General features: G+C 38.0%; 1 protein-coding gene and 1 non-coding gene across 6 annotated transcripts; both read right to left on the bottom strand.

Moving 5' to 3' along the window:
- Positions 1-44,529: 44,529 nt before the first annotated feature.
- Positions 44,530-137,131, bottom strand: IFT81 (intraflagellar transport 81). 5 transcript variants are annotated; one of them, XM_068562743.1, is made up of 20 exons: positions 137,051-137,131; positions 134,617-134,818; positions 133,960-134,124; positions 133,332-133,435; positions 132,609-132,789; positions 129,350-129,439; positions 126,997-127,062; positions 126,573-126,683; positions 124,759-124,843; positions 119,115-119,278; positions 117,712-117,807; positions 108,899-109,045; positions 89,134-89,283; positions 78,442-78,570; positions 77,246-77,335; positions 62,986-63,072; positions 61,912-61,983; positions 61,742-61,827; positions 57,985-58,030; positions 44,530-45,038 (listed from the first exon to the last, which is right to left on the bottom strand). In XM_068562743.1, exons 3-20 carry the CDS (start codon positions 134,101-134,103, stop codon positions 44,856-44,858), a joined length of 2,031 nt encoding a protein of 676 aa, XP_068418844.1. In that variant the 5' UTR covers positions 134,104-134,124; positions 134,617-134,818; positions 137,051-137,131; the 3' UTR covers positions 44,530-44,855. The 5 variants fall into 5 exon arrangements, with proteins under 5 accessions (XP_068418844.1, XP_068418846.1, XP_068418847.1 ...); XM_068562745.1 differs by lacking the exon at positions 137,051-137,131 and adding an exon at positions 136,630-136,663; XM_068562746.1 differs by lacking the exon at positions 108,899-109,045.
- On the bottom strand, positions 132,226-132,333 carry LOC137777084 (U6 spliceosomal RNA). The gene has a single exon (XR_011076414.1). It is a non-coding gene; the product is annotated as a U6 spliceosomal RNA (small nuclear RNA).
- Positions 137,132-138,769: the final 1,638 nt, after the last annotated feature.

Below are 138,769 nucleotides of genomic sequence, written 5' to 3'. Positions count from 1 at the left end.
GGCTATTTTCTAGACTGCCCCTTTCCCCAATGGGGGAAAAAAGGACTTTAATCCAAAAATCTATTCTTAAACCACAGATAATCTGCTCTTGCGGTCTGTAGAAAACCTACCTCAACAAGGACCTACTGTATAGCACAGGGAACTCTTCTCAATATTCTGTAATAACCTAAATGGGAAAAGAATCTGAGAAAGAACATATATATATATATATATATAACTAAATCACGTAGCTGTACACCTGAAACTAACACAACATTGTAAATCAACTATACTCTAATATAAAATAAAAAGTAAATTAAAAAAAAGAAAACCTATGTAACAGCAAGATAAAGGGAATTTTGCCAATATAAAAAAATTAGACAACAGAGAAAGGGACCTTCTCATTGAATTCTTGAGCAAAAGGTGAACACATTTGCATCACAAAGGGCAGTTTTCTTAAGGGACTATGTTGCAGAATGAAGCATTTAGTCCACTTTTGTGTTTGGCTATGGTGTACCATCCACAGGAGCCAAGGCAGAACAAAAATCACCTCAGTTGTCCCAGATGGCTCAGCTTCAGGACTTAAAGTCCTTTAACAGCTGCAAATCACAGTGCATTACCTAGCTGAAAAAATCAGGCACGTCATTTTATTTGTCATTTCATTTAATTATTTCCAAGGAGTGGAGGCCGGTATACAGTTTTGATTGATACTTGGAAAAGGACCAACAAAATCCTACCCCAAATAAACAAACAAAAATTCTAGTGTATGGCAATGCACTAAGAGAAGCAGAGTGGAAACTGGTCAGGTCACAGGATTGGAGCCTCTTCCAGCAGGGACACGTGGCTGCACGGTGGGGGGGTGTGGTAATGGAGGGCTGGTGGTTCTTTTCCCCCTCAGACCAGGTCTGCACCACTTCTTACCAACTCTTCTGCCTCACCCCAGCGAGTGTAAAAGCACTCCAGGCAGGAGGATTGTTACCTTTCTCAGCCTGGAAATTATCTTGAGCATTTGACTTTGGATCTCCATTCTGTGGCTTGGTCTCTGCTTGGGGTTGTAAGTGCTTCTGCTTCTTGAGCTTCTTGAGAGGTTCCTGATCTGTGCTTTTGTACTGAATGCTCTTCCCCAGATCTCTGAGCTCCTAGTTCCATGTTATTGTTCAGATCTCAGCTTACATGTTACCTTCTCAGAGATGTCTTGACTGACTGCTTAAAGGGCTACCCTCCCCAGTCACCCTTGCTATCACATTACTGTTTTATTTTCTTCACAGCACTTATCTCTGATGTTGTATTTTTTGCTTAGCTGTTTACTGCCTGTCTCCCCCTACTAGGACGTAGGCTCCATGAGAACAGCATGTCTTGTCTAGCTTGTCCGTCTTCAGGATATAGGAGTCCCCTGGTATACACTCATCATTTATTGAATGCCTACTATTTGAGTGAATGAAAGAGCCCCACCATCCCTGATCTATCAGTGACTTGCAAAGGGCCTGGCTTTGAGAGGACCTCAGCAAATTTTTGCTGAACTCAAGTTTATTGATTTCCAGTGTGTGATATAAACCGGAAGGCCTCTGAACTACTCGCCTCATGTGAATGGCTGTGAAGGTTAGGTTTAAAACGAACAAACAGGGACTTCCCTGGTGGTCCAGTGGCTAAGACTCAGCACTCCCAATGCAGGGGGCCTGGGTTCAATCCCTGGTCAGGGAACTAGATCCCACATGCTGCAACTAAAGATCCCGCATGCAGCACCGAAGTTCCTGCGTGCTGCAACTAAGACCCAGCACAGACAAATAAATAAATATTAAAAGCGGACAAACAAAAAACAAAGTGAGGCAGCATTATAGGTTTCTCAGAGACGAGTAATGTCTAAGTTCACATTGGTCGTGTTACCAGACTGTTCTTTGCAAATTTCCTGGAGGTTGGAATACAGGTATTCCTCAACGTACCATGGGATTACGTCCTGATAAACCCATCATAAGTTGAAAATATCATAATTCGAAAATGTATGTAAGACACCTAACCTACTGAGCTTCATAGCTTAGTCTAGCCTACCTTCAACGTGCTCAGCACACATTAGCCTACAGTTGGGCAAAATCATCTAACACAAGACCTATTTTATAATAAAGTATTGAATATCTCATGTAATTTATTTAAAGTGAAAAACAGAATGGTTTTAAGTGTATCAGTATTTACCCTTGTGATCTGCGCAGCCTGTTGGGAGCTGCAGCTCGCTGCTGCTGCCCAGCATCTTAAGAGAGGATGGTACTGCGTATTGATAGCCTGGGAAAAGATCAAAATTCAGTTTCTACTGAATGTGTATCGCTTTTGCACCATCTTGAAGTTGAAAAATTGTAGGTCAAACCATCATAAGTCAGGGACGGTCTGTATTCCCTTAAACTGAAACAGTGTGCTCTTCAGCCTGGGGTTGGCCCCTTCTGTATCACATACTAATTATGCCCTTGGTTCCTCAACCCATTGGTGTCTCTGAAACCTGTTGTTTATTAATTTATTTTTATAATGGTCACAGTGGCTTTTCTCTTTTAATTGGGGTATAATTGCTTTACAATGTTCTGTTAGTTTCTGCTGTAGAGTGAAGTGAATCAGCTATATGTATACATATATCCCCTCTTTTTTGGATTTCCTTCCCATTTAGGTCACCACAGACCATTGAGTAGAGTTCCCTGTGCTATACAGCAGGTTCTCATTAGTTATCTACTTTATACATATTAGTGTATATATGTCAATCCCAATCTCCCAGTTCATCCCACCCTCCTTCCCCCCTTGGTGTCCACACGTTTGTTTTCTACATCTGTGTCTCTATTTTTGCTTTTCAATGGTTCATCTGTACCATTTTTCTAGATTCCACATATATGCATTAATATTTGTTTTTCTGACTTACTTCCCGCTGTATGACAGTCTCTAGGTCCACCCACATCTCTACAAATGACCCAATTTCATTCCTTTTTATGGCTGAGTAATATTCCATCGTATATATGTACTACATCTTCTTTACCCATTCATCTGTCGATAGACATTTAGGTTGCTTCCATGACCTGGCTGTTGTAAATAGTGTTGCAACGAACATTGGGGTGAAACCTGTTATTTAGAGGTTGCCCAAATTTAGCAAAACATAGCCTCCCAAAGGCAGAAAGATCTATCTACTCTTATGTAGAAATAGACTTATGCTCAATGTATGTTTTTTTTTTTTTAAAGAAACATTTAAAAAAAAATTATTTATTTATTTATTTATTTTTATTTATGGCTGTGTTGGGTCTTCGTTTCTGTGCGAGGGCTTTCTCTAGTTGTGGCAAGCGGGGGCCACTCTTCATCGTGGTTCACGGGCCTCTCACTATCGCGGCCTCTCTTGTTGCAGAGCACAGGCTCCAGACGCGCAGGCTCAGTAATTGTGGCTCACGGGCCTAGTTGCTCCGCGGCATGTGGGATCTTCCCAGACCAGGGCTCGAACCCGTGTCCCCTGCATTGGCAGGCAGATTCTCAACCACTGCGCCACCAGGGAAGCCCTCAATGTATTTTATACACATGCTTCTTGTTAATAAGGTTAAACAAAGTAAGAATGGGTTTTAGAAATACAGTTGACCCTTGAACAACACAGGTTTGAACTGTGTGGGTCCACTCACACGCATATTTTTTTCTATAATGAATACTGGAGTACTATATGATCTGCCTATGGTTGGTTGAATCCTCGGATTTGGAACTACAGATGTGGAGGAACTGTGTATGTGGGCCAACTCGGACTTTCAACCTCATGGAGGGTGGGCGCCTCTAACCCCCCTGTTGTTCAAGGGTCAACTGTACTCTATTTTTCACCAAGGATTGTAGCTATTTTCAGTCGGTTGGGGACAGGGAGAGGAAAAAAGAGAAACTGTGATTCAGAAAGATGGATGATTTGATCAAAGAACCTCAAAGGAATTAATAAAGGAGGATATTATCTGGTAGTAGGCAGGCTGGTTTAAAAAGCTAGGTAGACAGAAAAGGCCCAATAGAAAAGAATGACATGCTAACTTCCCAACGCTCTACAACCCTCCTGTAAGGCAATGGAGATGGTAAAAGGCAGTCTGTTCCATATTTGGACAGCTCTAATCATTAAAACCATCTCATTCTGGGCTGAATCCACCCCCCACTAACAACTTCTCCTATACATTGGTTCTTGTTTAGCCCTTTGGAATAACTGAATAAGTTTAATCCCTCCTCTGTGTGCGAGCTCTTCCAGTACTTCAAGATATTTATTGTGCTTTTTAAGAGTCTCTTTTCTCAGCTAAAAAGAACAGCTCTGTCTCTGAGCTGTGCCTTGTATAGCGGGAGTCTGCAACCCCTCAGCATCCTTGTTGTCCAGTCGCGGAGACACCCAACACTAAAGACAGAAGTCTGGGAAGGATCTTGCGGTGGAGTTATCACTGTTCACCTTTGTTTCAATGCTTTCCCCTGCACATTGTTGATTTGTGTTATCAATTCAAAAATGATTCCTGTATATCTAAACTGCAGTCATTTAATCTTCCCATCGTCTACTTGCACAATTGATTCTTTTTAACCCAGGCACTGAACTCTGACTGTAATGGAATGTTCTCCTGTTCACTTTGGCCCATCTTTGCAGTCCGCTGTGGTCTTCTGGAGTCTTCAAGTGATGTTTCAGCCATATGCCCGAACGAGGGTTACACACAAATTTGATAAGCATGACTTCTGTCAACTGCTATAAATCAACTTGACTACAGGTCCCAAAGTCAGGAAAGTAAAAATCTTATAATGCACTCTCTTGCCTCCTTACCTCCCATAACACATTATTATACAGGTCATTCTTTTGGTTGAGCACCTGATGTAGTCAGCGTGACTTAAGGATCATGATATATGAAAAATACATATTTACGTACTAGACTCAGAACTGGCACAGTAAGGTGTTTACACTGAAAGGTAAGTAGGAATTAAGGCCATCCAACTTAGTCACATCTGCTGTCTCTTACTGACTCCGGAACACATGCTTATTGAGTAGAATGCCGGGCAAAATTGCCTGCACTATTTACATTCTTTGTTCTGTAAATTGTTGGGCAGCCCCCTACAAGGCCTGCACTTGCCCAGCTTCAAGACCAAAGAAAGAGCCCAGAGTTAGCAACAGAGACATCAACGGTTTAATGGATAGGGGAGCTTACACGTCTGAAGCGAGGTCCTGGAGCGACAACCCCACTGAGGGCAGGACATGGTGGCAGTCTTCGCTCCCGAGGGGAATGGGAGATTGACGTCAGGTTGGCTCATTAGTTACTAGGGAAACCAGCAGAGGGGCATGCCCCTCACCACCCCTTTGATATCACTAGCTGGGGCAAGTACATAGGAAGGTCAGTCATGTGTGTAGGGTATAGGTGAAGCTGGCACTCGTCAGGCAGGAGATGTACAGAGAGCAAGAGAACAGCCATCTTGAGTGGCCTGACCATACATAAATTAAAGTGTCTTAAGGTAATCATGAGATGTTGGTCCACTGTATTATTATCTAGCCTACATTTCTCTACTGGTCCATAGGAACTTAACGAGAGGACTCTGTCGAATGTGTTGCTAAGATCTAAGTAAATTGTCTACAGCAGTCCATATTCTAGTGATCTTTTCACAGACATGTGTCCCGTTTGGCATGGCTTGTGTTACTGATCACATGTCAGTGCCTAGTGACCACCACTTTTTCTACATGCCCACAAACTATAACTTTAACATCTGAGAATTTGCCAAACTTAACAGAATGTCTTTTCCAGAATTTGGCCCTCTCCCATTAATAAGCATTCTTTTGATGGCTAAGCGTCAAAAAACCAACTGATTAGCTTATGCTTATAAAAAAAAGGACTTATTGGGGAATAGACTCCAAATTCAGCACAGCTTGATCCAGGTGCTCAAATAAAGTAACTGAGAATCTCAAAGCAAAACTCTGTTTTGCTTTGCTTTTTACGGTCTTGTGAGTTCTCTCCAGGTGGTAGCACATATGACCCCCAGCATCTCCAGTTTACAGTCCACCAAGTTTAGCAATCTCAATGGAAGGAAAGGGCTAATATTTTCTCTGGGCCATGTGTCCACCCCTGGAAGCAGGGATTGTGGTCAGCTCCACCTGAACTTCATGGACAGAGAGTAGGGGGAGAAGTGGGTCCCCAAAGCAGTGGTTTTCAAACTTTGGCATGCATCAACATCACGTGGGTGGCTTGTAAAAACAGACTGCGGGGTCCCTACCTCCAGAATTCTCATTCAGTAGGTCTGGGATGGAGACCAAGAATTTGCATTTCTAACAAGTTGCCACGTGATGTCGATGCTGCAACTTCAGGACCCACACCCTGAAAAACAATACCCCAGAGGAAGGTCCTGGTGCTGTTACCAGAAGGAGGGGAACGGATGTTGGGCTAGCAAAACCAAAGATATGTACTTCACCGAGAAAAGTCAAAGATCTAACAGACTTGGAGGAAGCGGAGGTAACTAGCATGGAGCACTGGAAACCTTGTTTGGAGATGCCCTAGATTCTTCCATTGCAGCTTTCAGTTTCATCTGCCCTGTATCGACCACAACCTCCCCTCCGATTCTAAGCTCCTGCCACAGTGGATCATTACCTGTTCCTCTGCACCTCTGCTCAGAGGTTCCTGCTTGGATATGCCTGGTGAACGCTTAATCAGCCTTCAAAATGAAGGCTCAAATCCCATCCCATTTGGGAAGCCTTCCCTGATAAGGACCAGCTCCATCACTTCCATCCTCACCACCCAGAAAATTACTTGCTCCTTCTTCTGTGTCCCACGCAGCACTTTGTATATCACTCAGCTCTGCTACAGTAACTCAGGTTTACTTCCTGCTTCTCTGGCTGATCCTTTCAGCCTTCTTTTCACGCACCTCCCCCTCTCCTACTCAACCTGAAATGTGCAGTGTCCTACCACTGAGGACTTAGCCTTCTTCTCTATCTGGATTTTGCCTTAGGCCCATTGGTTTAAACCACACCAAAATATTGATGACACACCCATTTGTATGTCCAGACTCCTACACCCAGCTCTCTACCTGACTTTGCCATTTGACTGGGGCTTGGACTCCTGTGAGAATGACAGGGGGGTGGGGGTGGGGGTGGGGGCTGGGGCGACCCTCCCTCGGAGAAGTGAGCTGTGAATAATATACATCCGTTTGCATATTCAGAGCTGAGACAACAGCATTCGGGTCAGAAGGAAAAGCAAAGGAGACAGACCCAAAGAGTACTCTTTTACTGCACTCATCACTAGCACTTACTCACCTGATTATAAACTCCAGGAGAGCAGGGATCATATGCCTTTAGGATATATGCACAGTGATGAATGAACGTGTGATAATTATTTGCTTTAAGGACTTTGAGTGTCCCTTATTTGTGTCCCCAGTGCCTAGCACAGTGTGGCCCATGTGGCAGGTGCTCAGTACATGTCTGTCTACTGCATCAATTAATAAGGCCCTTCACTTCCTTTGCTATTACTGCTCTGGGGGAAAAAAAAAGTTGCCATTAAAAAAAAAAAAAATTAAAGAAGAGAAACCCATACAGCACAGTGCCAAACAAAGTACTGTGGAATGGTTTTCAAAACCATAGCTCCCTGATGGGATAATGTAGTTTAAATATAGCAGCTATTTTTTCCCTCCAGTCGGTTTGTTCTTTGATTTTTGTGGAAAGATTTCAAAAGTTCTCCTCCACTGCCCTCCTTCCTCACCCTGCCCCGCCACCAAGGTACTCAGACCTTAAACAGCAAAATGCTTAAAATGCAGAGATGACAGGGCCTCCTGAACCTGGTAGAAAAATGAACAGTGATTAAATGCGATTTTTAATTTTAAATGATGAGTTCCCCCTTCCCTGCCAGGTGCCAGGGTGTTGCTCTAGCAGTAGTGGTAGCACAGTGAGCAGGTAGAGTTTCCGACGAGGGGCAGAAATCCAAGGACTGTGAATGCAGTGGATAGAGTTGCAGTGGGCAAATTCCTAGAATAGGATCTTTGTTCCCAAGCTGACCAGCTCACTCCCTTGATGTCCCACAATAGAAAAAAAAAAAGGGGGTGGGGTGGGGTGGAGGTGGCAGAGGCATGTTTAGGTCTCCTACTGTGATCCCGCTGTAGTTAACCTGATAGTTCACAAAAGATCCCAGGAGGTTGGCTGCCCTCGCAAGTCACCTTGTGATTCTCTCCTGATTTTGGAGAGGGGGAGGGTGGGGGACACTGTGTATCCTGAGGAAAGCATGTCTGACAAGGCTGATCCGTGCCATCTGGGAGGATGCATCATGAGCCCCATCTGGCTCCAGCAGGCTGCCGAGGCTGAGGCATTGGTCCTCTCCCAGCACACCCCGACCGCTCCTGTCCCTCTCCAGCCCGCTCAGCCTTCATCTTTCCCCTCTTCCTAGCCTTTGCCTTCTTTTCCACAATCCCTTTTGCTCCCTTCTCCCACCCGTGGCTTCTCTCCATCTCCCACCCCTCTGCGAGGTGGGGCTGGTTGGGAGTGCTCTCACGCAGGCCCCTTGGGGACAGCCCTGCTGCTTCACTTCGTCCTCCTGCACCACCCAGATCGTGTCCTGGAGACCGATAAACTCATTGTAAGGTCCTGTCTTGTGTCTCACTTGCTGGAGTCCAGAGGTACAGGACAACTGCCTCTCCTTCTCTTAGCTGCTTTCCATCTCAAAGGGTGGTAGAACATAGGGCCTCTGCTTTACTCTTCAAGCTTAACGTTGGAAACTTCTCAGGTGGGTCCAATCTGCATAGATGGGGGATGGGTGGAGTACAAGAAAGCAGAGGCTTGGCCGGAGTTGTTTGCAAACATTAGGCGTTTCTCTTCCATGACTCATCAGAGGACAGCAGAGTCCTCCCTCTTCCCGGAATGCCGCAAACCCATGGCCAACTCCTACCCCCATCTTACCCCCAAAATAAAACAACCCACACATAGAGCTTTGTCCTCAAAAATCAGATTTCCCCTGAAGATCTGACATGGCAGCTTGGAGAGGGGGGCATTTTGAGGCCTCAGAAGAACAGCCTCTAAGAGGATTCTCTGACTGGGGAGAGAGGTAGCTGCAGAAACAGCCTGGTGACTCGAAAGCAAACAAAGTGCATGTGTTGTTAGGATGGGTCTTTTCAAGACAAGTGCCTTCACCCTCTCCTCACTTCCCCCAACCTTTCTACTTAGTACCTTCCTAATATAAAACCTGGCACAGACAACCTTTGGGTCAGTTAGAAAAAAATAGGCTGGATTTCCCTGGTGCTCCCAATGCAGGGGGCGCTGGTTCTATCCCAGGTCAGGGAATTAAGATCCCACATGAAAAAAAAAAAAAAAAAAAAAAGGCCGATGCAGATAAAAAGGAAGGAAAGGAGACAAAAAGGAAGACATCATTTATTTGACACATATTTGCCAAGCATGTGTTGTCTCACTCCATCCTTAGGACAAGCCCATCTGATAGGGTACCATTATCATCTCTATTTTTCCAGACACATCTAATTCTCAGAGAGGTTTAAGTCATTTGCTGAAGTCATACAATTAGAAATCACTATTCAATAAACAGTGTTGGGAATAGAAGATTATTTGTATAGAGAAGAATTAGATTGGAGCTATTCCTCACACCATGAAATGCAATCAATTTCTTATGGGAAAGAGAGTTAAACAGTAGAAAAAAATTTGTAAAACAATTAAAAGAAGCAACAAAAGCATACATGTGTGGAAGGGAGATAAATTTCTAAGTACTTCAGATAAAGGAACATTTTAAATTTGCATAACAAAGGGCCACAAAACAAATGGAGGGAATATATGCACACAATTTTGGAAAGAAACTAGATGATTGCTGAAAAAACTTCATGTTAGGAGTCTGATTCAATGACTGCATAAATGCACTCAGAGAAAGACACATGCACATAGATCTTGACTGTAGCAAATATCTCTGTGGCTGGTCCCAGATCAGTCCCTACTCCCACTATGGTAGGATCCCACTAGTGGATCATTCTGAGGCTCGCAGAACTACACCCTCCTCAGGGTGGGGAAGGGACAGCTGATTAATTCACTGCACAGGGAGCCGAGAAAGAGAAAGCAGAAAGCTACATCCACTGAAAACTGCGCAAGGAGGCTGCCGCCAGCAGAATGCAGTGACCTGAGCTGGAATTCTGCCAAGACAGTGGGATTAGATTCCCAAGCGCTGGCCAAAATGGGCCCCGGGATTTTTATTTTTATTCGTTTTCCATTACAACTGCACGGCAACACAAACAAGCCCCAAAACAATGTGAGCCACCGAGAGTCATTTTCCCTTGCGGGTGCCATCCCGATACCACACATGCTGCTGACCTTATCTTACCGAAGTTTAGAATTGAGAGTTTGATTACTCACTTCCGTACCAACCGTAATGGTAGAAAGGCATTATGATTGCCCAACTAACGCCACGTGCACAGAAAAAGGGATATAAAGCAAGACGTGCACGTGGAGCCCATTGTAACCAAGAATAAAAACTTGTTGGGACTTCCCTGGAGGTCCAGTGGTTGAGACTCCGAGCTTCCACTGCAGGGGGCGTGGGTTCCATCCTTGGTGGGGGAACTAAGATTCCACATGTCTCGTGGTGCGGCCAAAAAATTAAAAACAAACAAACAAAAAAACTTGAGAAGTCAGTGGAAATCTAAGAAAAGTTAGGTCTGGCTCTCCCAGTCCCCCAAGATCAGGGGCCTGTAGGCACTGGGAGTGAAAGATACCTGACCACAGGCAAATGAATGTCAATTACAAAAGGGCACTGGGGTGGGGAAGGAAGGGAAAGGGCTTAGTGCATTAGAACCAGACTTTAGGCTAATGATACTCTCAGAGGGTACTTTGTAGACGTCAGACATTAGGGATTTTTTTCTTCTTTTTTTGGCCGAGCCGCGTGGCATGCGGGATCTTAGTTCCCTGACCAGGGATCGAACCCGTGCCCTCTGCAGTGGAAGCTCAGAGTCCCAACCACCGGACTGCCAGGGAATTCCCCAGGGATGTTTTAACTTGTGATTTGCCCTGTTCCAGCTACATGATTTCATGTTATCACAGGTCTTCAAAATACCACTTTTCACAAATTGTGGGGAAACAAATTCAGAGAACTGCAGCCACCTGGTAAGGAAAGCATGCTCTTAGACACACTACTAACCAATGTCCCTAGTTCCTCACTGGTCAAATGCGGATAACAGAATCTACCTCATGTAGATTTCCTGAATGTGAAGTGCAGAGCGCAACGCCTGGTACAGCTGGTAGAGAGACACACCTTTGTCTTAGGCTCACCTTAAGATCCAGCCCTTTTAAAACAAAACATTTGGTTTAATCTCATAACAACAAACACATCATTAACATAATTGAGGATACAGAGGCTCCATATCCCCCTCTCCCTTTTAAAGAAACATGCTCGACACATAAAAAAAAGTACAATAATAATATAATATATACCCACCATCCAGTGTAAGAAATACATGATTTGTACCATGGGAGTTCTTTGTGAGCTCCTTGAACTCACTCTCCACCTTGCTTTCCCAGTGATAAACTCCACCCTGAACTTGAAGTTTGTCATTCTCATGCATATTTTTATATTTTGACTACAGATATATAGATCCAAAAACAATTTTGCAAACTGTACTGTTTTGCATTTTTCAGATTTTACATAAACCTCACCAATTCTGTGCATGTCCTGTATCTTGCTTTTTTTACTTACCACTAATGAGTTTTTTTTTTTTTTTAGGTTTATCCACAAAGATATATGTAGCTCTGGTTACTTCATTTTTGTTGCTATGTAGTTACTTATATTTTTTAAATAAACAAGTAAAACCACACAGAAAAAGCTGAAATCCTCATTGTGCCCTTTCCCCTACCATCCATCTTATAAGTAGTTTACAATGTTAGGCTTCCCAGGTAAAATCAAAGATGAGGATTTCACTTTCTCTCTCTTCCCAAAACACTTAGCTCTGTTTGTTTTTTCCTCTGCTTCCAAAATTGATGAGACTTCATTTAAAGCTGCCAAATTTCACACTGCAGGTGCCTGTAAACAGACTGTCTGGTTCGCACTGTAGAGAATTCATCTTCGTGTAGGTCAGGTCCCACCCCCAATTTCAGACTGAGAAGGCTGCTCCTACCTGGAAGAAAGCTGAAGCCAGCATCGCCATGGGGTCTGGCACTGCAGGGGACTTGGCTGATAACATTTCTCGATTGTCAGGCTTTTGATAGAGCCTTAGTATTAAGAGAGAATCAAGTAAAACCTGCAGGTCAGCAGGAGTTTTTCACTCACCCCCACCCCCATCGGGCATATTTCAGTTATCTTAAAGGTAGAATGGTGTGAATGCCCAGACATCTGCTTATAAACTTTCCTTTTGGTCTTTCCTCTGAGCTACCCCAATAATTCTTATGCTTTACTTTGCTTGAGAAATACTGTATGGGAGAGTTGTTTACACTAAATCATACATATTGCACTTTGTTGGCAATTGAAGAGACTTTCGGAGGTGGTTTTGACTATAGTTAATTTTCACCTTGCTCATCATACACAATGTAATTCCTTTGTGTAAGTTTTCAATAAATGCTAGTTATTACTATTGTTATTGAAGTATATAACAAAATTTGCAAAAATATTAGAAGAAAAAACTCAATTTGTGGTAGCATGGAAAATGGCCAGTGCGTATGAAGATGATGTTTTGGGTCTTCCAGATACTGTGTTCTGGGGTGGACCAGGTGGCCTGGTGAGATGTGACAGGGGAACCTGCCATGCCACATGTGTGCGGTCTGCTACACAGCAGACAGGCTTTCACCCCAAGTTTCGTTACTGAGCTAATCTTTGGCATGTGTATAACTGCATTGTACAGTGCCCTCCCTCTTCTTTTTTTTTTTTTTATTGTGGTAAAAGCATGGTAAAATGGTTTACCATCGTAAATATTTTAAAGTGCACAGTCCAGTAGTATTAACTAGGTGCACATTGTCGTACAACAGATCTCTAAAACATTTTCATCCTGCAAGACTGAAATTCTATACCCATTGAACAACACTGCCCCTCTTTCCCTTCCCCCCTCAGCCCCTGGCCACTACCATTCTGCTTTCTGTTTCTAAGAGTTTGACTACTTTATATACCTCATATAAGTGGAATCATGCAGTACTTGTCTTTTTATGACTCGCATATCTCACTTAGCATAATGTCCTCAAGGTTCACATACATTGTAGCAGGTATCAGAATTTCCTTATGTTTTTTAAAATACATTTATTTATTTATTTATTTTTGGCTGCGTTGGGTCTTCGTTGTTGCGCGCGGGCTTCTCATTGCAGTGGCTTCTCTTGCTGTGGAGCACGGGCTCTAGGTGTGGGGGCTCAGTAGTTGTGGGGCACGGGCTTAGTTGCTCCGCGGCATGTGGGATCTTCCTGGACCGGGGCTCGAACCCATGTCCCCTGCATTGGCAGGAAGATTCTTAACCACTGGGCCACCAGGGAAGTCCCCAGAATTTCCTTATGTTTTTTAAAGGCTGAAAAACATTCCACTGTATGGATAGACCACATTTTCTTTATCTGTTCATCTGTTGATGGACATTTAGGTTTCCTCCACCTCGTGGCTATTGTGAATAATGCTGCAATGAACATGGGTGTGCCAATCTCTTCAAGATCCCATTTTCAATTCTTTTGGACATATCCCCAGAAGTAGGATTGCTGGATCATACGGTAGTTCTATTTTTAATTTTTTTAGGAGCCTCTATACTGTTTTCCACAGAGGCCGCCCCATTTTACATTCCTATCAACAGTAGTGGTCCACCTCCTTTTGATCCTTGCCACATTGCCCTGCTTTGCCCCACCAGTTTAGTGAGCCCACCTTCCACCTGTTCTCTCTATCCTGCTGATTCAACTCACTACACTAGGTGCTCGGGGTTCTGGATGCTCCACCCCATTCAGCCCCCTTGGTTAAGCTTCCGAGAGTGATTCCAGATGGAGCAGGGCTCAGGCAGAGGCCCTAAGTTCCTGGTCACCAAACGATCTCACATTCCCTATTGGTTATTTTTTACATTCTAGATCTGGGAAGCATTGCCACTTGTTTCTTATTTTCCTCCTCTTTCTTCTAGGAAGGGAGATGTAACTGTTAGAAGGAGTTTGTTGGCCTCAATCTGTCATTTTTCTGCTCTTGAGGCCACTGAAGTGGGTGAAACTGGCTCTCAGAAGCCCAGGTGCACAGAATCTAAACTTTTAGTAGAAACTTCCTTTCTGTTCTCTTGCTCCTCAGGGTCACCTGTAGCTCTAGGGGTTTGACAGCACTGAGCTCTTAAAGGGAAAAGCCCAGAGTCATGCACAATTCAATTCCCAAGTCACAGAAGGATGGAGTCCTTGCTCACATCTTTCCCTTAAGCTCCATATCGGACCAAAAAGTTAGAGTTTCTCTTTTTTGTACAACCACCCCATCAATGGGCAAGCTGGCTCACTGCTAATCCTGAGCTTGGGAATCCTGAATCATCTTCTAACCAGGGTAGGTCTAGCACAAGTAACTTCCCACCTATGCTTGATTCATTTGGCTTCATCTGTAGATTTGACCTGCTGGAGTTCAGAGGTCCACCTTAAACTTGTGAGGAAGGGTGGCAAGTATGGAAGGAGAAACAAAGACCTTCAAACATTATTCTTACCCTCTGGAACCATATCCTCCAGTTTCAGTGATGGATAGAGTTGGAAGGAGAGGAGAGGGAAAAGGTTCAAAACAGTCTTCTCCCTTAGCCCAGAATTCTTGGGCTGAGTATTTATTGATGCGGTCTGCTGGAAACATGGGTAGGCTGGAACCTGTACCAATTAACTAACCTATCTCGATTTAGCCTTAGAAAAATGAGGTTTCATCTCTAAAGGGGGTTCATGATAAACCTAATTTCCCTCTCTGAATCTTAAGTTTCCACTAAAGAGACACCAGTTAGAGAATCTGGGAATAGGTAAAGATAATGGGAATCTGATTCCATGGGGAGGTAGTAATAAATTTACTCATGTATGTCAGTCTCATGCCTTGAAAAATCATGTTGACCCAATTCTCTCTTTCCATTTTCATTATGATTGGTAGCTGTGATGGTCAGTTTTATGTGTCACCTTGGCTAGATTAGTCTCAAGTTATTCAATCAAACATCAATTGTTGCTGTGAAAGTATTTTGTAGATGTGATTAACATTCATAATCAGTTGACTTTACTGGAGACATCACATGTCCTAATTTCAAATTATATTACAAAGCTATAACAATCAAAACAGTATGGTATTGGCATAAAAACAGACACATAGATCAGTGGAACAGAATAGAGAGCCCAGACAAAAACCCATGCATAAATATGGTCAATTAACTTACAATAAAGTAGTAAAGAATATATGATAGGGAAAGGGTAATTTGTTCAATAAATGGTACTGGGAAAACTGAACAGCCACATGCAAAAGAATGAAACTGGACCCCTATCTTACACCATAAACAAAAATCAACTCAAAATGGATTAAATAATTAAATTTAAGACCTGAAACTGTAAAACTCCTAGAAGAAACCATAGGGGGTTATCTCCTTGACATTTTGGTCTTGGCAATGATTTTTTGGACTTGACACCAAAAGCAAAAGCAAAAACAATAAAAGCAAAAATAGACAAGTGGGACTACATCAAACTAAAAAGCTTCTGCACAGAAAAGCAAACCATCAACAAAATGAAAAGGCAAGCTACAGAATGGGAGAAAATATCTGTAAATCATATATCTGATAAGGGGTAATGTTCAAAATAAATAAAGAACTTACACAGCTCAATAGCAAAAAACCAAACAACCCAATTTAAAAATGAACAGAGGAAGTGAATAAACATTTTCCAAAGAAGGCATACAAATGGCCAACACGATATATGAAAAGGCACTCAAAGTCACTCACATCAGGGAAATGTAAATCAAAACCACAATGAGATTTAACCTCACAACTGTTAGAATGGCTGTCATCAAAATGACGAGAGATAACAAGTGTTGGTGAGGATATGGAGAAAAGGGGCCCCTGGGGCAGTGTTGGTGGGAGTGTAAATTGGTGCAGCCACTGTGGAAAACAGTATGGAGGCTCCTCAAAAACTTAAAAATAGAACTACTGTATGATCCAGCAACTCCATTTCTGGGTATATATCCAAGGGAAATGAAAACAGGATAGAGACTCTTGCACTCCCATGTTCATTGCGGCATTCTTCGCAACAGCCAAGATAAAGAAACAACCTAAGCGTCTGTCAATGGATGAATGAATAAAGAAGATGTGGTGTGTGCACGCATGCGCACACGCGCACACACACACACACACTGGAATGGTATCCAGCCACAAGAAAGAAGGAAATCCTGCAATTTTCAGCAATATGGATGGACCTTCAGGGCATTATGCTAAATGAAATAAACCAGATAGGGAAAGACAAATACAGTGTGATATCACTTATATGTGGAATCTAAAAAAAAAGAAAGTTAAACTCAAAGAAACAGGGAGTAGAAAAGTGGTTGCCAGGGTCTGGGGATGCGGGGGTGTGAGATACAGAGAGAGGTTGGTAAAAGAGTATAAACTTTCAGTTATAATATGAGTAAAGTGTGAGGATCTAATGTATAACATGGTAACTACAGATGATAACTATTATATAACTGAAATTTGGAAAGGGAGTAAAACAAATATTCTCTCACACACCATATATATACTATATATATATCTATATATAGATATATATATAGTGTGTGTGTGTGTGTGTGTGTGTGCGTGAGATGGATGTATTAATTAACTACGTGGGAAGGAATCCTTTCACAATGCATATAGTAATCAAATCATCATGATGTACACTTAAAATATCTAACAATTTGTCAATTATACCTCAATAAAGCTGAAAAAAAATCAGCTGACTTTAAGTAAATGAATTTATTCTAGATAATCTGGGTAGGCTTGATCTAATCAGTTGAAAGACCTTAAGAGCAAAGCTGAGGCTTCCTTGAAGAAGAAATTCTGCCCATGGAGAGTAGCTCCACTTCCTGCGTGACAGTTTCCTTCCAATCTGCCCTTCCTGATAGCCTGCCCTATGGATTTCAGATTTTCCTGGACAGCCCCCGCCATCACAGAAGCCACCTGCTCGCAATAAATCTCTTACTGTATATCACCTACTGGTTGTTTCTCTGGTGGAACCCTGATGGATACAGTACTCTGCACATGTGTTCTGGAGCAGCTAGAATGATCTTGCAATTCCCAAATGTGCCAACTGCGTTTCTACCTCTATGTTTTAGCTTGTTCCTTACCCCCTGCTGGAATGTCCTCTTCCACGAGGCCACTTTTCAAGTCTTACATCCTGCCTTTAAGGTCCAGCTTGAAGAACTGCCTCTTCGAAGCCTTCCTGGCTGTGTGGGATCTGGCGGTACTCTCTCCTCTGAATTCATACAGCATTGTGGGTGACCACTTGTTTGGCCTGCAGTCCAACTTTATATTGTTATGACCCCATAAGGGTCAGAAGCATGACCTCTACACCTTTGTTTCCCAAATCCTAACTGCTACTCTACTCAAAGATGATGCTTCTGAAACTCTACCAGCCCAAGCAGAGTGCCATTTTTGGCTTTCTGATGCCTTTCATAATTCCTGTCCCTTCATAAGTGCCAACATTTTCACGGTGCGGAACATCCCCACCCATGTGCTGGGGGTGCTCAGACAGGCTAAAATAACAGAAGGGAGCCTTCTGTAACATGACTCCAAGTAGGGAATAGAGTCAAAGACACGATTTTGATGTAAAACCACAAAGGAGTTACATCAAGAGGCTGAGGAAAGGTCTTGTTGGTCTTACTGTCCAGTCCTCAGGCCAGATTTCTGCTTTTTTCCACTTCCCCTGCCTGGAGTGATTCAAAGTCCCCTCTGGCTCCATGCAGGGAACACCTGACAGAACTGAATGTCCAACAACCTGAGTGGAAGATCTAAGTGGAGGTGAGGATGGGGGACGCAGGGGCTAAAAGCTGGAGCTTGGCAGAGGAGAGAGAGTCCATAGAAGAGAGATTCCTAAGTTCTCTGATGGCAGCAAGAGGACAACCCAATGTGGAGCCTGGCAGGAAGCGTTTGGTGGTCCAGGAACAGCAGGTAGGACGGGGGTAGTGCGGTGCGGGATTGAACCCAAAGTGAACACACCTGTCAGACAGCATTTCAGGCTGGAGCCTGAATCGAGGAACTCTTGTGCAAAGTCCTCCAGGACTCTGAGGGTGCACGTGACTAACCCGCTGGCACCTGCCTCTCTCAGTGCTGCTGCACCTTCTGTGCGTCTCATGCTCCAGGCAGAAGAGAGGGTTACACAACCCATGGGAAATGACAGTGCATTCCTCCCTAACTCAAAGGATCAAAGGGCTCCTCAAAGACGGGAGGGGGGAGGGGTCCCTGTCACAAAGCTCGGTAGGGGGAACTCAGGCAGCCTCAGCCAAGGGGCTGTGAACGCCAGTTTCTTATTCCTGGCCCCATCCCTGTCTCACCTCCCCTGAGAACAAAAGGAACTGAAGTTTCTTGGGAAGAGAAAGCAGCGCTCTAGCTCAGTTACTTCCTGAATAAAACTATACTGTCTCTAGAATGGTCTGAGAAATCTTGAAATCTGACCTTTGCTCTGAGGTGGGGTAATTCTGAGGGAGCTACACAGTGTGGCTGAGGGTGAGAAGAGGGGGCAGGGGGCAAAATGGGGACCCAAATCTTCATTAAGACCCCAAGTCCTCCTGGGCATGTTGAATATGAAAAAATTTCTCCTTGCTGATGCACTCCTAAATCATCTGGGTCCAGATTGAAACTCAAAATCAACAGAGACAGTGAGTGAAAGCAAGAGAGAAGTAAGTGCCAGCAGGAAGGACAAGCTGCTCTCTGTGATGCTTACTCATGGATCTACAACTGACTAATGAGTGCGTGGAGAAGAGTTCAACCTCACTAGTAATCAAGGAAACGTAAATCAAATCAAAGAGATACAATTTCCACCTACCAAACTGAACAGTTTTTAAAGAGGGCCTTCTCTTACGCATGCTGGTGGGAGTGCATACTGGCTTTCTGGAAAGTCACTTGGTAATAAGTAACAAGACTTGAAAATGATGACTCAGTAATTCTTCTAGGAAATGACTAAAGAAATAACAAGAGATGTGAACAAAGATGGTTTTATGCAAAGATGATCATTGCTTCATTGTAACAACAAAAAAATAGTTGAAATGGCCAACAAAAGAGAATAGTTAATCATGATAAATCCACACTGGAGAATATGATGCAGTTATTAAATATGGTCATTGGTATAGGCAATTTGGTCCAAAAATGTGTGTGAAATCCCATGGGCATTTTAAGTCTTTGCTAGTGGGGCAAGTTCTTTACCTCTCCAAGGCCTCACTCTATTTACCCGTAAAATGAGTTTATCAGTATCTACCCAGGAGAGCTGCTGTGAGAATTAAATGTGATCATGTGATCAGGGTTTCCGGCTGATTACGAGACTCAGTCAATGTGGGCAATGATTATTTCATATTGGACATGCATAACTTTGTAATAAGGAAAAATCCTAATTCATGCTATTTTAAAATAATATTTCAGAAGAGTTTTTGATGAAATGGAACACAAAAATAACATATTAAATATAAAAGCAGAATACAAATAATGCGTGTGCATATAATCCCATTTTGCAAATGCACTCACATATACACAAATATACGCATGCATTTCAAAAACACGTAAAGGAGCTACCTCACAATATTACCAGCAGTTAAGTTGTGGATTATGGGTGGTTTTTGTTTTCTCCTTTACAAGTTACTGTGTTTTCAAAAACCTCTACAATAAGCACGTTATCATTTTTAAAAAGTAAAAAATTTCCAAAGATTCCAAATCTGATGTGGGGAGAACACAGAAGGGAAAACTGTGACCTCCAGCTGTGAGTGGCCCCTCCGCGGGTGTCGTGCTCCACAGAAAGCCGAGTCACCCCTGTGAGGCCAGGGTGTCCTGTGAAATATATAGACCAGGGTCAGACCAGCTTGTGAGGCATGATGGCCTCAGCAGACCTTTCCGGGGAGTGGGCACTCTGCCACCTGGGCCTGTATCGTAATGAGATAACGTTTGTGAAAGCACTTTGCCAAAGAGAAAACTCTATCCAGATAGGCGATTCTGGGGCTTATTCTAGAGAAAGGAGGCTCTCAGAGCACATTCCATTAAGGAATTTCACACTCTGCCTCCTCCTCCAGACTCCTCTGTGCCTCCCTCCCCTGAACAGAAACATAATTAGTAACCCTATCTAAATCCTCTTCTTTCCCTTAATTTGATTAAGAAGCTAGGGGAACAAGGGATGAAGTGGAGGGTGAGGAGAGGGGGAGACTGAGTTGTGGGGAAAGATTAGAGGAGCTCAATGGATATCTCGGCCAAGTGATGCCTGAGTGTGGACAGGACAAGGGCCTCCAGGTACTTAGTACAGAAGCACAGAGCACAGAGGGAGGGACACAGTTGATCACCGAGCAGCCTCTCTGGCTGAACGAGAACCAAATAGGGGAGGGTCATGCTTTAAGGATTAACCAGGGGAATGGGGGACGTTTCCTAAAGGAGGCGCTAGCATCTTTCTGCGTCTCTTCTGGATCCCTGGAGCTTTAGGGTCTTCGGATCCTTAAGAAGTTCCAAGGGGCTAATGTGTTGAACTCCTGCTATGTGTGAGGTACTTTCACATATATCAACTAATTTACTCTAATTAAGTAAATTATCACCCATGAAACTGATGCTCAGAGAGAATAGTTTTTTGCCCATAAGCATACAGTATCAGTGGGGTGGGGAAACTGGGGTTCAAACCCAGCTCTCCCTGCTTTTACCACTCTTCCTGGCAAACATTATCCTCAGGAGGAAAATAGTAACAGCCAGCATTTATTTAGCCCTATGTGCCTTACAAATAAGTGGTTTCATGTAATCCTCATAATATCTCTAAAAGGTAGATATATACTATTAATAAACCCATTTTACAGATGAGTAACCTGATGCTTAGAGCAAGCAATTGAGCTAAAGTTATAGAGCTGGTAAATGGTGAAAGAACAGGGCCTTAGAGAGCCTGGGAAAGTTAAAGGAACATTGGGTATGAGGCATTTCGAGTGAGAGGGGAGCTCCTGTTTCATGTGTCTCTTCTAATAGCTGGTTGCTCCTCAAGGACAGGGACCTTACCTTGTTTATCCTTTTCCCAGCCCTGAACACAATGCCTGGAACACGGGGAACGTTTGCTGCAAGAACTAGTGGTACTTGTTACGTTTGGCCAAGTGAGAGTCTCCAGTGTGGTGAGGATTAAGTGAGACATATTTGTCTAGGGATTTCCAAGTCTAAAATGTCACAGTGCTGGGCTTGAGAAAAGGATCCGCTGGCAGTGGGAATCCCTGCAGGAGGCTTTAAAGGTGACCAGGACCTTGACAATGGGCAGGCCCAGGGAGAGGGTTCCAGCTCCCCTTGCAGGATTTGATTCAGACCAAAGTGACAATGAGGGGGGATCTGGCACATACTCCCCACTGGTTCCTTCCACAGGGATGTCTCAAGGACATCTCCAAACCTTGGGAGATAAAACGTAGTATGGGAGATGAAGGTGAAGGTGGGAAGAGTGCCATCTGGGAAGCTCAGAAAGACAGGAGAGAGAGGGAAGTGGGGAGCTTAGTGCTTTAATTAACAGGGACCTAAGACTCTTCTAGAAATAGGTTTGAAAGGATAAAGGGCAGAAAGTTGGTCTCTTCTGGAGAGGACTAATAGTCTCCATGAAGGGACCTCAGGCTTCAGCGAGAGTCTCTCACTGATAGATAAATACGTCGTTGCTTTATGGTCCACTACAGCTTTAGATAAAGCATTCCTGCTTCTCTTCCTTCTATAACCTGTGAGGAAGGCTACCAAAGGGCAGAGAACAGAAACAGCCATCGAGTTCCTGGGCCAAGTCCAGGGCTTCCTGGCCTGTATTCAGAGCCTCAGCTTTCCTCCCCCTCTTGCAATAGTTCTTGGTGTCTTTATGTGAGCTGCTTATTAACCAGAGGATATCAGGGCACTGGGAGGGGAGAGCTGGTGCTGGTTGCCAGTGAGTGTAATTCAGAAGCACAGAGTGGGGCAAAGCTGATGTGTGCGGTCTGGGTGACAGAGGATGGAACCAGACTCTGGTCACCACGCTGGAGCATCAGCTTGGAGGGTCCTGTGACCTGTGGGGGCAGCCGGGAGAGCCAGGGGCTCACTACCAACACTGCCTATCCATAGAAGTGTTCCATTTGCCAGGATGAAGGATAATGAATGGCTCTGAAGCAGCTGGATCTACACTACCCTCCCACAGCAACAAGTGGAGGGAGTTCTTTCAATGCTGTAGGAACTCCTCTACCATCCCCTTTTCCAAAGACACTACTTTTCAATTAAATATGAAAATCCTGGGCATCCTCTCCCCTCCCTTCTGGTAAGCTGCAGCTGACTGTCCTAGTCTACATAAGTACTTCTGATGGGCTTCATCAGCCAGCTGACCTCTTGGGGTCAAACCAAGGAAGCAGAGCCCACCCTGGGCCCTGAGATGGTTCTTGATACTAGAGCACAGAATGGCTTCCTGCTGTGTCTAAAGAAATACGCTTAGCCAGGCTTCGGTTGGGCTGCAGTGTTAAATGTCTTAGGTTTCAAGTTGGTACCAGCTGCACTGGAGGGAAATGGTTGGGGAAATTCTCCCATTTGGCTTCTTTCCACATGGAGGATGGCTAAAGGAAGAGAGAGCTTAGAGCTGCTGTGCTGGTGCTGATGCCTTAAAAATAATGATATAAACACAGCCACAGAGGTTGGCCTGTGGAGTCCCTGATGGGGACCAGAGAAGAAATGTTGTCCTGACTTACCCTTCAACCCATGCTCTGCAAACATAAGTGACCCAGCCCTCATCTATCACCTCTGAAGCTAAACAACTTCCCCAGATGGCCCCATGGAGCATAAATCAAGAGGGCCCTAGCTTCCAAGAAACCTGTACACAATTGCAGCCCTCAGAAATACTTGTTCTCATATTCTTTCTTCCTCTATGTTCAGAATACGGCGCTAGCAAGTCATAATCCCAGATGAATATAGCAGATCATCTTAAGTGTGTTACTCAGTTTCTCTGAGCCTGGATCCTCACCTTTAAATGGGGATCATGTCATGTCTGCCTCATGGGTTTGAGGTGGAAATTAAATGAGATAATTCAAGGAGAGTGCTTAGTTCAGTGCCTTGATGAATGTCAGCTTCTACATCACCATTATTTCATTAGCTGAAGCCCATTCCTAGGTACAAACAAAGAAAACGAACAAACAAATAACAGCAATTCTAATTGTAATCCCAAACAAGAAGGGCTGTGGGCTACAGCCTCAATGATTTCATAACACACAAAGCTTCTGTCTCCTGCTTACTCTCATGCCAAATCTGTGCCAGACCTGGTTATACGTGGTAACCTCGGTGGCCTCCAAGTTGTTTAAATTCTCACAGAGAATCCCAATGGATACTCAGACCTGCTGAAGCCGAGACAAATTCAAACATGCTGGGCTGGCAGTGAAATGTAGGATAAGAAATCATCACAAAGAAAGTTTGTTCACATTCTAAGAGTGCCTGAAGAACCACGGTTTGCACAGAGAGCCCTCCTCTCAGATGGGCAGCTCACAGATTCTTTCCTCTCGTACTTATTCCACAATAGCACATCACACCCCTAACAAACATGTTTTGCTCCCAACTGAACAGGTAAAGACATGACGGCATTTCTGTTTTAAAGCTACTGAATGCCAAAGCCTTTGCTTCTGCTCACGTGTCCTAACCTTCCCTGCCTGGGAATTGGATCTGGGGTAATGGGTGACCCAGCAGGCACAAAGATGACAGATTCCTGCATCATGTAGCAACGCCGGGACAACCTGCGGCATCTGGCCTGGCTGGCAGGCGGGCAGGCTGGGAGAGGCAGCTGTAAGTACACCGACCTTTGTCCCCGTTTGCTCTGGGAGAGGGCGGGCCCTGCCAATGCTGCTCTCTTCTTTCTCTCCGTGTCTGCCTGGGACTCCTGCTAATCAAAATGTTCTCCGGGACCTGAGAAAGCCTGACCCTGGTGGGTGGCAAGCAGAGACCTCTTCTGGCAGCCAAAGGGCGCTCTGAACCTCTGTCCAGACATGGCAGGCACGGGGCTCCTAGGCATGTGTACGTTCCTGCTCCCGAAAGAAATCTCTTCCCTTCTGGCTTTTTTCCAACTAGAAGGCTTATCATTAACTAGCCATCTACTCCTTTAGAAAACTGTCTACTCTGGGCACTCCTTCTACGAACCACTAAGGGATCCAAGGGAATATATTAAAGGACAGTGCCCCTGAATTTGAGCTCAGCAGGGTTGCTTTTCTCTTTGCAGGGCTCGTCCTTTGGGGAGGGAAACGCTCCTGTTTCTGCCTTGCTCACTGCCAGTTAAGTGGTTGTTCTGAGGAAACTGTGTGTCCTTTCTTCCAGCAAGGTTCTCCAGTCCTCTGGCTCCCCAGGCTGGACACAAGGAGGGTGATGGAGGCACATGTCTAGTGGGGAGGTAGGGGTACTCTCTGGCTCTTTCATGGTAAATCCTCCCGCTTTTTTCCCTTTCTTTCTTAGTTTCCCTGAATGATGCTGCTGGGGCTTAAGGCAGGTTGAGCCAGAAAACCAATTTTTCTTGAGAAAAGGCTGAGAGTTTTCTCTTTTAAGTAAGAAGTTAGGCCCTGGTTGCCTATTCCCTTCACCTTATGGAGGGCACTACGCCTGCCAGTTCCCTTCCATCTGGCAGGGGAGCCCACAGTCAGAGAGAAGCATCCTTCTCTTTCACAAATAAACAAATCCAATCCATGTGCTAGAGGACTTAGGGTATATTAATAGACAGATATTTTGTTTTCCTATTCTGGTGCTTATCCCCTTCCACTAGTATGAAAGATAAGAGAACACAAAATGTTCTCCACCAGCCACCCTTCTCCCCTCCCCCAGGGAGAAGCAAGCCAGGGGGCATAAGCTATTCTGTTTAAAGCCATCGCTTTAAATGTATGAACTCTGAGAAAACAGACTTAAAGGTTTATATTCCCAAAAAAAAAAAAAAAAAAAAGGTTTATATTCCGTCTCTCTTGGCTACTGTTGCTGTTCAGCAAAGAAACTCTATATTGTTTAAACCCTCCAGGCAAACGGGTTGCAAGGCAACCTTCAAACAATAGAAAATACCCCAAACTAAAAATACAGGCTTTAAAGGATAGAAAGCATGGTGGTGTCTTGGGGAAATAATTCCAAAATTGGAGTGAAGGAGAAAGGTGTCAGTTAGGTTGCTTTTATGTCACATCAGCCCATTTGCCTGCTTTCACCCTTAACTGAGTTTCTTATAATCCAGGCATATTGGATTTTTACTCCTGGACTCTTAGTTCTTTCCATGGTCATCAACACCTTTATGGGGGAAGGGGCTCAAAAAGGCTATAATATCAGGCCGCCTCCTGTCCTAAGAAAAGTTACAAAGATTCTTATCAATGTACCTCCCCACTAGCTCCCAGCCCTGACAATGACTGCAACTCCTATTCCTGAGAAGTCCTTAGAAGCCCAAGAAAGAAGAGGGCTGGGGCCCAGCTTAATCACAAGGGTCCTGTGCCAGGAAGGCAGAGGGTCAGAGTTAGAGAGGAATGTGACGATGGAAAGAAAGGTTAGAGTGATGCACCTGGAAGACAGTCGAAGGACCACAAGCCAAGGAACACAGGTGGTCTCCAGAAGCTGGAAAAGACAAGCAGCTGCATTCTCCCCAAGAGTCTCCAGGAGGAACGTACCCTTCCCAACACCTTGATTTTAGCCTCATGAGACTTCTGACCTCCAGAAAGGTAAGAAAATACATTTGCGTTGTTTTAAGTTTGTAGTAATTTGTTACAGCAACAATAGGAGACTAATACAGCAACTGAGAACCCAAGGATCTTTTACAAGGACAAGAAGCCTTCTGTTAGTTCTTGGGTCCTCTATACTCTAGTACTGCAGGCAGATGATTGGGAAACCATGGTGTTTCCTTCCTGATGTACTTTACCACAAATGACCAGACCATCGGAGGGCACTGAATCGGGTGGGCTGATTCACTATTATATCTCATGGCTTCCTTTAAACAAACAATCAAATAAACACAAATCAATAAAAAGGCTGCTCTTTTATTTTTACCCACCGACAGGGCAGACTGATCAATCTATTATCCAATAGGCAGACTTGAGTGTCTGGGACATGGTTTTCTCCCATAACTTGTGGCCCCACCCCAACCAGTGTCACTCAGAGGGATCAGACCAGAAAGGGAAAAAACTGGAAGAAAGAAAAATAAACCACTTCTATCTCCCTACTCCAGGTAGCCGGCCAGAAACTAGAAGAGAATCTCTTGGACCCCTGTTTGGAAGGAAACACTTAAGAGATTTCAAGGCTCTCTCTTCTTTTGTGAGCAGGTTTGCTTTTTTCCAGACTATTCTCTGATTAAATGTCTTCTAAGGGCTTGCATAGAGAGCCTAGGAAACCCTATCTCAATAAAAAAAGAGAAAAGCACAGGATTCCCCTAGTTCCTTGCCTCCTAGAAGCATAAGCACGGGAAGACCGTAATTTACTCGGTCTCATGACATTTCTAGGAGACAAGAACCATCGGTCCGGTCCCCATTTTATAATTTGGGACCCTGAGTATTACAGAGAGAGCAGCAACATGGACACAGTCACCCAGCAAGTTAAAACAATTTGCCCAAACCAGAACATAGCTCCCCCGACTCCTAGACTGGCACTGCCCTCGCGTTCTCATGCTTAGTCTCAGGCCCTGGTGAACCAGGTCAGTAGGGCATAGCCTCTGGGTAGGTGGTCTCAGTGGAATGCGGAGATATCAAACCATTAAGCCTGTCATCACAAGGCAAGCTACTGATGCCCCAGGGGAAAGATTTTTCCAGACCAGAATAGAGCTCTGAATTGCTCTGTATGTCTGGTGTGTGTGTGTGCGTGTGTGAGAATTTGGAAGGTAGTCAGGGGTGTGAAACAACTGCCAGGTCAAGGTATCTGCACTCTACCTTACCTTATTTTTTAAGACATATTGTTTTAAAGATTTATTTATTATTTATTTTTGGCGGCGTTAGGTCTTAGTTGCGGAATCTTTGTTGAGGCATGTGGGATCTTTCGTTGCGGCACGCAGGCTTCTCTCTAGTTGCGGCGTGCAGGTTTTCTCTTCTCTATTTGTGGCGTGTGGGCTCCAGGGCACGTGGGCTCTGTAGTTGTGGTGCGCGGGTTCTAGAGCGCGTGGGCTCTGTAGTTTGCGGCAGGCAGGCTCTCTAGTTGAGGCATGCGAACTCAGTAGTTGTGGCACGCGGGCTTAGTTGCCCCGCGTCATGTGGGATCCTAGTTCCCCAACCAGGGATGGAACCCACGTCCCGTGCATTGTAAGGCGGATTCTTTACCACTGGACAGCCAGGGAAGTCCCTACCTTACCTTAGTAAACCCATGAAGAGCTTTTGTTTTTCTTTTTCTACCATCAAAACAAATCTTCTTCTAGCTTCTCTCTCATTTATCCCTCCTCCTCTCTCTCCCTCTACCATTCTTCTGAGAGCCTGAAATCTGACTATAGGAGCAAAACTAATAGATTCCCCACACTCATTGCAAGGGGATCGTGCTGGCTTGTACTGAATAGCGGCTTTGGCTTCAGAGCCAGAACTACCAATGCCCACAGCTCGGCATGAAATGCTGACAAGTTCTGCACTTGCTCCACCACATCTACTGCCCTTTCACGCACAGGGGGCTTTGCAGAGCCACCTTCATTTCCTGCCACCTACATTTTGTGACTCTCAAAGACTATGAAAGGGTGCCCCTCTCTATTCTTTAAGGTATAAAGAAAGGAGAATAGAATGACCTGGTTTAACACTACACTATTTTAAAAGTGTAGCAGACTCCTAATGGGGTTGTCATGTAAAAGTGGACATAAAAATTAAGCTGATGTTGCCAGGTGCCTTCCCTAAGGGCCCAGAGTGGGCCCACAACATGGATCCTGTGTCATGTGAGGCAGAGGGCAGAAAACGGCAGCTGACAAAGGCAAAGTCAATGACCCTCGGTGTTTGAGTGGAGGAAGGTGACAAAACAACACCATGGGGGGCCAAAGATGTCAAGACAAGATGAAAGGAAGGACTGGTGGGACATGGCACTTGGCAAGACGGGTAGTGCTTTTTATTTACTTATTTTATTTCATTTCATTTTATTTTTTTGGCCACGCCACGTGGCTTGTGGGATCCTAGATCCCCAACCAGGGATCAAACCTGAGCCCTCGGCAGTGAAAGTGTGGAGTCCTACGACTGGACCACCAGGGAATTCCCTGGTTAGTGATTTTTAAAATCTGAGCTTAGGGCTTCCCTGGTGGCGCATTGGTTGAGAATCCGCCTGCCAATGCAGGCGACACGGGTTCGAGCCCTGGTCCGGGAAGATCCCACATGCCACGGAACAACTAAGCCCGTGTGCCACAACTACTAAGCCTGTGCTCTAGAGCCTGCGAGCCACAACTACTGAGCCAGCATGCTGCAACTACTGAAGCCCCACGTCTAGAGCCCGTGCTCCGCAACAGGAGAAGCCACCGCAATGAGAAGCCCATGCACCGCAACGAAGAGTAGCCCCCACTTGCCGCAACTAGAGAAAGCCCATGTGCAGCAATGAAGACCCAGCGCAGCCAAAAATAAATTAAAAAAAAAAGAATCCGCCTGCCAAGGCAGGGGACACGGGTTCAAGCCCTGGTCTGGGAAGATCCCACATGCCGCAGAGCAACTAAGCCCGGGAGCCACAGCTACTGAGCCCACGCTCTAGAGCCTGTGCTCTGCAACAAGAGAAGCCACCACAATGAGAAGCCTGCACACCGCAAAGAAGAGTAGCCCCCGCTCGCCACAACTAGAGAAAACCCGCGCACAACAACAAAGACCCAACACAGCCAAAAAAAAAAAGATAAATTAAAAAAAAAAAATCTGAGCTTAAATTAACAGACGCAGTTTTGAGTTTGACTGACTAACCCTCAACCTTGTATTAGTCCTAAACTAAAAATAATCGATGCCCCCGAATCTCCTTGCCTTATGCTAGAAATATGCACACACAGGGATGATAGGTGAGGAGAAGTGGGACGGGATGACTGGGACCCAGGGCTAAGGATCAGATGGGAACCAGAACCTCTTTATAAGGTTAACCCTGAGAAGTCCAAAAGTAAACTGTCACAATTATGATCAACTGATTTGCAATAAGGGTGCTAAGACAATTCAATCGGGAAAATAATAGTCTTTCAACAAATGGTGCTGGGACAAATGGATATCCACATGCAAAATAATGAAGTTGAATAGGAGAAAATATTTGTAAGTCATATGTCTGAAAAGGGACTTGTATTTAGAATAAAGAACTCCTGCAACTCAACAATAAAAAGACAAATAACCCAATTAAAAAATGGACGAAGGATCTGAATAGATATTTTGTCAAAGAAGATATGCAAATGGCCAATAAATATATGAAAATTAGCCATCAGGGTAATGCTTACAAAACCACAGTGAAATACTATTTCATACTTACTAAGTTGGCTATAATAAAGAAGATGGATGGTAACAATATCCTTTTTTCCAGCATCCTTGGTGAGGATGTGTAGAAATTAGAACCTTCACACTTTGCTGGTAGGAATGTAAAAAATGGTGCAGTGAAAAAGTTTCTGAAAAACTTTTGCAGTTCCACAAAAAGTTAAACATAGACTTACCGTATAACTCAGCAATTCCACTCCAAGGTAAATGCCCAAGAGAGCTGAAAACATGTCTATACAAAAACTTGTATATGAATGTTCATAATACTGTTATTTGTAATAACCAAAAAGTGGAAATAACCTAAGTGTTCGTCAACTTATGACTGGATAAACAAAATGTGGTATAGCCATATGATGGAGTATTATTCAGTCATAAAAAGTTAATGAAGTAGAAAGGAAATTCTGACAAATGCTACGACATGAATGACAAGGTTATTGAGGATATCATGCTAAGTGGAACAAACCAGTCAAGAAAGGATACTGTATGATTCAACTTATATGAGGTTCCTGAGGAGTCAAATTCATAGAGACAAAATACAATGGTGGTTGCAGAGGCTGGGAGAAGGAAAATGGGGAATTCCTGTTTTATGGGAATAGAGTTCAGTTTTATAAGATGAAGAGGATTCTGGAGAGTGGTTGTAGAACCAAAGTAGACGTATTTAAAATATTGAAATGTACATTTAAAGATGGTTAAGGGAATTCCCTGGTGGTCGAGTGGTTAGGACTTGGGGCTTTCGCTGCCATGGGCCCAAGTTCAATTCCTGGTCGGGGAACTAAGAGCCCGAAAGCTGTGTGGTGCGGCACCCCCCCACCCCCCCACCCCCAAAAAAAGGTTAAAATGGTAAACTTTATGTTATGTGTATTTTCCCACAATAAAAAAAAAAAAGTAATGAAGTCTAATGATACATACTATGACATGGATGGCCCTGAAAACGTTATGCTAAGGGAAAGAAGCCAGACACAAAAGACCATGTATTGTATGGTTCCACTTATATGAAATTTCAGAATAGGCAAATCTATAGAGCTAGAAAGTAGATTAATGGTTTTCTCAGGCTGGGGGGTCTGGGGGAAATGGGCAGTGACTGCTAAATAAGTACATGGTTTCTTTTCAGGGTGGTGAGATGTTCCCAAAGTGAATGTAGTAATGGTTGCACAACTCTGGTAATATACTGAAAATCAATGAATTTTTGAATGGGTGAATTGTATGGTATGTAAATTATATCTCAATAAAGCTGTTAAAAAATTAAGGTAAAAAGACTGAAAATGAATGAACTGCTTCTTTTTAAAAATTATTATTGTTAGGTTCTGTGATCTAACAATATCTACAGTTGACGACTGCTTTCCCTTAACGAACTGTAGGAACATAAGGCTGTGCTATGACAGAACAGGGGAGGAGTGCTATTCACGAACAGGAATACAGCTAACTCAATTGAAGAAGTGAGAAAAAATGTCTGCAGGCTTGAAAGAAAAAAAATAACCCAGCAGCAGATATTTTTAGAAGATACTTCAAAAAAAGTTGTAATAGGTCAAATACATTTCTAGAAAAACAAAGCAACTAAAAACCTTCAATACAAGGGGCTTGCAAAAGGTCTTTAAGGTTTTTCTCAAACTTAAGTCCTGCATTGTTTAATCACTTTATAACCACTTTTGATTTCTTGACAAGATAATTTGGAAGTTCAGATGTGCATTTCAACTTGCTTCTCATCATTCTGTACTTGATCATGCTCTGGGACATTAACATAGATAATACCTGCAAAGATGTTTAAGAGTAGAATAGACTGTACCATAAAAATGACATTAAAAAGGACAGCGGGGCTTCCCTGGTGGTGCGGTGGTTGAGAATCTGCCTGCCAATGCAGGGGACACGGGTTCGAGCCCTGGTCTGGGAAGATCCCACATGCCGCGGAGCAACTCGGCCCGTGAGCCACAATTACTGAGCCTGCGCGTCTGGAGCCTGTGCTCGGCAACGAGAGGCCGCGATAGTGAGAGGCCCGCGCACCGCGATGAAGAGTGGCCCCCGCTTGCCACAACTAGAGAAAGCAAGAAACGAAGACCCAACACAGCCATACATACATACATACATACATACATAAAAAGAATGTAAGCAGACAAGAATAGCATTAAAAAAAAAAAAAAAAAAGGACAGCGGTCTGCCTTAAACAGGAAGGAAATCCTGTCACATGGTACATACAGCATGGAAGAACCTTGAGGACATTATGCTAAGTGAAGCAAGCCAGTCATAAAAAGATAAATACTATATGATTCCACTTATATGAGGACCCTAGAGTAGTCAAATTCAGAGACAGAAAGTAGAATGGTGGTTGCCAAGGTCTGGGGAAGGGGGATGGGGAGTTAGTGTTTAATGGGTATAGAGTTTCAGTTTGTTCTGGAGATCTATTGTGCAACAATGTGAATATTCTGAACCATACACTTAAAGACGGTTACGATGGTAAATTTTAGGTTATGTATTTTTCACCATAATTTAAAAAGTTTAAAAAGGACAGTGTTGAGTTACAAGCCTTAATAAAAATTTCATTTTTATTGTATTAAGGTATGACTGACATGGAAAGAATTTTCAAATTTGATAAAGAAACTTGCTGGCTTGTGTTTATCTTTACTTTTTACTCCTGCTGGAGTATAATGAAAACAGATCACTTGGTTTAATTTTGTGATTATTTTTACTTCCTGGTTCCTGCCTGATTATGCAATGCTTTTGGTTACAAATAGAAAAAAAGAAAAGTTTATGTGCTAGTCTATTATTTTTGCATCTTTTATGGCATTACATTAAGAGGACTGGACTGAGAAATATTTCTACTTATATAAGTTTTTATACAGATTTATTTCTAACTAAATTGAAATTTTGGGGCCTTGGCCACTAAGTAAGGCATCTTCCAAGGTCTATGAGCTGATGCTACTTTATATTTCCAAGTGTATTCTTATTTTAACTGGTTTTACAATACACTAGCTTCCTCTTTCAACAAACTTAAAAGGTCACAGAATCTATCTTGAGCAATACACAAAATATTTCATAGATTTTTTGATTTCATCATATTAACTCTAAAATGTAACCACTGCCTGGAAGTGTCTGTGACAATTTGATACAAGATAAGCCAAAAAGGACAGATGTTCATTACAATCATGTACAATGGGTCACTCTGAGAACAGCTACTAACTATTCTATACTTATACTATGTGCATTCCTGAGTTACCGTCTCTGCTTTTAGACAATCATACATATGCATTTTTTTCATACATATGCATTTCTAAGTGTGTTAAAGGCATGACAACATTCTTTTTTTTTTTAAAATAAATTTATTTATTTTATTTATTTTGACTGCGTTGGGTCTTCGTTGCTGCGCTTGGGCTTTCTCTAGTTGTGGTGAGCGGCTTCTCAACGCTGCAGTGCGTGTGCTACTTATTGCGGTGGTTTCTCCCGTTGCAGAGCATGGGCTCTAGGCGTGCGGGCCTCAGCAGTTGTGGCGCACGGGCCTAGCCCCTCCGCGGCACGTGGGATCCTCCTGGACCAGGGATCGAACCCGGGTCCCCTGCATTGGCAGGCGGACTCCCAACCACTGTGCCACCAGGGAAGTCCCAACATTCATTTTCTATAAACTTTATCCTAAGCTTGATGAGTGTTCTAGTATTAGATTTATATAACATACTTTTGAATAGTGAGAATGAAGCAGTGGTTAAGATGTCAAAGTCTCCAGGACATACTGGAGATTATTTCTAATTACAGAGCTATATTATATTTACTTTATTCTCTATCTGGTTAATCAAGATCATATTCGGGCAGTTGCTACAGTAAGCCCTACCCGAATGGTGACTGTAAGTAGCTCGGTAAAAATAATGAGAAAGACAATCAGCTTGGAGAGGGGTCCCAGTCTTACCTACCACCTTCATACATAACCTTATTTGATCCTTTCAACCATTCTTTGAAGTTGTCAGAGAAAGAAACTGAGGTCCAAAGCAATTAAGTGATTTACTCAAGGTCACACTCTATTACTTTCATTCATTCATTATTCATTTAACTAATTAATTCATTCATTTATTAATCAGTATTAACTGATCAAAGTTGCTTAGGTGCAAGTAGGCACAGGAAATACAACTGTGAACAGAAACCAATTCCGCATTCCATGCTCTTACAGTCCAAAAGGAGAATCAGATAAGGATATGGATGATTACCATACAGGACTTGTATCTTTAAATGGCTGACCCTATATGTTCAGCATTTTACTGTTCCCCAGGTGTCTACTACACTTTCTGAAGGTTCTTACCCTGGCTCACCAATCTCATCTCCTGTTTTATGTGTGTGTGTGAGAGAACAATGATTATATATACACATATAAACATATATAATACAAGATTTATATATATAATATATTCCTTTATAGACATATATTTAAAGAAAATGTGCTTGTTCTTTAAGGTACAGGATTCCTCTATCTTCCATGCCATTAAGGGATTATAGAGCTCCTTCTCCTCCACTAAGAGACCTATTGGCTCCTAGGAAATCTCATCCAGTTTGAGCCCTGGTAGTGACAGGACAGTGTCAAGGAAAGAATGCTAATGATTTTTCCACTAGCTGATCCCAAAAGCTTGGCAGAGGGGAGCTCAGTCCACACAATGTTTATATAGCACCTTGATTAAAACAGCTCAAAGCAGTAGTCTAAGTAGCTGTATTATAACCTCATTTTGTAAACTGCATATTTTAAATACAAAAATAAATTCCTTTGCCAATAAGCTTCATTATTTGTTAAAAATAATCATGAGATAAGTTTCACAGAAAGAAGACCAGAAGTAAAATTGTAAATGGTGATAATCCCTGGGTGGTGGGATTACAGGTTATTTTAATTATCTTCTGTATTCAAAATTTCCACAATTAACATTATGGACTTCTCATTTAGAAAAAAATATTACTTAAAAAATTAAAAAAGAGGCCATAAAAACTCAACCTTACATAATTTAAAAAATACAAATTAAAATAATTCTTTAAGCCTATCATATTGACAGAGATGTTATGAAGCTAATATACCTAGTATAGGTAAGGGGACAGTAAACTAGGCACTGTCATTCATGACTGATGGGATTACAAATTGTCACCAGTTTTTTGCAGGGTGATTTGGCAATATCTATTGATCTAAAATATCTATCTAAAATTTTAAATGCACATACTTCTGAATCCAACAATTCTACTTCTAAGATTTTTTTTCCATGTAGATATACTTGCATAAGGGTGCAAAGATGTAAGCAGAAGGATGTTCAATAAGGAATTTGTTAAACTGTTTTACACCTATATAGTGGAATATTCTGAAACTATTAAGAGTAAGATAGCTCTATATGTACATATGATTATAATTTACTGTTTAGTGCAAAAAGCAAGTTTCAGAATAGTGAATATAACCCTTTCTGTATACAATTTTAAAAGGCTGTAAATACATATATGTGCCTGTGTATGCAATTAAAATGTCTGGAAGAATATTCTAAAACCTAACTGCGGAAATACCTCTGAGAAGTGAGAAGACTGAGACAGGTGAGGGTTTATTTTTTATTTTTTATTTTTTTAATTAATTAATTAATTTATTTATTTATGGCTGTGTTGGGTCTTCGTTTCTGTGCGATGGCTTCCTCTAGTTGCAGCGAGCGGGGGCCACTCTTCATCGCGGTGGGCGGGCCTCTCTTGTTGCGGAGCACAGGCTCCAGACGCGCAGGCTCAGTAATTGTGGCTCACGGGCCGAGTTGCTCCGCGGCATGTGGGATCTTCCCAGACCAGGGCTCGAACCCGTGTCCCCTGCATTGGCAGGCAGATTCTCAACCACTGCGCCACCAGGGAAGCCCGAGGGTGTATTTTTTTTAAACTACTATTCTTTGATATTATCTGACTTTTGTTACACTGATCTTGTATTTTTATTTTTAACAGCTTTATTGGGACATAATTCACATAGCATACAATTCACCGATTTAAAGTGATTTAAATGTATGCACACATTCACTATTTTTTAGTATATTCACAGAGTTGTACAATCATCACCACGGTGTGTATTTTTTTTAATGAAAAATATTTTGAAAAATGCTCTAAAAGTAAACTTACTAGTGGCAAGAGAATGTGTGTCTGAGATACGAAAAAAGAAAGTTTTGAAGAGTAAGGGAATGATACACATAAACAGGGAGGAAAAAAATGATGGAGAGGGTCAGAGACAAAAAAAAATAAAGATGTTAAATTGAGTTTTAACTAGGAATATATCAGATCTGCCTTCATTAAATCAACACATCTGGATTTTGTACCAACAAGATCAAGGTAAGATATTTAGGCATGATAAGAAAAAGAAAACAAAGAAAGCCTTGATTTGATGGTACTGCAAATATTTGGACCAGATTCTATATAAATCTGCAGATAGCTGGATATGAATTTAGTTTAGAAAAATATATTTACTTTGTAGTTGCTAGAACTCTCTCCTGTCTTAGGAAGTTGACAGAGAGATACTACTTCTTAAGCAACGAATACTTACTGAACATCAACAATGCTCTGATTTGCTTAAGAATACCTGAGAATAAGGAGAGCTGGGTAGAGAGAAAAGGGCTCCTGAAACATACCGACAAACTTAATAAGCACAAACCATGTAGGAATATTCTGACTCTTTGGCTCAAAGTTTTGCATATGTTTTTAGAAGAAGGATGAGAAAACATACATTTGAAAGATAATATTTTATGAAAACATTCAGCAAAACTCACATTTAATCTGTGTATTACTTAAAATTACCTTTTCTCTGAGACTTTTCCCTCATTAAAATCTTGCTTGAGCACTACAGATCTTAGGAACACTTTGTAAAATATCACCTTATTTCCTTTTTTTGTATCTTTAAAAAGCACAGTTCCAAAGTTGTGCAGTTGGAGGAATCTCTGGCACCAGGAAAAGCAAACTTCACCGATCATCCTATAAAATCAATTAGCTTGGGTACTAAGAGCTCATATATAGTTAATTAGGGCCCTGTGGTGACTGTAGCAATTGATCTGGTTCAACATCAATAAAATAATGGAAATGTACACAGGATAGCCACACCCATGCAAAACCTGTTTTTTTAAAGAAGTAAATATCAGATTAAAAATAAGTCACCAGTTTTGAATTAGGAAACTGCAAAGTAATGCTGGTGCAAAAAAATTTTTTTTTTTTTTTTTTAAGGCCATGCTGCGCAGTGGCTTGCAGGATCTTAGTTTCCCAACTTGTGCCCTCAGCAGTGAAAGCACGGAGTCCTAACCACTGGACCATCAGGGAATTCCCGCTGGTGCAATAATTTATAACAATTAAAAATCTAAGATCAATCTGTTATCTGATGGGATGGATCACCTTTAAAAGTAGCTTAAGTGGTAATAGTTGCAAAAATCACTCACCATGTGGCTAACAGTTGACATAATACTTGATTCAAAATCAAGCAACAAGGAATCCTCGAGAACAAGCTATCCTTTGAAGTATTATAATATGTTGTGTTTCCCTATTTCTGCATGTGCATGTAAGTGTGTGCACGTGTGTTAACACAACATTTTATTGGGAATTAATGAATTGCGCATGCTGGAGACTATTGCTAACAACATAATCATCTCTTTAAATGCTCTGATTGACTGTAACATCTTAGGAAACCATATGAAAATAGAAAACATTACTATCCCCGGTAATATGCCATGTAGGACAATGATCAGTTGTTATCATTTGCTTAAAAGTAAAATTGCTTTATCAGAAAGGTTACCTAAGTCTTGTCCTGTGACTGTGACAACAAATTAAAAATGGAACTGCTTAAACCTCCAAAATATGCAAAACGGTAACTGAAAGAATATCGCTTTAATGACAGTTAAAACCATCCATCTCCATGGGCTAAATGTAGATACATTTGGAAGCTAACCTTGGCTTTCAGCCTTGAGGCTAGACTTAGTAGGGCTTCTATTGTCATCTGGACAGGTGGCAATAACCTTAGACGGGGATGTCAGAGCCTCCAAAGTCTTCTTTTAGATCTTACATCAAGCTACAATGAACCCTGGCTTCCGAACAAATTCTGAATGCCAAAAAGCAAAGGTGAAGGGTTAACTGCTCGTTGTTTTTTATTTCTTAGATGCTAAAATATTTTAAAAAGCAAGGACAGCTCAATTTAGATTATAAAAAGGCACTCTGATGAAAAGCAAATGTGTTCCTGTATTTTGAAGTAGATGGTTAGAAAGCTAATACAGAGCTTGTGGTCTAAATATATCATTCTTTCAGAGGCAGAACATATTGCTGGGGGAAAAAATCCTCTATCATAGGACTTATGGCATATAGTAACTAAAATGTTTTTCCATTTGTTGAATTTTCAATGTTGGATAATATTATTCAGTAGACCCAGAGAGAAGTCCTAAATTGGAAAAGCAGCTGAGTCCAAGGTCATCTCTCTTGTTTCCAAATATATCTTGAAACAAATGCAAGAAGGGCACTTTGCTGAGTGTTATCTGGACATATATAGTTTCAATCAAATTCTTCAAGAAGTGTCAGAATAAAAGTTGAACATTTGTTTGACACTGCCAAGTCACTAGCAAGTGGGTCTCTTCAAGGGCTGAGGCTCTCCTCAGCGACTTGGCAATTATTACAACATAAAAGAGTTCTTTTTCCTACTCTAAAGAAAAAGAAATCAAGCACTGTTAAACACCAGCTCTGAATTTTTTTCTCACATTTTTGGATATATAGGAAATCATATAAAATTATAAAAATGTCTCCCAACAAAAATATAACTTTAAAATATTGTTTCTCACCTAAACTCCTTTGAATTAGCAAATCTTTTCCATATATCTGAAAATGTGACATGAAACAAAAACGTGATTGTATAGGTGAGATGATAGAGAGTTGTAAACTGAATCAAAGAATAAAATGTTGAATCTTTGAGTTAGTGTAAAAAATATTCCTCCAAAGACAATGAAACAAATAACTGGCTTATTGCCTATACTGCTCTCCTTTGTCATAAAAAAGAAATCAAACATAGTCCATGATAGCAGTCTCTCTTGGAGATGATCAATTTGTGATTCTCTACAATGTATGAATCTCTCATTTCATCAAGGGTCCAAAAGGAAGCAGGGATATTAAGAACAACGCCGACAACTGTACCAACTCAAAACCTTCAGCAATTTGGTTTCCAACTCCTTTTCCAGCTTCAACTCTCTTACTCTCTCCAGCCTTGTCTGGCTTGTACCTCAGGGCATCCCTTTCTTGGGGCTTCCTCTTCCCCATGGAGCTCTTGTTCCCTCCCTAAGCCAAATTCTACCCATGCTTCCAGAATGGTTGAAACTTGTACTATCTCCTTCTCTAGCGTGCCTAGACTGCTCCAGCCCACAGTGTTTTTTTTTTTTGAATTCCCGTAGGACTATTAACTCTTGATCCCATTCCAAAAAGTTAAATTGAAACTTTTAGAGACCCTAAACCCTAAAAAGAGTGTAAGAAAGTCTGAGTTCTGATTTTTCTAATGAAAACTTCTTTGATTTCTGAAATATCAAATATCTGGGGTACATCTGTTTGCCTACTGGATAATCCAGTGCTGTAAACTCCTTCGATTACTGGTTCCTATCCAAATTTTACTCATCTTTCCAGGCCCAGATCATTCCTCCTTCTTTGATGAAGCCTCCTGGACTCCCCTTTGACCTTTTAGTCTTCCTTAGATCTCCATTTTGATTGAACTTTGATAGCACACAAAATTTAGCACTTGGTTATTAGTATTCGATATATTTGCTGTTGTTTAATGTATTGTTGTTACTCCTGTTAATGACAGGGGCCATGTCTTATACTTTTACTGTACCTTTTCATAGAGTCCAGCTGAATGCCCAGCATATCAAATTACACAGCACAAGAGCTTAGCACATAATAGGAACTCCTTACCCTGGCCCCATGCAACTGGGTAACTTACTGAGCCATTCTAGACTTGTCATTTCCTGAAAATGCCATGTCCTTAAATGCCTTTATGTCTTCCACTTTTCTTATACCTATCAAAATCTTAACTCATTCTTACAAATCTAGCTCAAGTCCCACCTCTTCCATTAATCTTTCCTCAAACCCCCCTGTTAGAATTAATTGCTTCTTCCTCTGAGCTCCTTGTTCTATAGATAAAAAAAACTTTTCTTTTTGCTGCCTAATATTAGAGTTTTCTAGACTGTGAGCTCTTTGAGAACAAAAACTAGGTCGTGTTCATTTTCTATTTTAGCACTTAGCACAGTGTCAGGCACACAGAAGATACTCAATAAATATTTGCCTATAAGTAAATGAATGAACTTACAAATTCATTCTCCAATTAATCAAGTAATATCTTGCTAATTTCTTTGGTTTAGCCTTGGCATTTTCATAGATGAAGGCAAGAAATGTCCATAAAACTATTCAATGGATTCTGGATTTGACCAAATTAAATAAATTTTGTGGTTTTGCTTAATATTTTATTGCATTTCGATCTTTAAGTTTCATTGCAGCATTATTCATAAAGTAAAAAACTGGAATCAATCTAAATGTCCAGCAACAGGAGACACATGATTTTAAGACTTTCACAGAGAAAGTTTTAAATTATAACCTATAAAGCTTCTATTTGCTCTGTATCTAAAACTATTGCTTCTTTCATGTATTTACTTGACAATCATTTTTACTATAATCCCTTCATCTGGTTGGTAGAGCTTATTTTTAATCATTTAGTAAAGTAGTAAAGTTTGTTCTTCAGGTACAGTAAGCAAATACATTTTTAAAAAAGCATTATAAGAAGCAATAAAAATAGGGACTTCCCTGGTGATCCAGTGGTTAAGAATCCACCTTCTAATGCAGGGAACGCGGGTTTGATCCCTGGTCGGGGACTAAGATCCCACATGCAGCGCGGCAACTAAGCCCTTGCGCCACAACTACTGAGCCCGTGTGCTCTGGAGCCCTTGCACCACAACTAGAAAGAAGCCCGCGCGCCACAACAAAAGATCCTGCGTGCCACAGCTAAGACCTGATGCAGCCAAAAAATAAATAAATAAATAAATAAATATTTAAAAAAAGAAGCAATAAAAATAATTTCACACATATTATAGTTTATAAATGGACATTAACCTTTACGGATATATACAACCAGTATATTCATGGGTCACACTGCAGGACAACACAGTAGTTAAGAGCACAGGTCTTGGACTCTGGCTCTGCCACAGTTATTAGCTGTGTAATACTGTGAAAGCCTTTCTGTGCCTCAGTTTCGTCATCTATAAAATGAGAATAATAGTATCTCATAGGATTATTTTGAGATTTACATTGATTCATACACATAAAGCACTTAGGACAGTGTCTGGTACACACCAAGTGCTTAATAATGGGTTAGCTGCTAGCATCATCATCATCACGATTATGATTATTATGATTACAGAGCTTCACATTACAGGGAGTAAAATTTGTTCAATCTCGCTTTGCCTAACTGCTGTTGAAAAAAATTTCTCTTCCTCTTTAAGTCTGCTTTGCTTCTAGAACCAATAAACCAATCAGGCTGTGCTCTTTAACAATGGAACAGGCTCCCTCGTGAGGAGTGAGCTGCACTGCGGTTACTCTACCCAGGCTGAAAGTGATTTGCTACAAGCGTTAACGTCCTCATTTCTGCACTGTAGAGAGGCTGAAAGAGGGCCCTCAAAGGTCCCAATCTAATAAATGACTACATGACTCATTCTGAGGTTCCTTTCAAGCTCCAAAACTCTATGCCTATTTACCAGCTTCTCACATGCAGTGTTAAGCAGTGGTCTTGCCAGGAACCTGCCATTAACACTCTGAACTGAGGCGGAAACAAATACTTTCACTGAAAAGCAGAAATCTTTAATTTCCTTCTGTGTTCTGAACAGTGAATTTTGTGTTCTGAAACCAAATTTGGTGACTCAAGTCTCTTAGCAATTCTAGAAAGGAAATTGTGAAATTATCGGTGTTCGCTGAGAAAGTACTTACAGTTTGCCAAAAGAGGGAGCATGGGAGCAGAAAGCATGTTTGTCCAAGTCTTTAAAAAAATACTTGTTTGGATTCTGTGCTTTAGTTTTCGACTTCTTTTGCAGGGATGGGATGAGACTAAATGACAGTTACAGACAATATTCTCTTTTTAAGATTGTCTTCAGACAGAACGGTCAAAGATTGAAAATATACACATAACTTTAAACAATCCCTCTCCATCCTCCCCAGACAAAAGTCACCTCATGCCTGGCTGCCACACATCAAATAGCTCTAAGTAAACTGCTCTCATTAAAAGGAAAGGGAGGAGGAGCTCAGGCTAGCAGCTTCTCCTGAGTAGGGAAACAATTACATATTTAATAAAAGTACGACTTTATTTCTCTCCTGGCTGCCATGGATTGTTTAAACAGAAGGATTCATTGTATATATAAGCTAGATCTCACCTTTACTACAACAATGGAGAAGTTATTGATATAACCAAGTCTAAGGAAAGTTAATCATCAGGGTGGTGCTAACTTACTCACTTCCTAGGGCTAAACACTCCTTCTTGCCAAGCAAGAGGAATGATATAAGCGCCTAGAACCCTTTGTAGAAACAAGTCTTTGATTCACACTTATTATTAGTCACTAATGTTGGGTGAATGCCTGTGTAAGACAAGGAGGTTTCTATGAGACTAAGACACACATCTCCATAAGAAGTCATTTTTCAATACAAATTTGATTTTTGCCTTTGTAAAGGCAGCTTTGGCGAGTTACCCATTTGTGCATATTTTCAAATTCAATTCAGAAGAATTCTGCAAATTTATATATTTTTAGTTTGAGCAACATATTCAGTCTCTTCCTTTAGTCAAATTACCAAAAAGTTCTTTGTATTACGTTAGCCTAAAAACTTAAGAAACACACTTGGAAAATTCACAGAGCTTAAAATTTTCCCAAAAAATTATATATGTTATATAAACTAATTATTTGATAGTTTAATGAAATGGCTTCTTTTATTACTGCTGTCTGCTGCATTAAAGCAAAATGATAGAAAATATTAATCTAAAGAAGAAAGTTAAATGTTCTACAGTTTCCTGAGATCTGGTTTAATTTCCATATGCCTTCGAACAATGTTCTAAGACAATTCTGCTACACCTTCTGGACCGGGAAAATACATGATCTTGGATTCAGTTATTAATAGATTTATAACAGAAAAGACATTATCCTATTATAAGATTCTTCTTAAAGGACAACCTTTAAAGTTGGATTATTTCCTTAACTAATACAGGAAGCAAGATAAGCAGTGGCCTTTTGAAATTTACAGTTTAAATAGTCAGTCCCATGCAACAGCTGGCAATACTGGGTCCTAGGAGGAGAAGATCTGTGAACACAGAAGCAGATTTCACAGGCTACATTTTTTTCCTTTATTTGGGCCATCATGTGGAAGACAGATTATTTCCAAAATGATTAAGTACTCTCATCAATTAGCCAGCTAGAGTATCAATCCTGAATGAAAAATGTAATAAATTCTTCTTCTGTAAGTGCCAGCTGTCAAAAACTGTCAGAGTTAGTCAAAGCTTTTTAATGTTCCAATCAAATCATAAAATGAGTGGAAAGTCACTGTATAAAACCCATTAAGCTGTGTTACTAAATGTCCAATGTTACATAAAAACTATAAATAACTTTGTACTTTTAGGGCTTTTTTTTTTTTCCAATTTGCTTTTCTTAAAATAATAATGATGTTCGGCTTCAGTTAATAAAGTAATTTTGGAGCTGCCTTAGAGTTTAATCCACATACTCTTTCTGTGTGGAATAAAGAAGGCAAGCAATAATCAAATTAGAATTATAAGCATTCCTTGGAGTATCTGTCGCTAACAATTTTAAAAATTAAGAGAAGAGCATCAAAGACAGTGAAGGCTGAAAAAACTAACCATTAGGCTTAATAATCTTACAAATTGACATAACTTTGGGGAATAAAATGCTGTTTCTGGGAAGGGCATCTAGTCTTTTTCAAATATTTGCAAAGGAATTCATACTCTGGTTAAAGGAATATCACTTACTACTGGCTTAAAAATAACAAGGCAGTAGCCAACACTGAACAAATACATTTACCTCAGTGTTCAAAAACTGATTATTGAGTTAATAAGGGTTTGCTTCCACACAGTGAACATAGCCTTTCCTCTTTTAGTACATGGTTGATCTAATAGTTGATCTACGGGCACAAATGAGAATGCTGGTAACGGATATTTGCCCAAATAAGTAGCTAAAGTAAGCTGAGGACCAGATTCAAACCACTTAATAACAATGAAATGCTTCTTTTTTTCTTAAAATATGTTAAAAGAACTTTGTTTCTATACTTTCCTGGTAAGTTCTTCCATACTCTGATGGATCCCATCTCTTTCAGTAATAGCTCCTAGAATTACAAATAATTTCCATGCTAATAAGATTCTCTGATCACCAAGAAAGACACTTTCTAACAAAAATCAAGAGTAGAACACATGTGGGAACAAAGACACCCAAAGCCATTAATCCAGTTTGTATATTTTGCACAGGGTAGAAACAACTTTCTTCATTAAAATGTTTTTGTTTTGTTTTCTCCAGGATAGCTAAAAAGAAAGAACCCAAGATGGACATGCAAACAATTTGAAATTTGAGTTTTCAAATCTAAAAGAAATTTTGAAAAGTAAATTGAAACTGAAATGAAGTAAAGGGTGGCATATGAATTTAATATCTTTCTTTAAGGAAAAACCAAAGAAATCTTCAAATACCTTGTCCAGATGAAGCAGAGGCTGGAGGCACTTCGACAATTTCTTATATTTAAAATAATAGTCCCCCAAACCTTAATACTATATTAGACTTTTGGTGAAAATAAGTAATAATCCTTAAATTTAACACAGTACTATAACATGAATACTTACTTAAAAAAGAATAAAAATTTACACTATATAAATTTTAAATAAATAGCCATGATATGTGCACCAAGTTTTATTTGCCTTTAAACAATACAAATAGAACAAATACGTTATTCAAAATAATAAATCTTCTTGAATTTTACAGAAGAAAATGAAACTGAAGTGAAACTGTAGGAATTGCTGAACTTCAGATAAATGTTTCTTCAAAACAAGAGATATTAATTCCTAAAATATTCCTCTAAAGTTAAAAAAAGATTAAGAAAAACATTAAGCCACTTGGTTATTATGCTAAAAAAACACCTACGTTTCTTAATGGACATATGTTTACATTTACAGATAGTAAACTCAGTCTCCTGTCTCATAAAACACAGAAGACACCACTGATGTCTAAACTAAGCAAAAAAATAAAAGCCTCTTTTTCATATTAAAAAACTTTTAAAACCTAAATCTACCTTAACATTATTTTCCAAGAAAACTTAATAGGGAATGGCTAATCTGAAAGCAAAATGTTGTACAAATCACTTTCAAGAAAGGGAATACACCATGGGATTATGCTTATACCTAGCAGTATCAACTAAAACCCCAAACAATGACACATGAACTCAGAGTATCAGCCGGTCCTCTCCTCCCTCCTGAATTACCTGACCAATGGAAGTTTGGCTTTGTTGTTTCAGAAAGCACTGTTTCTTACATTCCATCAATTGTTCAAAATCACGCCACATTTTCACTTGTTTCATATTTGGACCATGACTTTCTCGTACAGCTTTTTGTCTTTCCCGGAGTTTCTATTGTTAAAAAAAAATCAAGAATAATTAAATCTCATATAGGGATTTACTTCTATTGTTCTAATCAGAAGAATATGGTATGCTTTGTACATCTGATGAATAATAGCTAAGCCAGGTTCTCCTATGATAGATGAAAACAAAGATGATAAAAGTTAACTAAATTTATGATAGACCTAGGACAACCTGAAATTAAAAAGAACAGAAAAATGTAAAAGAAAGGAAGGGGGAAAAAAATAAAGGGAATCTGGAAAGTGGGGTAGTAACATGGTATATAAAAATATGCAGATTTTGGAAGTCAGAAGACTTGAGTTCCAACTCTGGCTCTGTCACCAGCTGTAAGGACGACAATTTCTCTGGACTGCAGTTTTCTCAATTGTTAATTAAGGCTAATAATAGGGGTAATTATAAAAGTATCTGCTTTATAAGATTATTTTTTCCACATGACAATAGATATGGAAAAAATTATCAACTACCATGTGTTATATATGTTATTATTATTAAATACTGTATTCTTTCCTGAATCAGTATGCTCTAAGGGTATGCTCTATACCCAAATAAATCAAATTGTATGTAAATATTCCTCAGGGAGAAGGTCTAGTGATATTCTAAAAAGGCCCAAATCCCTATCAGAATTGTTTTTGTTACTACTACCCTATATAGTTCCACCTGCCAAAATTGTTCTACTTACTGACTCTGAAATTATAAATAGGAATAAGAAAATTTTTCAGTACATTGCAAAACTATACTTTGGTTCTGTATTATGGCAAATTGAGGAGAGTGACAAAGAAAGGGAGGCACAAAGTCAGAGACAGTGAGAGGAAAGAAAAGAAGGAAGGAAAGAAGAGAAAAACAGAGATGATAGTACACACATAAGGAAACAGTGCGACAGAAATACATACACTGACACAGAGCGTGAGAAATCACCAAGAAGGGCAGAAAAACAAGCAAAGACACAGAAACAGATTACACAGGAACATCTCCATCTTTTCCTCTTTTAGTATACACGGTTGATCTAACAGGTGACCTAAGCACACAAGTGAAAAGGCTGGTCATTGGTACTTGCCCAAATAAGAGGCTAAACTAAACTGAGGCCAGGTTCAAAACGCTTACTAAAGACTGCCCTCTCCACCTATGGTTAATGAAAAGCAAAGTTAACAGCAAATAGCAACAGGAAACAAAACAGAATTAAGAAAATATAATTTAAACATAACAGCAAATTTTTTGTGTGTGTGTGTGTGTGTTAAACTATTTTATTAAAAGACAAACTCTCAGACTGTATAAAAACAAGTATAAACTTATATCTCCCTCCAAACTATCCCTTTAAAATATGGCCATCTTAATGGAGAAGGCAGATTCTTGGGGAAAAAAGGGCTCCTAACACTAGTGAGACAGAGAGAAAACCAGTAAGAAAGCATTCATCTCTCCATCCATCCTTCATTCACTCAACCAGTATCTCCTGAATGTCCAAGGGGCATGAAGTTGGTGGGTGAGAACAGTGTCAGCTCTCAGCAAGGTGACCTTCTAGAGAGGAACACAGATGTGGCTAAAGGTGGTTTTTCTTTTTTTTTTTCACACACACACACTGTATTTTATTTTTACAAGAGATAAATAGACTGACACCAAGCATTGTACATGGATGACCACAACAAAAGCAACAATGATTGCAATTACCAAACATGAAACACACTCATACTATGTCATAATATTGACATTCAGTCCAGTAATCCTCCACTGTAACAGCTCCTTTACTTTGCAGTGAAAATTGATTTGTATATTCTTTGCCTCTGAGTCCTTGTGGGATTTTTTTTTTTTTTAATTCAGACAGAAAGTCACAAAAATTATAATCATCCTCATCAGTTCACTCAGTCCCATGTAATTAATTTTTTTTTTTCATCTTGATCTTTTGTTAGCACTTTTATGAGTTCATCAGTTTTTCATTAGAGTTCTGAAAATGCTTATTCATTCAGTTCAGCAGTACAGTCAGTTACCAGAAACCTGTACTTGTCAGAGTCTTTTCCATGAATTTCTTGAAGATGAAACCCTTTTATAGGAACATATTTGCAAAATCATCGGAGTACACCCAGAACTGTCTGTAAATGACAAAAGACTTAAAAATGACCACAGTTAAAGATTTGATGAAAGTTCATAATAATGCAGTTGACAAGAAAATTAGTTATTTCTGAGATATACATTTTAAAGTAATAACTAGGATTATTACTTATAACATTATACCAGAACATATAAGATTTTTAGAAATTTCATGTAATGTCTGAAACATTTATATTAACATATTTCCATACATATTTCCATACAAATACAAATATAAGATTTTTAGAAATTTCATGTAATGTCTGAAACATTTATGTTAACATATTTCCATACAAATAACCCAATGAAAGTTTAGTATTAGTTGTTTTGCTTGTTTTTTTATACTGCAGGTTCTTATTAGGCATCAATTTTATACACATCAGTGTATACATGTCAATCCCAATCGCCCAATTCAGCACACCACCATCCCCACCCCACCGCAGTTTTCCCCCCTTGGTGTCCATATGTCCATTCTCTACATCTGTGTCTCAACTTCTGCCCTGCAAACTGGCTCATCTGTACCATTTTTCTAGGTTCCACATACACGCATTAATATACGATATTTGTTTTTCTCTTTCTGACTTACTTCACTTTGTATGACAGTCTCTAGATCCATCCACGTCTCAACAAATGACTCAATTTCGTTCCTTTTTATAGCTGAGTAATATTCCATTGTATATATGTACCACCACTTCTTTATCCATTCGTCTGTTGATGGGCATTTAGGTTGCTTCCATGACCTGGCTATTGTAAATAGTGCTGCAATGAACATTCGGGTGCATGTGTCTTTTTGAATTACGGTTTTCTCTGGGTATATGACCAGTAGTGGGATTGCTGGGTCATATGGTAATTCTATTTTTAGTTTTTTAAGGAACCTCCATATTGTTCTCCATAGTGGCTGTATCAATTTACATTCCCACCAACAGTGCAAGAGGGTTCCCTTTTCTCCACACCCTCTCCAGCATTTGTTGTTTGTAGATTTTCTGATGATGCCCATTCTAACAGGAGTGAGGTGATACCTCATTGTAGTTTTGATTTGCATTTCTCTAATAATTAGTGATGTTGAGCATCTTTTCATGTGCTTCGTGGCCGCCTGTATGTCTTCTTTGGAGAAATGTCTATTTAGGTCTTCTGCCCATTTTTGGATTGGGGTGTTTGTTTCTTTAATATTGAGCTGAATGAGCTGTTCATATATTTTGGAGATTAATCCTTTGTCCGTTGATTCATTTGCAAATATTTTCTCCCATTCTGAGGGTTGTCTTTTCGTCTTGTTTATGGTTTCCTTTGCTGTGCAAAAGCTTTGAAGTTTCATTAGGTCCCACTTGTTTATTTTTGTTTTTATTTCCATTACTCTAGGAGGTGGATCAAAAAAGATCTTGCTGTGATTTATGTCAAAGAGTGTTCTTCCTATGTTTTCCTCTAAGAGTTTTATAGTGTCCAGTCTTATATTTAGGTCTCGAATCCATTTTGAGTTTATTTTTGTGTATGGTGTTAGGGAGTATTCTAATTTCATTCTTTTACATGTAGCTGTCCAGTTTTCCCAGCACCACTTATTGAAGAGACTGTCTTTTCTCCATTGTATATCTTTGCCTCCTTTGTCATAGATTAGTTGACCATAGGTGCGTGGGTTAATCTCTGGGCTTTCTATCTTGTTCCATTGATCTATGTTTCTGTTTTTGTGCCAGTACCATATTGTCTTGATTACTGTAGCTTTGTAGTATAGTCTGAAGTCAGGGAGTCTGATTCCTCCAGCCCCGTTTTTTTCCCGCAAGACTGCTTTGGCTATTCGGGGTCTTTTGTGTCTCCATACAAATTTTAAGATGATTTGTTCTAGCTCTGTAAAAAATGCCATTGGTAATTTGATAGGGATTGCATTGAATCTGTAGATTGCTTTGGGTAGTATACTCATTTTCACAATGTTGATTCTTCCAATCCAAGAACATGGTATATCTCTCCATCTGTTGGTATCATCTTTCATTTCTTTCATCAGTGTCTTATAGTTTTCTGCATACAGGTCTTTTGTCTCCCTAGGTAGGTTTATTCCTAGGTATTTTATTCTTTTTGTTGCAATGGTAAATGGGAGTGTTTCCATAATTTCTCTTTCAGATTTTTCATCATTAGTGTATAGGAATGCAAGAGATTTCTGTGCATTAATTTTGTATCCTGCAACTTTACCATATTCATTAATTAGCTCTAGCAGTTTTCTGGTGGCAGTTTTAGGATTCTCTATGTATAGTATCATGTCATCTGCAAACAGTGACAGTTTTACTTCTTCTTTTCCAATTTGTATTCCTTTTATTTCTTTTTCTTCTCTGATTGCCGTGGCTAGGACTTCCAGAACTATGTTGAATAATAGTGGTGAGAGTGGACATCCTTGTCTCGTTCCTGATCTTAGAGGAAATGCTTTCAGCTTTTCACCATTGAGAATGATGTTTGCTGTGGGTTTGTCATATATGGCCTTTATTATGTTGAGGTAGGTTCCCTCTATGCCCACTTTCTGGAGAGTTTTTATCAGAAATGGGTGTTGAATTTTGTCAAAAGCTTTTTCTGCATCTATTGAGATGATCATATGGTTTTTATTCTTCAACTTGTTAATATGGTGTATCACACTGATTGATTTGCGTATATTGAAGAATCCTTGCATCCCTGGGATAAATCCCACTTGATCGTGGTGTATGATCCTTTTAACGTGTTGTTGGATTCTGTTTGCTAGGATTTTGTTGAGGATTTTTGCATCTATATTCATCAGTGGTATTGGTCTGTAATTTTCTGTTTTTGTAGTGTCTTTGTCTGGTTTTGGTATCAGGGTGATGGTGGCCTCATAGAATGAGTTTGGGAGTGTTCCTTCCTCTGCAATTTTTTGGAAGAGTTTGAGAAGGATGGGTGTTAGCTCTTCTCTAAATGTTTGATAGAATTCACCTGTGAAGCCATCTGGTCCTGGACTTCTGTTTGTTGGAAGATTTTTAATCACAGTTTCAATTTCATTACTTGTGATTGGTCTGTTCATATTTTCTGTTTCTTCCTGGTTCAGTCTTGGAAGGTTATACCTTTCTAAGAATTTGTCCATTTCTTCCAGGTTGTCCGTTTTATTGGCATAAAGTTGCTTGTAGTAGTCTCTTAGGATGCTTTGTATTTCTGCGGTGTCTGTTATAACTTCTCCTTTTTCATTTCTGATTTTATTGATTTGAGTCCTCTCCCTCTTTTTCTTGATGAGTCTGGCTAATGGCTTATCAATTTTGTTTATCTTCTCAAAGAACCAGCTTTTAGTTTTATTGATCTTTGCTATTGTTTTCTTTGTTTCTATTTCATTTATTTCTGCTCTGATCGTTATGATTTCTTTCCTTCTGCTAACTTTGGGTTTTGTTTGTTCCTCTTTCTCTAGTTTCCTTAGGTGTAAGGTTAGATTGTTTACTTGAGATTTTTCTTGTTTCTTTAGGTAGGCTTGTATAGCTATAAACTTCCCTCTTAGCACTGCTTTTGCTGCATCCCATAGGTTTTGGGTCGTCGTGTTTTCATTGTCATTTGTCTCTAGGTATTTTTTGATTTCCTCTTTGATTTCTTCAGTGATCTCTTGGTTATTTAGTAACGTATTGTTTAGCCTCCATGTGTTTGTCTTTTTTACGTTTTTTTCCCTGTAATTCATTTCTAATCTCATAGCGTTGTGGTCAGAAAAGATGCTTGATATGATTTCAATTTTCTTAAATTTACTGAGGCTTGATTTGTGACCCAAGATGTGATCTATCCTGGAGAATGTTCCGTGCGCACTTGAGAAGAACGTGTAATCTGCTGTTTTTGGATGGAATGTCCTATATATACCAATTAAATCTATCTGGTCTATTGTGTCATTTAAAGCTTCTGTTTCCTTATTTATTTTCATTTTGGATGATCTGTCCATTGGTGTAAGTGAGGTGTTAAAGTCCCCCACTATTACTGTGTTACTGTCGATTTCCTCTTTTAGAGCTGTTAGCAGTTGCCTTATGTATTGAGGTGCTCCTATGTTGGGTGCATATATATTTATAATTGTTATATCTTCTTCTTGGATTGATCCCTGGATCATTATGTAGTGTCCTTCCTTGTCTCTTGTAACATTCTTTATTTTAAAGTCTATTTTATCTGATATGAGTATAGCTACTCCAGCTTTCTTTTGATTTCCATTTGCATGGAATATCTTTTTCCATCCGCTCACTTTCAGTCTGTATGTGTCCCTAGGTCTAAAGTGGGTCTCTTGTAGACAGCATATATATGGGTCTTGTTTTTGTATCCATTCAGCCAGTCTATGTCTTTTGGTTGGGGCATTTAATCCATTCATGTTTAAGGTAATTATCAATATGTATGTTTCTATGACCATTTTCTTAATTGTTTTGGGTTTGTTTTTGTAGGTCCTTTTCTTCTCTTGTGTTTCCCACTTAGAGAAGTTCCTTTAGCATTTGTTGTAGAGCTGGTTTGGTGGTGCTGAATTCTCTTAGCTTTTGCTTGTCTGTAAAGCTTTTGATTTCTCCATCAGATCTAAATGAGATCCTTGCTGGGTAGAGTAATCTTGGTTGTAGGTTCTTCCCTTTCATCACTTTAAGTATATCATGCCACTCCCTTCTGGCTTGTAGAGTTTCTGCTGAGAAATCAGCTGTTAACCTTAGGGGAGTTCCCTTGTATGTTATTTGTCGTTTTTCCCTTGCTGCTTTCAATAATTTTTCCTTGTGTTTAATTTTTGCCACTTTGATTACTATGTGTCTTGGCGTGTTTCTCCTTGGGTTTATTCTGTATGGGACTCTCTGCGCTTCCTGGACTTGGGTGGCTATTTCCTTTCCCATGTTAGGGAAGTTTTCGACTATAATCTCTTCAAATATTTTCTCTGGTCCTTTCTCTCTCTCTTCTCCTTCTGGGACCCCTATAATGCGAATGTTGTTGCGTTTAATGTTGTCCCAGAGGTCTCTTAGGCTGTCTTCATTTCTTTTCATTCTTTTTTCTTTAGTCTGTTCCGCAGCAGTGAATTCCACCATTCTGTCTTCCAGGTCACTTATCCGTTCTTCTGCCTCAGTTATTCTGCTATTGATTCCTTCTAGTGTAGTTTTCATTTCAGTTATTGTATTGTTCATCTCTGTTTGTTTGTTCTTTAATTCTTCTAGGTCTTTGTTAATCATTTCTTGCATCTTCTCGATCTTTGCCTCCATTCTTATTCCGAGGTCCTGGATCATCTTCACTATCATTATTCTGAATTCTTTTTCTGGAAGGTTGCCTATCTCCACTTCATTTAGTTGTTTTTCTGGGGTTTTTTCTTGTTCCTTCATCTGGTACATAGCCCTCTGCCTTTTCATCTTGTCTATCTTTCTGTAACTGTGGTTTTTGGTCCACAGGCTGCAGGATTGTAGTTTTTCTTGCTTCTGCTGTCTGCCCTCTGGTGGTTGAGGCTATCTAAGAGGCTTGATGGGAGGCTCTGGTGGTGGGTAGAGCTGACTCATAACAGCAAATTTTTGACACAATGCCTGGCATGCAAATACATCTATTTAAGTCTACGTTACAAATAAAGTATCTTACAACAAATATTTTTATCCTCATAAACTAAAACAAAAGTAGTAAGTCAGATCAAGAGTTTTAAGAGTACTGAGCATGATTTTAAGATTAAGGTACTACTTAACTGTAACTTTTCTTATATTATTGGAATAATTTCCTTGTCAAAATCCTAACAACCTATAAAAGTTATTTAAAGAGCCAAAGACAGGATGTGGGGACTGTCTGTATCAGAAATATTATGTTACTGTCACTTATTACAGATTTATTTTGTGGATAGTTGCAATGTACAAAAAATACTTGTCACAGATTTCATTGTTCTTAGAAGGAAGAGGTGGTACAGGAGGAGGAAAGTTACAACTTTCAGTACAATATTCCATCTTGGTAAGGCAAATTCTAGTATATGATAGTGGGAATTGTAGCACTATAGCTTGGTTTAATTTCAGAAACTCAGTTGGCATGAGGAGGTCTGTGGATGTCCAGTCTTTGCTGGTTTGGAAGGCATACGCTATTGTCAGTTTCAAAGCCTAGGTATGTTCTGTGTTTGCCTTGAAAATCTAGATCTACTCTAGGAGTGAGAGGATCAAGAAGCTTTGTTTCTTAAATGATACAGCCTGACAATCGGGGCATGAACTAATCAGTGGCTCATTTTGCTGGAACATGCTTGATGTCAGACTTCTGCTACTGCTTTCCCCCAAAATCCTGCAATAAAACACTACACTGGTAGGGGAAAGAATAATCTTTAATCATATTTAGCAATTAAGTTTGGGTCTTTGAAAGGATTCAAGGTTTGACAAATATTTCTCTACACATAGCATCCATCCAGATACTTTTCAAAACAAATGAAATAGAGGAATATTTTCGTATAAAAAACATATATTACTTAACTTATGAAATACCTGGATGAAAGTCAATTATTGACAATCATACTAAATCCTAAAGCCCCCAAAATCTCTAGTTAAAATACTGTACAAATGAACATACAACTTGATTCAAATACATACGTTCAAATATGAAAATTATTTTTTCCTTTTGAGTATGGCATGACATTTCATAAATGGAATAAGGTGTACAGAACTCAATTTCTCTGATGAAATGGAAGAATCAGCTTTAATGTTTCTTTTTATTTTTTACTTAGATTAATATGATGGACATTTATTCACAATTCATACAAAAAGAACAGATGAACACTTTTTATAGATATGGCTGATTCCAGGTTTGGGACAGGAAATGTACAGAATGAGCCTTTTGTCTGGAACATTTTGTCATTCCAGAAAATAAAGAAGCCATCAAAGCCTAGTAGGATTGTTTCAAAAGGATTCAGGAGCTGACTTCAAGAGGCTTCCACCGGCCAAACATGGGGCAATTTGAGCATGGATAGGAATAATAATTGCAATTGATTGAAACATATAAAACATGTTAAATCTGGAGTTATAAAGATACTTTTAAAGGATGATAAAAAATGAACTCATCATTTTGAAAACCAGTAATAAACAAATCAAGCAGTTATTCTGTCTTTCCTATATGACCTGTACTTTAGAGTAACCAAGGAGTTGGTAAGTTGCTCTTAACAGAATTATTCCAGCCAATAAATGAAGAAGGAACAACATAATTAGAATATGACTGTTTTGCAACCTCTAATGAATTAATGGATTGAGGAAGTGATTTTCATTGGCTGCCTACATTACAGAAAGAGAGCTTCCCAAATACTGAATCGTATTTAATCAAGCCTCTAAACCTAACTGCCAATTCACAGGACATACTGGGGACAGAAGAACATGCTAACTGACACTACAGGGAGGCCATCAACAAAGCTCAGAATGCTGGAAAATGACAAATGATCAGCTTTTTTTCTTCCAACAAATAAATTGTAAAGAAAAAAGATGGACTAGTAACCTAGAGAAAAAGGGACTTAAGAAATGTATCAACTAATAGCAATGTATGAACTCTTATTAGGATCCTGATCTGAACAAATAAACCATTAAGAAATTATGAGACAATTGGTGAAGTTTGAACATTGACTGGGTATTGGGTATTATGCAATTATTGTTAAATTATTTTTGGCATGATAATAGTATTGCAGTTATGTTAAAAAAAAGAGTCTTTATGATACATACTGAAATATGACCAGATAAAACAATTAAATCTCTGAGATTTGCCTAAAAATGGGCAAATCTGGGAGTGGGACTATAGATAAAACAAGACTGGTCACATATTTAATTACTGAAGTTGAGTGATGGTTACATGTGAGTTCTTTACATTATTTCCTCAATTTTTTTATTTAGGCTTGAAATTTTCCATAATAAAAAATTTTAATTTTTTTAGTTCTTTTTAAAGTTTTTTTTTCAAAAAGACTTTTAAAAAGTCTGCTTAGGGCTTCCCTGGTGGCACAGTGGTTGAGAATCTGCCTGCAAATGCAGGGGACACGGGTTCGAGCCCTGGTCTGGGAAGATCCCACAGATCTCCAGATCGGGCAGAGCGACTAGGCCCGTGAGCCACAATTGCTGAGCCTGCGCGTCTGGAGCCTGTGCTCCACAACAAGAGAGGCCGCGATAGTGACAGGCCCACACACCGCGATGAAGAGTGGCCCCCACTTGCCGCAACTAGAGAAAGCCCTCACACAGAAACGAAGACCCAACACAGCCATAAATAAATAAATAAATAAATAAAATTAAAAAAAAAAAAAAAGTCTGCTTAGCAATTACTTCATTGTTTTCTACACTACTTGTTTTTCTGAAGTTCATTGTTAGAATATTACTTACAGGTTTATGGGAGCTAATTCAGCTTTTATGTAAAAGCAGATATATGTAAATATGTTTTTAATAATGACTCAAATGAAAAAATGAAAGTAAGAATGAATAATTTTACTATCACCAATTTATTGAGTCAGACCAATAGCTAAACTGTACAATGCATTAAGACTGAAACAAAGCCACATTTTTCATTTGTACTTTCAGGATGGACAAGCCTATATATATATATAATCATTTCCAGGCTGTAGACTAGACTCAAGAATATTTGAACATTGAAATTAGACACCCATATATAATCAGTATTTTAAAAGAAAAACTGCAGCCAACAATTTCTAACTCTGATGCTACAAACTTGACACTCCTATTAGAAAAACTAATAAGGAACTTCAATTTTCAATAGTGAAACTAAGTAAAGAAACAGATAAAATGGCGTATAGTGAAGCATGGTTAGCATTCACTATGCAACATGGACTTAAAATCATTGAAGATTAGAATCAATTAGAAAAATCAATTAGTCATTTAAGTCCTGATGTTCAAGGCCCTACCACCTCTTCTACTAGGAGTGGCTCAGAGAACTGAGAAAACAAGAGTCAATCACACGCTCCTATTTTTAGGAGCCCTCATATAAGACTGGCAGGTAGGGAGTGAGTATCTTAAGTAAAGTTTTTTGATTATTTGTATTAATTAAATCAATGTTTGTAAAGGACTTAGACTAGCCCCTGGCTCATAGTAAGAGCTTTGTGTTTATTAAATAAAATAAATGAATAAGTTTATACTTATCTCATACGTATAATCCCAGTATTCCCAGATACCTGGGGATAATCTGAAACTTGTAGTTCATTAAATGTGGCATTTTGTTTGTTATGCATGAACTCTTTGTTATTTAAAACTGGATTTCCCAAATGGGACCTAATGAAACTTAAAAGCTTTTGCACAGCAAAGGAAACCATAAACAAGACCAAAAGACAGCCCTCAGAAAGGGAGAAAATATTTGCAAATGAAGCAACTGACAAAGGATTAATCTCCAAAATTTACAAGCAGCTCATGCAGCTCAATAACAAAAAAACAAACAACCCAATCCAAAAATGGGCAGAAGACCTAAATAGACATTTCTCCAAAGAAGATATACAGATTGCCAACAAACACATGAAAGAGTGCTCAACATCATTAATCATTAGAGAAATGCAAATCAAAACTACAATGAGATATCATCTCACACCAGTCAGAATGGCCATCATCAAAAAATCTAGAAACAATAAATGCTGGAGAGGGTGTGGAGAAAAGGGAACACTCTTGCACTGTTGGTGGGAATGTAAATTGATACAGCCACTATGGAGAACAGTACGGAGGTTCCTTAAAAAACTAAAAGTAGAACTACCATATGACCCAGCAATCCCACTACTGGGCATATACCCTGAGAAAACCAAAATTCAAAAAGAGTCATGTACCAAAATGTTCATTGCAGCTCTATTTACAATAGCCAGGACATGGAAGCAACCTAAGTGCCCATCATCGGATGAATGGATAAAGAAGATGTGGCACATATATACAATGGAATATTACTCAGCTATGAAAAGAGACGAAATTGACTTATTTGTAGTGAGGTGGATGGACCTAGAGTCTGTCATACAGAGTGAAGTAAGTCAGAAAGAGAAAAACAAATACCGTATGCTAACACATATATATGGAATCTAAGGAAAGAAAAAAAAAAGGTCATGAAGAACCTAGTGGCAAGATGGGAATAAAGACACAGACCTACTAGAGAATGGACTTGAGGATATGGGGAGGGGGAAGGGTAAACTGTGACAAAGTGAGAGAGTGGCATGGACATATATACACTACCAAATGTAAAATAGATAGCTAGTGGGAAGCAACCGCATGGCACAGAGAGATCAGCTTGGTGCTCTGTGACCACCTAGAGGGGTGGGATAGGGAGGGTGGGAGGGAGGGAGATGCAAGAGGGAAGAGATATGGGAACATAGGTATATGTATAACTGATTCACTTTGTTATAAAGCAGAAACTAACACACCATTGTAAAGCAATTATACTCCAATAAAGATGTTAAAAACAAAACAAAACAAAACTGGATTTCCCCCCTCCTCCCAAATTCATGTGCCTTCACTTTTATAAAACTAAATTCCTAAGGAAGAGTCTTCTTCTTTGAAAGGGAGTAAGAAAGTTCCAATTTTCTCTATAACCTTAAAAAAAATGACAATGGCATAACCATGTACTGAAAGCCTGAATAGACACATTAAAAAAAAAATACATTCTTGGGACTTCCCTGGTGGTGCAGTGGTTAAGAATCCCCCTGCCAATGCAGGGGACACAAGTTCGATCCCTGGTCCGGGAAGATCCCACATGCCACGGAGCAACTAAGCCCGTGCGCCACAACTACTGAGCCTGCGCTCTAGAGCCCACGTGCCACAACTACTGAGCCCACGTGCTGCAACTACTGAAGCCTGTGTGCCTAGAGCCCGTGCTCCGCAACAAGAGAAGTCACAGCAATGAGAAGCCCAGGCCCCTGCTTGCTGCAACTAGAGAAAGCCTGCGTGCAGCAACGAAGACCCAACGCAGCCAAAAAAAAAAAATGCATTCTTACCTTTCCAAGATTTTCCTGTTCAGCAATATTTTTGGTATACTGTTCCCTGGGGAGTAAACATAATGATTTAGTTTACATTTACTTCAATCGATTTGGTCATACAATTAAATTATAAATTAACATATCTATCTAAATATATTAGACAATACAGTTTAGAGTACTAGAGTCAGAATGAAACCCATTATCAAACACTCCCTTTTCTAATCTTTAGTCAGTTCATCTAATAAACAGTAATATAAGGAAAAAACCAAGGCAAAATATCATGTAAGAAGTTAAATACTATTTCCAGTTAATCTACACTTAAATCAATGTCAATCCATTTGCTTAAATTACACTTTTTTTTTTAAAGAGGTTTGCAGAAGAGAGAAAGGATACACATTTTTAAAAAACGTTACGTAGCATCTAACCCTGCAATCCAACTTCTAGGAAGTCATCCTACAGAAAAACTCTCATAAGTTAATAAAGATGAAAGCAAAGACTATTACTTCACCATTGCTTATAGTAGTGAAAATCTGCAACCAACTAAATGTTGGTAGATGGGGGAATGTTTAAATAAATTATGGTACATCCGTTCCAAGGAATAATACGGACTTGTAAAAAAAGAATGAGGTAGATCTATAAATACTAAAGTGGAGAAAATTCTAGATAAATTATTAAGAAAAAAACTGTATATGTAGTTTAATTTTATTTATGTATACACACATATACAGACGTATTAGCAAAAGCAAGGGAAAAGAATATGGGGTAATATACAACAAAATATTAACAGTAGACATTTATGAGGTATGGCAGTGTGGACAACATTCAATTTTTGTGTGCTATACTTGATAATGGTTACTTTTTGTTTTTATAAGTATTTCTTTTGTAAGCTAAAAAAGTTACAAATTTTTAATGTAAAAATAGAAATACAAATAACATAATATTGTATTTTTAAACAAAGGTATAATTATATTTTAATATTATATAAGACAAAAAGTGAGATTTAAAGTGTTAAGGACAAAGATTGAAGGATGAGGACACAGGAACCAAGGACAAAGGAACCAATGACAAGAAGATAACAGACTTTAGACCTCAAATTTGTATGGAAAAAGACTGTATTTCTGTGTAAAGCTACACAGTAGTACTTAAGAAGAAATTAAACAACACAAAATTGGGAATCTAAGAAGTCATAAACCACAAAGACAAACTCTGGCAGCTTAAGTGAAGAAAGATTTGTATTTATGTAAAGAGGGAGGTAAACATGATTAGAACAGAGAGAATGGCAATCAAAAGTACCTGAAGTCCTTACAGAGCTGAAGTGAAGGTAGAATTTGTGCACAGGAATAAGAGTGGAAGGAAATAGACACAATCTTGATGAACCTTCATTTTGCCCTTAAAATTTATGAGACACTAAGTCAAAACTGTTTACCTTTCTAGCTCTCCAATGAAAAAAAGCTGGGAGGAAATAAATGACATATCCCTCAAGAAGAATGTATGGTTATAATTAAGAGAGCTTTAAATAATTCATTTATTACCCTAGGCCTGAGGAATGTCCAAACTGTTTTAGAATTTCCATTTATATTTTATCAGGAAATCAACAGGCACATGCTCTTTCCCCATAACACTAATATGTAATTTTAATTTATTCAATGAATTTATTCAAGAAATAATTACAGAGCACCTGTTATGTACCAAGCATGCCCTGGGATTTCAAAAAGAAAACAGGACAGACAGGGTCCTTGCCCTCTAGGAATTCATACTATATCATTTCCAAAATACTGCTGCATACGTTATATTTAACTTGAGCCTCTGTGGTATATATTATTCTCCTTATTTTATAGATGAGGAATGATTTGTCCAAGGTCACAAAACTAGGAACTGGAAAAATCAGGTTAGAAACAATTTTATGGTCTCTCTCTAGTACTTTGATATATAATATGCTGCCTCTTTAAATAAAATTAAAATTTGCAGATGATCTTTCAAAACCAAGCTAATTTCTTACACCTTTGGCCTTACCAGGAAGTACCATAAAAGTAGAAAATGAAATAACATTAAAAATATTGTGTCTACAATAGTAATAATATTTTAAACATGTATCAGTGAGTTTAGAGTATAATTAACTCCATTTTATTCTTAACATTCTTATCATGTACTACTCTAGTCAGGGCGCAGTATTTTTCTATTGGAAAACTGAGGAATGGTAAAGGTTTACAATGATTTTTAAAATGATGAAGAGGAATATCTAGCTAGAAAACTGATAAGAAAACCAATAGTTCAGGAGCTATATTTCCTTTTTTTACTATTTATATTGATCACTTTGGAAGAAAAGAAACAATTTCTAAAACTTTTATTTTTCAAGAACAAAATTAACTTCTCACATTTGTGAAATATTAGCATTGACTATATAGATTTAATGAGCAAAGTTTACATTCAATGAAAGAATTTGAATAAGTACATTCAGTATGTTTTTTTTAATGTAGACTTATTATTTTTTAAAAATATTTATTTACTTATTTGGCTGTGTCGGGTCTTAGTTGCGGCATTTGGGATCTTTTGTTGCGGTGCGCGGACTCTCTAGTTGTGGTGCGCGGGCTCCAGAGCACGTGGGCTTCAGTACATGCAGCACGCGAGCTCTCTAATTGTGGCACGTGGGCTCTGGAGTGCGCAGGCTCAGTAGTTGCAGCATGTGGGCTTAGTTGCTTCGCGGCATGTGGGATCTTAGTTCCCTGACCAGGGATCGAACCTGTGTCCCCCTGCATTGCAGGGGGATTCTTAACCACTGGACCACCAGGGAAGTCCCTGTATGTTTAATATGTTAGACTATTAAAAAATAATATCCTATTTATAGGATATTTTTGGTCTGGCCTGCATTATATAAAAAAAATTTAGACTTCGCAAAACATTCTATTTCTTAGATTCCTTTCTGTAATATTAATGTATATGCCACTAAAAATCTCAACTGCAGTCTAGAATAAATGTGAATCCTACACTTCATTTGAGTTCTTACCGAATGGTAAAAGCAAAACATTTGAATTATGATAAGGGGCAAAGAAAGCTTATCTTGTTCATTACTGCATTTTATCAAAGCTAGCAATTCAACTATAAACGTATTTTTTAAGACAGCATTTGATTTATTACAATATGCTCCAAGCTAGGATTACAAAAAGAAAAAATCACCATATAAGGACTAGTAGTATTTATACACCCTTCTTTGTTTTAAAGGCTGACACACTGCAATCACACAGTTTCTAGCTGAAATGCAGTCACTCACACTGCACAATGAGCAGGCCAACAACCAGAGGCCAGGCCATGTAGGACTTGAAAAATAGACCAACCTTAGTGCTTTTAAAAAAGCAATTATGAAATTATACGTATTCCTGAGGAGGGGGTAATGGGGATTAACTGCTTAATGGTTGTAAGAGTTTCTGTTTCGGGTGATGAAAAAATTTTGGTAATATATAGTGGTTATGGTTGCATAATATTTTTAATGTAATCAATGCAACACTTTTAATTATATACTTAAAAATGGCAAATTTTATGCTATTTATCTTTTGCCACAATAAAAAAGTAAGCAAGCAAGCAAGAAAAATTATATGTATTCTTACTTAGTCAGCAGGGCTGGACTATCCAGAAGATGTTTAACAAGATTTAATCCTAAATAATATCTTACTATTTGCTTATTTAAGTACTCTGACTTTGTATAATTCCATCTTATTTATAAAACGTCTATAGATTAAAACATTAAGTAACTCAATATAAAAACAACAAAATTACTTGCCTAATTGCCTTTCTTTTTTCTTGTTGATCAGAAGAGACATATGCCTTCATTTCATCAGTAGCACGACAAAGTTGTACTTCTAGGTTCTAAGTGGAAAGACTAAGCTTTAGGTTAAGTCCTTGATACAGAAAAATCTCAGAAAAATTTTTGATCCACTTTCTTTGTCTTACCTTAATCATACAATTTGTATAATGGTATCTACTTTCGTCTTGAAGACATTCTTCACGGAGTCCTCTGACTTCCTAATGTATATAATTTTAAATGGCCAACATTATCGAAAGAATAATCAGATACAGAAAGGATGACTAAATTTACAACAAAAGAAATACCATTAGAGTATTTCCTCTTCTGCAACTGAAACTTTATTATAATAGACTAGGTTGCAATCTTTGCTAGAGATCACTCATATCACTCTACAACCTAAAGGTTTAGTTATTTATTAAGTACCTACTGTGTGCCCAGCTCTGTGCTAGGTGCTGGGGACAGAGGAGTGAACAAGACAGGTCCCTGCTCTCATTCAAGTAGAGGAAACAGACATAAACAAGGAAACATGTAATGAAGGTAGTTTCAGATGGGAAAAAGTGCTATGAAGAAAATTCTGCAGTAGAATGTGATAGGGTGACTGAGTGGGCAATGTTAGGTGATCAGAGAAGACCTCTAGGAGGATGTGACACTTAGGGTGAGACCTAAAAGGTGAAAAGGAGAGATCAAGGCAAAGAGTTGGTGGTAGAGTATCCCAGAGAGAGAATACATGCAAAACCCCCAAGATGAAAACAAGCTTGGCCTGTTTGAAGTACAAGAAGGTGGCCAGTGTGGCTGGGGCCCTGTGGGCGAGGAGTAGAGCACGTGGATATGAAGTTCATGGAAGCAGGTAGGGCCTTATAGACCACAGTTCTGAAGTTAGATTTTAAGTGCAACAGGAAGCCAGTGGAGGGTAGTCTAAGTGTTGTATAGGTTTCTTTGGCTGCTCTATGGAGAATAAACCTTAGGAAGGCAAGCGTGGAAGGGGAGAGTAGGTGGGAGGTTACAGTGCGAGTCTAGGGGGCCTGGACTCTGGCGGTAGGGGTGCAGATGGAGAATTTAGTATGTACACATCAAGTTTGAAGAAATAAAAATCTCTGCCGCTTAGGAGACAGACTCAGGGGATGAGGGTAAAGATTTGGGAATCTTTTGACATTGGTAGTGAAAATATGCATATACAGGCAGTTTCTGCTAAGTTGTTAAAATAAAAACTGTCTTCTTACCTGTTCTAATTTGGACCGATTGCTTTCAAGGCCAGCTGCACAGCTATCATACTGGGATTTCTTTTCATCACACTCCTGGGTTAATTCCTAGTATGAAAAGGGTAATTAATTGAATAAGTAAAAAACAAAGGCCTAAAATGTAGCTCTGAAACAATACATGCCCTTGTCAGTCTTGTAACTTAACTCTAAGCTTCTTGGCATACTTAGGAGTTATTTATACAACAATCAGACATTTGAGAATTATGACAGATGAAGGTGCTGATAAAAACAATAGCTGCCATGTATTGAGCTGTGTGCCAGGCTCTCTGTTAGAAGCTGGGGATAAAACAGTGAGCGAAACAGCCAAAAATCCTTCCCCTCAAGTAATGCTCAGACAAGTAAACAGGCTGAGTGCTATGATGGATGAATGCAAGGTGTTATAGGAGCACATGGGACGCACACTGGACCTAACCCAGGCTTGGGGATCAGTGCGGACAACCTCCTGGAGAAATTGATATCTAAGCTGAGGTACGAAGGATTAGTAAGAATAGTTAGAAGGGACAAGAGGAGGAGGATGTTCATAAAAAAAGGAACACTATGTATGAAGTCTGGGACTTGGAACTAGAGAGAAGAAGGACAATTTAGGACATATAAGTAGTTTATTATACTGGAGCATGTCTGGGAAGCGTGAGAAGAGGCTGAAGACTTTGGCAGAGGCCTGATCAGAACTTTGTAAACCATGTTAAGGGTGTTTGAGCTTTACCTTTAAAAATAACTAAGTCTTGGGGCTTCCCTGGTGGCGCAGTGGTTGAGAATCTGCCTGCCAATGCAGAGGACAGGGGTTCGAGCCCTGGTCTGGGAAGATCCCACATGTCACGGAGCAACTGGGCCCGTGAGCCACAATTACTGAGCCTGCGCGTCTGGAGCCTGTGCTCCGCAACAAGAGAGGCCGCGATGGTGAGAGGCCCACGCACCGCGATGAAGAGTGGTCCCCACTTGCCGCAACTAGAGAAAGCCCTCGCACAGAAACGAAGACTCAACACAGTCATAAATAAATAAATAAATAAATAAAAAGAACGTTAAAAAAAAAAACAACTAAGTCTCAAAACAACCTCTTGAGGTAGATATTAATATCCCCACATTGTGCAAGGACAAGTATCTTGCAAAAGATTGTATTGCTGGAAAGACGTGTTAGAATTTGAATTCAGGCTGTTTGAGTAGTTTCACACTTTCTTCTAACATAATATTTTGAAACAGATAATCTGAAAATCTTCTACCAACACCTGGAAATGCTATAAGTATCAACAAATGCTTGATAAGGTAGGGCAAACATCCTTTCAGATCCAGAGCTAACTGAACTCTCAAGGAAGTAAAAGGAATTACCAGGACTAGAAACAAAGGATGACAGCCTATGGCTACACTTGGTGAAGGAGTTGGGAGTCAATCTTGATAACAGAATGATTATAATGTCCAGGCAGGGCAAAAGACCTGGAAACCTGTGAATAAAGGGTTAACACCAGGCCTGGATTGATTCAGGCCAGCCTGGGAATGACCTTGGTTTCATACAGCACAGTTTCCTTGGGAACTGGAGAGTTAACATAAATGGGTAATATTGTGTGGTGCTTCTGTTGTGTGGGACTGCATCTGGTTTGGGGTGACTAGCACAGTATAAAAGATTGGTGGGAAAAAGGAGCCATGGCTTTTGTGAATCAAAGTGACCTACAGACATCTAAGGCTCTCATGGTTGACAGTCACATACACCCCAAGTGGGAGAAGGGGCAACAGAGGCTGTGTACTTGGGTAGCTGCTGGGCCTGACAATGAGATGAAGATACTATAGTATATGAAAGCCTTTTGTTGTTTGTGAGTTTGATGGCCAAACTGATCAGTAAATGCAGCTATGTTACTTCAGAGGAGGATGGAAAAAAGGAGTCTGTCCTCAGGCAGGTTTGGGATTTGGATTTACCTTACCTACGTGGTCTAAGAACTCCCAAGCTGAGACATTAACTCAAAATTAGCTCCAAGCTTGTGATATTCCTAAAACACCTGGCAGAACAACAGCAAAACCACTCTGGAGGGACACACCCTCCATCTTAGCTGCCAGGACTCAAGAGACAAAACCCTACTAAAGATAAACTCACAATCCAAAAGTATAAATATATAAGGAACAATCAATCCATTATGAGTGAGAATCAGAAGATATAAAACACACAGCAGAACTATACCTCCAGGAACTTCGAATACTAGAAGAAAGTCTATTAAATAAATATGCTTAAAATAATTAAAGTTATAAAGGAGGAACTGAAAATAAAAGACTAAAAAAGGCACAGTGAGTAAAAATAGACAAAAATGAAAAAAAAAGTCACTGAAATTAAAAACTAAGTAGGTGACATAAACATAAGATTGGCTCAGGAGATAAAATAATGAACTAGAAAACAGAGCTGAAGAAATTATCCAAAATTCATCACAGAGAGAGACAAAGAGATGAAAATATGCAAATGAGGTTAAACAACAGGGAACAGAATAAATACGTCTAGCGTATATCTAACAGGAGTTGCTGAAGGACAGACTAGAAAGACCAGGGGAGAGAATATTTGAAGATATCATGTAGAATTTTTCCAGAATTAATGGGAGACAAAAAAGCACAGGTTCCAGCAGAGCAGATAAAACTAAATCTGTACTTAGATCATGGCAGTGAATCTGGACAACACCAAAGACAAAGATAAAAATATTAAAACCATCTACAGATTTAAGGCAATCCCTATCAAAATACCAATGTTACTTTTCACACAACTAGAACAAATAATTTTAAAACTTGTATGGAAACACAAAAGACCCTGCATAGCCAAAACAATCAGAAAGTAGAATAGAGCTGGAGGTATCATACTCCCTGACTTCAGACTATACTACAAAACTATGGTAATCAAAACAGTATGGTACTGGCAACAAAAACAGACACATAGATCAATGGAACAGAATAGAGAGCCCAGAAATAAACCCACACACTTATGGCCAACTAATCTATGACAAAGGAGACAAGAATATACAATTGAGAAAAGACAGTCTCTGCAATAAGTGGTGCTGGGAAAACTGGACAGCTACGTGTAAAGGAATGAATTGGAACATTTCCTCACACCATGTACAAAAATAAACTCAAAATGGAAAAGGGAACCCTCCTGCACTGTTGGCGGGAATGTAAATTGATACAGCCACTATGGAGAACAGTATGGAGGTACCTTAAAAAACTAAAAATAGAACTACCATATGACCCAGCAATCCCACTACTGGACATATACCCTGAGAAAACCATAATTCAAAAAGAGTCATGTACCACAATGTTCATTGCAGCACTATTTACAATAGCCAGGACATGGAAGCAACTTAAGTGTCCATCGACAGATGAATGGATAAAGAAGATGTGGCACATATATATAATGGAATATTACTCAGCCATAAAAAGAAATGAAATTGAGTTATTTGTAATAAGGTGGATGGACCTAGAGTCTGTTATACAGAGTGAAGTAAGTCAGAAAGAGAAAAACAAATACCATATGCTAACACATATATACGGAATCTGAAAAAAAAAAAAAAAAAGGTTGTGAAGAACCTAGGGGCAGGACAGGAATAAAGACGCAGATGTAGGGAATGGACTTGAGGACATGGGGAGGGGGAAGGGTAAGCTGGGACGAAGTGAGAGAGTGGCATGGACTTATATACGCTACCAAATGTAAAATAGATAGCTAGTGGGAAGCAGCTGCATAGCACAGGGAGATCAGCTTGGTGCTTTGTGACCACCTAGAGAGGTGGGATAGGGAGGGTGGGAGGGAGGAGAAATGGGGATATACGTGTATGTATAGCTGATTTACTTTGTTATGCAGCAGAAACTAACACACTGTTGTAAAGCAATTTTACTCCAATAAAGATGTTAAAACAAAAAAAACCTAATAAAAATAAACTCAGAATGGATTAAAAACCTAAATGTAAAAAACCATAAAACTCCCAGAAGAAAACAGGCAGAACACTCTTTGACCTAAATCACAGCCATATTTTTTGGGTCTGTCTCCTAAAACAAAGGAAACAAAAGCAAAAATAAACCAATGGGACCTAATTAAACTTAAAAGCTTTTGCATAGCAGAGGAAACCATGGACAAAACGGAAGATAACCTACTGAATGGGAGAAAACATTTACAAATGATATCACTGATAAGAGGTTAATATCCAAAATATATAAACAGGTCATATAACTCAAAAAAAAAAAAAAGTTAAAAAATGGGCAGAAGACCTGAAAAGACATTTTTCCAAAGAAAATATACAGATGGCCAACAGGAACATGAAAAGATGCTCAATATCATTAATCATCAGTGAAATACAAATCAAACCCACAATGAGATATCACCTCACACCTGTCAGAATGGCTATCATCAAAGAAGACCACAAATAACAAATATTGGTAAGGACGTGGAGAAAAGGGAACCTTTGTACATTTTTGATGAGAATGTAAATTGGTGCAGCCACTGTGGAGAACAGTATGGAGGGTCCTCAAAAAACTAAAAATAGAATTACCATATGATCCAGCAATTCCACTCCTGAGTATATATCCAAAGAAAATGAAAACATTAATTTGAAAAGATATATGCATCCCGATGTTCACAGCAGCATTATTTACAATAGCCAAGACATGGAAGCAACCTAAGTGTCGATCAAGAGATGAATGGAAAAAGAAGATGTGGTATATATATATGTGTATATATATATATATATATATATATATATATATATATACACACAATGGAATACTACTCAGCCATTAAAAAGAATGAAATTTTGCCATTTACGACAGCGTGGATGAACTTGGAGGGTACTATACTTAGTGAAATAAGTCAAAGAGAAAGACAAATACTGTACGATATTACTTTTCTGTGGAATCTAAATAATAAAACAAACTAGTGACTATAACAACAAAAATTAAAACTTTAGTTTTAATAGGGAAGACATTACCTAAAAAGAAATGAGAATTAAACCGATAGCAGATCCCTCAACACAACAAGAGAAAGCAGAAAGCAATGAAAATAATTTTTTTTTCTGACCAAGTCACTATTTATGAAGAAAAACAAAGATGGTTTACTTTTGGCAATGATTCTTTACTGAGAGAACTACTAAAAGAAAAAAAAATAAAACAAGGAAATTTCATTTCAAGAAGAAGGAAACTGAATCCAGAAGTAAGGAATAAAGTACATGAAGCAATGGTGAGAACTGCTAAATACGTGGGTAAATCTAAACAGGAAATGACTGTATGAAGTAGTAATTATAACAGTAATGATCACCATGACAACCACTTTTAGAGATGAAGAAATAAAATGGAAATAAAATACCACAGGATAACAACACATGTGTAAAGCAGGAGAGGGTGTTAAATTATTCTGAGGTTCCTGTATTGTTCAGGAGATTAACAATTGTTCAGCTGATTAACTTTAGGCAGGAAAAATATGTTAAAAATTTAAGAGTAAACAATATCAGAATAGATGAAGATAGAAAAGGAAATAAAGGGAAAAAAGAATATAAAGAAAACAGGATTGATGCAACGGAGGGCAGAAAGAGGAAAAGAAACATCGAAAAGCACAGTACATAGGATGTACAAAATAGAAATAAATTCCAATGTATCAACAATAAGAGTAAATGTAAATGGGACTAAACTCACCAATTAAAAGACAGATTCTCACACTGTAAAGCAACTATACTCCAATAAAAATTTTTTTAAAAAAAGATTCTCAAACTGGAGGTAAGAAACTATATCCACACAAAATCCAACTATATGCTATTTATGAGACTTACATAGGACAAAGATAAGGACATAGAAAGCTGAAAGTGAACAAATAAAAAGACATACCAAGCAACACTAATCATAAGAAAGCTGCCACACTTACGTTAATAGCAGACAAAATAAGGCTCCTAGACAAAAAGCACTGCAAGGAATAAAGAGTCATAAAATAATGATAAAATGAATAATTTTAAGTGTTTTTTTTAAAAACCAGGAATCTTTAAATTGTGGTAAAATACACATAACATAAAATTTACCATTTTAACCATTTTTAAGGCTACAGTTCAGCTGTATTAAAAACATTCACATTATTGTGCAAGCAGTCTCCAGAACTCTTTTCACCTTGCAAAACTGAAACTCTATACTTATTACACCACAAGTTCCCATTCACCAGGAAGTTTTGAACAACACATTTAAGAAGCTTGATCTGACAAACACATGGAGAACCCAGCACTCAACAACTGGAAAATACATTCTTTTCCGGATCAAGTCACTAAAAAAATTATGTTGGCCTCAGCTCTCTCCATGGCCACACTTAACTCTCAAAGACGGTGGAGCTACACTTTAAAAATCCTCAAGGAAAGAAAGCATGATGTAAGGGTTTTTATGCTCAATCAAGCAGTTGTTGAAATATTTAAGGCAACAAACTCTAGATTTGCAAGAACTCATCAGGTAATATTGCTCTACTAAGCTTTGAGGACTCTATTAGAAAACAAATGAGAGACAATAAAAAGTAGGAAAATGGGCAGTGAGAGGATTGTTAACGAGCACTGAATCTGACAAGTACAGGTATAATACTAAAGACAAAAGTGGGAACTAGGGTAATAGAACAGAACATAAATGTTATATGCCCTGACAATGTAGACACGATACCATAAAACCTGCAGGGAGGGGAAGGGGAAAAGAAGGTGGAAGGCAGAATGAATAAGCCAGCTTCCTCAATTTTTAATTGCTGGGGATGGATGGGGGAATGTCAAAAGATATAACTTAAACCTGATGAATCAAGTCATAGTATAAGCATATTACAAGTATAAAGGCAAACAGTAAGAAAGACAATACAAATGACCAAAATCAGGTGCTAAAGCAGAGGGAAGGAGAAGTTAGAGGAAAAATACCAATTTCATCACTACTCATAGTGGGGATTAATACATACTATCACCAGAAATGGATGATTAATGGTGGCATTACAGATATAACCAGTAGAGCAAAACCAGAGCCAGAAAATATGAGAGAGAGACACACAGACACAGAGGATGAACAGAGGAATTTATTTTTATAGGCTTTAAAGTCAGAAGCAAAACATAAAATGCACAAAGACCAAATATTTCTGCATATCAATAAATATGAACTGGCTAAACTTATTTATTAAAATAAAACTTTCAGATTATGTCACAACACAAAACACAGTTCAAGATCTATTCAGAGACACACCTAAAACAAGGTAAAATTTTAAAAGCTGAAAGCAAAAGATGGGCAAAAGTACAGCAGGCAAATGCAAACAAAAGGAAGCAAACATTAATATCAGTCAGAGTTGACTTCTGGCACCCCACCAAAAAAAAAGCCTTTGTTTTTTTTAGAGAGTAGAACAAAGGTGTGGAGATCAAACTTCAGGTAGCCAATAAATAATTATCCATTCATGAATTTTCAGAAAATTTCTGGAAAATATATAAGGAACTGTTATCAGTTATTATTTCTGGGGAGTATGCTAGGGGTGGGGTGTAGAGAGAGAAATAATTTCTATTCTTTCCCTTAACCAATTCCTTACAGTTTGAATTCTGGCCAAGAGCATGGTTTTACTTCTATAAGAAAAAGCAATCAACAAGAAATATTTCAATGAAATCAATAATTACCACATTTTATATATACTCTAAAACAAGTATTTTAGCTTTTTCCCATATATTAGCAATTATATGTATTATGTCATTTAATTACATATAATTTACGGAACGGCATCTAAAAAAACAAACATGAAGATTTTCAAGATGCTATCTAATTCTAGATAATTATAAAAGGTTTAGATAAACATAAGTTGTGATTTTCAAAGTCTTGAGATTTTCAAACAGTTATGAACATTCAAATTTATAACAAAATGCAAATAAAAAGAATGGAAATGTACTAACAAGTCACTATAAAATTTCCTAAATATTTGAGAGTTGTCCATGAAAGCAAGAAGTATAAAGTATTTTTAAGTACTCCTGCACTTTAACAATATGATAATACATCTGTGTAGTTTTGAGTGTTAAATATACTTATGCAAGTTAAAAATAAACACTATTCAAAGCAGAGAACAATTACGAATTTCAGTTAATATTTGGCACAGCTTAAAGTCAATGAAGCAGCTTTTTTTTTCAGTATACTTTTCATTACAAAAGGTTTCTGGGTAAAAATAGAACTATAGGGACTTCTCTGGTGGTACAGTGGTTAGGAATCTGCCTGCCAATGCAGGGGACATGGGTTCGATCCCTGGTCCGGGAAGATCCCACGTGCCACGGAGCAACTAAGCCTGTGCACCACAACTACTGAGCCTGCACTCTACAACCCGCAATTCACAACTACTGAGCCGGCGCTCCACAACTACTGAAGCCCGCGCGCCTAGAGCCCGTGCTCCGCAACAAGAGAAGCCACTGCAATGAGAAGCCCGCGCACCGCAATGAAGAGTAGCCCCTGCTCGCCGCAACTAGAGAAAGCCCGCGCACAGCAATGAAGACCCAACGCAGCCAAAAAAAAAAAAAGAGAACTATACATGGATGTGGGAGATTAACACATGGAGCTAAGCAAAATGAGCATCAAGGACTCACCAACTGCACTGAATTCAAACATTTAAAAAAACTAAAAAGTTAATGAAAATGTGGGCAAGTTCTGTACTCTTAGATTTTTTAAATTATGGTAAAATATACATAAAATAAAAATTATCACTTAAACAATTTTTAAGTGTACAGTTCAGTGGCATTAAGTACCTTCACACTGCTGTGCAACCATCACCACCATCCATCTCCAGAACTCTTTTCATCTTCTAAAACTGAAACTCAGTACCCATTACTTTTCAACATGGCAGAAGACAGAGATGAAAATGCTTAGAGGACCTAGGGGCCCCTTGACTTGATGAGTGTGTTAAGAACTGGAGAGTTGTATTATTTGAGAGTAGTAGTGAGACAGCTATATTTCTTTGTAATGGAAGAGGCAGGAAGTAGACATACAGAGAAATCTAGTTAAATCGTATAAAAATGAACTTCAGGTTCTGGTTACATTATTATAATAAATGACTTTTTTTCTAATTTATTTATTTATTTTTAATTTATTTTTGGCTGTGTTGGGTCTTCGTTGCTGCGCGCAGGCTTTCTCTAGTTGCAGCAAGCAGGGGCTACTCTGTTGCGGTGCGCAGGCTTCTCATTGCTGTGGCTTCTCTTGTTGTGGAGCACGGGCTCTAGGTGTGTGGGCTTCAGTAGTTGTGGCGCGTGGGCTCAGTAGTTGTGGCTCACGGGCTCTAGAGCACAGGCTCAGTAGTTGTGGTGCATGGGCTTAGTTGCTCTGCAGCATGTGGGAATCTCCCCGGACCAGGGCTCAAACCCCTGTCCCCTGCATTGGCAGGCAGATTCCTAACCATTGCGCCACCAGGGAAGTCCCTATAATAAATGACTTTACAGAATTAAAGATTTGGTATATGATTTTACTTAGAAAACAATTTAGTTGAAAAGCAATAGTATTCCTTCCTTTAAAACCATTTTTTAATAGTTATAATGATAAATACCTTTTAAAAAAGTCTTTATGTATTCCTCATTGCTGTTGCAAAGTACCTTATATGTGTTATTTAATTTTACAACCACCCTATTAAGAAGGGACTAGTTTACAGGTGAGGAAACCGAAGTTTATAGAGATGAAGTCATCTACCCAAGGTTATCTAGGGTCTGCCTGATTCTCTAGCCCATGTTCTTAAATCATTCTATCCATATTGTCTCTCTATAATTAGCACAATTGGTACCCTCTGCTTTTCACCTGCTGACATTTAGGATAAAGCTTATCCTAAATCTATGTGACATATGCCCTAAATGGCCCAACATTGACATATGGCACAGTTTAGTTTCATACATTAAATGGTTCTTTTATTGAAATAATAAATTATCAATATATTTCAAAAGAATTAACAAGTGTGGAGCAGAATGGCACAGTATAGAGGAAGAGGGCTTTGAACTCACAGAGACTGCAGTTTGAGTCCTTGTGCCAACACTTAAGTCATCTTAAACAAGTTATTTGACTTCTCTAAGCCTCAATTTCCTTATCTAAGGACAATCTGAAAATATTTTATAATTGTGAATATTAAATGCATGAATGAGAAAGCATTAAGAGAACACTGTGAAGGCTCAATAATAATTATTTATATAATTCTGTAGAGATCTGCTTCTAGCTCTAGAAGATTCTTGCCACTTATATTTATAATTGATTTTTAAAATACTTTAAAAAATGTTCCGTTAATGAATTCCACAAATATTTATTGAACAACTACATTGTTCTAAACATGGTTCTATAAACCAGACACTCACAACTCTGGTAGATATTACTGTAAGGACCTTAATAGCAAATTTTTTTTAACTCCAAAAATAGAGAATTCCCTGGTGGTCCAGTGGTTAGGACTCCGTGCTTTCACTGCCGAGGGTCCACCCAGGGTCGGGGAGCTAAGATCCCACAAGCTGCGTGTTGTGGCAAAAAAAACTCCCAAACACAAAAAACAAAAATAAACTCTAAGTATACGAAGTAATTTCATTTGCATCATATAGTATTAAGCCAAAACCCAAGAGGGTCTTTCCTGAAGTCTTCTCAGACTTCATCTAGTCTTACTCCATGCTCTTTTTGGTAACTGCATCTTCTCCTGAGCTGTGATCAAACATCACATCTAGGCAGATGATTACACACTTCAACTTGAGCCCCCATATCTTCTCCTGAACTCTTGCTAGATCTTAACTTTGAAGTGTCTATAAGAAATTCATCATTTCTCCTCTTCTTCACCCACTGCTACCACCAAAACTAGCTCTTCCTCATCCCTAATCTGCACTGTCAGTGGTTTCAAACCTCAAAATTATTTTGCGATCTTCTGTTCCCTTGTCCATAATTAGTGTTCTTCCATATACCATTCAGATCTATTCCTTCTCGTCCATTCCTTCCACCAACACTAGTTTGGGACCTCATTCCCTCTAACTTAGGCTATCAAAAGGCACTTGATGCCACTTTTATTTGTTGAAAAGAATAATTATAAAGACTATGGCAAACAAGGGAAATATATTAACTGAATAGAACCTTAAAGTAACTAAATGCAATGTATACTACCATTCCAACCATGTAGAAAAAGTATATATAAGAGGACAAGGATAAAATGCAAAGATGAACACTGTTCAGCTGTTAATAATAGGATAATGGGTGGTGTAGTAAAGATGTTAAGCAGCAGTCCCCAACCTTTTTGGCACCAGGGACCAGTTTCGAGGAAGACAATTTTTCCACGGACCAGGGCAGGGCGGGGGATGGTTCCGGCGGTAATGCCAGCGATGGGGAGCGATGGAGAGCGGCAGATGAAGCTTCATTCGCTTGCCTGCTGCTCACCTCCTTCTCTGTGGCCTGGTTCCTAACAGGCCACAGACCAGTAGCAGTCCACAGCCCGGGAGTTGGGGACCCCTGAAGTAAAGTACCCAAAGTACCCACAGCCTCTCCAGAAGGAAAATTCTCTAGGCAGCCATATTTAGTACCATATCACCCTCCTTTCTGCTGATCCTTACCCACAAGCATAGCCGGTTACACTAAGGATGGATCCTTGGTCTGACCTGAGGATAGCCAGTAATCTCTGAGGTAGTCTGGTGTGGAAAACTGCCCCCAAAAGAGAGGAGCTGCACCAGGAGTTTAAATTACAAAAGGCAGAGAAAACAGGGCAGTTATAGTGAAAACTTCAACATGTATGTAGAGAGAAAGGCTACAGTGTGAGATATGAACAATGAGGAGCCATAAGCGAGCTAAGGTTACAAGTATGCCAATCCAAAGAATGAGGAGAAACTAAAAGATGGAGAAAAGAAACATAGGCAGACATACAGCTGGTGGCAGGCACAGTGAGAAGCCAATACAGAGTGATTCACTGTGTCATGTTATTGGTGTAGTATGAGTATGAAGAACTTGGCTCTGCCATTTACCAGCTGTGTAACCTTGGGCAAGTCCTTTATCCCTCTGTGCCTTTATCTGCTCATTTGTGTAAAGGGTGGTTTATCTAACTGGGTGGTTACGAGGCCTGAATGAGTAATGTAACAGTACCTGGCACACAGAAAGCACTTGATAAATGCTATTACTATCACATTCATCATCATTATCCACAAGCTCCCGCTAAGGTTCCTGAAGCTTCGCTGAAGCAAAATGCTCGGGTAGAGAAGTATAGTACCTCTACCTGCTCCAGAGAGACTATAGTTCTGATCCTTGGATTTGCATAACAGCATATTTCCTTTAATGTTCTAAATATCCTTTCAATAAAACTCCTCATTTAAAATGTAAATGGACTTAATAAAAGAACTATGGGCATACCTTAGAGATATTGTGGGTTCTGCCCCAGACCACTGCAAAAAAGTGAATATTGCAATAAAGCGAATCACATGAATTTTTTGGTTTCCCAGTACATATAAAACTTATGTTTACACTATACTGTAGTCTATTAAGTGTGTAATAGCATTATGTCTAAAAATGTATATATTTTAAAATACTTTATTGCTAAAAAATGCTAACCACCATCTGAGTCTTCAGCAAGTCAATCTTTTTGCAACAGTAACATCAAAGATCACTGAGCACAGATTACCATAACAAATATATAATAATGAAAAAGTTTGAAATATTGCAAGAATTACCAAAATGTGACACAGAGACATGAAGTAAGCAAATGTTGTTGGAAAAATGGCACCAATAGACTTACTTGACACAGGGTTGCTACAAACCTTTAATTTGTAAAAATGTAATAAAGTGAAGTATGCCTGTATTTACAGATTTATTTTACTATATTTTATTTTATTATATATTTTATTTTTACTATTAGGGAGAAATTTTACCATCACCAGAAATACACATCAGTGTTCCCTTTTGTCTGCAAGTTGCTGACTCAAGAAAAGCATTAAGAAAATCAATTCTTTAGAAAGTACCCATGAAAACAATCCTTGATGTCCTCAATCTGAAAACCCTGCTCAAAAATCTCCTTTCTGAAATCTCCTTTCCTTTCCTGACAATCATTTCATTTCCTTATTTCCTTCCCTTTTCCTTACCGGTTAAGTATATGATTCTGATTATATTTTTTCTATATTGTTCTTAGGTTGGGTTATCTTTTGTTTTTCCTAATTTCCTCATGTGTTTGTTCCATCTCACCTATGACAGTATGAACCCCAGAGAACAGGGACTTGTCTCTTCTATTTCTTTCGTGGCAGCAGGAGTGTATAATGAAATAAGCAGGAGATTTAAAATAAGATGCTAGAGATGCTAGAGTCAAGCCCCAACTCTCTCACTTCCTACTTCTCTCTTTGGATAAGTCACTCAACCTGTCTCAGACTCCATGGCATTTTCTATAAAAAAGGAAACAATATCCATCTGATTCTAAAGTCCATGAGATTTCTCACTCTGCTTCTCTGACTCTGATGGATGGCATTCATGAAGAGTTTTATAGTTCCATCCTTAGGCACATGCAGTACAGCTCACATTCAAACCTAAAATTACTACGTGGAGAATGATAAAATAACAATTGTTAATGACAAACGGCGAAGGCCACCTGATCTGGATTTGTGGAGGGCATTTACTTTCTCACAGTTTATCTTTAAAGCAGTGGCTGGAATTAGCTTCCAAGTAACTGTATTTCATCACTTAATCATAAGCCATCATGGTTTGCCCCCCACCCTGCTCCCCAGCAAAGCAAGTTCATTAATCTAACATTAACTTGTCACCACTCGTTGGCAGACTCTGAACTTTTACCTGGCCACAGAAGAATGTGACTTCATAACTCTGACATGAGTATGATTTAAAGCAAAAATCTCATTTGGCTGCACTTGTGATTTTAGCTTAAACTCCTTCCTCTCCTTCTCTCCCCCGCCCCTGCCAAAAATTTATGACAAAGCAAACAGCAAAAGTTAAACAAAAACTGTTGTAGGTCACATTATTATTCTCTTTTGCAGAATCATATAAAAAATAATAATTTATTTCCAGAAATTACCCAAGTAAAATATTTGGGATTCTAACTAATACATCTGAACAAGCGAGAGTATTAAAAGTATCACAAAATTACCACCTAGGGGGGTGGGACAGGGAGGGTGGGAGGGAGGCGCAAGAAGAAAGAGATATGGGGATATATGTATATGTATAGCTGATTCACTTTGTTATAAAGTAGAAACTAACACACCATTGTAAAGCAATTATACTCCAATAAAGATGTTAAAAAAAAAAGTATCACAAAATTAAATTCACTTACTTGACATTTCTGACGCAATTGTCGTAGTTCTTTTATAACTGGAGCTAGAGCTGATTTCTTTTCAGATACCAGAGAATTTAGTCTTTTTACCTGTCATTTAAACAAAATATATGACATCTAAGAAAAGAATTCAAAAGAACAAAAATACTATAAAGATATTTATTGAAGTGTTATATATGAGTGAAAAAAACTATAAATTACTTCAATGTCAAACAGTGGGGAAGTCATTTAGTAAGTATTGATTCCTCAATAAGAAGGAATATCATTTAACTGTTCAAAATGTCAATTATTAACACTGCAAACCATTATGGGAAAATATTTACAATCTAGCACTGAATAACTAAAACAAATTACAAAGTTGCCTTTATACAGCTTTGTATTATGTAAAAAGTATATAATTATGTAGGTTATATAAAATACACATAAACATAGATGAAGTGATATTCAAAATACTTAATAACCCAAAAGGCATAAGTAATGACCAATCAGAATGGACATCAGCCATAGAGATGAACAGGGTCTTGGAGGCCTCTGCTGTACTAAATGTTCATCTTTATAGGAGTTAGAATGTGGTGAAATCCAGAGGGTTCTGGGACCAATGTGGACAAGACAGGTGGAGGTGGGTACTCTGAGAGTTTGGGGCAGCAGCTATTTACCAGTAAGTAGTGAAAGATTTCAACATTTTAATGCCTGATGAAGCTGTATCCGTGCATTCTGGCTGAATAGCAGTCCTGAATACAGAAAGATACTAAGGACATACACAAAAATGAAATAATTGTATTAATTTAAGTAGCATGATTTGGGAAAACTTGTTTTTTATCTTAAATATTTCTTTAATACCATGTAACTTTTTTTTTTGGCCGAGCTGTGCAACATGCGGGATCTTAGTTCCCTGACCAAGGACCGAACCCGTGCCTCCTGCAATGGAAGCACAGAGCCCTAACCACTAGACTGCCAGGTAATTCCCAATGCTATGTAACTTTTACACACTTCAAAAACCACAACATTGAACAACCTCTTTACAACCTCATTAGAATGGAAAATTCAAAAGAGAGTGATAAAGACAGATGAAAGAATGTAAAGAAAACAATGCGCAGAAATGAAAATTTGAATGTTTCACTGAAAACAGAACACAAAAATATCTGCCTCAGAGGTAGACAATAAAACAAATAAACAAACAAAGCCTGTGTAATCACCATTTCAGACATGTCATCCAGTGTTCGTCCTTTCATTTCATCAACTTCACTCTTCAGGGCGGATACTCTTTCTAGCTCTTCTTGGGTGTAACTATATCCAGATATACCCTTTTTCTCCTCAATAGTTTGCTAAAAGTAAAGAATAAAAATAGGTGTAAAAAATGGGGTCCACAAAATGGGTGTCAAAACCTTGATGATTCCATAAGAAGTATATAGAAACATAAGAAGCATATAGATTTAATAGGTAACAATAAAGTCGTAAATAAAATAAAGTAGTTTAGAATCCTAAAGAACAATCTTTATTGACTTCAACAATAATTACGTTCCTTTACATGTTATAAACTTATACTAAGTTTTACTATGGTATCTTCAGGTGCATAGGAAGTAATTATAATTTTAGACTTTAGAATAATGCTATGTAGTTGGCACAGAATCTAAAACATAGGATGCACTCACTAAATATTTGGTGAATGAATGAATTCTCAAGTGATCAACTGTACATATTTGTTCACTCATCCAATATTTATTATATACCTTAATGTGCCAAGTACAGTTCTAGGCACCAGATATGCTGCAGTGAACAAAACAGAGCTAACTTCTAGTGAGAGTAAACGGGCAATAGGTAAACAAGTAAAATACATATAGTGTTAGGTAAGAGTGGGGTTGGAATCTTAAAAAACAGGGTGGTTAGAGAAGGTCTTCCTGAGAAGATGACGCCCAGTAAAGTCCTAAAGGAAGAGAGGGAGCAAGCCAAAGAGATATCCAGGGGATCAGCAAGTGCAAAAGACATGAGGTAGGAGCATACCTGACCTTTTCAAGAAATAGCTAGATAGGAGGAGCTCAAAATGGAGTGAGAATGAGGTGGAGGTTGGGGAGGGATCATACGGGACTCAGCTGGTTTGCTGCAATAGTCTCAGCTTACATCTATTGTCTTTTGCATTCTCAAAAGTGTCCTAGTTTAGATGATAAATTATATCGTTATCTTATGTTTTAGGCTAGTGAAAGAGCTTGGACTTATTTTAAATGAAATGGGAGGCTTGTTGGAAGATTCAGAGTAAAGGAATTTTTTTTTTTGGCCGCACCGTGTGGCATGTGGGATCTTAGCTCCCCAACCAGGGATCGAACCTGTGCTCTCTGCATTGGAAGTGCGGAGTCTTAACTACTGGACCGCCAGGGAAGTCCCCAGAGTAAAGGAATTTTTAAATGAAAACTTTAACATCTGTGCTGAGATCAAACTATAGAGGGGCAAGGGTAGCGGCAGAGAAGCCAGTTAGAAGACTATTCCAATAATTCAAGTTAGAGATGATGGTAGCATGAATCAGGTGGGGGCAGCAGAGGTGATGAGAAGTGGTTCTGTATATATTCTGAAGATAGATCCAACAAGATATTATGACAGGTTAGATGTAGGGTGTGAGGGAAAGTGAGGGGTAAAGAATGACTCCAAGGTTTTCAGCCTGAAGAACTGAGAGGATGGAGCGCCCATTTGTTGAGTTGAGGAGGACTTGGGAGGAACAGGTGAGGGAGTAGTAAAGATCAGAAGTTTAGTTTTGGACGTGTTAAAAATCTGAAATCTCTAGTAGAAATCCAAGAGAGTTCAAGATGTTACATACACAAGACTGGAATTTGAGAAGCAATCTAGGCTGGAGATACAAATTTGTGAGTTGTCTGCATAGACAATGTCTTTAAAGCCATAAGAGAATAAGATCACCAAGGGAGTGAGGGTAGAGAAGAGATCCAAGGCCTAAGCCTGGGGAACTCAAACATCTAGGCTTTGGAGAAATGAGAAGAAATCCGCCATGGAGTAGGAACAGGAGTGTTAGTAAGGGAAAAACAAGGAGAGTGCAGTGTGCTAGAAGACAAGTAAAGAAAAATTTTACAGGAAGAGGGAGTTATGAACTATGTCAAACACTGCCAATAGGAAGATAACTAAAATGAATCTGTATGGACTAATCTCAGGATATTTTCCATGGATAATGTGGGTGCTCTGCCCTGATCTGCTTATTGTGTCAGTGTACCTAACCCCTAGCTGTTGTGAGAGTCGGTATTTTGATGGTTTACAGCTGTCCCTTCTTCAAAGTGTACCCTTGGTTTAACAGGAACTGTATCACACCACTCTTGGGTGGTAGTAAGAGGGTCCATAGCAAATTACTGACTGACACAGGGGTCCAAATGGGTAGCCCTCTTGCCTAAAGATGAGACCAACTTTGTGATGCAATTTATGCTCCAGAGCTCTTTATGCTATCAGAATGAAACTGGACTCCAATTGAATCCACTTTTTCCTCCTGCTTCATCCTGTTTCCTTTACTTCTTTTTTCCTAACAGCACTCACTGAATTAATCATATGGGGAGGAATAAGAATTCTTGTTTCAGGTTCTGCTTCTAGAGAACCTGACCAAACTACAAGGATGGGCTTCTAGGGTAGGATCACTCGCCGGGTGAATGCAACTGAGAGCCCTATCATTGGGGGCAAGCAGAGTATCGTTAGTACTAGGCATGTTATAGCAGTACAATTGCTAAGAATGGTGAACTAGGGCAGAATATAGGTGGAAGGGATTATGGTGGGCATGACAATGGATGGCTTGAGTCTCCTTCAAGAGAGTTTGCTGAGAGGAACAAAGTTGACTGACAGGCATAACTGCTGCTCCTCTGGATCCACCATCACGTTCACACCAAGGCCATGCTTCCCCCAGGCTGTTCCCAGCCAGAGGCTGACCCATTCCTGCCTGACAGGGAACTCCTCTAATTGGTGACTGGCTCAGGAACTCCCCATCATCCCAACCAAAACTTCCTTAAAACTGTGCTTACAGCCTAAGGCTCTTCCTCTCCAATCCTCCTTCCTTCTTCTTCCTTCACAGAAGAGCCTAAAGGCATTTAGAGCCTAAAGGCTTTCCCTGCCGTCTGCTGCTCAATTCCCTTTGCCCTTCACAAAGGCTTCCTCCAATAAATCTCTTGTACATCTAACCCAATCTGGGCGTATGCTTCTTGGAGGACCTGAACTATCACAGGAACATACTAGCTGGTACAATGTTGCTGGTGTCCGAGAAGCGTGAAGAAATAGTTAACTATAAGGACTATGAAATTGGGGTGGCTGTTGCTAAGCTCAAATGACAGGCTCAAATCCACTAATCAGTAATTTAAAGCAAAGTGATAAGTCAGAGAACCTCCTTAGGAGCTTTAAAGAAACCCTCATTTCCTGTGGCTACGGGGCAGAGAGAGCTGAAAACCACGGACAGGACTTAAATTGTAAGACTGGCAAAACTTCAGAGAAGGCTGAATATATCCTATGTCAAAGTCAGGGCTCTGATAGGGAAGGGAAAGGGTGCTGAGTCTGAAATGGGGATAACTGGATAGGCTCACTTGAGAACCTTAAAACCCCAGATTATCTTTTATCTTCTGGGCAGTGGCAAATGGCTTAGCTTGTTGGTCAGGGGCCTGGAGGAAGCAAGATAGCAAGACTGAATGACTGGGGACAAGGAGGTCTCGGGAAGAGGCATCTGGATGGAGCTATAAGAGTTAACACTAAGTGTGAAGATCTCTTCATCACATGTATATGGCCACTGGACAATGTCCACAGCAGAAGAGGCACTCAGCAGCCGAGTGGAAAGGATGATTTGGCCTTTCCAAAAAGGCCAAAAAAGGCTGACAGTAGATGTCAGCCAGCCTCTGTCATTGGCCACCCAGTGTGTGGACAATGGGCTCATGAACAGAATGGCTATGTTGGCAGAGATGGAGGCTAAGTATGGACCAAATAACATGGGCTCTCTCACTAATGCTCATCTAGCTAATGCTACTGCCAAGTGTCTGAGCTGGCAGCAACAGAGACCAATCCTGAGTTCTGGGTATGGAATCATCCCTTGAGGAAACTGATCATCTCCTTAGTGGCAATTTGATAACACCAGATTCTTTCTACCTTGAAAAGAACAACACTTCATCCTGAATGAGACTGACCCATATTCTGGGTAAGGGTTTGCTTTTCTTGCCCACAGTGCTTTAGGCAGCACCACTATCCAAAGGCTCAGAATGCCTGGTCTACTAATGTGGAATCCCACATAATATCACCTGAGACCAAGGGACCTACTTTATGGCAAAGTAGGTATGGTGATGGGAACATGACCACAGGATTCAGTCACTGTACCACACACCATCCAGAAGGCTAATGGCCTGACTGAATAGTGGAAGGGCCCTATGAATGTACAGCTAAGGTGCCAGCTTGGAACTGATGGCCTGTGAAGATAAGTTCTATTCTTCATGATGGAGTGTATATCTTAAACCAATGCCCATTACATGGTGTTGTGTTCCAAATAGATCCAAAGACCCAAAAATACATGGGTCTTGGAACCATGAGATGAAAGTATGAGTGTTATCACTCACCAGAATTCCCACTCATCCACAGGGAATTATGCTTCCCTTCTTGACAACTTTAGGCTCTGTGGGTATAAATGTTCTGGTTTCCATAAGGCACATGATTCCACCAGAAGGCACATTGAGAGGCCCTTTAAACTTCATGCTCTGCCTACCATCTTGTCACTTGGGCTCGTCATGCCCACAGACCAGCAGGCAAAGAAAAGAGCGATTTATTGGCAGAACATGTTAAGGATATACAGATGCTGCTATATAATGAGGGACAGATAGGAATAAGTTTGGCATTCAGGTGATCCATTAGGGCATATCTTGGTACTCTCATGCCCAGTTTTAACACTAAATGGGTAAGTTTAGCAACCACAGCCTGATAAGGGCATTGTACTAGAATCTCATACCTCTTAAGGATGAGGGACTGAGTCATCCCACCAAGTAAGTCATCCAGCAGTCCCAACCTTTTCGGCACCAGGGACCGGGTTCGCGGAAGACAGTTTTTCCACAGACGGCGGAGGGTGGGGGTGGGGGGGATGGCTCAGGAGGTAATGCCAGTGACGGGGAGCGGCAGATGAAGCTTCGCTGGCTCGCCCACCGCTGACCTTCTGCTGTGTGGCCCAGTTCCTAACAGCCTGCAGACCAGTACCGGTCCATGGCCTGGGAGTTGGGGACCCCTGATAGACCACTGGAGGTGCTAGCCAAAGGTGTGGGGAATCTAGGATGGATGGTAGAGGAAGGAGGTATTGAGTATCAATTATGTCCTTGGGATCAAATGAAGCAAAGAGAGTTTTAATTTGTCCTCCTAACCCTCCTGTTTTCCTAGAAATTTTGACCAGCTGTAATCCTGTATAAACTATACCAGAATGGAGTGACTTTAATGTGAGAAACAAGTAGATCTCAGTAGTACAAGGGGTGGCTTATAGTGGATGTTGTTGGTGCTCTACTCAAACTTCATCTGCAAGCTGCAATGAGTGTTGACTGCTAATGGCTCACAGATGCCCCCTTCTCCAGGACATGCCCTTAGCCCAATGGGGGCTGCCTCATCTAGGAGGTTATACCATGCCATAGCCAATGACTGACTGATATGGGAGTATAAAAGCCCAGCCCCCTTGCCTCAAGGTGGAATCAACTCCATGGTGCAATGTGTGCTCCAAAGTTCCTCATGGAATCAAAATGAAGCTGTTTTCAGTCGGGAATACATCCTTGCTTGGCTTTTTTCTGCTGCTCCATCTGTTTCCCTCATTCCCCTTCTTCTGAAGGTACTCCCTCCCTCAGTAAATCACTTGCACCAAGTACTCCCCTCTCAGGCTCTGCTTCTAAGGAACCCAGCTTAAGAAAAGAGGTAAAGCAGGGGCTTCCCTGGTGGCACAGTGGTTGAGAATCTGCCTGCCAATGCAGGCGACACAGGTTCGAGCCCTGGTCTGGGAAGATCCCACATGCCGCGGAGCAACTGGGCCCATGAGCCACAATTACTGAACCTGCGCGTCTGGAGCCTGTGCTCTGCAACGAGAGAGGCCGCGATAGTGAGAGGCCCATGCACCGCGATGAAGAGTGGCCCCCGCTTGCCACAACTAGAGAAAGCCCTCGCACAGAAACAAAGACCCAACACAGCCATAAATAAATAAAAATAAATTTTAAAAAAGCAACAAAAAAAAGAAAAGATGTAAAGCAAAAACTGATGGAACTAAAAGGATAAAGATCATAGATATTTTAAAACATCTTTTTCAATAACTGATGGAATAAGCAGATGAAAATATAAATAGAAACATGAATACATGGAGGCTAAACGATACACTACTTGATAACCAAGAGATCACTGAAGAAATCAAAAAGGAAATCAAAAAATACCTAGAAATACATGACAATAGAAACATGACAACCCAAAACCTATGGGATGCAGCAAAAGCAGTTCTAAGAGGGAAGTTTATAGCAATACAATCCTACCTCAAGAAACAAGAAACATCTCAAATAAACAACCTAACCTTACACCTAAAGCAAATAGAGAAAGAAGAACAAAAAAAACCCCAAGGTTAGCAGAAGGAAAGAAATCATAAATATCAGGTAAGAAATAAATGAAAAAGAAATGAAGGAAACAATAGCAAAGATCAATAAAACTAAAAGCTGGTCCTTTGAGAAGATAAACAAAATTGATAAACCATTAGCCAGACTCATCAAGAAAAAAAGGGAGAAAACTCAAATCAATAGAATTAGAAATGAAAAAGGAGAAGTAACAATTGACACTGCAGAAATACAAAGGTTCATGACAGATTACTACAAGCAACTATATGCCAATAAAATGGACAACCTGGAGGAAATGGACAAATTCTTAGAAAAGCAAAACCTTCCAAGATTGAACCAGGAAGAAATAGAAAATATAAACAGACCAATCACAAGCACTGAAACTTAGACTGTGATTAAAAATCTTCCAACAAACAAAAGCCCAGGACCAGACGGCTTCACAGGCGAATTCTATCAAACATTTAGAGAAGAGCTAACACCTATCCTTCTCAAACTCTTCCAAAATATAGCAGAGGGAGGAACACTCCCAAACTCATTCTACGAGGCCACCATCACCCTGATACCAAAACTAGACAAAGATGTCACAAAGAAAGAAAACTACAGGCCAGTATCACTGATGAACATAGATGCAAAATCCTCAACAAAATACTAGCAAACAGAATCCAACAGCACATTAAAAGGATCATACACCATGACCAAGTGGGGTTTATCCCAGGAATGCAAGGATTCTTCAATATACGCAAATCAATCAATGTGATACACCATATTAACAAGTTGAAGGATAAAAACCATATGATCATCTCAATAGATGCAGAAAAAGCTTTTGACAAAATTCAACACCCATTTATGATAAAAACCCTCCAGAAAGTAGGCATAGTGGGAACTTATCTCAACATAATAAAGGCCATATATGACAAACCCACAGCCAACATCATTCTCAATGGTGGAAAACTGAAACTATTTCCACTAAGATCAGGAACAAGACAAGGTTGCCCACTCTCACCACTATTATTCAACATAGTTTTGGAAGTTTTAGCCACAGCAATCAGAGAAGAAAAAGAAATAAAAGGAATCCAAATCAGAAAAGAAGAAGTAAAGCTGTCACTGTTTGCAGATGACATGATACTATACAGAGAGAATCCTAAAGACGCTACCAGAAAACTACTAGAGCTAATCAATGAATTTGGTAAAGTAGAAGGATACAAAATTAATGCACAGGAATCTCTTGCATTCTTATTCATTAATGATGAAAAATCTGAAAGAGAAATTAAGGAAACACTCCCATTTACCACTGCAACAAAAAGAACAAAATACCTAGGAATAAACCTACCTAGGGAGACAAAAGACCTGTATGCAGAAAACTATAAGACACTGATGAAAGAAATGAAAGATGATACCAACAGATGGAGAGATATACCATGTCCTTGGATTGGAAGAATCAACATTGTGAAAGTGACTATACTACCCAAAGCAATCTACAGATTCAATGCAATCCCTATCAAACTACCAATGGCATTTTTCACAGAACTACAACAAAAAAATTTCACAATTTGTATGGAAAGAAAAAGACCCCGAATAGCCAAAGCAATCTTGAGAAAGAAAAACGGCGCTGGAGGAAGCAGGCTCCCTGACTTCAGACTATACTACAAAGCTACAGTAATCAAGACAGTATGGTACTGGCACAAAAACAGAAATATAGATCAATGGAACAGGATAGAAAGCCCAGAGATAAACCCACACACATATGGTCACCTTATTTTTGATAAAGGAGGCAAGAATACACAATGGAGAAAAGACAGCCTCTTCAATAAGTGGTGCTGGGAAAACTGGACAGGTACATGTAAAAGAATGAAATTAGAACACTCCCTAACACCATACACAAAAATAAACTCAAAATGGATTAAAGACCAAAATGTAAGGCCAGACACTATAAAACTCCTAGAGGAAAACATAGGCAGAACACTCTATGACATAAATCACAGCAAGATCCTTTTTGACCCACCTCCTAGAGAAATGAAAATAAAAACAAAAGTAAACAAATGGGACCTAATGAAACTTAAAAGCTTTTGCACAGCAAAGGAAACCATAAACAAGACGAAAAGACAACCCTCAGAAAGGGAGAAAGTATTTGCAAATGAAGCAACTGACAGAGGATTAATCTCCAAAATTTACAAGCAGCTCATGCAGCTCAATATCAAAAAGACAAACAACCCAATCCAAAAATGGGCAGAAGACCTAAATAGACATTTCTCCAAAGAAGATATACAGATAGCCAACAAAAACGTGAAAGAATGCTCAACATCACTAATCATTAGAGAAATGCAAATCAAAACTACAATGAGGTATCACCTCACACCAGTCAGAATGGCCATCATCAAAAAATCTAGAAACAATAAATGCTTGAGAGGGTGTGGAGAAAAGGGAGCCCTCTTGCACTGTTGGTGGGAATGTAAATTGATACAGCCACTATGGAGAACAGTATGGAGGTGCCTTAAAAAACTAAAAATAGAACTACCATACGACCCAGAAATCCGACTACTGGGCATATACCCTGAGAAAACTATAATTCAAAAAGAGTCATGAACCAGAATGTTCATTGCAGCTTTATTTACAATAGCCAGGACATGGAAGCAACCTAAGTACACATTGACAGATGAATGGATAAAGAAGATGTGGCACATATATACAATGGAATATTACTCAGCCATAAAAAGAAACAAAATTGAGCTATTTGTAGTGAGGTGGATGGACCTAGAGTCTGTCATACAGAGTGAAGTAAGTCAGAAAGAGAAAAACAAATACCGTATGCTAACACATATATATGGAATCTTAAAAAAAAAAAAGGTTATGAAGAACCTAGTGGCAGGACAGGAATAAAGGCGCAGATGTAGAGAATGGACTTGAGGACACGGGGAGGGGGAAGGGGAAGCTGGGACGAAGTGAGAGACTGGCATGGACATATATACACTACCAAATGTAAAATAGATAGCTAGTGGGAAGCAGCCGCATAGCACAGGGAGATTAGCTCCGTGCTTTGTGAGCACCTAGAGGGGTGGGATAGGGAGGGTGGGAGGGAGATGCAAGAGGGAGGAGATATGGGGATATATGTATATGTATAATTGATTCACTTTGTTATAAAGCAGAAACTGACATACCATTGTAAGGCAATTATACTCCAATAAAGATGTTAAAAAAAAAAAAAAAGAAACATGGAAGATTTGAGTAGCATGGTTAACATACTGGACTGAATTGACTTTTATGCAACACCATCCCCAACAACTGCAGAATATATATTGTTCTCAACTGCACATGGAACAATGATCAAAACAGACCACATGCTGGGCCATAATGCAACATTCAAAAATTTCAAAGGACTGAAATCACAGAGTATATTTCCTGGTTACAGCGGAAATAAGCTAGAAATCAATAACAGAAAGGTAACTAGAAAATCCTCAAATGTTTGGTTTTAAGCAATAACCATAGGTCAAAGAAATCACAATGAAAATGAGAAAATATTTTAAAGTGAGCAATAATGCAATTACTACATATCAATTTTAAAAGTGCTGTTACAATCTATGTTTAGCGCTGTTAGAATCTATGTTTGATGCACTGTAAATTTTCAATCTTAAGTTCCCTAGAAGCAAACAATATTCAACAGAATGAGACAGAAAAGTTCATATTGCCAGCTAATTACAACTGGTTGAAATTTCATTCACCTCTACCAGATTATTGCTAGCTGGTAAGCCAACATCCTGATGAAATCATTTCCCCATGGGTAAAAGAAAAAAAAAAGCCAAATCAAGAAAACTCAGAGGAACTGGTACCCACGATGAGAACAGCTTTGCTGCTAGAGGGATTTCTCTGGGTTTAACTTTTTTCTGAAAACCAAGGCACAAATATATAAGGAACAAGCCTGCAGGCAAACTTCCATATAGAACCCTCCCTGGATACTTCTTTCCAAAGCTCCATGGAAGTGGCCGCTTAGATTTCTGCCCAGCAGGCCATGATAAATAAATTATTTTATAGTCAATCTCTTGGTATGATCATTTTGGTCATATTAACTAGCTAACCAAAAGAAAAACCTACTTAATAGAATTCAACTTCTATTAATTACCCCAAAGTCAGAACACATAAAAAAGTTAGTGCCTACTGCTACAGTAAAATACAAAAAATAGACTTTTATGTCATCTCTGTAATTAATCAGAGAAAATGAATAATTTTATGGTTTTTCTAATAAAAACAACGACCTCAGTAAAAAGCTATAACCTATAAACCTCCTGGCATTTGTACTTTTAGAACCCCGAGATAACACTGTATTACCAGTTGATGTTGAATATTTTCATGACGTTGCTTAAGAAGTTCTTCTGTCCTCTGCAAGAGACCAAATTCAGCTTTAAATTCAGCTATTATCTGATGCTTCTTTTTGAAAACTGTACTCTTGCTTCGAAGTTTACTGACATATCGTTTGAACTGTAAAAGAACACAACATGTAGTTTAATAAGTAGAAAAGTAGTTGCTAAATATCATATATAACCTCAGTGTATTAGAAAAATTTTCTTTTCTACCATCCTACATGTGGGTCACAAGTATATAATAATAACTTAGTTTTATTAGAAAAGTTGGAAAGACTAACTGTTCAGTTAAAATACTTTGTGTATGTTTTTATTTTTTGGACCCATTAAACACTGTAAATCATTATACAAAAGCTATTTATTTTGGGTTTTACAAATAAGGATTAGGAAAACAGAAACTTCAACACTATAAATGTAAAAAGGTTAAAAAGAAGAAGAAGGGACTTCCCTGGTGGTTCGGTGGGTAACACTCCATGCTCCCAATGCAGGGGACCGGGGTTCGATCCCTGGTCAGGGAACTAGATCCCGCATGCATGCTGCAACTAAGAGTCTGCATGCCGCAACTAAGAGTGCTCATGCTGCAACTAAGATCCGGCGCAGCCAAAATAAATAAATAAATAAATATTAAAAAAGAAGAATAAGAAAGCAGAAGACCATTTCTGGTTGGGGTCTTATCATGATATCTCTTATGTACTGTACTATTTTGGTGGCACTGGATCTACTGGGGTTAAAATAGCCAACCAGAATAGTCAACACTTGTAGCTACTATTTATCATTTAAGAAAGGTACTGTGACCATATACCCTATGAAGCATCTGAAGTTCATCCCAAATGTTAAAAAGCTAAAAATATTCCAAATTAGTGGGAACTCATAGTTGCTTAATTCAGCTATTTACCTACTAATGATATTAAAGTTATAACTACTCTAATGGAAAGACCCCGTTATTAAATAATACCAACAAGAGTTTGGAAAAGCAAGTGAAGTGAATATTTAAAGGAATTCATTTGACAAGTACTATTTATTAACTATTATGTACTAGGCACTGTGCCAGATGCAGAGAATACAATTCTAAACAAGATGCTCGCATGTCCTGCCCTCATCAAGCTTAAGGAATAGTGGGGGAAATAAACATTGAACTGATGTTCACAACCACAGTGAACATTATGAAGCAGTGAAGGGGACCTGAGAATAAATAACAGGAGTTTAAACTGGGTTGTGATGAAGGTAGGAAATGTGGGGTTGGATTTTAGGGAGGTGGGTTTTGACAAGTTTCTCAAAAATAATTTAAGCCAAGACTGAAGTAGCAGGAATACATCAGAGGAAGGAGGAAGAAGCAAGGAAGAGCATTCCAAGTAGAGGAAACAGCAGGTGTAAAGGTCCCAAGGCACTGGCTCATTAAAAGTATTGCTCAATATGAGAAGCAAATGTGAAAATTTTCTGGTATTTCTGAAACAGAACATAACACATAAAAAAAAAATCACTTTCTCTTATGTACCATTAGTACTAAGAATTTTTACTACATAAAATAATTTTTTCTGCTCCAACCTTTTATTAACTACATTATTTTTAAAATGTCCATGGTAAGAATCTGGCTTATTATACTTAAACGCATCACTTCAAAACAAAAGAAAGCCTTCATATTACCTAATATGAGAAAATTCTTTGATAAGCTTAGCCTTTTAAATGCCCAATTCTTTACAAGGATAATTGGGGGGGGGGGTTATAAATAGTTTTATAAATAATGAAAGTAATGAATGTATTACTGAAATTTTAGAAAACAGAAAAAAGGAAAAAATTCACTCAAAGCCACTATCCCAATGCAAGCTCTATTATCATATGGTATTTTACCTCCTAATTTTAAAGGCTAAATCTAAGGTCAGTATTATAAATTGTAAGGTAGCAAAATAGGAAGGAGAACATTTCTAAAATTTAGGTGTTTTTTTTTTTCTTAAAGACTTGATTGATTCCTGAATATACAAAGTCCTTAAAAATAGTAAGATTAAAAATTCTTCACATAAAAATAACCCTCTAATTCCTAGTTTAGACATCTTTTTTAAACTTGACTTAAACTTTGAAAGAAATGAGGAACACATTGTGTTTTAGAGGAAGGAAGTTCAAAATATTTTTCTATTCATGACTGAGTTAGCTTTAATATTAAGGAATCCAGCCTACAAAAAGCAAATTATCAATGGCTGTATTACAGAAACAGTTTAAAAAATTTAAGTCATACCAATGTACCTAGAATCTAATTACTTGCAATTTTTCCTTTTAAAGAATAAATGTGTAAGCCTGACATAACCACAGATTCAGAATCCCCAGACTAACTATATGTTCTATTAAAAGTGTCCTGGGCAAAGTGCCCAAAATGAAATCAATCCTGTTCATCTGCTATCCTCTGTATTATCTAGGCCAATCTTCCCCTTCTCTATCTTGCTGTGCTCTGGAACTATTTTTAAAAGCTAAAAGCTATAAATGTTTTTGGTGAAAGAACAAACCTACCGATTACTCAATGTGCTCTATGCTGATTGGTTATTATTTGGCATTCACTGGACAAACTACCTAGGGGAAAGGGAGTCGGAGTCAGATTAATGACAGTTCCATAAAATTAAGCAATAGGTGGCCATCAACGCACTCTAAGGGTTCTATTACCTTAGACTGAATTAGAGGAATTAGAGGGAAAAAAATGCATTATCCATGATTTTCTTCCATTGGAAGATTTTTCTAACTATCATTTGGATTTTAGGTTATTTTTGAACTTTCAGATTATTAAAAAAAAAACCATGATAAAAATATTGAAGCTAAATCTTCAGATACATTCTTAATAATTTCTATAGGCCATATTCCCAAAAATGGTCAGAAGGAAATTTTTTTTTTTACCTTTAACTTAGCTTTATTTTTAAATTTTTATTGGGTTTTGATACCTTCCGCCAAACTTCCCTTCAAAGGCTATTTATAGTACTGTTTATAATTGTCCATTTAATAAGCAGAATAGTATCTTATATTTTATTTGCATTTCTTTATTAGGAAACTTCACTTTTTGCCATGTTAATTGTGCATTTGTGTGGATTTTTTAAAATGATATGCCTGTCTTTGGCTCATTTTTTAATTGGAGCCTTTCTTGTGGATCTGTAATAGTGATTTTCAAAGTTTTGGGTCTCAGGAACCCTTTATTGATGATCTCAAAGGGATTTTGTTTATGTACATTGCTGGCATGATAAATTTGAGGGAAAAGAATAGAATACTCATTAGCAAACCAAATCCAACAACTAAAAAGGATCATACACCATGATCAAGTTGGATTCATTCCAGGGATGCAAGGATGGTTCAACATATGCAAATCAATCAATGTGATAACACCACATCAACAAAAGAAAAGACAAAAACCACATGATCATCTAAACAGATGTAGAAAAAGCATCTGATAAAATTCAATATCCATTCACGATAAAACATTCTCACCAAAGTGGGTATAGAAGGGAACATATCTCAACATAATAAACCCATTTATGACAAACCCACACCCAAAAGCTGAAAGCCTTCCCACTAAATTCTGGAACAAGTATGCTCACTCTCACCACTTTTACTCAACACAGTATTGGCAGTCTTAGCCACAGCAATCAGATAAGAAAAAGAAATAAAAGGTATCCAAATTGGAAGGGAGGAGGTAAAATTGTCATTATATGTAGGTGACATGATACTCTACATAGAAAACCCTAAAGACTTCACACAAAAATTATTAGAACTCATCAGTGAATTCAGCAAGGTAGCAGAATACCAGATTAATATACAGAAATCTGTTGTATTTCTTTACACTAACAATGAAATATCAGAAAGAGAAAGTAAAAAAAAAAAAAATTCTGTTTAAAATCACGTCAAGGGAATTCCCTGACAGTCCAGTGGTTAGGACTCCATGCTTTCACTGCCAAGGGGCCAGGTTCAATCCCAGGTCAGGGAACTAAGATCCTACAAGCCATGTGGTAGGGCCAAGAAAATAAAATTAAATAAAATAAATAAAAAAATAAAATTAAATCACATCCAAAAAAAAAAAAACCTAGGCATAAACCTAACCAAGGAGGTGAAAGAGCTATATGCTGAGAACTATAAAACATTGAAAAAGGAAACTGAAGATGATTCCAAAAAACGGAAAGATATCCCATGCTCTTGGATTGGAAGAATCAATGTTGTTAAAATGGCCATACTACCCAAAGCAATCTACAGATTCAATGCAATCCCTATCAAATTACCAATGGCATTTTTTACAGAACTAGAACAAATAATCCTAAAATTTATATGGAACTACAAAAGATCCAGAATTGCCAAAGCAATCCTAAGGAAAAAGAACTAAACTGGGGGCGTAACCCTCCCAGACTACAGACAATACTACAAAGCTACAGTAATCAAAACAGCATGGTAATGGCACAAAAAAAGACATATGGATCAGTGGAACAGAATAGAGAGCCCAGAAATAAATTCACACACCTATGGTCAATTAATCTTTAACAAAGGAGGCAAGAATATACAATGGAGAAGGGACAATCTCTTCAGGAAGTGGTGTTGGGAAAGCTGGAGAGCTGTATTACCCCAGCCCTCAAACCACACATAAAAATAAACTCAAAATGGCTTAAAGACTTAAATATAAGACATGACACCATAAAACTTCTAGAAGAGAACATAGGCAAAACATTCTCTGACGTAAACTGTAGCAATGTTTTTTTAGTTCAGTCTCCCAAGGCAAAAGAAGTAAAAGAAACAAATGGGACCTAATCAAACTTATAAGCTTTTGCACAGCAAAAGAAACCATAAACAAAATGAAAAGACAACCTATGGAATGGGAGAAAATATCTGCAAATGATGCGGCTGACAAGGGCTTAATTTCTAAAATATACAAACAGCTCATACAGCTCAATATTAAAAAAACCAAAAATCCAATCACAAAATGGGCAGAAGACCTAAATAGACATTTCTCTAAGGAAGACATACAGATGGCCAACAGGCACATGAAAAGATGCTCAATATCGCTAATTATTAGAGAAATGCAAATCAAAACTACAATGAGGTATCACTTCACACCAGTCAGAATGGCCATCATCAAAAAGTCTACAAATAATAAATGCTGGAGAGGGTGTGGAGAAAAGGGAACCCTCCTACACTGTTGGTGGGAATGTAAATTGGTGCAGTCACTATGGAGAACAGTATGGAGGTTCCATAAAAAACTAAAAATAGAGTTACCATATGATCCAGCAATCCCACTCCTGGGTATGTATCCAGAGGAAACTCTGATTCAAAAAGACACATGGGGCTTCCCTGGTGGCGCAGTGGTTGAGGGTCCGCCTGCCAGTGCAGGGGACACAGGTCCAAGCCCTGGTCCGGGAGGATCCCGCATGCCGCAGGGCAGCTAGGCCCGTGTGCCACAACTACTGAGCCTGTGCTCTAGAGCCTGCAAGCCACAACTGCTGAGCCCGTGCGCCTAGAGCCCATGCTCCGCAAAAGGAGAGGCCACCGTAGTGAGAGGCCCACGCACTGCAACGAAGAGTAGCTCCCCCGCTCGCTGCAGCTAGAGGGGGCCCACACACAGCAACGAAGACCCAATGCAGCCAAAAATAAATAAATAAAATTTAAAAAAAGACACATGCACCCCAATGTTCATAGCAGCAGTATTTACAATAGCCAAGACATGGACGCAACCTAAGTGTCCATCAACAGATTAATGGATAAAGAAGATGTGGTATATATACACGATGGAATATTACTCAGCCATAGAATGCAATACTATGAATATCAAAGAATAAAATACTACCATTTGCAGCAACATGGATGGACCTAGAGATTATCATACTAAGTGAAGTAAGTCAGACAGAGAAAGACAAATATCATATGATATCACTTACATGTGGGATCTAAAATATGATACAAACGAACTTATTTACAAAATAGAAACAGACTCGTAGACACAGAAAACAAACTTATGGTTACTGAAGGGGAAGGGGGCGCGGTAAATTAGGACTATGGAATTAACAGGTACACACCACTATATATAAAATAGATAACATGGATTTACTGTATAGCACAGGGAAATATATTTAATATCTTGTAATAACCTATAATGGAAAAGAATCTGAAATATATATAACTGAATCACTTTGCTGTACAACTGAAACTAACACTGAGACTAACAACTATACTTCAATTAAAAAAAAGAACAGAATATTCAATTATTGGACCCCTTACTTCATAACGCATAAAAATCAATTCCAACTGGATTATAGACTTATATGTGAAAGACAGAACTAAAAATCTAGAATATAGGAAAATATTACTATGATTATTGAGATAGTAAAGGATTTCTTAAACAAAACACAAAAAAAGCACAAACTGAAAATAGATGTTGATAAACTTGACTTTGCTAAAATTGAGAACTTTTGTTCATCAAAATATATATTAAGAGATTAAGAATATATGTCACAGGTTGGGAGAATATATTTATAACACATTAATCCAATAAAGAATTTGTATCCAAAAATACATAAATTAAACCTACAAATCAATGAGAGAAAGGTAAATAATCCAACAGAAAAACGGATAAAATACTTGAATAGTCACTTCATAGAAAAGAAAATCCAAAATGGCCAATAAGCATATTAAAAGACGTTTGACCTCATCTGTAACCAAATTAGTAATGCAAATTAAAACCACAATAAGATACCATTGTAATACCCACCCAATTAGCAAAAATAAAAAGTCCTTCAATACTAAGTGTTGTTGAAGATGTGGAGGAAGTAGAACACCTATACACCACTGAGACTGAGGGATACATAATTTACAACAATAGACTGGAAGACAACTTGGCATACCTACTAAAGTTGACCTGTGTTCATCCCATGCCCCATCAACTCCACTCCCACAAACAGCAGGGTTTCTCACACTTAGCTATGGTGATGGACCAGTTTTTAAAAATTTCTAACCATTTGTGGACTGGATACTTTTATAAAATAACAAAAATGTTTATACAATATCAAATTACTATAAATGTTTCTAAATGCTTCCTCTTAATTTATATGGTTGTGGATTAGTAACTTAACAGTTTGTAGACTAGAACTGGTCTTCAGACCACACTTTGAGAAGCACTGTTCCAGAGCAGATCATCCTGAATGGGGTATGCTCCAGTATATTCACGTGGCACAAATATTATGGGTGTGCCAAGATGTGCAAGATATTATAAAGAACTCCAAAGCCAGTCATCCTCAGCTATAAGCAGCTTTATCCTTTTACCTCAGTATGCTAAACAATAACCATTTTCTTTACGTGTCGTATGGTGAAAAAAGGTAAGAAACGGAACACTACCCTGGAAAAACCCTTGCTCATAGTCACTGGGAGACATACATAAGAATATTGATACCGTTTAACTTTTTTTTTTCATAAATTTATTTATTTTATTTATTTATTTTTGGCTGCGTTGGGTCTTCATTGTTGCGCACGGGGTTTCTCTAGTTGCAGCAAGCAGGGGCTACTCTTTGTTGCGGTGCGCAGGCTTCTCATTGCAGTGGCTTCTCTTGTTGCGGAGCACGGGCTCTAGGTGTGCGGGCTTCAGTGGTTGTGGTGCGTGGGCTCAGTAGTTGTGGCTTGCAGGCTCTAGAGTGCAGGCTCAGTAGTTGTGGTGCATGGGCAAAGTTGCTCCAAGGCATGCGGGATCTTCCAGGACCAGGGCTCGAACCCGTGTCCCCTGCATTGGCAGGCGGATTCTTAACCACTGCGCCACCAGGAAAGCCCCCCGTTTTACTTTTTAAACTACATATTTGTATTAATCTAAACAATTATAATTAAAAGAACAATCCACCCCAAAAAAGCCCATCACCAACAAAAACCTAACAGCTGATAGATTTTATTTTGAATAGACTTAGGGTATTAAGAATTAAATTTACTCATTAATTCTGTGTAATAATAACTTATCTGAGCAAAAATTCACAAATTTATAAGTTAATCATTAAAGGTCCTAGGAGCAGTACAACAGGGTCACAGAAGCAGTTCAGAGAGTTGTTGAGACCACGGGCTTTGCAGTCAGAGAAACATGATTTCAAATCCTGACCCCACCACTTAAAGTGACTTTGGGGAGGTTTTTAAATAAGATCTATAAAATGTACTAAAGTTCTATAAAAATTGAATAATGGATAATGATTAATAATATCTGTCATTTTGTTTGAACACAGTTAAAAAGTACCTAGAAAATGAGATAATTTACTGTTCCTTCTAAATACTAAGAAACAAGGAAATGTCAAGTAATTAGAACAAACAGAAGAGTAAAGGTCTAGGTGTGACACAATGCTCTTTAGAACTAAAACAGAACAATCACTACTGCAAGAAACTACAAATCTACATACTCTGAGTACAACTATGTAAAATGTTTGTATATATGTCTATGAACCAAGACTGGGAGAGAATGAAGAAATAAAAATAGCTGTTGTGTTGGGCAGGTAGGGTTATGAGTGAATTCTTTGAGATTTATTTCTTCAATATTTAAGTTAAAAAAATATTTTAAAGGAACTCTGGCATAGGAGATAAGCAATAAATCCTTGGAATATTAAGGAAAAAGCTTTCAATAGTGCAATATAGCAGGCCAATCAAGCAAATTTGTCATGAAAGTGAACTATAAAGATTGCCATTGTGCAGGAAGGCCCGTTATAGCAGTTATTACTAATCATTTGGTCCAATACACATTTGTAATCTAAATTTGTCATTTATGAAAGAGCAGCCATCATTTTAGATGCTGAGATCAGTAAGATTAATGTTTTAATAGTGCTAGCTTCTGACTTTAGAACCAATTTTACAGACTCAGCTCCTTTGTGATCAAAATGGTATTTGACAGATCTTCTTTCTCCTTTACCCATTTAATATGTTTTAGAACCTTTAATAGTAATGATCTAGGCAAGCTTTTTAAAAGGACAAGGCAGCTTATTTCCCTAAGTATGTAACCATTTACAAATGCTTTTCAAGCTTATCTGGAACTCAAAAGTATTACTGGATTCCAGACATCATTCTGGATATTTATGTGGAAACAAGAATCTCTGCTCCTGTTGCAAATTTCCAACTCAACATCTGGTGTGAAACTATTTTCACAGTAATTAGCTGTGAAGACTTTATATAATAAGTACTCTATATTGTCAAGAACCACAAAGAACCATTTTTAAAAAAATACTATTCCCCCTTTTACAGAGAAGAAACCTATAGAGAAATTAATACAACTCACCAAAGTTCAGAAAGTTAGAAAAACTGGAATAGAATGAATACTTCTGTCCTCAAATCCTGTTAGTCCACTATTCATGCTATTTTCCACTTATTAACTGAATCACATCTTTGTCAGGTATTTCATCAAATGATTTTTAAGCACAGAAAACTACAGAAATAGGCCCAAGAGAGTTACGTATGAAATGGATAACACCAACTGTTCAAGAGTAGAAGGAATATGCCCAAATGGCCATAATTTTTTTGCCCATTTGTCAGTGTTTCTATTTTGTCTGAATTCAGACTTGCAGAAAACCTGAAAAGGCCAACTTTTAAGTCACGCTTCATGTCATAAATCATTTGTACTCCCCGAAGTCTCGTCTCAGAGTTGCTATTTGTTTTAAGGCAAGAAAAAATGTTTTAAAGCAACTTTTGTTTTCTGCTAAAATGTTAGTCTTTTCAAATCACCCATCATAACAAGTGCAATATATATAGACATACAAATACTATTCAAACCTTTTTCCAACCTGTTAGTATTATGTTTTCAACTTTAAATTAGAAAATCTCACCAAGCCAAGCATAAACAATGCAATTACCTACATATGGTAGTGGATAGTTAACTGCTGATTCTCTTGAGAGAGTCTATAATAAGCAATATGATATATGCTAGTAGAAATCTGTCTTAATAGAAACTTGTGGTACAGGAACATCTATCTGGGAAACACAGGTAATCATACCATCCAAGGTCTCCCTGCTTCTGTTATAAATCAAATCACCACCACACAGCTGTTACTATATCTCTAATGGGGTTTTCAACTGCTGTCCAAGCAGTTAACTCTCAAAAAAAATTTCTATGAAAAGTTTTCACGTTTTGGGTTAACACTGTGGGATTACCTAAACTGCATATATAATACCCTACTTCTATTACAGTGAATTGAGCCAAATTTATTTGATTCTGTTTTGTTCCATCTCCTGGGAAATTTTAGGGGCCTTAGGTCCTGCTATGAACTCTAAAGAGTGTAATGTGATTTGAAAGGCTCTAAAAATATCACAGGTTTGCCTGGGCTCACTTAGAAGGGTGGATGATTCAATTACAAGTGTCAAAATTTGATTCCTAATTTTTCAGGATCTGACAGCTGCAGCTAATCTTGCCAGGATCCCCTTATCTTCATTGTGCTTCTCTTTGAAGTATTTAAAGAAGATTTCATAATCTTTGCAATTTAGCTCTAGGATTTCTGTCAGTAGCTATAGAATGAATTGGTTGGCTCTTTCTTAAGCTGCTTATTCATATTATTTGATCAAGCACATTTTAAAAGTAGCCATTAACTGCAAAACAGCTGAGCTTCTTGTAAGGTTTGGGAAGAAAACATAACGAACTCTAAACCCGTACACCATAAACCAGAAGTGACCTTTCAATGCATGAAATGCCAATGGAACCTTAACCAAAGGTTCATTTGTTGCTATAAAAAATTTCAGACTCAAAAGGCATGCATTCATTTCAATCACAGCTGTGAGAAGGGTACTAGCACTACACCACCGGGGCTAATTTTTTGTTTTGCTTTTCAAATAATTAATGCAGAGATTCAGAGGTACCAAGGTGACGAAGACGGTAAAGACCGGTAGCCATGCAGCACTACTACAAGAAGTAGAGCTTCTATTCTTTGCTCTTCCATAAGTGAGACAAAGTCATCAGGCTCAGATTGTTGCCTGTGAATGGGTAAAAATCATATTTACCATATGCTGTGTTTTGTCACACAGAGGGTTTTCTTCCCTTTTTTCCCCAGATTTATTGAGATATAATTAACATACAATAAACTGCATATATTTAAAGTACAAATTGTTGCTGTTGTTCCATGCTATGATAGCTTCATATTTTGGGACAGAATTTTAATATTAAGTGACCTTAGTTTTCCATAATTTGAAGTGTTATAAAAATGTTTACATAGAAATATCTTGCTTTATGCAGGATTCAGTGTGAGAGGAGATAGAAAAACAGTGTTACAGCATAGTATAATAGTGAATGTTCATAATTATGACTCTGAGTTGTCAATAAAAGGTTGCTGTGATCAGTATGATTTTAAGATAACAGAAAGAGCTGAAGTAGCATCTCTCCCAGGAATCATACCATGTTAGTATTTTCCCAGCTCACACCCCATAACCCTGAAATGTATTCCCATACCACTTGGTTAATGTGTGTTCTAACATACAGCTCACTTAAGATCACTTGTTAAATTTCTGACTCCCCTAAGAAACCATTAAGCTCTGTGATGGCAGGGCCATATCTCTTTTTCACCACCATTTACTTAATAGTTGGCATGTAAAAGACACTTGGTAAATGTGTAGAACACCTGAATAGAACTGTATAATCTAATCTAGATACATAGTTTTTCATTAGAAAATTGATAATATTTAAAATGTCTTGGCACTTCAGTTGATAAGAAAAATTATTTATATGTAAGTCTTCCTCCTAACCATAATTGTTTATTTTATTATATAAAGTTATTTTTAAATACCTAACCAGAAACATAAATTTGTCATTTAATACAGTAGCCCCCAGTTATCATAGCATGGAACAACAGAAACAACTTGTACTTTAAATATATGCAGTTTATTGTATGCTAATTATATCTCAAAAGGCTGTTTGGAAAAAACAGGGAAGAAAACCCTCTGTGTGACAAAACACAGCGTATACAAAGCTAAGAGACAAATGACAGACTAGAAGAAAACAATTACCCAGATTAATCCAGAATATAGGTAAAAATATGAGAAACAGATAAGGAAAAACATTCAATTAGCACAAAAATGTGAGCGTACTTTGTGCCACTGAACTGTACAGTTAAATATAGTTAAAATAGTATGTTTTATATTATGTGACTTGTACCACAAAAAAAATTTTAAAAAAAGAAAATACATTCAATTCATTAGAAAAAAATGAAGAAAGACAATAAAAGGGCAAACGACAGAAGAAATATAAGTGACCAAACATGTATGTGGACAGATGTTCAATCTTAATCAAGAAAAATGAAAATTAAAATGAAATACTGTCAGAATGACAAAAAATTAAAGGATTGAGGATCAAGTGCTGTTTTAAATAACAGAGGAAACAGATCCTCTTGTACGCCCTTGGATGGAATAAAGAAATTGTACATACATTCTATAGAACACAATGTAGCAATTAAAATTTTAAAAGTACATGATAATAATTATTATTATAACTGTAGGTAGTATTTATGAAGTGCTTCCTATAAGCCAGCCACTGTTGTATACTGCTTAGTTGTATTAACTCATTTAGCCCTCACAACCACCATATGAGGTGAGTACTGTTATTATCTCCACTTTATAGATATGGAAACTAAGGCACAGAGCAGTTAGGTAACTGCTGTAATTAACTGTTAGGTTGAACAGCTAATAGGTGGCAGAGCTGAGATCTGCACATAGGTGTTCTGGCTTCAGAGCTGATCCTCTTTACCTCTAGAGAATAGCCTCTTCATTTACTGATGTGGAAAAATCTCTAAGACGTGTTATTAAAAGCAAGTTGCACAATACACACAGTATAATACCATTCATATTTTTTAAAACTTACAAAACGGTATTATCTATATCTGTATCTATCTCCAGAGAAAGGACTGAAAGAGTTTACAAAACTGGTGGCAGCGGTTTCTCTTTGGAAAAGGGTCTAAGGGACTGGGAATGGGGATAGGAGGTAATCAATAGGGACTTTTGTTTTATGTGTATTGTTTGCTTTTCAGACCATGAAAATGTATTCAGATATTACTTGTATAATCTGATTTATAAAATATTATTCTATTTTATTTTATTATTATTATTTTTTATACCCTGGAATAAATCCTACTTGATCATGGTGTGTGATTCTTTTAATGTATTGTTGAATTCAGTTTGATTTGGGGATGGAAAAAGGTATTCCATGCAAATGGAAACAAAAAGAAAGCTGAGGTAGTAATATTAATATAAGACACAATAGATTTTAAAACAAAGACTACAGCAAGAGATGAAGAAGGACATTACATAATAGTAAAGGGATCAATCCAACAAGGAGATATAACAATCATAGATGCATTCAAGATAGGAGCACCTAAATACACAAAGCTAATATTAACAAACATAAAGGGAGAAACTGACAGTAACACGATAACAGTAGGGGACTTTAATACCCACCTACATCAATAGATAGATCATCTAGACAGAAAATCAATAAGGAAACACTGGCCTTAATGACACATTAGACCAGATGAATTTAATAGATCCAGGAAGAACATTCCATCCAAAAACAAGAATAATACTAATCCATCTGTATCAGGGGTCCCCAAGACCATCCCAAGGTTCAATGATTTGCTAGGAGAACTCACAGGACTCAGCATAAAGTCATATTCTTGGCTATGCTTTTTTACAGTGAAAAGGTACAAAGCAAAACCAGCAAAAGGAAAAGGCACATGGGGTGAAGTCAGGAGGAAACCAGGGGCAAGCTTCCAAGAGTCTTCTCCCTTAATTCCTCCAACAACGAGTTGTAACAATACGTGTGAAAGGCTGCCAACCAGGGAAGCTCATTTAGAGACTCAGCGCCCAGGATTTTTACTAGGGGCTGGTCACGTAGGCATACTCTGACTAGCCCATACCAAAATTCCAGACTCCAAGAAGGAAAGCAGGTGTTCAACATAAACCACACTCTGTACATACAGTTTAGGCACGTGAGCCATTCTTATCAAGGAATGGTGGGAATTCTAAAATCCAAGCTCCCAGATGCCAGCCAAGGGCCAATCCTGCAAGCAAGTTTTTCTAAGAATAGCAGTTTCAGGCTTGCTATGTTAACTCTTTTCTGCACAGCATCCTTTCCATAATCCTTGTGATATTAAAATGCAGTTCTATTATGTCTTTCTTTAGTTTTCTGTTCTCAGCTAATTCATAATTAATTCTTTCTGTGAATGTTTCCAGACTTTTCATTTGTTTTAGTCACCTTCATCTAGACTCTGGCTTGACTATGTCTTTCTTAAAACATGAAGTCAAAAATGTAAAATAATATTCCAGGCATAATTTCACGTAAATGGGATATTATATTTTTATTAATAGAGTATAATTTTTAAAAAAAATTTTAAATTTGGCTTGGCTGCGTGCCAAGCCATGCAGCTTATGGGATTTTAGTTCCCCGACCAGGGATTGAACCCTGGGCCCCGGCAGTGAGAGCGTCAAGTCCTAACCACTGGAGTGCCATGGAATTCCCAACATTTTGTTTTTTAAAGCTGCATTATTATTGGATGATTTTTGAGCTGCAGATAAAACTCAGATTCTATGACATTATTATTTATAATCCCATTAATGACATTTTGTTTGCTTAAGCACAATGCTCTTAACTACCAAGATGATTTTGAATCACAATTCTATCATCTCAGGTTGACTATTCCTTCTAGCTTCCTGTCATGTCATGTGAAAATTATTAAGGGTTCTGGAGCCAGACTACTGCAATTCACATCATGGTACCACTAATTACTAGCAATGTGACCTTGGATAAGTTAGCATAAGTCCTCTGTGTGCCGTAGTTTCCTTATTTGTAAAAACTAGTAATAATAATCATATCTATCTCATAGACCTCAATGAAATAAATGAGATAATGTATATAATAAACCTAGTATGGTATCTGGCACATTGTAATTACATAATAAACATTACTTATTATTATTAATCTAAGTTATTGATAAGAATAATAAATAGGTCAGGATCAAAGTTCCATAGCATTTTTGGGGTGATCTCTCTCAGAGATGAAGGCAGTCAAAATTCTTTGAGAATATCAATTCCATGAGACTTATACTTTATTATATATTTAAATCCAATATAGAAAATTTCACGATATAAAGGAGAGTTAGATATTCATTATTATAAATTTTCAGTTATGTTAGAAACTGTAGTCTCTAAACTTAACCTTTTTATCACCTACCAAACGCTTGTTTGAAGAGAAAGAAATCAAGATAGACTAGACTGGCAAGAAAATCTCCATCACTAAGAAGATAATTTCAACTGTTTGAGAAATTCCTACCTATGTCAGAAGTCTGGCAGAATAAGATTTTGCTGTGCTTATTCCTGTATATTGCCTACAAGGCAATACAATGAAAATACAGTGTTAAAGTGATAACCAAAGTATAAGGAAAGCAAGAAGTATTTTTAGACTCTTCATCTTTTTTAATAAGAAAAATCAAGGGAACACAAATGAAAATGTCTAGTAAGAACAAATGCCCGTAGCACGTGTCATCTGCAATCAGAAGAGCTAAAATTCTTAGACAAAATGTAACATCTGGAATATTGACTTTAATGGCAGTAGGAAGCATCAGAATGTACTTCAAAATGCACACCTCTAAAGAGAAAATGACAAAGGAATATAAATTACTAATGCATAGTATTTGTTACATTTATCCTTACACAGTCACATTCCTAAATTTTTCCAAGAAAAGATTAATCAAACATCTACATATGGATAATCAAGGAATGAAGGTTTATTTCTGAAGAAATGGCTGTCATACAGTTTCTAGCAAGTTTTTGTTTCCAGTTAATGGCTGTCTACAATGTGGTCCTATTTTGAGTCAAATATGAATCTTAAAATTAACTCATTCTAATAGTGCCTTGAAGAATAGCTCAGCATTCACTTAGGAGCACAGCAGCTGAGGCATTCAGATTTGGATTCAAATCCTTGCTCTGCAACTCACTGTGTGACTTCAGGCAAGTTACTTAAATTTCTCTAAGCCTATTTCCTCAATAATAAAATGGAGATAATATTTACCTCATAGGCTTTTTGAGAGGATGAATTAGCATATGTTGTATGTGTGTTTTATTGTAGTTAAATATATTTAATATAAAACTTACCATTTAAACTATTTTTAAGTGTACAGTTCTGTGGCATTAAATGCATTCACAGCACCAGCAACTTGTGCAACCAGCACCAAGGATATGTTTTTGTTTTTATTTTTATTTTTTAGGTAAGAAGCAGATTTACTTAGAAACACACTCCACAGAGTGTGGGTCATCTCAGAAGGTGAGGAAGGCCAAGGATATGGGGTTTTTTTGTTTTTTTAAAAATAAATTTATTTATTTGATTTATTTATTTTTGGCTGCGTTGGGTCCTAGTTGCTGTGTGCGGGCTTTCTCTAGTTGTGGTGAGCGGGGGCTACTCTTTGTTGCGGTGCGCGGGCTTCTCACTGCGGTGGCTTCTCTTGTTGCGGAGCACAGGCTCTAGGCGCGTGGGCTTCAGTAGTTGTGGCACGTGGGCTCAGTAGTTGTGGCTCACGGGCTCTAGAGCGCAGGCTCAGTAGTTGTGGCGCACAGGCTTAGGTGCTCCACAGCATGTGGGATCTTCCTGGATTGGCAGGCAGATTCTTAACCACTGCGCCACCAGGGAAGCCCCAAGGGTATGTTTTTAAAGTGCTCAAGATTGAGCACACAGGTATTGCTTGGTGAACGGCAGCTAAAATGACTCAGTGCTATCTCATCACATCTTGAATCTGTGCAAGTTATTTTATCTCTATTTCATACTTATTTCTACTGAATTGCTCCCAATCTGGAAAATACTAATATCAATTTTTAAGCTGTAAACTGTATTACTTACTTTCAAATTCTTCATCCAGGTAAATAAATACATAAAAATATTAAGAGCTAATACTTATTGAGCACTTAGTATGTGCCTGGTGCTATTCTAAGCACTTTACAGGTATTAACTCATTTAATCCGCACAATAATAATTCTAGGCGGTATATACTAATAACTGTCACATTTTACAGCTGAATACAAAGAGGTTAAGGAACCTGGCCAAAGTCACCCAGCTAATAGGCTGACAAAGCCAGGATCTGCACTCAAACCAAGTTCTAGAGACCACGCTCTTAGCTATTCCACTATCCTGCTTCTCCCACATGCAGTAACACGGGGCCCACAGGAATGATTACTTTCGGATGCCAGATGTTATATGTTGACTTAACCTCGGAATTTCTCAGAAGCTTGGACATCCATTATTTCATGTGTTCTTCCTAATGACAATGAAGAGCAACTTCTCCCGTTTTATGGATGGAGAAGTCATTTGCTTAAGGTCAACAGGAACATGTGAGAGAGACCTGGATCCTGCTTGGTCACTTATTAGTTGTGTAAATCTATACTTTTCCTGAGTTTCAACTAATTGTAAAATGGAAATAACAATAATATCTCTTATAAAAAGAAGAGAAATATATGTTTGCCAATCATCTAGCACAGAGCCTTGTATAAAAACCTCAATAAAGGTTACCCCTCCCTTTCCTCATTCTCCTATTTGTGACTCCGGGCATAATATTTTTTTCAAACACCGTGCTACTATTTCTTGATACCCTCTCACCAACTGCATTAACAGATGGGTGGTAAAGAACATGATTTTTTGGTAATTACCATGTGATACCAAATGAAACCTCAGTGAAGTCCAGCTATATTATATAATTTTAAGTATAACAAACTTCCTCCCTTTTGTCCATATGGTCTACCACTTTATCAGAGTAGAAAACAAAATTGGTCTACCAAGATTTGTTCTTTATAAAATTATGCTTAATGTTCCCCAATACCTTCTGTTCTTTTAGGTGACTGCCAAATGATTTACTTGATTTGTTCTAGTTTCTGACCAAACATTGTTTAAAAATTAAGTTGACCTCATCATATCCAAAGTTATCTTTTTCCCCTTTAAAAAAATGTGTCTTTTTCTGTCATCAGATACTTTTCCTATTCACCATAATTCGTCAAAGATAAAAGCTAATAGCTTGGCACTAGGTTCTTTTCCATCACATTTGCAGAGAGGGAATATCTAATACTGAATTATGAGCACTATTCATGCCAAATATGGCCATAGCAATTGGTATTTCTGGTCAAATGGGCAGCATTTTCCTAAGAAAAAATTAAAATGCTAGGAGATAGCATGTTCTCTTATAAAGCGAAACTGCTGCATAATTAATATTTTTTCCTGGATAGCAAGGATATCACGAAGCACACTCTGTTGGCTTCCAAGTATCATTTAAAATACTCCCATGTCTTAAAGCAGTCTGGAAGTGGATGTTAAAAGCCAAAGGAATTTTTTCTTTTATACTGAAGGTTCTTATTAGTTATCTATTTTATACATATTCGTGTATATATGTCAATCCCAATCTCCCAATTCATCCCACCACCACCACCCACCACGCCCTCCCCTGCCACTTTCCCCTCTTGGTGTCCATACGTTTGTTCTCTACATCTGTGTCTCAATTTCTGCTCTGCAAACCGGTTCATCTGTACCATTTTTCTAGGTTCCACATATATGCGTTAATATACAATATTTGTTTTTCTCTTTCTGACTTACTTCACTCTGTATGACAGTCTCTAGATCCATCCACGTCTCTACAAATGACCTAATTTCGTTCCTTTCTATGAAAGCCAAAGGAATTTTTCAATCAAGTGTTGACTTCTGAATTCTACTACCTTCCCAATAAGCTAGAAGGCATATTGGGAGGCTACAATCAGAAGCACCAGAGAAAAGTGGTGCTGTGGAAACAATTCATTTGTGTTTGGCATAGTTAAGGTTCATTGCCAATTTGTAACGGTATGAATTCAATAACTTTTCAAAGCCAAAAATGAAGTTTGGACCTGAGCAGCTTTTCAAAGTAGCTTTTGCTGAGGGCTAGTACCTAATATAAAAAAAAAAAGCTGTTAGAGGTGGTAAAGTGAGGCAATGTTTAGGAATTAAAATATGACCTATCACTTGATTTGCTAAAAAAAAAAAAAAAAAAAGCACTGAGCTAAAGGCAAGATATTTTGCTTCAGTCATTCACTCTTTATTGAGCTAACAAAGAGCTCAAGAGCTCCTTCACTCTTTCTTGAGCTAAGAAAGCACGAAAGAGCTCCTTTATGAAAAGGAGATGGGGATTATATTTTTGGTGCTTAAGTTTAACCGTCTATAAATGACAATGTTACTTGTCCTACTAATCTCATGAGTCTGACAGAAGGATAAGTGAAATAAGAGCTGTTAAAGCATTGTTCAAAATGTAAAGTAGATAGCAATGTAAGACATAATTATATTTTTAAAATTTGTAAGCATTTACAACGAAGTCATTTTAATGGTGCCAGTCCCACTGGCCAACTACACATTACTGACAAAGTAACTTAGTGATACTTTCTCAGCCCTTTATGGAATTATATTTATCAAAAAATATGAATATCTGTCTTATCTGTCAGTTTCTACTCATTTGGTTTCACCTTTATAACTTAATACTTATAATAAATAAATCCAATATAAATCCACCTAATTAAAAAGTGAAAATTTGGAACATTATCTCATAAAAATCACTAAAATCTCCGTCATTATATATCAAGAATATCTCAATATTACTGCAAAGAGTTTTCAGTTTTAAATAAATAGGCTCCATAAAATAAATTAACTTCCCATTATTGACAGTCAAAATAAAAAGTAAAAAAAATTAATGATTTCAAACAAAAACAATACTCATATCCTTGTCCCATTAGACACCTCAACTTACTTCATCTCCCTTCAAAACTTCGGTGCCATCAAATTCACGGGTCTGATTTGTCTTCACTGACACTTCTCTCTCTAGGTTGGCTAACTTCTCCTTTGCCTCCTGAAGTTCCTCAGCTTTGGCTTCTTTTTTACGAGAAATGATGGATGCCTAATTGAGCATTGAAATATGAATGTAAAATAAGGTATACAATCAACTTTCTATTATCTTGTGAAATTAAGTATTTTTTAGATTTTACTGAGCTAAATTTTCAATATCAGGTTGACTTCTCCTGACAATACCCCTTGCCCTACTATCTACTATCACCAGTTATATATTTAGTATGAGTAGGCATTGTATATATATAATACATTTATATACATTTTTGGCTGCACTGTGCGGCTTGCAGGATCTTAGTGTCCCGAACAGGGATTGAACCTGAGCCCCCATGGTGAAAGCGCCGAGTCCTACCACTGGACCACCAGGGAATTCCCTGCAACGTATATTAAATAGCAACCTAAAAACATTATGGAAGACAAAAGCCCTGAAAATATAGGACATATCAGCAGAGAAACAGAAATGCGATAGTAATAAAAATATTAAAATCTTGTTAAGTAACACTCAAATGCTAATGAAAATACCCTCTAGGTAAGTACAGAAGCTAACACTAGGCCTACTGTTTTTCTGCATGGTCGGTTTCCTTTCATTGGAAGAAAACAAGAATGCTTTATTCTCAAAACTACAACACAGGTCTTCTTATCTAAATTCAATATCCATACTTTTAAAATAAAATGTTAAAACATTTATTATATTTGGGGCAATCTAATAAATAAAATGCAGGTTCAAAATCAAACATCTGACTCACCAGAATTATGCAAACGTTTACACAATCCAGATGGCTGCTCTTAGCCATAATGGCAGCATTTTATATTAGTTAGTAACTCATGGGGGATTTCCTTAAATGAACCATGGCTGTACTAGTTTAAGAAAAACATTAGCTAAACTGTCTTCTCAAGTGAAATAGTACAAATATTTTCCTCAAACAAATTTGACAAGAGGGGGAAATCTTTAGTGCAAACCCTTTAAAAAACTCTATTGTCCTCCCTGTTTAAAAAATAAAAAAAAGACAGGTGATGAAGGAATGTTTCCCTCTATAGAATTGTTTCAGCCAAAAAAAAAAGAGAAGTAATGATTAGAGTACCAGAATTGTATAGGAATTGATGGTATGCTTCCTCAGCATAACAAAATAAATAAATATAAACCTCAGCCCAAACCAGGATCTTATTTAACAGAGAAATATGAGCGTATATTCCGCCAAAGTCTGAAACAAGGTAAAAATGCCCAGCACCTCCACTACAATTTAATACTGTGTTGAAGGTATTTGCATACACCATTAGACAAGAGAAAGCAATTAGAAGCACAAGAATCTGAAAGGAAAAATTGGAATTTTCATAGTATATGATTATGTACCTAAAAAATCAAAAGAATCTACAGGAAATAAATCAATAGCTTTCATAGACAAATCAGTCAGAAAACATTTGGAAAGAAAAGCCCTCATTTATAAAAGCAAAAATCAAAATTAAATATGTAAGCATAAGTTTAACAAGAGAAGTTCCAAAATTTTATGAGGAAAACTATTAAACACTCCTGAAAGATACAAAAATAAACTTGAACAAATGGAGAGACATACCATGTTCTTAGATAGGAAGACTCAATATTGTAAAGATGTAAGTTCTGAGGTAATTGATAAATATAAAGCAACCCTAATAATTTTAAAAGTATGATTTTTTTCTAGAGATAGACAAATTGATAATAAAAGTTATTTGGAAGAACATACAAATAAGAATTGTAAGGGATTTCCCTGGTGGCGCAGTGGTTAAGAATCCGCCTGCCAATGCAGGGGACACAGGTTCGAGCCCTGGTCCGGGAAGATCCCACATTCTGCGGAGCAACTAAGCCTGTGCACCACAACTACTGAGTCTGTGCTCTAGAGCCTGCAAGCCACAACTATTGAGCCCACATGCCACAACTACTGAAGCCCACGCGCCTAGAGCCTGTGCTCGGCAACAAGAGAAGCCACCGCAATGAGAAGCCCGCGCACCGCAACAAAGAGTAGCCCCCACTCACTGCAACCAGAGAAAGCCTGCATGCAGCAACGAAGACCCAATGCAGCCAAAAATAAATAAATTTATTTTAAAAAAAAGAATTGTAAGGAAAACCCTAAAAAAGTAAAGCAACTGGGGATGAAAATGGCTACTTTTATTAGATATTAGAACTTGATGATAAAGTTTCTATAATTAAAACAGTTAATATGGGTACATAAACAGACAGGTCAACAGAACAACAGAAAATCTAGAAATAGATCCAATAGCATTTAAAAAATTTAAATAAAACAAAGGAGGACTCTCAAATCCATAGGGGAAAAATGGACTTTTTAGCAACTGGTATTGGAACAACTGGATAATTGGACAGCCATATACAATAAATACCATACACCAAAGAAAAATTCTAAACAGATCAAAGATTTAATTACAAAAATTAAATCACAGAATTCCAAAAAGGAAACTTGAGTAAATTTCTCCATAACTTTCAAGAGGGAAAAACATTCCTAAATATGACTTGAAACCTGAAATGATAAGTGAAAAAATTAATAAATTTGATTTCCTAAAAATGAAGAACTTTCCTATGGCAAAATAATACCATAAACAAAGTAAAAAGGCAAATACCAAACTGGGGAAAATGTTACACTTATAAGCTAGATAAAGAGTAAATATTCCTGATATATAAAGAGTTTCTAAAACTAGAAAAAAAAGGCCTACAACCCTATAAAAAAATAGGTATAGACAGGAAGGGACAATTCACAGGAAAAGAATTAAAATGACTGTTACTCATGTGAAAAGATGCTCAACCTTGTTTATGGTAAGATAAAAAAAATTAAAACTATCATAAGATACCATTTCTCATCTACAAGGATGGCAAAAATCTTAAAGTTTGACAACATACTCTATCGGTGAGGCTGTAAGGAAACAGGTGCTCTCATACACTGCAGATAGGAATGTAAAATGCTAAGACCCCCATGAAGAGGAATTAGGCAATACTTAGCAAACTTACATCTACATTTATCGTTTGATGTAGCAATCTCACTTCTGAGACTATATCCCAAAGATACGCTGGCAAAAAATTGCGAAGATATAAACAAAAAGCTATTTATTTAAGTATGATTTGTAATAGCACAAAAATGGCAACAACCCAAGTGTCCATTAATTGGGGATTGGTTGAATAAACTGTGGTATACCCACTCAGTGCAGTATGTCTGTGAACAGGAATAAGCATATCCACTAGGACGGCTATAATAAAAAAGACAGATAATAACAAGTGTTGGTAAGAATGTGGAGAAATCAGAACCTTCTTACACTGTTGGTGGGAATGTAAAATGGTACAGCTGTTTTGGAAAGCAGTCTGGCATTTCCTTAAAATGTAAAACACAGAATTATCATAGGAACCAACAACTGCACTCCTAGGAGTATACTCAAGAGAAATGAAAACTTATTTTGAAACAAAAACTTGTACAAGAATGCTCCTACCAGCATTATTCATAATAGCCAAAAAAGTAGAGACAACCCAAATGCTCATCAACTGGTGAATAAAAAAACAAAACGTGATATATCCATACAATGGGATATTATTCAGTAACAAAAAGGAATAAAGTATGTACAGATACATGCTACATCATGGATGAACTTTAAAAACTTTACACTAAGTAAAAGAAGCCAGTCACGAAGGACCACATATTGTATGATTCCATTTATATGAAATGTCCATGATAGGCAAATTTATAGAGATAGTTTGGTCTTTGGTAGGATTTGGGGGAAATGAGAAGTGACTGCTAATGGCTTTGGGGTTTCTTTTTGGGGTGATAAAAATGTTCTAAAATTGATTGTGTAATGATTGCACAACTCTGTGATGCTAAAAACCATTGAACAGTAAATTTTAAATGGGTGAATTGTACAGCATGTAAACTGTATCTCAATAAATTTATAAAGGAATAAAGATTATTCTACTATTCACAAGCATATATTAAGAAAAAAGCATGGAGAATAAAAGTGTATAATATGCTCTTCTTTCTCTGAGGATGGAAATATATGAATATATGTATATATAATATTATTTTTAATGGAATAATAAACTACAAAATTAAAAAAATACCTATGGGGGAAGGAAAGAATAGGGTGGATAGCACAGAGGTAGATGCTAGAAACTTCTTCAAATACTTCTTGTTTTGTAGCTTTGACTTGGAATCATGTAAATATTTTAAATAATTATAAAACAAATTAATCCCTAAAAAGTAATCCCTAAAAATCAAAAAGACCGTATGTATTTATCCAGTTTCCTTTGTGGCCTAACCATACAGAAGAATTATTCCCAGTAACTTTAAAACAGTAATTTGACTATATAACCCTAGGGGGATATATCCTAAAGACAAAACAAACTAAAAAACAATTTTCAGCAGTAATCGTATTTTTTTTTTTAAATTTATTTATGGCTGTGTTGGGTCTTCGTTTCTGTGCGAGGGCTTTCTCTAGTTGCGGCAAGTGGGGGCCACTCTTCATCGCCGTGCGCGGGCCTCTCACTATCGCGGCCTCTCGTTGCGGAGCACAAGCTCCAGACGCGCAGGCTCAGCAATTGTGGCTCACGGGCCTAGTCGCTCCGCGGCATGTGGGATCTTCCCAGACCAGGGCTCGAACCCGTGTCTCTTCCCAGACCAGGGCTCGAACCCATGTCCCCTGCATTGGCAGGCAGATTCTCAACCACTACCATTTTTGATGGTAGTATTGGTACTTTTATTTTGAAACTGTTGCATGTAATGCATGGATTTAAGCAAATGATGAACTATGTTGGTGTCAATGGAATGAAGCAAATAATGAATGCAATTATGTTGGTGTTTCTGAGAACCAGAATTTTCAATTTGGGATAAGGAGGAAAATGGGAGATTGATGAGGTGAAGTAAAAACCCAGTAGTCCTTGAGGGCCTTTGGTTCGTGGAACAGACAACCCTACACTTTCAAAGCACAGATTCCAATGTCTAGTCATGGGTCAATTTAAAAGGTTGAAGAATATCTACCATTGGTCACACTACAGGAGGCCAGGGACCATCATATTAAAATGGGTGGGTCTTTTCCATCCAGAGCAAAGAAGGGGGAGGTGGGGCTTACTGTGGGAAGTCATAAACCACAGAGAGATTAACCTAATCATCCTGGCTCTTTTCCACACTCCACCGTGCCAAGCAAACATCCTCTGAGCAGTCAGCGTGAGAGTGCTTGGAAAAGAGTCATAATAATTACCCAGTATTTTCTGGATAGATCCTTGATATGCCTTCTATATGTTTCTTTCATTCTAAAGTTGTTCTCTGAGGAGCTGATGTCTTATTCCAATAATGACCCATGCTTATCTGCTCTGATATGAGGCCATCTACTGAGCAGGAATGAATACTGTAGAATTCCCTCCCATTCAGAGAAGCCATATCAAAAGTACTGCTCGCCATCAATAATTGAGCAAGAACTGTTTTTCTATAAACAAATACTGGGCAGAATGGCCCTCTCTGACAGCAAAGTAGAGATAAAAAAGTAATTCGCCTAACTTCATCTCCTCTATATTCCAGGGAATGGCAAATTGGAGATTTACTTATCTAGAATTTTAATTCATTCTTCAGGACCAAGTTAATAAAAACCAAGAAACTCCTGATTAAACTGGATATGGAGTATTTTGTAGACAGGGCTGCAGATTTTGGCTTTGTTATATTTCTGCTTTCTCAGTTAACATCTCAGAGCTGAAACATTCCACATTCCCCAGCAGTGTGGGGGCCAACTCAGGCTTACAATTCTGACTAAAAATCACCCTGTGCTTCTAGCTTATCCGAATTTTCTGCCCCTCACTAAGCATTACACTATCCAGGAGATACACTAGCAAGTTGTGCAACTGAATAAAACCCACACTTTTCATTTAGATTCTTGCAACTGTATCATATATAATATTATCACTTTTTCTACATTTTGGTCAAATAAATTTTTACATAAACTAAAAACAAACAAACAAACAAACAAAAAAAAACAGTAGTCTTGAATCTGAACTGAAAGGATCAGTATGAACTCATGGTGTACTTTATGAGAGAGAAAGAGAAAAAATACTTCCTAGCTCTGTCCACTAAAAAGACCTAAAAACAATGGCCATCCCAGTAGCAATGAGAAGTACTAATACCCAGACTGTGGTCTGTAAATATCATTTCCTACTAAAACATATCAGGCTCATAGAAGAAAGTCTAATTCCAAGACTGGAGTAGGAAATGTAAAACATGAGCCTAGAAACTATCTTAATCATACCAGAAAGCAAGGATGTTATCAAAGACAAATAGTATTTTAAAAGGACTCAGAAATTAACTTGAAAAGCCTCCTACCAGCCAAAAATGGGACAATTTGAGCATCATTAAGGGAAATGTTTGCAACCTAAATTTCATTACATCTATGGTTCATAATAACATTAAATAGATAAGAAACCAAAAAAATTAAAAACTAACCCTAATTAATCATTTTTAATGTTAGAGGCAACCAATTCATTTTGAAAACTGAAAAATAAAAATAAGAATCAAGCATGCACCCTGACTTTCCTATATGAACTATACTCCAGGATAACCAAATAGCTGATGAGAGGAGGTTTCTCTTTTCAGAAGTAGTCCAGCTCCAACATCGCTAATTATTAGAGAAATGCAAGTCAAAACTACAATGAGGTACCACCTCACACCAGTCAGAATGGCCATCATTAAGACATCTACAAATAACAAATGCTGGAGAGGGTGTGGAGAGAAGTGAACCCTCCTACATGGTTGGTCGGAATCTAAACTGGTGCAGCCACTGTGGAAAACAGTATGGAGGTTCCTCAAAAAACTGAAAATAGAGTTGCCATATGATCCAGCAATCCTACTCCTGGGCATATATATGGACAAAAACATAATTCAAAAAGACACATGCACCCCTATGTTCATAGCAGCACTATTCACAATAGCCAAGACATGGAAACAACCTAAATGTCCATTGACAGATGAGTGGATAAAGATGTGGTACATATATACAATAGAATACTACTCAGCCATAAAAAAGAATGAAATAATGCCATTTGCAGCTACATGGACGGACCTAGAGATTATCATACTAAGTAAAGTAAGTCAGAAAGAGGAAGACAAAAACAAGGTCCTACTGTACAGCACAGGGAACTATATTCAATATTCTGTGATAAGCCATAATGGAAAAGAATATAAAAAAGAATGTATATATGTATAACTGATTCACTTTGCTGTACAACAGAAATTAACACAACATTGTAAATCAACTATATTTCAATAAAAAAAGTAGTCCTGCTAATAAATGAAGAAGGAATCATAGTATCAACATTTTATTATCTCTCATGAAATAAATGGACAGGCACTGATAATCAATGGCATAAGAAAATCACAAAAAAAGAGACAACCAGACATTATTCCCTCCAAATGAAAGTATAAAATACCACTTAGAGAATACTCTTGACCAAAAAAAAAAAAATCAAAACAGAACCTGTTCAAGCTTCTAGATCTAATATATAGGAAATACAGGAAACAGAGGAACATTTTAAAAGGACACCATCAGGCTGCAATCAGTAAAACACCAACTATGGGAAATGCTATAGGATAAATAAACAAGTTTCAATTAAAAAAACTGCAAGAAAATTATTAAATGAATGGATAAATAAGTAGGGAAGAGAGCCTATAGATTGAAAGAGACAAATATATCAACCAAATGCAGTGTATAAATCCTGTATGGATCCTAATTAAAACAAAGACACTGGGGGGGAAAAAAAACAGGAAAGGAAAAAAAGAAAGAAAAAGAGACAATCAAGGAAATCTGAACATTGTTTGGATATCTGCCAATATTAAGGAAGTAATAAAATTTTCAAATGTGGTATGTTAAGTTTTTTAAAAGTTTTTATTTTTTAAAGATACGTTCTGAGATATTTGTAGATGAAATTATATGAAGTCTAAGATTTACTTCAAATAATCCAGTTGGGGTGGGGGGTATAGATGAAACAAGAATGGCCATGATTGCTATAGCTGAGGGACACACGAGGGTTTACTGAACTATTTTCTCTACCTTTGTATATGGTTAAATTTTTCCATTATAAAAAGGTTTTTAAAAAATTCTAGCATCCTTGAATAATGCTTTGTTATGTAGCTCAGTATTTTCTGAGGTTACAGAATGCTCTTCACACTAAACTCTTCTTGCCAAGGTTCTTGTCAGGTAATCCATGGCTGTCATTTGAGCCTTCTGTGTAGAAATACATAACAACATATATACCCCCATGACTTCTGGATAAAATGATAAATGCCTTAGCACTAAAATTCAATTTATTCTATATTTTTTCAAACTAACTTTAAACCTGAAAAAGTATATTGCCTTTAGTTCATTAAAGATTATAAATAGTCTTATTTATACCACTTAAAGTAAGCATTCATATAAAAAATCAAATTTCACACTCACAGATATAACCACAAAGAGCTCTATCACCACAGTTGGCAGACACTAAGGAAACTAAGCATTATCAGATATATTGAATTTCAAACCTGAACATGTATCTTTTGTGGCTTTTCCGCAAATTCTTTGTTATAATCTAGAGATTAGCAATGACAAGAGAACATTTATTCTTTGCTTCCTTCTCACTTTAAGACTATCGATAACACAGACCATGGTATTAATGAAAATGTTCACCAACAAGATTATAGACCTAAATATGTGAGCCAAAAGGAGTGGTCTTACCTGTTGCCTATATAGTGACAGTTTGCCTTCAATTGGCTCATTTCTCATCATTTTCTTTTCAATCAGCTGACTGATCTGTGTGTTTATTTCATTTATCTAAAACAGTATGAAAATAAAAAGGTTAAAACTCTGCCTATGAATACCCAAACTGAGGGACATCTGGCCAGACAAAGCTTTGAATTTACAGTTGTTATTATCAGTAATTTGATGGGAGGATCAGCTCCATTAACATTATGAGTGGGCTGTTACGATTTCTTTTAGAGACAACTTGCATTTCACGGTTCATGATATATATTTACACAATTTGATTACTTACATGGATTTAACCATCCATATCTAAATTATCCTAAAGTATTCTACATGAAATATTTATATATTACTATCAAAAAGATGATTTCTAAAAATCTGAAGTTATCCCTTCACCTAGGCTGTGACTTTCACGTAACTGTAAGTGATAAATCAAATCTGGACTAACATTCCCCAGGGATTTAGTACAAGGAATTCACGAACCCAGCTGAGAGTTGACATGAATGACATCTAAAAACCCTTCCTATTCTAATGAATGATCTGTGATTCTATAATAGCTGTCATTTATCCTACTCATTAATCTAAGCTTTTCTCAAATGTAGTAAAACTGAATAAAGCCAATAGAAGCATATAGTCCTATAATAAATTTTTTTTAATTACATGGCTTTCAGTATAACTATCCTTTGAAAAAACTAGAATTTTCCTGTTAATCCTATAACATTAAACTGAGCCAAAACTGACTTGGACAACTGATTTCTATACATAAATTAAAAGAATAAAATCATTAGAATTATGTATTTAATTGTAGTGGCTATTAAGCACATTAAAGTCAAAATCTTTCAATCAATTTTCATGATATTTAATTATTTTAAAAAATATACCTCTGATTAGTGTTTTTAGGGAAGAAAAATGTTATGATACCAGGTTTCATTGAGCATTACAAGGAAGTTCAGTAATTCCAAAGCAGGCATAAAAAGCTAATAAAAAACATTAGCTTTAAATACAAAATTGCTATAATATTATTCTTGGAAATAAAAAGTAATCACATTTATGATATTTAAAAAATTGTCAACTAAATTATTATATTATGAATATATAAACTTATGAGTCAATCATATACATTAATTTATATATCCAAGTTACCCAGTTTCCTAATCAGTTGACTAGGTTTTTATAACATCATGTGGATTAAGTGACAGCATTACGTGCTATAATTTCTCATAAAGAACAACTCCTCATAAGAGCTGTCAGCTCTTAGCACAGGTTAACTTAAGAGTCAAGAGTAGGACACTACAGAAAGCAGTTCACATAATTTTCACAGGACTGGGGATGAGATAAAATTGGAAGCTTATAAAAAGAAGACGATTGTTACTTACTTTAGATTCAAGTTCAAGAAGATCAGAATGACCCATAGCAGGCTCTGAAACCACTTTCTGTAAAAACTGCAATTCTTTTTTCTTGTTCTCTAATTCTTTAGGAAATTTTTCAGTTACCATATATGAATTAAACTTTATCTCCTCCTCTAGCCTCTTCATTAAACCTGTAAAAATAAAATAAATGAATATTCAGCCCAAGAGAGTAGGTAAAGTGATGCTTTGTACATTTTAAAACATAAGACCTGGATAGTAGGGCACATCCATTGAAAGCATTCTGTATAATACCTAGTATAGAAAAATAAAAGATTGGCCACTGAAATTTTTTTGCTGTTAATTAGAGTGATAATGAAGGACAATTTACATAGAAGAATATTTAAATTATAGAAGAAGTAATATTATGATCTTTCCAAATTACCACCTAATTCTTTTACAGTCCACAATATGCAAAAATAACCTTTACAGTGCCAAATATTTTGTTGGGTCATATTTTGTCGTCTAAGTATTTAAGGAATCCATGAACCAAATGACAACACAAATGAAATCTAATCCAGGTTATTTCTTCTATAAGTGGTCATTTATTCTTCTTCTTTTGCAGTACTTATGATGCCATTTATATTCCTATTCTAATACTTCATAAATGGTAATACATTATCATTTTTAGCTTTAAACCAATGCAGATATTACTAAAGGTATAAGTTAAAATCTGAAAAAGAGAAATTATCTACATTCATAAACATTTTCAGTTTTCCATGTTTGGTAGTTTTGATTTTGTAAAGTATTAGTTTACAGTTAAGTGGCAACTTAAATTACATTTTTAAGATTTAAGTTTTCTTATTCTGGCAGAGTGAACAAACATACACATATACAGGTTTTCAGTGAATAATGGTTTTGTTATAAATTCCCAGCCTTGAGAGCTTTAAAAAGTTTATTTCAGATCTTTCCATTACACATTTACAAATTCTGGCTTGACTTTTTAAAACACTGGATTTCCGGTTTAAGTAACCTACGTACGTAGATTGCATAATAAATCTCGGCCAAAGCCTTAAAATTATTTTTAGTTCTGCTGTGCTAACCATATATTAATGTGTAAAAATTTATTAATGGCAAATTCACGAGTTTTCCATTCATCCCTACAATTTTCCACCTCTTTTTTTAGGGACTGGGGAAAGGAAGGAAAGTGTTTACTGAATCACACTATAATTAGGCAGACATTCCTATATGGTTTCCGATTAGCTCTACAACCTGGCTTCTTTGGCTATTAGATGACTAGTTTTTCCACCTTCAAGTTCTTAAACATAGTGCATGTAATCAGAGATGCAAGAAATCAAAATCTAAAATGTTTTTAAAGATTTAAAATTCTTAAATATTACTTTCCTTATTTAAAAAAAGTTTCTAATTCTAGAAAATACAAACCAATCTATAGTAACAGAAAGCAGATCAATGGTTGCCTGAGGTGGGTTAGAGAGGCAGAGAGGGGCAGGAGTGAGAAATTACAAAGCGGCACAAGGAAATGTTTAGGGGTGATGGATATATTTGTTATTTTGATTAAGGTTGACAGTTTCACTAGTGTATACGTATGTCAAAACTTATCAAGTGTATACTCTAAACGTGCTGTTTACTGTATGTCCATTTTACCTCAGTAAAGCTATTAAAAAACATAAAAACAGAGTTTCCATCACATTTTAAATTCTTCTCTTAAAAATTTTAACTTATACTTTGAAAAGTGGACACATTTCTATGCAGTTTTTAAAAAATTATCTTTGAAAATCCTGGTGAAATTAAATATAAGGTCACTTAAGATCTCCGGAAACATTTTGATTAAAAACCCTCTGAAAACGTCTCACTGATCCTACTACAACTGAATGAGTAGCTTCTTTTACATAATAAATCTCAGGAATATGTAGAGTATAAAGATGAATTAACTTAAGTGAATATTTTATAATACAGCTGTTACTCTGAAAAAATACAAATTACACTGTTATACTAAAAATACTTTTATGTTATTTAAGCAAATAGAAATTTTTTGTAAGCCATTTGTTGTTACTAAAAAATTTCGATGGACCTTATTAAACTAAATACCTGAAGCAACTGAACATCTGTTTAATTTACTCTTTTCCTAGGCTGCTGAATATAATCCTTAAGACTCTGCTTCCCAGAAAGATGTCAACAAAGCAGGAACTCCTTAACTTCCTGCTCCCCACTCCCTGTCCATCCACAAAGAACATATATTGCACACATAATACCTTATTTTTTTTTTAATACCTTATTTTTATATTTTCAGCCATTTTTTTTTCTTACTTGATTTCCCTCCTACCTGTGGAAAACATAATTTTCTTCCTATGCAGGGGTAAGGTCTCTACTCCCACCTCCCAACTATTTAACAGATTGTTTACTGAATGCTGGCTGTGTGTAATCTGTGTGCTAAGGCCTGAAAATAGAAAGAACAATTATGACTTGGTGACTAGCCTGGAGTTTAGCTGTGTCAGAGTCAGATATGCCAACAATTAACATATTATGGCAATTGCTGTAGAACATTCAGTGCAATACAGGGACACAGTGGGAGCACACAGGAAACGTTGTTACCAATTCTCACCTTTTCCTCCTGAATCTTCCATTCTTCCTTTGTCTGACTGGCTCTCCAGCAATGTGAACACCACTAGACCACTACCCTGCCTCAATCTATGCACAGTACTATATTTCTCAATCATTTGCACACTCTCTCCCTCGTCTTCTTTTCAAAGACAAGCAGTCAGAAGAAGCCTGCCCTTTTATCTCTACTTCTTCCTCCATCATTTGCTTAGCCTACTACATTTATGTTCTTTTAGGTCACTGTGCCTTGGCATGGAAGGTCTTCCACTCCTCTACCTCTCCAGCTTTAATTTAACTCAATTGCCACACCTCCAGGAAACCATTTGACTCTGTGTTAGCGTTTAGTGCTCTTTGCCTCTTTGTTCTCATTGGAGCCTGTGCTGAGCTCCATTGGTGTATTTGTCACACTGCATTATAATTGTCCACTGCTTGTCATTTCTCCATTAGACTGTGAGCACTTTAATAGATATAGCTTTTCTTTCTATTCCTAGCACTTAGCACAGTATCTGACATGTAGCAGATGTTCAATAAACACTGAATTAATGGACTATTGGTTTTGAGCCAATTATTTATATTACTGCGTAACAACGCAACTGATTTTATTGTTTAGCATCATCTACTAACATATTGCTTATATTAATATTTTAAACCAACATCTCGAGAGATGCCCAAAACAGAACAACTTTATTTGTCCATTTTATTACTAAATAATTATGTATTTCCTGGCCCAAACAATTCTATTTAGTCTAGAAAGCCAAAGCAAAACAAAGTCTATCAATTCAAACAAAAAATGAAATATTACTAATACTATAAATATCTTTGGATATTCTGTTTAGTTACCAGAATTAAAACATAATAGCAAGAAATATTTAAGCTAATAAAATTGAGGATAACAGACATTGCAAAAACACATGTTCAGGCTAACATTTTAAGTTGTATTAAACTGTACTGATCAATCAATTTTTCTGCATACCAAATCTTTCAATTCTTGTATACATTACCTTCATTTTCAAAAATTCACTATTAATGTTAAGTTCTAGAAATTTCTTAGCAAGGATAGACATATGAAAACAAATTGCTTATTGATATTAATTTTTAAATGGCTATAATTTAAGGAATTTCTTTTGAAGATTTATCTTAATTTTTTACAGTAAAGATGTGAAGGAACCTACATCAAACCCAAAGAACATATACTAAAAAGATGTACTATATATAATACTAAGGAGGAAAAAAGCACTAAAAAATTACTTTCTTTTGTCCTAAACATTCTCCTAAAAAGTGAAAACCTAGTGAATAAAGAATCAAATGACATGAACAACTAAATGCATGGAAACTTCCAGGTATTGCTTGAATCTGAACTTATGACTGAGAGGAGTCAGAGATTCTATGGAAAGCCACTAATTAATATGTATGAACCATACATTTTATAGGGACTACTCTACTGGTTTCTTAAATGTCAATTAATACGTATTTCCTTGATTTTAAGATGCCATCAATTATAAGACACCATCAACTAAATTACAAATACCATGTGAAATGCATACATAAAGTAAAAGATGTATCCCAATAGCAAAAACAATTAAAATGGTAAAGAACATGTGTCTACAAACAAGGAAATACTGTATTATCTCTTTCAACAGCTTTATTGAGATATAACTTACCACACAGCCATACAATTCATCTGTTTAAAGTGTACAATTCAATGGCTTTTAGTATATTCACAGAATTGTGTAACGATTACGACAATCAATTTTAGACCATTTTAATCAGCTTCAAAAGAAGCCTCTATACCCACTAGCAGTCACTTCCTCCCCCCATCATCCACCTACCAACACAGCTGTCCTCCCCTACAGTTCCTCAACCCTAGGCAATCAATAGTTTGACTTCCATCTCTATGGATTTGCTTATTCTGGAAATTTCATACAAATGGGATCATATAATATGTTTTTGTGACTAGTTTCTTTCACTTAAGATGTTTTTGGGGTTCATCCATATTGTAGCATGTATCAACACTTCATTCCTTTTATTGTTGGATAACATTCCACTGTATGGATATGCTACAGTTTGTTTATTCATTCATCAGTTTAGGGATACTGGGGTTGTTTTTACTTTTTGGCTATTATGAACAATGCTGCTATGAACATTTATGTACAAGTTTTTGTGTGGACATATGTTTTAAACTCTCTTGGGTAGAATAAAATTGCCAGATCATATGGTAATTCTAGGTTTAACACTTTGAGGAACTGCCAAACTGTTTTCCAAAGTGGATGCATCATTTTACATTCCCACTAGCAAAGTATGCAGGTTCCAATTTCTCTACATCCTTGTCAACACCTGTTATTGACAGTCTTTTTTATTACAGTCGTTCTGTATATTATATCTTAGAGTATAATATTTCACAGAATACTAGAAAAAGATAAATTAACCTTCCCATAGCTGGATATTTATATTGAAATATTTCTCCAATACCAATGAGAACTTTTTACTGCTCTTCCAATTTACATGGTCTCCCTTCTGATGAGCACACTTAAAAAATGCCTAGGATAGGTTTGGTGGTATAATCTGGGATATCAGAACAATGTATCCTCTATGTAAAGCTAATGTGCCAGCAGAGCCAGGGATACCCATGTCATTAGCACAACCCAAAATATGAAACAACACTCAGTTTTAAGGGTCCAGCATTTTACTTTTTCTTTATAGCCCTGGCACTAAAACAATATTCACATTTTTTCCATCCATCATTCTCATAAAATCCATTCTAAGTATTTTACACATTCACACACCAGAGAGCCTCTCTCCATGGTGGTTTTCATTAGTTCACCCTCTGACAAAACACTGAAAGGGAATTTAAAAACCACAGGTGAACACTTAAGGATGTCTTCATCAGGGCTGTCACTTACTAGCTAGGAAATGATGCCCTAAAATGCTGAGCTATCACTTGACGATAATTAGTTCCCATTAGTAAGGAAGACTACTGATTTAAACTAATATTCTCACTAATATGATGACTTATATCATATTATATGATCATCTATGTCATATAATTTCCACTTACTTTCAGGCTTCGCATCTGCTGCTGCATGGCGCATACTTTTCAACTGGTTTTGTATTCTTTGCAGTCTCTGCACTGCATGAAATAGCTTTAAAATACAATTAGATCTGTTACTTCCTTAGTCTAATGAAACCTACCATTCACATAGACATGCAATGAAAAATACAAGTTCCACATAATTATTATGCTGTAAAGGGAACAAATGATAATAACTAAGAAATTATTAAGCTAAACCCAAAATGTAATTGGTTTGCTCAATACCTTTTCATGTAAAACTTAAAAGAAAAGCTTTCAGACATTTTTTCTTTAGTTATTTGTTGAATTAGGTGATCAAGGAAAAATGCTGGTTAGAAAAGTATATGCACCAGGCTTTTCTTGTTAAAACATGGTTTTCTTTATTCTAAGGAATGCTAGCATTCTCAGAAATGATGGCTCAGGAATCAGAAACTGATGCTAAGTAACCATTCAGGGCATGGGTAATGCAGCTTACTGCTTCAGGGTAATTATTATGATGCCAAGCCAAGTTCCAAAAGAGCCAAACATCTAACCTGCTCACTTAGTAGGAAATGAAGCTGATTTGAAATATATTTTTAATGTACAAGTCTACTCAGTTTTAAGATAGATTTTTTTTTTAAATTAATTAATTAGTTTATTTATTTTTGGCTGTGTTGGGTCTTCGTTTCTGTGCGAGGGATTTCTCTAGTTGTGGCAAGTGGGGGCCACTCTTCATCGCGGTGCGCGGGCCTCTCACTATCGCGGCCTCTCTTGTTGCGGAGCACAGGCTCCAGACGCGCAGGCTCAGTAGTTGTGGCTCACGGGCCTAGTTGCTCCGCGGCATGTGGGATCTTCCCAGACCAGGGCTCAAACCCGTGTCCCCTCCATTAGCAGGCAGATTCTCAACCACTGCGCCACCAGGGAAGCCCCTAAGATAGATTTTTAATAAAATACAAGAAATACTTTCTGGCCGGGAATTCCCTGGTGGCGCAGTGGTTAAGAATCTGCCTGCCAGTGCAGGGGACACAGGTTCGAGTCCTGGTCCGGGAGGATCCCACATGCCGCGGAGCAACTAAGCCCATGCGCCACAACTACTGAGCCTGTGCTCTAGAGCCCATGAGCCACAACCACTGAGCCCATGCGCCGCAACTACTGAAGCCCATGTGCCTAGAGCCCATGCTCCGCAACAAGAGAAGCCTCTGCAATGAGAAGCCCGCGCACCACAGTGAAGAGTAGCCCCTGCTCGCCGCAACTAAAGAAAACCTGCACGCAGCAACGAGGACCAAATGCAGCCAAAAATAAATAAATTAAATAAATAAATTAAAAAAAAAAAAGAAATACTTTCTGGCCAAATTATTTTTTCTTTAAGGCAGAGTCTAAAAACGTGGAGTGTGGGTAATTTTGGGCCTTTTCAAGATCTGCTTATTTGCCCATGGAGTAAAGTGTAAAGAATACCGTGATCAGTGGAATAAAATGGATGTTCTTTCATAGCCCCAGAATCTCAGGACACTCTTTAGAGATTCTAGAAGTTTTATTAGCAGTTAATCTTACTGCTTAACATTACAATGGATATTCTGTAATGCTGGAACAACATGAGTTAAGCATGGGCCAAAAGATAGTGTATAGATACCTACAGAGAATAGAACCCAAAAGATGGTATTGTTTTTGCTGTTGGTGCCACACAATACTCTTAAAAAGAGTACTTCATCATGTTAACAAAGGGAAACGTGAACTTTTACAATGCTAAAAAATCTTCTTTACATTTGAATGATCAGCAGGAACGATTTCTTTCACAATGAGAATATAAACTTTTATGTGGGTACCTGATTCTTTTGTTCCTGTTTCTGTTGTGCAAGAAATTCTTCTCTCTCTTTCTCAACTCGAAGTTGCCTTGCTATTTTAAGCATCCGTTGATGATTCTGAACTGTCTCCACCTACAGTGAGGGAATAAATAGTATATGTTACTATCAGGTTTAAGAAAGACATGAGCATGTCACATGACTCAGACATCCACTTATCATTTCCTTTTGGTAAACTGTATTCCCTAGAGATGACACTAAAGTTTCAGACTCCAGGTCCTTAACAAGTTTTGGGCTACTGCCTAGGGAGATTCCCTTTCCATCAATGTATTTGACTCCAGCCTCCGATGTACACTCATGCCTTGCTTAATCTTTATTTGCATTCCTAAATCTTTGCAAGTCCTTGGGACTTGGGGCCAAAGTCCTACAGTGCTAATTCTTGCCTTACCCTTTTCTTCAAACGTTCAACTCTCTTAATGAGCTGATCCTTTTCTTCCTCCATTGCACTGATATCCTAAAAAGTAGTCAAGAAGACGTTATAAGAAAAAGTATTTTGTCTGTAGAATTCAGATAAGGTTTTTACATGATTATGCATCTACCATTTCCATCATTTATAACCAGAGCATTAAGGAACAAAGATCCTCTTTTGGATGAAGGGCATTTCTATTCCCACCCCTCACCCCAGGGTTCTTTATGCAGGGTAATTTATTTGGTAGCTTGGTGTTCATCTAGAAAAGCAACTGATACAGGTTACAAAGTAGCAAGGTAAAGCTGCCAACCAGACCATTTGTGTTCTGATTCCAAATATGGGCACATGATTTTTCAAAAATCTTCTATAATGGAAAGTGTACAGGTCTAAAAACATGAACAACAGCTGCTGACATCCCGTCTGCTCTGTTAAATACCAAACTATATATTCTGTCAATTTTCCATCAAAATTATTTTTAAGGCTATGGTGTTTTCAAGACATAAATTTGTATCTGGTTTTGTCAATTAAGCAATTCTCTTTCTAAAAATAAAGATTTCAAAAATGTCTTTTAACCAGCTCCACAATAGTTTCTAGTGAAAACAAACAAACAAAAAATCCTTCCTAACCAAAAAACTAATAGGCTAACTCTCACAGTAATAATAAAAGGAAAAATATATATGGTATTCAGTACTGACAGGATTTGGGGAAATAGGCACTGTTACTACTGGTGGCATTATATTGAAGAACAATATCAAAAGTCTTAAAATAAATGTGTATGCATTCTGGCTCAGTAATTTCACCTCTGGGAATCTATAAAGATTCTCATAGATGTCAATTATATCTAAAATTTGGAAATGACCCAAATGTCTGAGGATTATTAAGTAAATTATGGCACAACACAATGAAAATCACTAAAAATTATGAAGAACGTTGAATGACATGAGAAAAAGTCATGATATGACATTACTTGAAAGAAGCAGATTATAACATTTATATATAATACAATACCAAGAAAAAGGTTTAAATATATTCACTAAAATATCAGTAGCAGTTATCACTAGAGCATGGCATTTTGAGTGAATTATTTTCTATTTTTGCTTAATCATACTTCTTTACAAAGAATATGTTGAAAAATACTTTGGTAATAATTAATAAAATTAAAATCACAGACTCTAGGTTATTTTATCATTTTAGTTTACTCACATGACATAATGGAGGAACCGTAGGTGGACATCACTCTTATTCCATACTTTGTGATAACTATCTACTTATGGGTCTTTCTTTTCCATTAGATGTGAGTTCATCTTTCATTTCTTATACATTCAACAAACTCTTATTGAGAACCTACCACATGCAGGGCACTGTGATATGCACTGGGGATACTGTGGTGAACAAGATACGTAGACGTGGTCCCTGCCCTCACTGGGTTTAAATACAGTTGATAAGACAGACATTAAAATAATCATAAGTGTAAGGAGTGTTATGAAACAGAAAGAACTGGGGGGAACTAATCTATCTAGGGAATCAGGGAAGGCCTCCCTGAGGAAGCAACTTCTAATGTTTCCTGTTTGAATGAGAAGATAAAGATGTGATTTCTAAAAATACAAAATCCATGAAAGTGAGAATTAGCAATGGTTTAGAGAAAGAACTTTCACACCTAGCAAGAATATAAAGACATTTTTTGGAGAACACTAAGTAACATACATCAAAAGTCCTAAAAATTCTCATATGCTTTAATAAGCAATTCTACTTCTAGGAATTTATTCTAAGGAAACAATCACAGGTGCCCCCAAATAAATTTATGTAGAAGATAATCACAGCATTATCTATGACAGCAAAAAATGAAAACAAAACACCAAAAATTGTTAGACTATCCATACCACAGAATATTAAATTAATAAGTAATTAATATTAATTAATTTAGTCATGAAAAATCATACCGTAGAAAGATAACAATGGGAATATATTCACATGTAATGATTAAAAAAACAAATAATTATGTATAGCATGATCCCAAATACACACACATATATACTTTTTTTTCTATATCATATATATATATATATATATATATATATATATATATATATATATATATTAGATAAAGACCCAAATTTTAATTGCTTTTAATCCATGGTAATGGTCTATATAGTACATAAGAACTAATTATGAATTTACCCTGGCCTCATTAATTTCTTCAGTAAAGAATCAGCAAAGGTCTTACAAAAGAAAATTTGCCATTTGCTATCACTAGTTTCCACATACTCTTAAGACTCATACTGAATTTAATTCAAGTCCAAAAAAAAATGGTTATTATGTTTTTTTCCTTTACCCTTCTTATTTCTGCTGTAGAAAATCCAGATGTCTTGAGCTGCTCACATTCTTTATGCAAAGTTTTAAAGGCTTCCATCAAATCTTCATACTAAAAGAACAAGTTAAAAAATTATAAACTAGTGACTAGATCCAGTAGGCTTTTCTTAATCAGGTTATCTATTAACTTAAAGTGATTACTTAATCGGTATAGAACAGCATTTAAATATATCCTTAAACATTTATATAGGACACAAAAAAAGTTGGTGTATATAATCTGGCCTCTAAAGACTTCTCTGGTTACTTCCCTAACTAACACTCTATTCACTAGGTTTGTTGATCTTCTTTCAATCCCTGGAATATTCCACCTTCACTTTATACACCCTATTCCCTCTGAGAATACTCTATGACTCCCTCACCCTTTGCCAGGGTAGCTCCTATTAATCCTTCAGGTCTCAGCACAGACACCACTATCCTCAAAGAAGCCTTCTCTAGCCCTGTACCTATTCCATATCAGAGTACCATGATATCAGAGTAAATATCATATAAAATTATAATTGCTAGTTACTTGTCTGTCTCCCTCCTTTAGACAGTGAGAGTCAGGAGGATAAGAATCATATTACTTGTGGAGACTTCTACATTCCTAGGGCCTAGCATAGTGCATAACCTATACAGGTGTTCAATAAAAAGTAGTTAAATGAATGAAAAAAATCACAACTCTTATCCAAAATTTTTAAAAAATAGGTTTTTTTGTGGATAATGACAGAAAATTAATAATATTTTTTCTTGACTGATCATATTCTGCAAGTCTGTAAATCAATCATTCTAAAACTCTTCATTTAGAAAGACAATGTTCATTTTTTATTAGGCTCTCTGCTAAATGGCTAAATGTGTAAGTCATTTTATACATATACTTCAAACATGCTTCGAGGACAAACATGTCTTTATTATTATTAATCCTTCCATTAATAATTAGCTGGGCGTGTTTAGTAAAAGCCTATTAATAACCTTCCTCCAGGGATGTCCCTGGTGGTGCAGTGGTTAAGAATCCACCTGCCAGTGCAGGGGACACGGGTTTGAGCCCTGGTCCGGGAAGATCCCACGTGCCGCGGAGCAACTAAGCCCGTGCGCCACAACTACCGAGCCTGCACTCTAGAGCCCGCGAGCCACAGCTACTGAGCCCGCATGCCACAACTACTGAAGCCCGCGTGCCTAGAGCCCGCACTCTGCAACAAGAGAAGCCACCGCAACGAGAAGCCTGAGCCCCGCAACGAAGAGTAGCCCCCACTCGCCACAACTAGAGAAAGCCTGCGCACAGCAACGAGGACCCAACACAGACAAATAAATAAATTAAATAAATTTATTTAAAAAATAAAATAACCTTCCTCCAGAGGAACTGGTTTCTATCTAATTTATTGATGTGGGAGGGTAGGGAGGATATAATATTTCATAGTTACACCTCTCTATTTCTTACATTATGTAAAGCATTCAAAGGTAGGGGCTGCAGTGGTCTCATTCTGCTGTACTTTTCTCAAGGCATCTACTGTAACATTTGACATAATTATTTGCATAAATCTTTCAACCCTAGAAATGTCTTAAGAGATCAATACTGACTCTATTTTGAGTGACTGCTATGGTTACCCAAAAATAACAAAATATATGGATGAAAATACATTTAGTTGATTGTTTCGATTAATACAAATTTTGAGCACATACCATATAGAAGCAACCCTACCAAACCCTGGAGGAAAACAAAGATGGATAAGACATGATACCTGTTTTCATAGATCTCATAATCTATTGGGAGAGATAGATTGACAGACTACTCACAACAAACTGGCACAAAACGGTCTACATACCTACTATAGGACAAAAGCACAAATGCTAAACAGAGGCAAATTTTTTTCTTTTAAATCAAAGTTCTTTGAAATCTTAAGCCTAAATTCTTTCTTTCCATAGTCTTTGATCAGCAATGTGCTTTGAAATCCCAGGACCAGGAGCCAGACCAGCCAGAATCCTGAGTAGTCAAGAGCTTTAAGACCTTAAGGCCAGAACCCAGTTATCACCCCAAAACTCTGGAGAGGAAAGTACACTGAAATTGCAAATTCCTGGTCCTTTCTCTACCTTCTGCCTGATTGGAACATCCTTTGAGATCATAAGCTTGGCTTCTTTGTCTACACACAATCTTTGAAGGTGCTCACATGTCCCAATTCACCTGGCATACTGTCAATTTATACCTTTTGCTCCAGTGTAATTATTATGATAACCCCTTTCCTCTCTGATTTGGATGACAAATTATATAGTCACAGAACTGATCAACAAAGTATTCTGCAGTCCCAAGCCCAGGATCCTATCTACCCATAATTCTTTTTTTTTTTTATTCAACCCACATTTATTATTTTTTAAACATCTTTACTGGAGTATAATTGCTTTACAATGGTGTGTTAGTTTCTGCTTTATAACAGAGTGAATCAGCTATACATATACATATATCCCCATATCTCCTCTCTTTTGTGTCTCCCTCCCACCCTTCCTATCCCACCCTTCTAGGTGGTCACAAAGCACCGAGCTGATCTCCCTGTGCTATGCGGCTGCTTCCCACTAGCTATCTACTTTACATTTGGTAGTGTATATATGTCCATGCCACTCTCTCACTTCGTCCCAGCTTACCCTTCCCCCTCCCCGTGTCCTCAAGCCCATTCTCTGTGTCTGCATCTTTATTCCTGTCCTGCCCCTAGGTTCTTCATAACCTTTTTTTTTTTTTTAGATTCCATATATATGTGTTAGCATACGGTATTTGTTTTTCTCTTTCTGACTTACTTCACTCTGTATGACAGACTCTAGGTCCATCCACCTCATTACAAATAACTCAATTTCTCTTCTTTTTATGGCTGAGTAAAAAATATGGAACGCTTCATGAATTTGCGTGTCATCCTTGCGCAGGGGCCATGCTAATCTTCTCTGTGTCATTCCAATTTTTAGTATATGTGCTGCTGGAGCGAGCACCACAATTCTTAAGCAATAAATTATTCTAAGATCCAAATTTCAGGGGTTTTTTTTCTATCCACATACTCTATCACCAAAAAAGGTATTTGTGTGCAAAAGTCAATATTTTCACAAGTGATTACAGCTGAACAATAGTTGATAACTATTTTACCTTTTGATGCCACTGGAAATACGGAGACAGCAAATAAACTAAAGTGAGATCAATATATATTTGAACGTGTGCACCTTGAAATCCACTACAGATAGCTTAAAAATACCATTTATATATTGTATACCTGTTTATTGGTATCAGCCACGGTTTCATCCTGAAGAAACTCACTTGGTACCTCAAGTTTTATTAAAAAACGAGCTAAATATGCTCTTTTCTTCAGTTCATTAGTCCTCTGAAGAAGCCAGTGGAGCACTGGGTAAATTACAGGTTTACTTCCAATCACCAGACCCTGACGAAAGTTACTCCTATAAAAAGAAAATAAACACACACACACACAGAGGCTTAAAAGTAAACCTTGAAAAGAGGTAACATTTGCTCAAAATCCAATTTACAATTTCCTGATTGCTTTCCATGACTATTTAAAAAAGATAAAACCAAGGCTAATCTAAAGTCAGTCTGCACATTAACAATAATCATAAAATTAGGCCTTTAATATATCACTAGAATATACAGGGAGGTTGTTTTGGAAGCATTAACCGGTACAGTCAGCCTAAATACTTCACTTCATTGACTGGACAGGTTTAAGTCATTGTTTTTGGCTAGGATGGCAGATAAATGATAAAATGGAACCATGGATTTGCCTGACTTTTCTGATTAAGAGAAAGAACTGACTCACTTAAGACTAGTGTATGACAAAATAACATTAAGAATTCAAGATTATTTTGAAATTCAGTGATTTTCTGAGGCCACTGACTTAGGGAAAACAGGTATTGCCAGAAAGACTGACTGTGAAGGTTTGGATATTAAAGCACAGCTCTAAGAAAGCAACACTTGATCAGATTCTTACATGTCCGTGGCATTTCCTGGAGGTTTGTATTTAAGGATACCAAGAAGGCTCAACATCCTTTTGGCTGTCTGCTCTGGCATCTCCTCTCTGATATCAACAACTTGCTAACAAAGAAATTGAAAAAATGTTATTATTGTATATCTAACAAAGTACAATATTTAAACTCACTGACAAAATTGTTCTTCTAGAGCATAACAGTCACAATGGTCTCTTCAAAAACAGATTAAGTATGGAGGCCCCAGATTCCAAGTGAGGGTACATACAAGTAGGATCAGGATTCATATTAAGAAGGTCGAGCTTAAAAAAGTCTCAGTGGAAAAGACCAGTGCATGAGAGACATGAGCCAACTTGCAGCACAATAAAACCTTTCGTAAAAGCATTTTCATTCCAGGACCAAATCTATTTATGTTTGAAAGTAGACAAATAATTTCTAAATAAGGTACAAGTAGATAATTTAGTTTTTGAGCTATTAAGAAACCTTAAAGATCATCTACTATCTATAGCTTTACAGGCATGGAAAATTAGGCCCAGAGAGGTTAAATAATTTGCCCTAGACGCACAGGTATTTAGTGGCAGAAACTGGCTTTCTTGCCACCCTTTTCATCACAGAGAAAAAGAAAACTCTTACCTTTGGGTCAATCTCAGCCAGAACATCACTGAGAACTTGTAATAGTTGCATTGGCTCCAGGGAATCAAATGTGATTAAGTTATAGTTCTTCCCAAAAGGCTCCTTATTGAGATTGTCCACGATGAATTTGATTTGATCACTCATAATTAGGTCTTATAATTTAAACTAAAGAGTAAAAATACAGAAAAGAATTCCTCAATATTGGTAACAAAAGTTCTGTATTAACAAAATACAGTCAACAGAAAGTCAGTATTAAGTTCATAGGAAGTAGGCATGGGAAATATTCTACATGGCATATAAAATGCTGTGAAGAGGGTTATTTTGTTGAAAGAAAAAGAATATGCAGACTTCATTAGGAATGCTACAGTACATACTGTTAATATTTAATGACCTGTTGTTGTATATGCATCTGATCCCAATCATCTGAATTAACATTGAATTAATGTGGACAAATGAATACAAAATCCACCGACATTTAACATTTCTCCCATTCAGCTTCACAATTTCTACCTAGAGGTAAAAACTTGTTAGCCTGTAAACATGCTTCTAATTTTTTAAAAAAATTTAATTAGCAGCCCACATTAATCCAAATTACCAACTTCTCTGGAAAATCAGATCTGGCAACCCTGGACCCACTAGGTACATGGCCACAACCACCTGAAGCTGGGTAGAGGCTGCAAGCTTCAGCCTTGGGGGTGCGCTCTTTGGTTTTGTTTTGGTTTCCTCCAACAGGTACTCTTCACACATGGATGCATCAACTCTGCCACCCTTGAGTAATTAAGGCCTTCATTTCTTTTGCCTTCAGTAGTTCCAGTCTCTGCCTCTCCCATTCCAAATCATTTTGTAGGCGTCTCATTGCCTACAAAATAAAGTCCAAACATCTTGGATTTTGAGACCCTTTAAGATCTAGTTCAATTTACAGTTTCTCAATATTATTTCCAATTGTTACCTTACACCCTTTCAAACTTCAGCTGACTGAAATAAGCACTGCTCCCTAAATAGCTTTTCCATCTCTGCCTTCAGTTAACGCTGTTTTTTCTGCCTAGGACTGTTCTCCCTTTCCCCCGTCTCCAGAGGTGCAAATCCTAACCGTGTTTCAAGCCCTGCCCTCCAAATCTAAGTTCCTCTAGGAAATCTTTCTCAAGCTATCCCCCAGTTCTGCATCAGAATAGCAGCATTTGCCCTCCAAGCTGACCACTTTATCTGCACTGCTCTCCTGGAGTTACTTTTCTATTTTGTACTAGTTACTTACATACAGTTTCTCTTCTCTACTAAACTGTAAATTCCATGAGGACATATCTGTGCCTAATTCTATCTCTGAATATCCACTGCATCTAAAACAGTGACTTCGGGCTTCCCTGGTGGCGCAGTGGTTGAGAATCTGCCTGCCAATGCAGGGAACACGGGTTCGAGCCCCGGTCTGGGAAGATCCCACATGCCGCGGAGCGACTAGGCCCGTGAGCCACAACTACTGAGCTTGCGCGTCTGGAGCCTGTGCTCCGCAACGGGAGAGGCCGCGACAGTGAGAGGCCCGCGCAGGGCGATGAAGAGTGGCCCCAGCTTGCCGCAACTAGAGAAAGCCCTCACACAGAAACGAAGACCCAACACAGCCAAAATAAATAAATAAATTTAAAAAAAAAAAAGGAAAAAACTCAACTATATGCTATTACAAGAGAGAGATCTAAATTTAAAAAAAATAATAATAAAAAAAAATAAAACAGTGACTTCTTCCACTAGACTGAACTTGTTCACAGGCCCAGGCCAGAAAATAAGCATAAGCCTAAATAGAGTGGCAGTGAGGAAGATCATAACTTTTTAAAAAATTGATTACCTGATTATTTAACTGCTGAAACAGCTTAATCAAGGCTATTAGTGTTTCTTGCACACAGATATCACTTGTTTAGTATGGGAAAAAGTGGTAGAAATTTGCAGACAGGCAATTTTTTAGAGTAGCTATTTTTAAAAATGAATTAAAAAATGAACTACTAAAAAAAGAAATAAAGACAAAAATACTTCAGTGCTCCCTAATAGTTCCTAACCATGAAATGAAGAGATGCTATTTTATTTAAGACATTCATTGGAGCTGCATGCACCTTGCTCTGAAATAGGTTTTTTAAAGTGGGTGGGTGGAGCTAGATACTTAGAACTAACATTGAAATGTAAAAATATTATCATTTCCTCATAAGTATGATAAAATTATGAGTAAATGATTATTATTTTTGAAAAATAAGCCAAAAGACGGTAGAAAAGATAACCAATGTGGTTTAAAATTTTGAGGTTTCCTTTAAGCTATAAAAGGAAAACCTTTACATAAATTAAATAAAAATCCACACTGGAGATGCAAATTTTCCACTGTTGAAAGTATTTTAAGTATAAGTCCACGTCACAGTCTTCACACACGGATATACTAATTTTTAACTCTTTAGAAATTATATACATGTAGAAATTACACATACATAAAACGTAACATATACACACACATATATATTCTTTTTTTCCCTTGCCAAAACCAGAATACTTGGATAAACGAGTAAAACGTTCCCAGGAGACAAAGATGTACTGAACAGGTAGGTTGTCTGTGCCCAGTGGGCTCTGCGCTCTAAAATTAGCAAAAGCAATCACTCTCCCTCTTCCAGCGGAAAGTCGCCACACTAATCCACAAGCACTCACCCACATAAGAACCCGAGAGGGTGGGGGAGAAGAACTGAAACCAGGACATGCGTTTATCTGGCACAACTCGGCACAGAAACGACGCTGCCCTGGTCCCAGGCTGGCACACGCGCTGGACCAGCAGCCTCCCAAGATTCCCCAAAATAGTATCTCCCCCCACCCCGTCCCGCCCCCGGGGCTCGCGAGAGCGGACAGAGGACCCAACGTCCGACCCTCGCGAGGGCTGCTCTGGGCTCCCCTGAGGTTCATCCCGCGGGGGAGCCGCCCGGATCACTGCGAGGCACCACAGGGGCCGACCCCCGATGTTGGGGTTGAACTGCTGCTACCCCTCCGTTCTCGAGGTGCTGCACTGGGAAGGGGAAGGAGTTCTCTCCCACTTAGGGGTTTGGGGGAGCTTCCGACCGCGGCTTGGCGAAGTTACCTCAAATTCTCCTCACGAAACCACTTGCCCCCCCAGGAGTCATCCGGGCTCTAGTGAGTTCCTAGAGACGAGCTCCTTGACAACGGTTGCTAGGCCGTGGACACATCACTTCCGGGGGCGGGAGGGTCGGCGCGTTTCCGCGAGGCACCGGGCGCGCGCTCTGTGGCCAAGGCTCTGGAGGCGAAAGGCGGAGGGAAAAGGGCCCACCTGCAAACTGGGTTCACAGGTTCTGAGCCACTGCGGACAGCTTAGAGAGTTGGGGGTTGTTACCGTGGCAATAAACTTTCCCAAACGTCCTGCAGTTTGCAGTTTACAAAACACTCTCTTCGTTATTCACCCATGTTAAATTCGTGTGCTCTTTCTTTCCTCCTTCCCTCCTTCCTGCTTTCCTTCCCTCCTTCCTTCACCAAACATCTTTGAGGCAGGGCCAGTGGGATTTGGGTTGAGGAAGCATTTGGCCTGGGCTTCAAATTTAGATTTTTGACATAAGTATCTCCAAATTAGGTTACACGTAGGAACAATTGTAGTCTCTTCTGTGAATTGTAGGTTAACAGAAGGCACATTCATCATAGAGATGTCAGCTTCTTTGTCACATTATTGGGCCACATAGCCTGTACTGGGAATTAATTTTTTTCATCCAGAATTTCTTTAATATTCTGAGAGCCAAAAAAAAAAAAAAAAAAAAGGAAATGGCCTAAGGCTCTCTTTGGCTTCTGAGAGTCTATTTTTAGGCACCTGCAGAAATGAATAAATTCCTCCTTACATTTTCATGCGGTTCACGTTCTATGAGGTAGGCGTGGGGGGCGGAGATCTTCATGTCTAGATCACAGAGGAGGCCAGGAAGACTGGAGCCGAGAGAATCCCGGGACTGCACTAACTGGCTTCAGCGGAGAGTTTAATTGATGAATGGTAATTTGAACTGCCCCTATTGGGTGGAAACCACTGTACTCCGTGATGTCAGCTGGCAATGGAGAAATGAGAAGGAAAAGAAAATGAAATTCCTCACACCCTGAAAACTTAGTTGCCTGCTCAAACATCTTGGAAGAAACCAACTACAGATTTAGCATCAGACTTACAAAATAAAGCAAGACAAAACAAAAAAAATTCCGTATTAGGCATCTCCTGTAGGCCCTGCTCTTTGCTGGCTGCTGGGGATGCAGCGGAGGGCAGGGAATTACCTGGCCCCTGTCCTCACAGAGCTGACAGTCTATGCAAGAAGAGAGACAATTGAACAGGCAACACCAATGTAACTATGACAAATGCTATAAAGAAGGATCCAATGATGGGAGAGTCCAGAAGAAGGGTCTCAAGTTTATTTGGAGCTGAAGGGATTGTACTGTCAGGAGAGGTTCCATCGGACAATGGGATGTTTAAGGGTCAGTAAAAATTAGCCAAACAAGAAAGGGGAGAGTTTTTTGGGCAGAGGGAACAGAACACTCCAAGATGGGTACATTGCTGGCTGCAGGGCGCTTGGAGAGAAACTAAGACAGGTCCCAGCTCACAGATGCTCAAGACTAGTTGGAGGAGGCAACACTTAAAACCTTGAAAAATTGAATAACTCTGGGAGAAACAACAAAAGATGCAAACAAGGGATTATATAATTACTTGATCCTGTTGGGTGTGTTAGGAGATTCTCCTGGCTCCCCGGATTTGGATCTTGGATTGCCATTGTATGGCCTCACGTGAGATTTCATTTCCTCATCTATAAAATGTGGCTAT

The sequence above is a fragment of the Eschrichtius robustus genome, chromosome 14 (genome assembly GCF_028021215.1).
Source record: "Eschrichtius robustus isolate mEscRob2 chromosome 14, mEscRob2.pri, whole genome shotgun sequence".
NCBI classification, from domain to species: Eukaryota; Metazoa; Chordata; class Mammalia; order Artiodactyla; family Eschrichtiidae; genus Eschrichtius; species Eschrichtius robustus.
This window is presented reverse-complemented; position numbering and strand designations above follow the sequence as displayed.

Bases quoted from the DNA above. Each gene is read 5' to 3' on its own strand.
- IFT81 (XM_068562743.1), bottom strand. From the start codon at position 134,103: ATGAGTGATCAAATCAAATTCATCGTGGACAATCTCAATAAGGAGCCT. The intron at 117,808-119,114 runs GTAAGTAACAAT...ATACTGTTTTAG, and splicing joins TTCTTGAACTTGAATCTAAA to ATAAATGAAATAAACACACA. The intron at 89,284-108,898 runs GTAAGTTGAGGT...GTTCTTTTACAG, and splicing joins AAGTTTTGAAGGGAGATGAA to TTCAAACGATATGTCAGTAA.